The sequence below is a fragment of the Rissa tridactyla genome, chromosome 6, assembly GCF_028500815.1.
Source record: "Rissa tridactyla isolate bRisTri1 chromosome 6, bRisTri1.patW.cur.20221130, whole genome shotgun sequence".
NCBI lineage: Eukaryota > Metazoa > Chordata > Aves > Charadriiformes > Laridae > Rissa > Rissa tridactyla.
This window is the reverse complement of record NC_071471.1, coordinates 63,779,154-63,923,332: the sequence shown is the minus strand read 5'-3', so window position 1 is coordinate 63,923,332 and position 144,179 is coordinate 63,779,154. Positions and strand designations below refer to the sequence as shown.

Sequence of the window (144,179 nt, the reverse complement as noted above, 5' to 3'; positions counted from 1 at the left end):
GTCCCTTAAGTGCTGCCGCTGCCCCAAGGCCTCCGTGACACAAGCTAACTCCTCCCTCCATCATTCTTCTCAAAAGCATCCTCCCATCCCTTAAGCAGAGACCTTGGTGAACAGATTACTGTAGTCACAGATGTTTTTTCTATAATGGAATGTAACATTAAACTAAACACTGGAACATGGAGACAAACAAAGCAAAAAAGTCAGGGGAATAATCCTTAGCTTGTAACGACTTTTGCAAAACATTGCTGAAATTAGGTTTCATTGGAATAAAAATGTATTTATCATATCTGTCAACACTGGAAAATTATGTTTAAATTAAAACTTTATTTTAAACCCTGAAGATGACCCAGAAGTGATATGACATTTATAAATAGCTTATAATACACCACGGTATAAAAAGTACATTTATCCTCTTGCTATTGAGTCAAATTCATTGTTATATATGAGATGGGAATTAGTTTTACCCTTCTGACTATCAAAACAGAGAAAAAAATTAAAACCACAGGGAGGAGAGCAAAAACAGCCCACGGGTCAGAGTCTCCTGTGAAAAGGACCATAGGAAAATGGTCTCCATCGGAAAAGGCCACCCCAATGCTGACGCTTGTCTAGATCCGGGCCAAGACTAGGCAGTACCAAGCAGCAGAGACCTCTGATCCCCGCCGTTGTGCACAGGATTTCAACCTCTGATGTGCTTGAAAGCTGTTCTCAAGCCCTGAGCCAGCCAGCTCCCCATTTAAACTCGTTTACGCTGTGGAGGGGTGGCTCTTTCCAAAGTCTTCACCCTGTTGTTTTTGGCCACTGCTTTGACAGGACGGCAGGACTGCAGACGACTTCTTGTGCCAGCTCAGCTGCAAAGCAAGAAATGTCCTGTGGCCCTGAAACCAAGCACTGCAAAGGCTCTTCTAACAAGGCTGAATAATGCATTGTATAAATTGGGCATAAGACTAACCATGCAGCTGTTTCACCTGGCCAGGAACCTCTGCAGGGCTGCTGATGCTGATGCTCCCTCTGAGTGCTCACCATGCTCCTCGTGCATCTCGGTGGCTCACGTGCCATGCTCACCCACCCAGGGTAGAGCCCACCTGGGTTCTTAGGGATGCTATCTGAGATCTCCAGCAGCCCGACTGCAACGGTGAGGATGCCTCTGCCAGAGGGGACCAGCGGCTGTCAGGTGGCAAGGGCTGACGCTCCTCCCCAACCCAACAGCTGGGGGGACCTCTTACAGAACCTCCTTTTTACCAGAGAGGGGATCAGAAATACTCTCCTTGGGGAGTTCAGTCTTTGAACCTCAGATAGAGGAGACTGCATTCCTTTATCCGGGCTTCATTAATATCCCATTAAAAAAGACAAATGTTCTCCTTTCTTGGGGCCAAGCAGACTCAGTGTGCTCTGCTGTGGTCGTGGCTGTGGCCATAGCCCAGATGGCTGTGTATGCGGGGGACGGAGGCGATGGGCTGCGATACAGCAGCACAAATGCAGCCCATCGGGATGCTGGCTGGCTGTAGACCATGCAGCAGCCCGGGCTGCCACTCCTGCATGCAATGCAGAGGCCATCACTGAAGTGGCAGGGAGCCAAGGAGGTGACCCTGGATAATGCCATGAAGCTGCCCGGAAAGGGGAGATGGGAAGCTGGTGGGCAGAGCTGAGCCCTGGCTGGCAGGAGGCTCTGAGCAGCAGCTGGAGCTGAGCGGTGACATGGGGAGATAAGGCTCTTGATGGATGGACCTCAGAAGGCTTGAAGGTTTTTGTTCTGTTTGAATAAGCAGTCAAATATTCACACAGATAAGCTTCAGAAATGCATCTGATCTGAAGCCCTTTGTATCTTAAAAAGCAGGGCTGGAAATAGAACAAGAGAATTCCTCCAGGGCTTTGGTGGCTCCTGGGCTTTCCTTCACCAGCACCAGGCTGTCCAGACCTACGCATGCAAGCAAACCAACCGAGAGGACAGACCCTCCCTGAACCTCAGACATTCAAATGTGCCTGGGTACCAACCTCGCTCACAGCCCGGGAGATAGGGGAGATGCTCCTTCGCTTGGTCACTCTCTGCACTTTGTCATCTTGGTCCACATAGCTGCTATGGGTGGTTTAAAACATTGTTGTTAAGGAAACGCCCTCACTAATATTTGTGTATATCTTAAGATACCTGTTGGCATGGAGTTTATAAAACGTTGCCTGGTGCCTCTTCGCCAGCAGAGTTATGCCCACACTGAGCATCTCGTGTGCAAAGATCTGCAATAACTACCGATGAATGGTTGCTGGTGGCAAGAGCAGCCAGCAGCACAGACGATCTTGGCAGACTCCTGTCCACCTTGTGCACCACACTCAGGCCTAGATGAGGCTGCAGGCAGCACCCAAGATGGCCAGCAATTATCCTGCAACTTTAAATTGCAGTGCTTGAGTGGAGTCCTTTTGGAGAGTGCATCATTTCCTTGGAAATGTATTTTAACGTTGTACTTTACTCCAGTGAGTTTCCTTGTACCTTAAGTTGTTTAAACAGTTTCTCATTATGCGTTTCCCATTTGGAATAAACACAGGCCAGAAAGGCTGAGGCACCAAGGCTGGTAGGAAAACGGAAATCCTGCTCCAACCATCCGAGCGGGCAGACAGCAGCTCCCCGGCTCTGGGCAGGCGCTGGTCGACCCGGTGAAGGTTTGGAGCAGGAAGGGGCAGGTGAGACCAGCAGTGGTTTCTGGCTCCACAGAAAGTCTTCAGGTGACCCCAACACCTTTTGGGTTCACCTTTGATCAAATAGGACTCCTGGTCAGTTATGTGGGGTTTCTGTCTGAGCATCCCCCCGGCTTTGGGGTGCCATAGGGGGGATCCAGATCCAAACCTGAGGGCAGAGGGGCAGAGGGCTTTCAGCAAGCCAAGGCAGTCCACCCCATCGAGGGTCAACTCATGGCTTCCCCTTCCCCTGTGTCCCTCCCCAGGCTTCCCGACTTGCTATTTATGTCTTTGCCCTAATGAGTTTCCCCGTCCTCCACCCCCCAGCTTTAACCTCTTCCTTGCCAAGCGGTGTTCGGAGTTTGTATGCGAAAGTTGTTTATGTTAAATAGCTTTGTAATAGTTTCCTCCTACACCACCTCCCTTCCTTCCCCAATAAAAAGCCCTATGGCGCGCTTGGCAAAGCCCGTAAACAAAGGAGTGGTTTGGAGACCCAACCAGGTTTTGGTGAACCCAGTAGGGAAATAATGTCTCTCTTGAAGGACGTTAAAGCCTGAGCTCATAATAGTAGGAAACTAGGGTCCACCCCAAGTAAGGAATTGCCTACTTGTGGCTACCTAGCATAAAATACAGATGTCCATGCAGCAAGCAGGCCACACACCACCGTCGGACGTAGGGGGTTAACCTTGCATGTTTTTCTCACTGGTCTGGATGGCATTGATGGTAGCAAACCCATGCGTTCGCTAGGCTCCAAGTGCTTGAAGTTGTGAGAAGTGAGCAGGGAGAGGAGAGCGCACAAAGGCAGCAGTGTTTTGAACTCACCTAGACTGATGAACAGAAGCAGAAGGCAATGCAAAGCCATTAGCCTGCCTGTTCCCTGCAGAGGAAAAACAGGCACACAAAATCCAATTCATTATTCTCTTTCTTATTTAATGCTAAGTAAGTCGTTGAACTTTACTACTTGATCTACCCATTTTCTTTAGTAGTAGGGCTGCAGGAAATCTTCCTCTTCTCAAAGGGAGTTTCAAGTTTCTTGCTGATATCATGTAAAAAATACTTGGAATGTGTGAGTAAAAAATAACCGCATTTCAAAAAGAGCTTGAGCCATGCAGATGATAATTTTTCTCTTCTGAAGCGCAGAACTGAAGAGTGGAGGTCCCTGGGAGCTCGGAGCACCATTGTTCTCCTTCCAGGGCGTTATCTGGAGACAGGCCCTGCGATAGACCCCGCTGAGGCCACCGAACGCCTTATCTGCTCAGAGTGCTAATGGCATGCATTTGACAACATCAACCATTTAATTTATGAGGTGCCTCGTAACGTAAGGGCAAAGAAATCCATACCATGCGAAAGCCCAAGCACATCCGGTGCAATTAACAAGCATCTGATCAAAGGCCAGCCCGCTCTACAACACGACTTTCCTAACCCTGGCTAGGTAGAAATGTTCCATCTTCCTGAAAGGCACCTTTCCAGATTTTGTCCAGCGATGGCAGCGTTACACAATGAGAAATACATTAATGGAAACTATCCAGCACTGAAATTATTCCAGCATATTTATCACCGCATTCCTTCCTCCCTCCCACATGAGCGAGGAATAAAATGCACAGGAATAAAAGCGGTTAAACACCATCCAGCAGAAGACACAGAAAATGGGGATTACTCACAAGTCACTAACAGCTCAATGGTGCCCGTCAGCGTTGGGATCCACACGAAGTTGTTGTGCAAACAGAGACGCTCGTCCTGGGGAATTATTTTTGCAACGCCTGTGGCCCATTGCCATGTCACCCTCTTGCAGTTGGGGACAGCTTAGTGCTGTCACCTGGTACCTGAGTTGCTCTTTCAGCTCCCCTGGTCCAGATCTCCGCCGAAAGTTGAGGAGTCTGTCCCATCCTCTTCACCGTGGTCTGGCTACACAGCAGATAATCAGTTTTAAATCATGTTTTTATTCTATTGCATGAATATTTGTACAAAGCTCATTTTTTTTTTTCGGTTTTCACGTGCAACAAGAAGCTCAATGGCTAAGCCACTCTGAATATAATATTCAGTGTGGCGCCTGAAGGGAGGGAAGGTTTAGGTGGCGAGTCCTGCTTTTCCGGCGCAGGTCAGGCAAAACGACAGGCCAGAGGGCGCTGGTCTGGGTCCCAGCTTCTGCAGCATCACCGCCGGGCACAAGGTTTGTGATCACAGCGACGGATCCAAATCAGGGCTGCTACCAAAACACAATCTCAGCCCCATCGCTCTGCACATTCCCGTGCTTTTCAGCCCGAGGAGCCCAGGAGGTTGCACAGGTGGCAGAGCCGGTCCGGGCAGCGGGACACGCAGCGGAGGGGAGAGTGCGAGCACCAGCCCCGGCTTGGATGGGCTGATGCTGAAAACTGCAGACATGCGTTCACCCCGCTGCCAGCGAGCTGGGAACCGCCTGGCAGCGAAACAGGAACAAAACCTCTCCCGTGGATGCTCTCAAGGTGGTTTAGCCCAGTGTTACAATACCTGTTATTACTGGCAATTACAGCAGTGCCCAATATTACATAAAAGCTCCAAAAAACCTGAGTATGTGAGGCAAGCTGATTCACGAGCAGATCAGATGCTCTGGTGTCGGGATCAGGGATTTTGGGTGCACAGTGGTGTTGCGGATGTCCTACTCTGGTGATGGGAACCTGCCAGGGCACCAGTGATGCTTTGGTCAGGGTGGGGGGTGTCAGGAACAGGTCCCCTCCTCACCCGTCCTGCATCCCCCTCCCAGCTGCCTGCCAGGGAACGCATCCCGCACCCCGCCTCCTGCCAAAGGGAAGTCAATTGAGATTTTATTTGACGGCTCCCAGGTGAGTATTTAGGGGAAGAACAGACAAACAGAACACCCCTCGCTGACGGCGAGCGGGCGAGCTGATGAACAATGGGAGCTCTGTGGGACATCTCCCCGTTCACCTGCTCCAGCCCCAGCGGAAGCGCTCCTCCCTGCGCAGCACAACGGCGGGGCGGCGAGCCCCGAGGCAGGGGACAGGCTGGCACACACCTTCGTGTCGCAGAACACCACTGGGGTCCCCTCCGAGACAGGTGAGAGGGAGGCACGTTAAGCACCCACACGGGAGCAGAGGGAGGGCGGCTCTGGGCACCGTGTTTTCTCTTAACCAGCTCTCTTTAAATTTTGGCCAGCAAGCCCTGTTTAAATTTTACCACCTGTCAAATCTTTTGTCACGAGCTGTTGTGCTGTCCCTGCAGTTTTCCCTTACAGCGGCAGGGTATTCTGCAGCCGCGCTTTGAGGGCAGCTGACAGCCTCTGAGGGGACACAGCGCTCGCCTGGCCCCGAAAAACGACTTGTTGGTAGCCGAAATATTTATACAGCCAGCAGCTCCTGAGATTTTGAGCTCCTTAATGCCTCTGGTTGCCTCTTTGGTGTATACACTTAAATCTACCTTTCAAAACATTGTGCCAACGAGCTTAAGACCAATTATAAAAATAATTTTGGCAGGAAGAAGTCTAAATATCACGGCTTTAAGAGAGACACTGGGCCAGGCATGCAAAGGTACACCATTGCCTAGAGACGCACAACAGTGGCTAATGGCTGGAGCATTGAAGTAGTAGAAAATCCTCATTTAATCTCATTAAGGACAACAGGATTTGGTGCATTACACAGGATCAGAAAGGAAAGGCATATCATTACATCTGAGACGCGCTGCTAACCGCGGCAATGGCAAAAGTCTGGGTGAACTTCTGTTTTCTCCTTCAGGTTGTGGATCTGGAGGATAGGAACAAATTTCCTATTTGTTTGGTACTTTTGCACCTTGGTGCAGCTGGTACTGATAACTTCGAGCATCTACCCTGGAAGGAACGGGTATGACCAAACCGAAACACTGCCCGGCGCCTGGTACCATTCACGTCTGGATGCCGACCGCTGCCGGGGCACAGCCAAAAACCTCATGCTGCTGCGTGCTAAGGCCGAGCAAGCCAACACCACCATGGAAAACCTAGGAGCTGAGATGTCTCTTCTCCCAAGTAACAAGTGATGGGACAAGAGGAAATGGCCTCAAGTTGCGCCAGGGGAGGTTTAGATTGGATATTAGGAAAAAATTTTACACGGAAAGGGTTATCAAGCATTGGAACAGGCTGCCCAGGGAAGTGGTTGAGGCACCATCCCTGGAGGTATTTAAAAGACAGGTAGACATAGTGCTTAGAGATAAGGTTTAGTGACGGTTTTTGTCAGAGTTAGGTTGATGGTTGGACCAGATGATCTGAAAGGTCCCTTCCAACCTCGGCGATTCTATGGTTCTATGATTCTAAGCCAAAAGGGCAGTTTGCAAAGCGAACGTGCGTACCGAGCTGCCAGTGTCTGTGAACCAGGAAGCTGATGGCCAGTTTACATAACAAACCCGAGCACCCTCCCAGAATCGGGCCCGATCCTGTCTCTGGCGTGTGCAGGAGGCAGTGGTGACTCAGGGGAGCGGGGCGGCCGGCGGCCTGCACCAGCACGCCTGGCACGGCCGCGGCAGCACCCTGTGCCCTGCGGCACCTGCCACCCCCAGGGGCCACTGGCACCTCCTGTGCTGCACCACCCAAAGAGGACAACAGCTCCGGGCTGCGGGAAAGCTCCAGGTCCTGCAAAACTTGGCATGGAAGGGGAGATGCTAAGGGGGAGGCACGTGTCCTGGGGGCCATAGGTGGCCAGGAAGCAGCAGAGGAGCTGCTCAGGTGTGCTTCAGTCTGCTGCTGTCATCCAAAAAGAATAAGAAAAGCTTTTAGGCATGTCTGGGGCATGTTCCAGCTGCCAGTCTCTTGGTGGCACAGTCCTGCATGGGAAGTGCCTTACCCCTTACTCTTCTTAACCTGCCTTTCTATAGTGCATCCGTCAGGTGCATCCCTATCCAAACTGGTAAGGCTTTCCCAGTAAAAGTGGGAAAGTATGGCAAAAGATGCCCTGGTTTTTGCTGTTTGCAATGACAACCCTGGATTTCCTTGCCAGCATCACCTTTTTTATCCTTTTCCCATCTCTGTCACTGTTTCGAGGGCAGTTTGACAGCCTGGAGTTACCGAATCGCAGGAATAAATCACCTGCTGTTACCACGGCTGCTCCTCGCGCACGGGCAGGCGTACACGCATCGCAAACGGAAAGCGTATCGATTTCTTCTGCGAGGCGATTATCACAAATATTGTTGACCTTACATCATAAGCGATTGTTTATATAAAGAGAAAGACTCCTTACTTCCTCCTGGGCCCTTGGGGAATTTGGCAGGCTCTGAAAGCGAGTCAGTGGCGCATAGGGTAATGCTCCTCGGGGGGAGTGTGCTCAGCGCTACTGCAGGAGATCGTATTAGTGCTTTTGACACGATCAAACAGAAAGTTCCAGCTGAACAATGAGTTTTGAGGACGAAAAGCGAAATGTTAAGAAGGTGTGTACGTCTCCGTGAATTTGCTTCATTTCACTCGTTCATGTGGCGGCAACAGAACTATTTTTAGGTCTAATCCTTCAAACAGAACATGACTTCTCCTTTCTGATTAGTACAAAGCTGGCTGCTAGTCAAAGGATAATTATTTCCCAACACATCACCTAACACACACCAGCAAACAAAACACTCATTATTTGAGCTATCCAACGTTAACTGTTGTTTAGCAGTTAACATTTTCTTGACAGCTTTGAATAGGACTAATTGCTCCAGCTTCATTAACAGAGGTCATTTGCTGCTGGTAACAATACTTTTCGGGAGATACTCTCTCGTATGAGATTAGATTATCAGGTCAAATTCTGCTCCCAGTGGCAATGATGCCTGACCGCATTTGGCCTCAAGAAAGTCTGCTCTTTCGGTTCATGGCAGCACAATTTCCAGCCCTGCAGCTGATATATTACATAAAGGAAGTGAGTGCACTCCACCGGACGGGAAATTATAATAAATTAGGAAAGCGTGCAGCACAAGGAAGGTTTGCAAAATAGCCACTTAAAAGTTATTAATAAAACCTTGACTACAGATAGAGTTTAAAGAAAAAAAAAAAGTCAAAAGGGAAAAAAAAAAAAGCAAGCTGATAAAGAAGTTGTCCTTATGCTTGAAAACATGTGCATACCCAAAAGGGAAAGCAGCGTTTGCAGACAAACCGGTGCGTCTTGTATCGCAAACCCCCGGCTGACGCTGTCAAACCCGGCGTGTGCCATGCGCACAGTTCAGATGACAACTTTAAGCCACATTTTTTGCACCTAGTTTCATTCGTTCGTCAGTTACTGCTTGGAGCTACAGTCAGGTAACGCTGAGGGCCGCGGTCTCCAAGCGCAGTGAATTTGCCGGGGTGTTTTTGCACAGCCCTCGCGGGCCGGGAAGTCCTTCTGCAGGCGCTTCAACAGCCCACCGTGTGTCTGAAACATCCTTAATGTTCCCCAACAGGCGGAAAACTGAAGCCAGGCTTCCCACCCGATGCATTCCCACCTAAGCCCGTGGAGAGATGCAGCCTGCTTTTCAGAAGTGCTGAGCAAACACGGCTTGAAGTGCAGCCGGCGCCTTTGAGAATCAGGCGCCTCGCATGTGGAAGTCTCAGACGCCCTCGCCAAATAATTTTCTGGGAGTGGATTTCAGTTTTACCTGTGCCTCCCTTTCCTGCAGGCCGGCGGCTCTTTGCCGTTACTTTCCTGCCCACGTACGTGTGCAGCCGCATGCCCACCTCCTATACTGTCTGACTTGCAGCTCCAATCGCTAATCCATGTCTGGTTTTCGTCAGACAAAAAAAAAAAAAAAAAAATATTCGTCGTGAGCGTTTGGCTCATCGCCTCCGGAGTATTTCAGCTGCCCCGTAACACTTTTCAGAGTATCCTTCTTCTCCGCGGAGAACAGCCTGTTCCGGGCGTGATCCACGGCAGACTGCTCGCCAGCAGCCTCCCCTTCCTCGCACACGTGCCTGCCATATGTCCTGCTCTGTCCGCACCGTTACTGTGCCACCGCCTTTTTTACACCGTGCGAGAGGGACCAGTGTCCGCCATCCACCCTGTCAGGTGAATCATCTTAGCTGTCTCCGGAGGGACTTAACGTGCCAGCCTCCAGACCCTGCCAGCAGGTCCCTGACTGGCCAAAACTCACCGGCGGACAAATCCTGACCACTTCGCTCCCACAGCTGGCCCTGCTGAAGCCAATGGACCAAACTCATCCTACCTTTCACCTTCTCAGTGCCATTACACTCGTCCAGCAGAAGCATGACCCAGCGCAGCTATTCGGTAGGAGAAGCCGAGCAAGTTCTGGCCATAAAATTCCCACCTAAGTTGGAGCCTGTCGAGCCAAAACTTTCATCACTTTTTAAAGTCTAAGGACACGAGTGTTCGGATGGTTACAATTAAGCATGATTTATGAGACGAAGAGCCAAGTCCATTAGATTATCCCACCCCCCGCAGCAGGCACCACGCTTCCCCAGGATCCAGCCCCCCGCCGAGGATGGGGGCTCCGCAGCCACTTCAGCTCCCAGCCGGGCGCGGGGGACGGATCCTACCCTGCTCTGCCTGGCAGGAGGGGACACTGGCAGGTCCTGCCCTGGCTCCCTGCAATCCCCAGGGAGTAGGAGAACCGCAGGGCTGCCTCCCCTCCCGTCCCGACCCCAACATGCGCAGACAACATCTCGCCGTGGTCGCCGGCATCAGACACCACCATTCTGGACACCCTTTTGGTCCTGTTGTCTTTGCTGGAATCACAGACAAAACCAGATTAATAAAAAATAGCAAACAATTTGGTGGCAGAGCCTACTTCACTTAGCACCTGATCTGACATCACCCCCGCATTTTAAGGAGCTCATTTCGCTGTTATCAAGGGAGACATCATTAACTGCAGCTCACATCAAACCCCAGTAACATCAATGGAAAAGTATTATTTACTTCCCTGGTCCCTTTATTTTGTGCTTACACAAAAAGCATAACTTTTTTTTTTCCCCCATAAAGTCCATCATTAGAAATTGCAAAGGGCAAATTCCTTAATTTTTAAAACGAAAAAAAAAATGAACAAATGGTTTCCAAAAACAAACCGTTGGCCACCATCCTAAAGATCTCGCTTTGGCAAGTGCCCTTCCTGGGAGCTGATTTCTAATTTAACTATACTTCTGAGCTTAATAAAGCTAAAAATGGCTTCACTTTTATTCCACGCTGCCTTTTTGTTGCTCTATCTGCTGTGTATTCATTGCAGTAACGAAAAACTTTATGAAACCACAAGGATGCAGCGCACCTTCACGAAGCAATGAAGGAAGAAAATCTTTTGTCCCGGGGATGCAGATCTAAAGCCCTTCTGCTCACAGCACCTCCTTGCTTGGGTCAGTCCGCAATACAACATTTGGTTATCATGATCTGGCCCCCAAGGAGTATGTGACTTGTCGGCAGCACGCTGAAGCCACGCTGCACATCACCATTAGCTTTACGATCCACAAACTCGGTAGTTTTATTCCACCCAGTGACACAGAAGAGGTTTCAGCAGTGTTTTAAGTCTATCCCAGAGTCCGATCCTGCTACGGTTGTGCCCCAGCCATTCCCTCGGAGGCTGTTAACTCCTTTTTTTTTCACAGTAAGAGGGAACCAAAGTCTGGAGTCCCGCGACCGGCTGCCCGGCTGCCATCTCCCCTTACAGGGCACGAGCCTCCTGCGGCTGCTTTTCAGGCAGGGGTCTCCCCCGACCTCCGCGCTCGGCACCGGGACCCGACCCCACCGTGACGCCCACCGCCCACCTCGCTCGGGCAGGATCAGGCCCACCGTCGGCACGAGGCAGACTTACTTGTGGGGCGGCATGTACCACGTACGGAGATTTCTTTTCTACTCGAGACCATTTCTAGCTTTCAAATTAAGCATCCTCTGTAATCTTAAATATTCTGGTCTCCTGACTCCCAGACGCGTACTCCTAACAAAAAACAAACAAACAAACAAAAGAATATATTCCAGAAAGGAATAGTTACAGAAAACGAGTGTATTCATTATCAGACTGGAAACACCTTGTCTTCAGCCATTAATTTTAAGGGAAGTCAGCAGACTTCAGTGCAACAGGAACACGACCTTATTGGGTTTCAAACACGTTTTTTACAACACCGTGTCAGGAAAAGCCATTAGATAGAGTTATATTGGTAATCTGAGCCATCTTTGGAGAAAAACAAATGCTGTTCTTCCCATTACAGGTAGGTATTGTTTCAAAACCTATAGAGACACGCTCGCTTGTGCTGCAATGGTATTTATTGCACATAGACCAATTACTTACACAGTAGTAATTTGCACCGGAGTATAAATATGTTATAAAACACACACAGAGAGGAAAATGGAAATGACACACAAGTGCTAAAATAACAGCAGATTCACGTGGGCACTTGGAAACAAAAATAAAAATAATAGAAGTCCCTTAAGATATTTTAATTTATAATATGGATATATTTACAGTACCTTCATAAAATAATATAAAAAAAAGTCACTTCTCAATAAAACTATAACAGATCAGACAAAACCAGAAATCAGTTTCAGGGTCGGTGTTACTCAAACCTCCGTTTCATTTTTAATTTGCGCGTGTGTATGTGTGTGCAAGTAACATCTTCAAATAACTTTACAACTCTTAACACTGTGCAAAAAATACGGCTTTGTTGCCGTTTTTAAAAAAAAAAAATGTGCAGTAATTTTTTGTTGCTGCCAGGATTTTTTTTTTTTCTCCCCCGTTCATCTGTAATTACAATGAACGAGCTGCAGAAGGCTCCTCACACACCTCCCCCCCACCCCCGCCTTTTCATAAAATACTGTTAGCGGTATGTAAATATGCTGTTTAATATAAACATGGTCCATTTATTCCCCTGTACAATATGCACAGTTTGAGGTAGAAGTTTCTCAGCCTGACTGCTATTGTCTGGCCGAAGGAGATAAGCACAGTAACTCACTGCTGGCTGATGCAGAGGGAAAAAGCACACGAGCGTGGGTTGGGGGTTTTTTTTTTACCCCCTTTCAAAATACACCCATGCTCCTCATTAATCCCTGTTTTTCCCCACCGCGACTCTGAGGAAGAGGGGAGCGCAGCTACCCCGAGCTTAAAGCTCATCTTGCCCCCGGGTCTCTCTGCCCGGAGCACCTGCAGCACGGACCCTGCGTCTCCCCAAAAACCCCCCCGGTGCTGGGGCTGAGGGAACGAAAACCCGGGGCACCCGACAGCCCCCGGCGAGGTGGGGGACGGCCGAGACCCTAGCCGCAGCCGAACTCGGCAGCCAAACACCGGCACCTCCACGCTCAGGTTTGACCACCAGCACCGTCCTGGGTCAACTCACCCGAGCAACGGGCGCTTCTGCCGCAGCCCCTTTCGAAAGCGCTTCTCCTAAATATAAGCTGGCTATCTTTGGGTCGGGCTGTTTATTTTCTTTGTTCTCTGGTCAGTGGGTTTCCTGTTTGCTGTAGTTTCGGATGAGGTATCTCGTACACCAGTTCACCTGCTTTTATTCCTAAGTAAACACCCGCTCTCTCCCAGCTAAGCCAGGCATCAGTTTTGCTTGGCACTAGCTTTATGACCGGCCGGCTGCCGGGGATTTGTCTGCTCCCGTGCATCTCCCTGCCTGCCTCTCCCCCTGCCCCAGCTCCGACGCAGCCCCCCACGTGTCCCTCCCCTATACCTTGGACTCCGAATCGGACGTTTTGCTATTTCTCTCCTCCAGACTGGACTCGCTGCCGCCCCGCGTGCCCCCGTTGCAGTCGGACCAGGTCCCTCCCAGGCTGCGCTCGGGGGAGCCCACGGTGCTGATGAAGCCCCCGGGCAGGCGGGCCAGCTCCCCGCCGCTGGCGTGCAGCCGCCGGTCAGCTTTCCGGGGGCAGCAGAGCAGCCTCTTGAAGGCCTTTCGAAAGTCGGGGCTGCGGCAGTAGATGATGGGGTTGAAAGCGGAGTTGGCGTAGCCCAGCCAGTTGAAGAAAACGAAGAGCCAGTCGGGCACCAGGTCCCTGTTAAAGACGTTGACGATGTTGACCAGGAAGAAAGGGAGCCAGCAGAGGGTGAACACCCCCATGATGATGCCCAAAGTCTTGAGGGCTTTCTGCTCCTTCATGGCCATGATCCGGGAGGTCTTCCGCTTGCTGGCTCGTCCGTTGCCGAGGATGGGCTGGTGGTGAGGGTGAGGGGGCGGAGGTGGCTGCGGCTGCTCGTGGCTGCCGTAGAACCGGCCCTCACACCTATCGATCTTCCTGATCTGCTCCTTGGCCTCTCTGTACACCCGGAGGTACACGAAGATCATGATGAGGAGGGGGATGTAGAAAGAAATGATGGACGAGGCGATGGCGTAAGCCCTGTTGGTGACAAAGTCGCAGCAGCCAGGGTCCTGGTAGCACTCCAGCGCCTGGGGGTCCTCGTCCCGCCACCAATGCATCATGATGGGCAAGAAGGAGACCAGGGCGGAGATGGCCCAGACGGTGCAGATGATGCCCTTAGCCCGACCCTTGGTCATGAGGCTCTGGTAGCGGAAAGGCGAGGTGATGGCCAGGTAGCGGTCGATGGCGATGACGCACAAGGTCTCGATGCTGGCCGTCACGCAGAGTACGTCCAGGGAGGTCCAGCACTCGCAGAGGAAGGATCCCCAGAGCCAGGTGCCCCGCACCACCAGCGTGGCCCCGAAGGGCACCACCAGCAGCCCCATCACCAGGTCGGCGCAGGCCAGCGAGGTGATGAAGAGGTTGGTGAGGGTCTGCAGCCGCTGCGTGCGCCCGATGGCCGCGATCACCAGCACGTTGCCGGCCACGATGAGCAGCACCACCAGGGCCATCAGCAGGCTCATGCCCACCGCCCACTGCTGCGACAGCACCTCGCCCGCCACCTGCCTCCCCCCCGCCGGCGCCGCCGTCACCCCGCCGCCGGCCACCGACCGGTTTTGGGGACCGCAGTCGGGCGGCAGCCACCCATCGCCCATGGCCGAGCCCGCGGGCAGGAAGGCGGCGCTGCCGCCGCCGCTGCCGCCGCTGCCGCCGCCGCCGCCGCTGCCGCCGCCGCCGCCCCGGGCTGCCCGCATGGCTCCGCACCGCCCCGCCGCCCCGCCCCGCCGCCCCCAGCCAATCGGTATCGAGGGGGCGGGGAAGACACGCCCCTCCCTGCCTGCACCCCTGCCTGCAGCCTGCCCGGCGGCTCCTGCCCACAGACACGCGCCCCCCCCCCCCCCCCGGGGCCACCCACCCTGCCAACGGCAGGGTGGGTGGCCCCGGGGGGGGGGGGGGGGCGCGTGTCTGTGGGCTGATGCCCGCGTCCAGCACCGTTGGCATCATTCTCCATGGAAGAACCTATGGACGCTCATCACTTATAGTGATGGGACGAAGGGTAGGGGTTTTCAGCGGAAAGAAGACAGGTTTAGATCAGACACCAGCAAGGAGTTCTTTGCTCTGAGCGCGGTTACTGGAACAGGTTGCCCAGGGAAAGTTGCGGACGCCCCATCCCTGGAGGTGTTCGAGGACGGGTTGGATGGGGCTTTTGAGGAACCTGGTCTAGCAGGGGGTGTCCCTGGCCAGGGCAGGGGGCTTGGAACTAGATGGTCTTTAAGATCCCTTCCATCCCAATCCATTCTATGGTTCTGTGTGTGTCCCCTGCCCCAGCCCAGAAACACCCAGAGCCCCATGTAAAACCTTCTGGCTCAAGGGATGGTGCTGCCAGCGCCGTGCAGGGGCTGTGGCTATGGCTTCTCCCCTTCGTGAGCCCTCTCTGCTCTGTCTTCCCCAGCCCTGCCACACCAAGCCGCTGCAGGGCTGGGAGGTGGAAGTCCCAGTTCCCGTTTCTGTCTTTCCTCTGGTGCATCGAACAGATCTCTCTGGACTTTTAAAAATGCAGCCAGACTATTACCCAGTCTGGTCAAACCACACCAAATCTAGGCACTGCTCTCCGTATGAGTGCTGTTATTTGGTAATGAGCAATAAAGCACATGAAGCGTCCCGGGGCTGTAATGCTCAGATAACGGACCCTGAGCAAATCCCTGGCCGCCTCCCATCCACTTCCATGAAACCTGCTGCTAGGAACTACTTGGGCTGGATTTTCATTTACTTTCTCAGCCCTCTCTTCAGCTCCAGAGCTGGAAGATTACTCTTGGGTGCATTTAACTGTTTTACTCCTCTTTTAAACCTCTTAAAATAATGGGAAACAGCTGTTGGGTAAATGAAAGTGAGGTCCCCTCTCTCCTTTTTTTTAATCATCAGCATGTCGTACAGCAGCACCAAACGTTCCCCACAGCAGCCTGGGAGCAACTGGAAGGCACAGTTATTGTTTTTTTTTCTTTCCCTATATATATATTTATTCGGCCAAGACTGCTCTGCTGTTCCAGCTGGACCATAAAAATCCCTTCCAGGCTTAGACTTGATTTACAAGGTCGCAACCTAGGAGCTATTTATTTATTTATTTACACGCTGTTTGTTTAACCTGGGCTAAAGGCCACACACCAGCTCGGACCTGCTGCTTGGCAAACCGTTCCCCCGCGTTCCCATGGAATTTGCTTTGCTGCTCGTCATCCGCTGGACCAAAGCATGACCCTCTTCGGTGGGAAGGGCGGGCGGCATGGCATCTTCAAGAGCAGAGGGAGACCTTATGCTGAATAAAAAGCAGCAGGATTGTGGCTGGGAATATTTACCCAGGACTAGTATCTGTAATACCGATTTTAAAAAAATAATAATCTGAAAGCACGTTAGGAGGGAGGAACTTGGGGATAGAAGCAATTTTGTATTTTCTACGTCTAGCTGGACCACTTAAAGTAGGTGCGAGCCCTGCGGTGCCTCACCACACCAAAGCCTTCACAGCTGAGACTCTCGGATGGATTTTGTGAATGTGCATAGTCCATTTTAGTGCAAAATCAGGCAGATTAAAATCTGATAAAATCTCAAATACTTTTCCAAGATGACACTGACAGTGGGAAGCAGCGTTGAGGGTACCATGTAGCTGCTTTGCTTGCTATTCCTGGAGCATCATCCATCTGTCATCTGTTCAGATCCATTATTGCGATAGTATCCTTATAGAGTTAATTAAAAATGTAACCTAATCAAATGCCAGCTCTTTGCCTATCAAGCTGTCCTGTCAGATCTCCAGTTGGAGATCCTCATCCCACTGTAAGGTTAAAGGTTGGAGAAGTAAAGGAAATTACTAGCAAGTGTGCAATAAACGAGAAGATGCGTAATCATGCATTGCTTCCCAGTATCTTTGTTGGTTCAACAAGCATCAATCTGGAATGCCAGATCAGAGCTGGAGCCAGAATGTCTTTGGGAAACAATGCATCTCCAAAGGAAAAAATAAGCAAATTTATGATTTCTGTACAGAACATCCCTCTGGTCCTCGCAGCACAGAGCAGCCAAATAATCACTGTAGGCTTAACCCCTTTCAGAGCGTTACCTTTTGCAAATCTCCTTTAACTCAGAATTTCCTTGGTTTTTTTGAATTTCAGACAGCTCCTTCACATGATTGTAATATAGCTCTTTGCTTGCATATTATTTAAGGCCATCAGGTCAAGAGAAGAGCTCTTGAATCCATCTAGAAATGGATTGTTTCTGCGTGCTCTCCTGACCATAGTTTTTAATGAGCAACTAATTTATTTTTTCCCTTGGAAGTCATTAAAAAAAAAAAGCCCAAACTCTCAGTAGTTATTAGGACAGATCAGCCTAATGTTGCACAGAGGATAGTGGATAGTTCCGATTAAAATCAAAATGTATTGCATTTGAGGAACCCTGTTGGCATGAGCTGTGAAGCTTCAACGTTTCAGGACCTGGAGTAGGTTATCGAGGTATATTTTTAAACGCAGCCCTTTGAGATGCTTTGCACAGCTTCCTGCTTGTCCTCTTGCCTCTCTCCATGCGAAGCAGATTGTGAGATGAGGGTCTATTGCATGGGCATCTACGTACACGCTGCTGCCCTGGGCAATGTCAGCAGCACCAGCAGTGGGGCAGGAGACTGGAAAAGGACTGGGGCTGTCCCCGTCCTTTCTCGTTGCAGTGGCTGGGGCAGCAATGGGGGCAGTGGATTTGCTGTTGCCAGCTCTGCCTCCTGGGGACAGATGGGTGACTTGCTGCCGGAGCACATCCCTGGATCTCCAGGGATGCTCTGAGCTCTGCGTACCGCGTCTGGGCGCTCTCACGTTGCCTGCGAGGTTGGTTGGAGAGGGGGATGTTGGCAGAGAGGTGATGAACGTTTACAGAAGTATGGTGGGGTTAGCTGATGGGGAGAGTGAAGAGACAGTTTTAGCTTGTTGAAAACATAATCTCTTAATGTAGTTGGAGGAAGAAAAGATTGTGAGGGAGCAAGACGAATGATTTAGATGAATACAAGGAGATTTAATGAGTGGTAATGTGATGAAAGGGAAAATTTGATATGAATATCTGAAAGAGCTTTTAGGACGTCAAACCCGTTAGGTTGCCAGGAGTAGCAGTGGCTGTCTCATCACTTGGGCCTTTATAGTTAGGTTTGAAAAAACTCTAATTTTCAAATTTGAATCAGATTGCATCATGTCTAAGATCTGGACTTTCCCAGCTCTTACTTTTAGCTTTAACATGGCTTTTTACTGTATCTCAGCAACTTGGGTCTTGACAAATAGCCTTCAGTTTTCCCCACGCGAAGAAAAATAAACTCTGTCATCTGTGTTACTGGGTAACCAGCTGGATTTCAGGAAGCTTTACTGGAGAAATGAAGTGAAGGAGCAGCTTCTCTGTGGCTGTGAGGCTGGCATGGATACAGCAGAAATCTCCCGTGGGCCAGCAGCTGGGATGAGCAGTTGCCTGCGAGGAGCAAGGGGTGACCAGGCTGCTGCTTATGACCCAAAAGGATCTTATCTTCCTTGTCCAGCCTTGGTCCAGACATGTCCCCATTGCAATCAAATTCAGTCACCACCATTATTAACATAATATCATCTTAAAATGTTAACTGTTTGTTCTCTTAAGGCATTAGTCAAAGCCCACTGAAATGCCTGGAATGCGTCCCGTTGACTTCAGTGAGCTTCACGTTGTTGTCATTCTTTCTCTGGAGAAAAAGTTCTATGTAAAAGCAAATTAAAAAGGCATTTGGTATCCTTTTTTCTTCCTGCTGTCCTCCTAAATCCCTTTTTAAACCTAGCATACATCTGAGAAATGATTTTGTGTTGATTACCTGGATGCTTTGACTAAAACCTGAACTGAAGGAAAGCAGATGAGAAACAACTCTGCAAGTCTTCAAGTGAAGTGATCAGGCTTCACCCGCTCCGCGTTGTCCGAGGAAGAAACCGTCACTTGGCTCTATTCACATTGGACATTTGTTATTAGAGAAATAGAGACATGATGGAACATTGCCACAAGATCCATGTCTCTTGTTTTTAAAATAAACATCTTGGCTTTGACTTGACGTTTATTTTCCATAAACGTCTCGGCTTCAATTTGGCATTTCAGCAACAGCGGGAGGCTGTTATCCTGTGACAACATGCAATTCCATTGACATTATCTCTTGATTACACGTGACAGTGCGCCAAATACTGTATGTAGTTGCTTTTAGTTAAATAAGGCCACAAAAATATAACCCAAATACATTAAATAACAGAGGCGGCCGTACTTTCCAGCCCTATACGGTGCGTGTGACACCATAATTACATGAGGCACACTATGTAGGGGCGTGTTCTACGTTAGCAAGCACACGCCGAGTTTGACTTGAGGGGTCCAAAGTACTGAACGCCTATTAATTCCCCTTGACTCGAGGGCTGTGGTTGGTGTGTTGGTCAGCATGTACAGGATCGAGAGTATCAAGAGTTTGAAAGACTCTAAACCAGTCGGAAGACACAGAAATAAATCCTGATAGTCTGGAAGACCCCGCCTCAGTAACCCAGCCCTTGTGAAGAGCATTTTTTTCCCTCTTACAAGGAGGCTGATTCATTAATTCCCTCCAGGTGACAAAAGAGATGCAATGACTCTCTGTCTTTTTGTGTCTGTCTCTCATACATGGAATAAAAAGATGCAGAGGAACAGCCAAGGCAAAGGCTTCCTTGTCTCTTGAAATCTGTGTTGTGCTGTTGCTAAAAAGTCAAACCTCAGGAAAATGACCAATGAGTTCAACTCCATTCAATCCTTACAGAATGGATTGAGGACTCTTTTTTTGTTGTTTTTCCTAGCACCGTTTAGAAGTGCTTAGATTTTAAGAAGTTCTGATTTCCTCTGTAGGATTGAGACCAGGTCTCTGCTTTTCCTGTATTTCATGAGAATTGTGATGTATTTTGTAATCCTACCCACAATTTTAGAGAAGTGTAGGGTCCTAGACTGAGGTGAGTGAAGGAAGGGACTCTGGAAATGTGACCCTTTCAGAAAGTGGGCTTGGTCTTGTACCTGCAGAAGTTTGTACTGGGAGTAAAACTTCTGGCTCATGCCAAGTGTATTTATTTGTCATACAGAAGCCTAATTCAAAAGGAGTCACACCAATGTACGGTAGTTAAAGAGCTGGCTCTTTGTCTACCTGGGTGACAGTTTTCACTGTTCCCTTCCCCAGCCTCACTCTGCACCTCTCAGAGGAGGTCTGTGGTTCAACTTTTAAGTATCTCACTCAGAGGAAATTCTTATTTTGCCTTTCTCAGTGACAGGTTGGCTCTGCATGATCTAGGCTTGCTGTTGTTGACTGAGCCCTTGACTGATGTCCCAGTTTATAGAGTGCTTTTACCATTGTGTTACCGTTCACTCTGCAGGAATGAATTCTCCTTGGGCAAAAGCAATATTCAAACTTTGCTGAGAACAAGCCAGCTTTGGTATTTCTGGAAACAGTGTTCTTTTTGCTGTTAATGTAATTTTTGTAAAGTAAATCCCCATAATTATTTGACAGAAGAATTATTTGAAGCATTTTATTTACAATCTTAACTAATATTAATTTGGAGCAGTAATAATGTGCTCATTAATCCAGATTACAACTAAGAGTTACCTTTTATTGCCCAATTTGCCAGGTCTCACTGTACTCCCTATACTTTCTTGTCATCCAGACTCCTCCGCAGAGACACTGGCCCTGTGAGAAAAGCCTGACCAAGACTGCCTCTTTTTTAAGCATTGGTGATTCCTTTGAGAGGGGTGGCGAAACATTTTACAGCAGGCCAGAAAACACTGCGGTGGCCAGAGCCTTTGTTTATACAGAGAGATTGTGGTCGGAGACCAGAGGAGAGGAGTGGTGACTAGGAGTCCTCTGAGAATTTACTCTATTCTAGCTTCAACGCATACTGGCTGCAGGAGGTCGCTTTATTTCTCCATCCTGAGGCTTATCCATCTGTAGGACAAAAGTTGCGTGTTTTGGGAAATATCTCACATTTTAATTGGAACTAAAAGCTAATCCTTTACGAGCACCCAATGAGGTGTGGACATGAAGTGCAGTGAAAAGCCATGGTGACAGCGTTTTGGTGTCAAGCAACATGTTGGTTGGTGAAGTGTGTAAGTCAGGAAACCATTCCTTTCCCCTTCACATCATGGAGGACTAGAGCACCTAAGCTAGTGGCTGGAATGTGCAAAAAGACTAATGCAGGTGGCTTGTGGTGGAATCAGCATTTTCACATGTTTGGGAAATATGTATCTATGTTCTGGAAGCAAAAGACTGACTTGAGCAGCGTGGCTACGGGTCCGGCTCTGGCTGGCTGTGATGGTGGGTGCGTGGCTAAGACTGATTTGGATGTCTGGGCAGCCCAGTGTTGCTGGCTGAGTGTCTCCAGATGTAGGACTGAGGAGACAGATTTTGCAGGGAAATGGGCTAGGGTTCCCACTGCTTTTTTTAAGCAAGAAAAGTCAATTGCAGTTCATGCTAACTGAGGGCAGTACCCTGGGAAAGAGCTCTGAATAGCTGAGATTATGTCACAACATGCGAAAAAGCTGACTGGTTATTCCTTTTTGGTGGAATTAAAAGTGCTTTTTGAAGCTGTTGCAATTTTTACTTTTCTAGTCTGTCTTTCAGACAACTCATAATGTTCAGTGACAGGCTTTTTCTGAGTGATGGTCCTCATAAATTGCCTTAGTATCTTTTAAAACAATGTAAACTAATTTTTTTTTTTTTTTTGTTAAGGGGAAGAATAAGCCTTGCCTTAGATTTCATAAGCAGTGATTAGCATCTAGCTGTAGCCCTGTGTGTCCCCTCGGCTAAATATCAAATACACAACATTAACCTGCCATGACACATACGAACAGAGCAAAGCTATTTTAAAGTAATGAGGGACGTACCTCTCCAAAAAGTGTGGGGATCTAGTGCTTTTATTTGGTGCAAATAGTCTTAGGATTAGCTAAAAGAGGAAGAAACAGTATGAAGTTTCAGGGTTGGATGGGTGTCGTGCAGAGCCATGTGAAATTGCCATTATGTAATATAAGAAAACCCAAAAGCTAACAGTTATCCCCCAAAAAATCTGTTTCTGGAAATTTATTGCCACAACTTCAGTCTAATTCTGTTGTTTTTCTGGGTGTTCTGGCATTGTTTTTCCCCAACCTGTTGCTTTGGTCATCTCTGATAAATGTCTTTGGTATCTAGTTCTGGAAATTGTGGAGAAAGGTTAAACATCCTTAACGTTAACCTTCGATATAGTCATCGAATGTCATCGAGTGAAAACTGCTGTGGTTCAATTGTCACCGAATAAACGGTTGACTTATACCTACCTCAGACTAGGGTGAACTAGTCAGTTACCTACTAGTGTACCACCCTGGCTGACTTGCAGACCACCACAGACCTCTGGCAAGAGGGAAAGGAGAAGTGCTGGAATCCTCTTGTACCTACTTCTTCTAAACACATTGATTGTGTTTAAGCCAATCCTTTAAGGAACGTATCTGCTTCTATTAACCTCTTCTTACTGGCTAGGAGACATCCCTGCTGACCATTTCTTGTTGGCCTTCATACTGCTGGTTTGCATTATGCTATTTGTCACCTATGCACATTTTGCTCTTAAATAGTTTCGGACCAGGGCCTGCCCTTTTTTCTTCTATCTGTCGTAAAATCATGCTGAGATAGTGATGAATTGCTTCACTGTTCACCAGTTTGCTCATCTATTTGTGATAACAAATTAAATTATGATATTCCAGCTCTGCAGGTAATAGCATATTTCTGATGGCAAATCCTCTGTTTAGGTACCACCCGTTGGGAAGTGTCTCTTCAGTCTGCATTTAGCACCAGCCACCCGGCATGATAAAGTGAAGCGCTCAGCGTTCCCTGGTTTCCTGGAGGTAAAGCCAATAAATATGTGCTCTGTACTTCTGAAAATCTGGCCAGAATTTAAAGCTATATAACTACATCTTTCAGTAAAACAATCGTGGTTTCGAAGCGCAGCTGAACTAGAAATAGAGCTGAAGTGACCCTGGGCCTGGCTTTGGTCTCAGTGTCTTTCTTTTCATCATAACTTGTCCCAAAGTCTTGGCATTGGAGTCCGACAATAATCTTATCTGACTGTAGTCTTTCCTCAGAGATTTGTATCTGATTTTTTCTCTTTGTTAGGGACTCCATATACTCCCGAGCAACAGAGCATGGTCTACATGTCAGCCCAGCCTTGGCAGCTCCAGTCCACCCCTACGCCTTTCCTGACAAGCTGTGCTGGTTGTGCAGTCACCAAAGACTTCAGGGCTCCCTCACGGATGGTGAAGCCACAACACTGGTGAAGTAATATGGTTAATCTTAAAGTCTTAAAACTAAAAGGGAGGCTCTGATCCAGCCTGGTAGTGTTAGACCAGATTCCCAGGAATATGGGGAAGATCGGACGGTACTTAGCCCCTTGCAGGATTAGGTCATCAGTGAGCACACCCCTGAAAATTACAAAGCCTTCTTTCCAGACTCCTCAAGCTGTAATTAGTTTTAATTATTGTATGAAAGAGGAGGGAAACAACATGCAGCATTAGTGTCAGTGACCTCCTCAACATGATACCTCTTCATGGGGATGCCCCCAGTAGAACAAGTCCCAAGAAAAGTATTTCTCTTGAAACGACGTTGCCTTTGACAACAGATCACAATATCTGCCACCTTAACCATTCTACCCATTTTAATGCTTAGAAAAATTGTCCAAGTTCTAGAAATCGTGTCTTTTTTATTAAAAAAAGATGGAGAGAGAGGGGTAGTCAGTTGGTGTGGGTAAATCACAAAAGTTGTAGTGACTTCACTGGAGCTTTACTGCAGGCATTTAACACAGCTCTGCCAGTCCTGTGCTTCTCTAGTTTTGTTCAGCGTCTGATGAAACAAAGTCATTCTTGAGTCCTATCTCAATTTTCATTTTAAGAGCCTAATTTTGAATTCAGCTTAACTAGGCCTCCCTTTTCCCCTTCGTCTTCAATCAGCAAGACATCGAATAATATATAAATACCTCACTGTGGCTTCAAGCTAAACTCATTTATGACCAAGTGACATAAATGATACCTGCAAGAAATTCTTGATATACCTGCTGCTTATATACAATGCCTTTGGACAAAAAGGGAGATTAACTTTTTTTTAAAAAAAGTTTTCTTTGTTAGCTATTCCACTTAATGCATGTAACTCCCTCATATGAGAGTAGCAAAAAATTACATCTGCCAATAAATTTGTAATGCATTAGTAATGATGCCATAATTGCATCTAATAAATACTCTCTCTGCCCTCACTGGGCTTTTGTGAAGCTGAATAGCTGTGAACCACTTTGCAGTCCTCATCTGAAAGGTCTCCTATAGACAGAACAATATTACTATTTTAAATGGCAGAACTGTTATTGAGACACCTCAGTGCTCAAGCTGTTTTTGACAGTAACCACAGGCTACTCGCCGCAGCCTCGAAATCTGAAACTGCTAAGCTCATAGTTAGCTTAGCTATTCTCACTCAGCAAACACCTTGTTCCTTATGATTTATCTATCCCTTTATTCTGCAGACTATCCAGGAATGAGATCGGGAGGGTTTTTTTACACATTAATTATTCATAATGATTCAAGGAGTTTGTTCATGCAAAAGCATTTCAGGCCACAGGCTCTCTATGAACTCTTTGCTTTCCTAATTGCTTTGCGTATTTGCTGTTCATCATGTGCTGTCTACAGAACTCATATACAAACCACATCGTGTGGCATCGCTTTTGTTCTCTGACTGATGAGTCTCAAACCCAGGAACCGCATTTCTGGAACGCACAGGAGGCATCTTGCATTAGGGCATCTTGCTGTTTCCCAGGTCGCTGCAGCTCTCATTCAACTCTTTCTGGAATCACAGATTCACTCTTAAGTATTTTTGGAGACTTGGGTTGAGCATCTGGTGTGGCTCTTAACTTTTTACTTCAGTTGCCACTAGTACTACAGTGGAGTTCGGTGGTTTGAGTGAGGTAGGAGAATGACTGAATCTAGGACGCGGTAACACAGGTGTCCTCCTCCAGACCTGAACCAGGCGAGTTAGGTCAAAGTTAGGAGGAAAATGAAAGGGACAGACAGGTTAAATGACTTTCCCAGTGGCACCCAGAAGGACTGTTGCAAGGCCAGACTGCGACTCACCGCTTCAGCGTCTCCACCGATGTTTGGTCTGTGGGATTGCTGCCTACTGATTCCACCGAACTGGTCTTTTTCTCTTTATACCCGTTTCCTTCTCTTATTACTCTTGGCACCAGTTACCGTACCATGAAAAGACATTCCTGTGTGAGTAGGACTAAGGAGGTAGGGCCCTTGTTTGTCTCAGTGAAAAGGTCTGATAATCCTGACATGCTGTAAGGTCTCTGGGGAGTGGTGACCACTATTACACAAGCATCACAAGCAGGAGTTACATGCAAGACACAAAATAATCCCTCCACTCTATTGAAAATAAAGTAGCAAATCAATGCCTGGCATTAGTCTACTGGCAATGCCTGTGTCCGGATCTGGGTGCCAGCTTTTAGAAGTATGTAAGCCCTAGTGGCATGATCCCAAAAGCAAGCAGTGAGAACAACTGGAGGCCTTGACACTGTGGCTGGAGTGGAAAGACTGAAAGAACTGGGTTTGTTTACTCCGGAGACATCACTAAGGGGACACAATGACAGTGTAAAATGTTCCTGCAAAGAGGAGAGGAATAAACTGTTCTCTACTGGATACAGGACAAGAAGGAATGAACATACATTGCAGCAAGAGACATTTAAGCTGCACTGGAGACAGCTGGACTCCAGTTTGGGCTGCCTGGGAAGGGAGTAACTTTGTGCACTTAAGTGAGGACTCGAGGCTAGGACCACCACTGAACTTTAGAGTTGAGACTTCTATATGTAATAAAGAGAGATGTTAATTCTGGCTGTGCTTCAACTTTCTTTGAAGAAGCTTTTATCTCTACATTGACTAGTGAGGGAGCCCATCTTCCTACATTAGCCAATTCTTTTAAGCACCTAAAGTTAAATGGGATGGATCTGGACCTCAGTGACTTGCCTTCACCCTGTGGTTCATCATCGGACCCTGGGGGTCCTACATCTTGGTCTCCAGTTTCTGCTTTCATCATTGCTGTTCAGTTTCCTTGCTGTGTTCAGCAGCGAATCTTTGCTTGACAGGAGTTTGAACAACCTTAGCGTAAGGCAGATTTCCTGTTCTTCAGGAAGGTTAAAGATTTGTTTACTGCACCAAACTGTTTAACAAATTGCCTTTGAATATATAGACATGATTCTGAAGGCTCTATCAGCTAAACCATTTCTCTTCTAAAATAATTGGTAATGAATAACTTTTTACCTAGTGTGTTGTATTCCAGCGTAAGTGCTAAAAAAACAGATAAGTGCAAAATTGATTTTAGTCTCAGTTTTCAAAATTCTTTATAAATATGAGCAAATACAGAAAAAAAAAAAAAAGATACCATGGCAACATCCTAGTAATCTGACTGTCCTATCCGGTCAGAAGAAGTAGCATTAAAAAAGTCTATCTATAAACACGTTACTATGGACTAAGGCAATACTGGGGAATTGTCTTAGGTTAATTAACACCAAACACTGTTTTGTAGCAGAGCAAAGATCCCGTCCCCAGAAGAATCATAGTGGCCTAAAACTCTTGAGGCTGTACTTTTAGAAAGACCGAGTTTTGTCTTAAATGCTCCCTGGTTTTGTTTTGGTTTTGGTTTTTGTTTTTTTTTTTCTGAATCTACGGGGTGTGCTTCCTTTGTTTTTCACATTGTATGCCTATAAGGAAGTAAAAGATGAGGGTCTCCAATGAACTCTCTGAAGCTGAAACTGGGAAAAGCATGGACGTGAGATTTAAAACTGGAATCAAAACACTTGCACTGGAAAAGCTGCTGCAGCATGACAGGAGGTCCGTACCATGGCGTGTCCTATATCCATGCTTCCACGGTCCCTGCTAGCAGTGGGAATCAACGCTGAGGAGGTGACTGCAAAGCACGGTGATGATTCTAGCCTGTCTTCTCAAGGAAACAAACCTTATAAACTCACACACCCAGTGCTGTGTGCACATACGATTCTTTCCTCCTGCTGGCTAATTTCAACGAAGGTTGACAGAGGACAAAAGATCTCCGGTAGAATACGTTCCTAGAAGTATTAATGGAAACAGGAGTTGCATAGAGTGAAGAGAGCCTACTAGTGCCTCACTTAGAGAAAAGCAGCTGCAGAGCTCCTTTCACAGCAGATATGAAAGAACCCTCATAGCAGAGACCTATTTGAAATGAAGCTTCCCGCAGTTTTAATTCTCACAGGAGTAATTGCTTAAAAGATATTTGGTTGGAGTTATGGCACGTAGAGGCTCTGCTGTTACCTGCTCCTAGTCTCCCCAGCCCCAAGTCCTTTGAACCCTTTTGCTTCCTACCAACAAATTAAAAAAATGGCAAGTTAAAACTTCTCCTAGGAATTACATTTCTCTGTCCTGTATTTGTTCCCTAGAGCTAATCTTTATTTCATACTCACTGCGGTTATTGTTACAAGTCAGGATTGACTTTTTTTTTTTTTGATTGCCAGCTCAACCAGGTCTACTTGATACCTTATAATTGAGCTGTATTTTTCTTCCAGCTCTATAAAGAGCGTAGCTCCTGGACTCAGCTAGACCATAGCTACTGCTCTTACACTGCTGTAAAGGCATGAACTGTATCAGAGCACAGCTCGCTTCTGCAGCTGCTTTGGCTCCAGAGGGGTGTTTGTGTCAGTAAACTAATCACACATGACTTGGACAAGAGGCAGGCAGGAGCAGATAAGGGGCTGTTTTTGCAGAGTCCGTTCTTTGTCCATGACCATGTTTTGGTGAATGAAATCATCGCAGAGCAGACAGCAGTGTGACTGAACAGGAAAGGAGCCTGGTTGCCCCTTAGTTACAATCCCCACTTGGTTCTGTGCTCCCAGCCTTGGACAAGTCAGTTAACCCTTGTGTGACTTCTTCTCGGAGCAGTAAAATTTTGTGTAAGAACAGTAGCCTGTTGTCTGGAGGTGGTGAACTTCAATACCTTTAAAAATAACAGATACACTAAACAGCCAGACAAATAAATGGGAAACATGCTTTAGTTTCCACTTAGTAAAGAGAAGTAAAAACCTTCCCAGTGATTTTCTTATATGTGTGACAGAATAGGGAGAAATAGCATTTTTGTAGTGTCAGATTTGTCCCTCCAATATGAGTGGTAAGGTAATAACGGGGAAGTTGTTAGTCCTAGTGCCATAAGCTACTTATGCACAGTGTAGTTCCATTGCAAAAAATGCCCGCTGTCTCTCTTCCCTAGATGCAATATGAATCAATCACTAGTTTCCTAGCTGAGAGGTTCCCACATTTGTCATTCTGGTGAGTGAAACAGAGACGGTCTGTATGTGGGTGCTGCCCACAACATATCAGCCTGGCTTTCTCCCTTCACAACACAGCCCAGACCCTGCTTTGAAACAAGGGAGTCCCCTCTTTCCCATGGTAAACACCATGACCATTGGTAGCTTGATGTGCCAGGTAAGTAACGATCATTTATTCTTGCTGGGTTGATGGGGTGCACACAGTGGCCACCTGTCTGGCATGTGACTGATTTCAAGCCACTGAGAAAAGAAAGGTGGCCAGGGAGGAAAATTCTTCCAGCCAAGTTGGACCTCCAAGTCCTTGAGATCCTGCACAATCGGCAGGATGGCACATTTCTTAATGGCAGCTGGGAAACAAAAGGGAATTTCAAAGAGAGGAGTCAAAATACCTGAAGGGGTTTTGTGGCCAACTTGAGAGGTAAGACCCCAGTGTTCACTTGCATTGTCCAAGCAGCAGAGAGACACATTCTCAGTGTGGAAATTCTGGTTTCATCAGAGATGAAAGCTTACCCCCCAGTTGAGATCAGAAAAGTTAGGACTCCCTCTCCGGTTCCTGGATGCCCAGCAGGAGCCATTCTCACAGGCACAGCAAGTGACCTACAGTGTGCCCTAAGGGGCTTGAAAGCAGGTGTGCCTTCAAAGCAGGACCTAATTTTGAAAATGTGATTGGCTGCATGTGTTCTTAATTTCACAGGAAGATGATTGCAGGAAGGAAAGAGCCTCAGGTGAGCTGTGAAAGGAAAGAAAATAAACACGATGTGGCAGGTATTAGCCCTGTTGTGCTGCTGAAGAGGACTGCTGTGAACGCGGATGGAGAAGATGGGGGTGGGATTAGCAACGTAATGAGAGATGTCCTGAAGAAAGGCTTTGAACAAGACACTTGAACCTATCTAGGCCAGCTGAAGAAGAAGAAGCAGCGGGAATATCAAGCAAAACTTCCTGCTAGTGTTATCTGGTAGGCTATGGAGCAGTCCTAGAGAAGCAGCAGAGATCTCCAGCGTTGTGAAACAGAACACAAATGTGATCAGACATGCTCAAGCAGAAAGGTATGGACTATTCCTGCTTTTGGAATTCAACATAGCAAGGGCTGTCTGCTTTGAGAGAGGGAGACATCAGTGAGACTAGAGGAGACTAGCTAGAGATTTATTTTTGCAAGAACAGAAGACCCATGGAGAGGATGACCCACAGAGTTTATTAAATATGGCAGGCTGGCCTCTACCATTCCTTATTGTTTGACATGTCGTCCCTGTAAAGCTTGAAAATATGAGTCTTCATCAATTAAATAATGCTGGATTTAGTTTTAAAACCTTGCTCAAGAGCCACATCCAGAAACTCAGGACAGCTGGCTGGATCTGAGCCAGCGTGTTTTGACATGAAAACAAAGAAAACCCTCCTATGAACTGAGAGGTCTATTACTATCAGTTTGTCTTTGTTCAAAAAAGAACCATTATCTGCGTCCTTAGGCTCAAAGGTAAATAGTTCATGAACACAAGAGAAAACGAAAAAGGAATCCTCTATCCAGAGAACTGTACGTTTTGAGGTAGACTGTTGTCGGGTCGTGGCATGGTGTTCCCATTGTTGCTGCCCTGATTAAACAGGGAAATAGTTTTTTTTAAAAAAAAAAAAAAAAATAGGCTCAGAATTTTTCACAGGCACTGGCTTCTTGCAGTGATCAGCATCCAGGGTCTTTGGGTTGTGGCTGTCGGACTTGTACACTGTCCCTTCAACCTCAACTCACCCAGCCTGAGTGGGTGGATAGTACTGTGCCGTGACTCACACTTAACCTGTGTGTTTAGTAGCACTTTTGTTGAGTTCTTTTCTACTTCTCTCCATTTGTCACCTCTTTTACAGTGTCAAGGCATCAGACTGTACCATATGTTTTTCTTGCACCTTTCCTGGTTGGATGGGTTGAATGTGGCGTTGCAACCATGCAGAAAAGTTGGCTGGCCAGTGTTAGGTCAGGCAGGAATGGCTTCCCCTGTACAGGGTGGGTGCATGAAGAGAGAGGGCAGGATGTGTCTGTAGGTCCTCGTCTTCTATGCCTGCCCTTTCTAATTCATCTCTGTTTACCCAAAGCCTGCTGAGGTAGGGCAGAGTGTTAGGATCCTGACCTGGCAGACGTTGGTGACTCACTGAATGGTTGACCATCCCTTCTGCTGATGAGCACGAGTTCTGGAGACTCTTGTATGTCAGGGAGTCTGCTGTCGTTGGGAGGAGGACACATAACTGCTTGATACTGAATAAGGTGCCTCTGACTGAAAGTGCTGTAGGGGGCATGAGGAGGTATTATGGAGTTTTCCATAGCTGATGGTGTTACAAAAACTGCAGAAGAGTAAACAGAAAGTCTAACTACTGTTACTATCACGATTCCCCTCTTAAAATCATTTGTAACCGGCCAGCCTGAGGCTTGCCACCTGATGCTTTTCCCCCAAGTAATAATTTTCATCAAGGAACCTGTCCTGATGCTTTTTCCCTACAAGCTAAATAATCTAGTCCACATTCTGGGTGGAGATCTGCATGGTGACACTGTAACCCTCATATTTCATTCTACAGACTGGCATTTAGCCTGTAGAATAGATTTTGATTTTCTGGAGAAACTCTTGCTAATTTAGGAGGACGTTGGACTAGTCCATGAGACCCAGGCCTACACAGACCCTTTTCTGTGCCTCATGGCACTAGAGCGCTAGTGTCCATCAATACAGATAGGAAAGTTTGGGTCATTTCATCAATAACAGATAATTTGTCTCTGCTGTAATTATGTTTCAGGCTCTCCACTGCTTTGGTCCTCAACACAGTGAAATCTATCAAGTGTTTATTGCTGTCCTGGTTACCTTTCTCTCAGCGCTTTAACCATGGAGAGAACCCCCCATTTTTTTATCATACTCATTGTCATGACAACATCCTTGTGTTCTGCTGCTTGCTGTTTTATAGCCTCTAAAGCTGAGGAAACAACACTGCTGTACTTCGACTCTATGAGCCACAGTACTTTACGCTCCTGTTCTGCCCTGAGCTCCTTCCTGAGCTTATGTCAACTTCTGTTTACTTCCCCTTCCCTGGGGAAAACAGGAGGAAGGGGCCAAATAGTTAAAGTGTGGGGTGATGTCAGGATGGGCCAAAGGGGGAATGAAGGGAAAACAAGAAACGGCATTAAAATGATTGAGACAAACCTCCGCTGTTGTAGCATGGGTACATGGGACGAATCCACCCATCCTCTTCTCACTTTGGATGCATAAGCACAACAATATATTTAGGTAATCCATTGTCTCTCAGCCTTCTCTTTCCTGCAAGATGTTACAGCTTCATGGAAGAAGGGAATCCTACTTTCTGAGTCACTTTTTTCCTTCTTATCCTCAGTTACCCCATCTGTAACTGAGTAATCAATTTTAGCCTACTTTAATATGTTATATGAGCCAGGGATTATGTTCCTATGGATGGGGGTTGTCTTCTGATAATAGGATAGTGGCTAGCACTATATTCCAGCTGGTCTTCTTCTAAGCCCTAAAGGCCTCATCTAAATTGTAGAAAAATGCCAGTGATTATGTTGATAAATATGACAATCCCAATGGGTTTTAAATAGTAATTTATGGATTCAACAAGCCTGCCTCAAAATTTCCCTGCAAATGAGAAAGTTAACACCTGGCTGGGAAATTTATTAAAATTGCAAATGTTAATTTGCTTCTAGCTTGACTTGGGTCACTCATCTTCTGCAAGAAAATTGCACAGAGAGATTTGACCGAAAACACTAAATTATTTGAAGAATGCTTCAATTTCAAGAATATCTGAATTGGTGAAAATTTTAATGGAAATCAGAGCCTACCTTGAAGCTACAGAATTTTCCAAAGTGGCCTGATGGATGCCTCCAGGGGCTTTACGTATGCTCACTGCATGGAAAGTTCCCGTTACGCAGGGTTTGTTTTTTTTCCCCTAAGAGAACTAGTGCCTCTCCTGGCATTTGCCCCTCACTACAGGAAACACATTGAAGTCCTGGAGTGTGTCCAGAGGAGAGCCACCAAGCTGGTGAGGGGTCTGGAGAACAAGTCCTATGAGGAGAGGCTGAGGGAGCTGGGCATGTTTAGCTTGGAGAAGAGGAGGCTGAGGGGAGACCTCACTGCCCTCTACAACTACCTGAAAGGAAACTGTAGAGAGGCAGGGGTTGGCCTCTTCTCCCAAGGGAATAACGACAGGACCAGAGGAAATGGTATGAAGCTGCAGCAAGGGAGATTTAGATTAGATATTAGGAAGAATTACTTTACTGAAAGAGTGGTCAGGCACTGGAACGGCCTGCCCAGGGAGGTGGTGGAGTCACCATCCCTGGAGGTATTCAAGAAACGTGTAGACGTGGCTCTTCAGGGCATGCTCTAGTGCCCAAGATTATTGGTTTGTGGTGGGGTGTTTTGTGTGGGGTTGTGGGTGTGGAGTTTAGTAAGTGGGTGCTTTTTTTTTGTTTGTTTTTTTTGTGTGTGTTTTTTTGTTCGTTTTTGTTTTTTTTTTTTTTATGTGGTTGGACTCGATGATCTCAGAGGTCCCTTCCAACCACTAAGATTCTGTGATTCTGTGATTCTGTAACAAAAAGCACTTGAGAATACCACCCTTGGGGTCGCAAAGTTGTGTTCGACACATAATGATATGTAATTGGAAGTGGAGTTGTCTCTGGGAAAAGAATCTGCAGCCTTAAACTTCCTCCCAAACCGCTCATGACTGTGGGACTGTTTTCTGCATTGCTAACACATAACACGGATTTGTGTTGCCATAGGGCCAGTGAAAGGGGACTGAAAAGCCTTTCGGCCTTTGGAAAATGAAAGGCACCACATCGTAAGATCTGGATATTAAGTTGGATGGTGCGTCCTTACTTTGGCCTGATCCAGTGAGGATATAAATCAGTCACAACTCTGAGTTTCTTAATCTAATTTGGTACCTGAAGCCGTGGCTGTTGGGTTTGGGGAGGATCCTGGAGTACAATATCTGCAGCTGCCTTCACTGCGGCTCCCTAACCCCAAGTGGCTGTGGCTCACCAGGGTGACAGACCGGAGTAAGACAGGTGGACCCCACCTCCTGGTGAGGTTCTTGCCATCCCTATTTTCTGTCATTCTGTGTAAATGACAGCAGGGTTTGGCCCGGTACAGCTAGCTGTGTTGAATTTCCCCAGCACACAGCAAGTTCTGCTCTTCCTGGTACACGACCTAATTTGTTGCCATGCCCCAGGGACACAGATATCATCCCAGTGGATCTCTCCGGATCTCTCCGGCTCTGTCCCTCCGCTGGGCGAGGCCATTTGGGTGCCAAGACTTGCAGATCCTCCCTCTCAGCGGCTGATGTTACTTTGGCATGAAGAGAAAACAAAGTAGGTTAAGCTTGATTTTAATTAAACGTTTCCTGCTTTCACAATGAAAGTGGAAAACACATGTGGGTGTCTCCTCACTAAGTATGAAGGACAAAACAATGCTTTATAGAAATGGCGCAGATGTTAAACCCTTTGGCACATCTTGTCCAGCTCACTTTCCTTTGAAGTCAGGCTGGGGTGATTTACTTAAAATGCTTCCCTCCTGTGTGTGCCGTAGAGCCCTGTAGATGCCGAGGAGAAACTAAGATATCCTTAGAAAGCATGTAAGAGCATGCTCTTTCAAACAGAAAGGATTCTTCAGAGTAATAGCCTGTTTTCCCCAATTCCTAGCTCTGTAAGGAATGCTAGGATGGGAAATATCATTTAGATCCAGTCTCAGAAAGGAGTATGATATTTTGATTTCAGTATGGCTGGAGGGAATTGACTCTTTCCTGTAACTCTGTGTGTGCAAGTTATAATGCTTCTACCTGGGCAAAACTATTCATGCCTGCAAGAGGCCACTATTGCTCTGCTGCCTTCCTGCCAGTTGCCAATACGCAGAACTGCCTCCAAAGGTGCCTTTCTGGAGAAAGGAGCTGATTTACAGGGAAATACACAGGGCAGTCAAACAGCAGTCACGGCCTGATTAACTAGGTGGGCTACTGATCTGGCGCAACGTGACGCTTTCTAGGCTTGCATATCTCATGGGTGGGATAAGGGACACTTATATGTAAGTGATGTCTAGAAGACATGGAGTTAGTAGTTGCATCTGTTGTTGTTTTGGCTTAAGTCCTGTAACTGAGCCCGGACGCCCTGGTCACGTGAAGTGATCAATGCTCTGGCACTGGGTTGGAGTGAGTTGGCCACTTGAGCAGAGGAATTAACTGGGGGCAATGAAGGTCAGTCAGGGATGTTTTCCTTGGAGTGCTGCCTCTTTCTGTTGTGCAGTCCTGTGGGAAATGAAATAAAATGAAGAAACCCTGAGGCAGTACATGGACAACACACTGTTCTCCTGCACAGCCCGTGATTCTGCACAAGTTGTGTGTACACAACTGGCTCTAACCCCAATTGGCTCCGAGAACTGAAGCCCAAACTCCAGCACAGCAACCAAAGACACGACCGTGGAAAGCAGAAGAGGGCTCCCCTGCCCCTCCTTCAGGACAGAACCAGCTTTGCCTTTGTCGTTCTCACCCATTCCCCACTTATTTTTCAAAATCTCTTGGGATGCAGATTCTGTGTCATCCTCAAGCCATCTGCTGCGCTCCTTCCCTACACTTTCAGTTAAAAGATTTTTCCTACCATCTAAATCTGCCGTGTTGCAACTGGTGCTTCAGCTCGGACGTTCCCAGCCCCGCGTACAGCAGGGTTTCTCCACCCGCCTTTGCAGAGTAGGCTCCCAGCCTGGCCAGCCCATTGTGCAGCTCACCTCTTTTGCAAAGGGACAGCATCAAGCTCAGCTTGCAATTCAGTTTGCCCCCTTTTCTGCAGTGATGTATGATCATTTCTGCCCTGGTCTAGTCCCTATAGAATAATTTTTTTTCCAGACTTTTTTTTTTTTTCCTATTTGCCAAGATACGTTGGTATTCTAACTGCGACTGATTTGCAGCCCCTCTCAGTTTAGTGGCCTCCGCAAATTTAGCGGGTATAGTCTCTCTTGTTGTAATCGTGAGGTTTGAAACCCTCTATAGAGCAAAGCTTTGGAACTGGAAGTGAAGCTGACATCCAAATTGTCCAGCTCCCCCAGAACCGAAGGGGCACTGGCTGAACTTTATTTTTTAATAGCCTGCATTAGCATCAAGGAATACAATTGTGGCCTGACACAAAGCTATTGTTGGAGATGTTTGCAGTTTCCTAATAGAATATAAATGTCCTCAGAAAACAAAGCTTTAGGGAAGCTTTATTAGAGCAGGCTAGTGAAGCTCAGGGGATGGAAAGGCGAGATAAAGGCTTTCAGGTGTGTGCCCTTTTTCTTGTCTGTTTGCAATTTTATTCCACTGTTCGTATTATGATCTTGGCACAGATAAAAACCCCATTTGTGTGTGATCAGGAAGCAATACTTACTACCTCATTTTTGGACACAGCTGCAGGGGACGAAAGTGTATTTCTTTCTTGTGCACACAGACAGATGTTTTGGATAAGGTAGATTATATCCAAATATTAAGAAAATAACTTCCAAGAAGAATTTCTGTCCTTCCTGGTACTAATCTTGATTTTACTCTTTTTTTAGTTCAAAAAGGCTATTTACTATTACTTTGACAAGGTTTTGTGAGATGTGCAGCCCTGCACTATCAGGCATGAAGAGTTATTGTGACAGCACAAACCATAACGCTATCCATCTAGCCCATCAATCACACTTCCCAAAACACCCAATGAAAGAAAGCAGCACTCTGTCCACTTCCTGACCGTTTTCACTCAAAATAAGCAGAAACTAGATGAGAATTTCTTGAGGTCGTGCAAACTGAGTCAATGCAATCCTGACTCCAAACTCGTTGCCGTTAAGATAGATCTATTGCAATTGCAGATGATGATGGCATTATGATGGCATTCATTTCTGTTAAACATCGTGCTGCCCTTTCACTCTCGTTCCCTGGACTCTACTTTCCCTCTTAGTAAGGCAGGTCCAAGGGCAGGGACAAAGACCTGAATTCTCCTATCAGGTTACCTTAATGCCCTGTGGGTCTCCTTGCCAAGTGGCAGAAGAACCTGACTTGGAAGAAAAATTGTCAGAGCTCTGTTGATTTCTGTAGAGTCAGGATAATTTGTGCCAGCAGAAGTTTTCTCAGGACTCTAAAGGGGAAAGAAAGTAGAGGATTACAGGGAAAACTGTACTGGTATTCATGGAAAAGGCTAATCTTCTGTGTGAATATGGTCATGCTCTGGCTAAAGTAATTGCTGGCACTAGAGAGTAGCAGAAGTTAGAGTCTGTCATTGAGAACAATCTGTCCTGGCTCATCTTGTGCTGGTTATCATGAGAGTTGTGGATGGGAGCAGATTATGCTGACCCACTCGCATCTGGCAGGGCTGGCTTGTCCGTGATTGTGGTGCTCTGGGACAGCACTGGAGGGATCAGCATGGGAAGCCCATTTGCCCTTTTAGAGCAACTTATCTGCGCTCTCTTGTGCAGTCTCCTGCAGAAGGCAGCGGCAAGCAGAACAAGGGCGAAGGCAGAAGATGCATGGCGTCGGAAGACAGATGGGCTCTTATCCACGGTTCATCAACAGTTTAAGTGAGGCCATGCTGCTGAGAGTGTTAGGAGGTCTTGGGAGGACAAGAGGAGAGAAGGGGAAGTGTTGCAGGATTCATGAAAGCAGAGCCCATCCGAGGTCAGAAACCCACTGGTGTAACGCAAACACGGGCAGGGATAGCTGTAGCTCCACATTAAGCTGGCAAAACAAAGGGTTAGTAAATGTCCTGAGATACCCCAAATCCCATCAGAAGGCAGAAGCAGAGCCAGGAAGAGAACTTTTCCAATGATTGATGGGTTTGTTTATTTTTAAAAATTACTAAAATCCCTCCAACTCCCCGTCCCACCAGTTTCTGGAATCTGATGTAAAGAAAACATTTTATTACAGATTCAAGCATTGTAGGATGTTCTAACATCTATTTTCTTGAATAAAGGGGAATGAAATTTCTACATGAAGAGACATTTCCAACTGGAAACCAAATGTCCTGGCTGGAGTTGCCAGCATGAAAAATTTCAGCTTCCACCGTTTATTGTGGTTTGTTATTCATGGACAGTTGAGCACAACTGAGACAAATTCATGAAACGTTTACGTTGCTGGCAGGTCTCCTGATGCTCTGCTGAGTCCCATCACGAGGAGCTCCTCCTCCATGTGGCCTGCCAGGACAATTTGCTTAATCTACCATTTTCCAATTGTCACTTGCTAATTTTATTACCTATATCACTTGACACAGTAGCAGCAGAAGACAGGGCCCCTGTAGCAACTTTCTAGACCTGGGGGCTCTAGAAACCCAATGAGGTGTCAGTTCTCTGTGTGTATTCAGTAGGTATGGTCACAGTGTGGGCTTGGGCTATGGTGGATAGCCCATGGCAGCCACCTCCCCTGGCTGTACTGCAAATGCTGGGTGCTACCGCATAAAAACATGCACCACTAGGGCGTCTCAGTCAGAGGTTGCTGTTCTACTTTCCAGCTGCAACCTTCAACTCAAGAAAGTCCCCAGTTTGCCTGACTGAATCATTCCAGGGATGCTGGACTAGCCGCAGGATGGTTTAGCTATGCCAGTAATTATTCAGTAGCCAGTCAATCTCTCCTAGGCATTCAAAAACCCTTCAGCTTCCCGATCGTGGGAAAGGAGAGATTAAACTCTCAGTAGCCTGTATCTTTATTAGCAAGTTCATACTCACCTGATTTTTAAAACCATTTTCATAGATTTGTTAGTTTAAGAGAACCCAATTCTTTTTGTCGCAGAAATATCCCCACAATGCTAACAGAAGCTTATTAAACTGGATATTTGAGTGGAAAAAAATGTTTAGCAGCTGTTTGCAGAGGCATGTGGCTTGACAGATATTAAAAAGACATAAAACTGTCTCCTCCTTCAGACAAATCTTAAAGCTATTTATAGCTATTAGCCATTTATCTATTATGAGTTAGCTCCCCGTAGCTGTTTATAGCATCATGTGGTGCACTACGGGGACACAGGACTTCAGCAGCTCTGGGAGTTACCATGGTGTTTGCAGGGAACAGAACACGAGGACCTGAATTTTGGTACTGTTTTCATTTTGCAACACGCACACGCACGCTTCTGGTGCCAGTTACTCGCCAGTACAAAAGAATGAGGCTCCCTGGGGTGCCTACAACAGCACCGATACACAGTGGCAGGGAATTTGGCCCGTACGATTTAGACCATGCTGCCACAGTCAAGTACTAGTAAGATATCTGCTGAAGATGGGAACGAAAAAAACTTACATGATTTGCAGCAGCTGCAAGAATCTAAAACTGGAGTGCGTTGAAGTTTGCATGAAGGTTTCAACAGCTTTGCTGTTGAAGGGTGTTCTGTACGTGCTTCTGGGCTTCTGGGATTGGTGTCATAAAGAATATCAGAAAACTGTGAAACAGAAACCTCCATCTCTGCATAAAGAGCACAAAATCTTGGAAAGAGGGAAAATGAGTTAACTTGTATATCCAGAGTTCAAGCTGCTCTCTGTTCAAGAAGAGGAGAAACACAGACTTATGATTTTAAACATGGACATGGACTTAGTATTTTTATATTTTTTTTATATATATATATATTTTATTTTTTTTTAATGCAGGAGGAACTCAAAACGGAGAGATTTAACCGGCAATGGTGTCCACTGTTGTTTTCCATCTCTGACCATTTTGGGTAATGACCCAGATGAACAGAATTCACTGGAAGCTCCTGGCTTGTGATCCCAGGACTGTTGCCAGCTTAATGAACTTTGCCCCAAGTTCTGTTTGGAGTTTTCACCCATCGTTTGACAAAAAGTGAAAGGCATTAATGATCTGATGATTTCACCCTTTTCATCTAAGATGCCAATCATCAAGCTTCATAAACAAAGGGCCAGATTCTTATTTATAGTCGAGATGCTTTGTGCACAAGTCAGCACGTCATGCACGGAAACGGCATGAAGATTGCTGCTGTATTCCTCTCATTTTGGTCCTGCTTCACACAGGCTGGTTCACCTGCTCTGCCTTCGAACGGTCAGAGCTGCTCCGTTTTACATTACCCTTCAATGGCAATAAAAGGCCAGAAACAATTCAGTCGATGAGCGAGCAGAGGAATACCGGCCATACAGTTCCCGCAGCCTCCCATAGAATAGAAACTCTTGGTACAGGACTGAAAGGTCACCCTGAAGTGACCTACACCAGGCTGGAGTGTTATTGCAGAGTGCCTAGCAGTGACAAACCATGGCTTTGCACAAGGAAAATCTAATCCTTGTTCACTGGGCTAATTTAAAAAATATATTGATATTTCTAATTAAAACTCAGAGGGTTTGGTTAAGAAATTAGGCTCATTATTTCTCAGCTTTAGGGAAAAGATTGTAGGATTGGTTAACTCAAGGAGTAAGCAATCTTGAGTTTTATCTCTCCGCTGGAATGTGCCATATGTGAGCACTCTCAGAGACTTGTTTTCATGGGGAATACTGTGGTCATTTGCCACCTGCTAGAATTAATTCTCAAAGCAGGACACTCTGTTAACATATCACCGAGAGGGCAAAATCCAGATTTGTTTCTCTTACAAGCAGCACAGTCACGTTAACTTGTTTTCATTGCTCGGTCAGGTATGGTTTTCTTCTGAACACTGGTCAGAGCTACTTGGAAACTGTTTTTATTCCCAGACACACTCTTTGGATAATATTGCTATAATTCTTAATAATGAAATGCTTTCAAAACTTCTCCCGAGACATGTGTAACACAATCCTGCTGTGTGCAACTGTAGATAAAGCTAGGACACGGGGAGGTAAAGCCTCCTAAATATCTGGAAATTACCAGCATAAAACCTTGTCCTACCTTTTGAGTCCAAGGAAATAGAACCAGTAATGGTCAGCACTCTACTCGGGCCATTCAAATCAAAGAGCCTTGCAGGAATGGCACTGCTTTTTCTAGGCAGCCGTGGAATTGCAATGACCCAGGCATTTATTTTTTTCCTTTCCTTTAGGGTAAAGATGATTCAAAGGTATCGTGGTGTGTGAGACATAGCTGAGAGAATTAATGGGCCTCCTGTGACATATCGGGAGGGGATGCGAGGAAGTTGAAATATCTAAAATTGGCAAAAGTTGGTGTGACACGAAGCCCGTGCTCCCAGCAAATCTTCCAGTGGCGGTGGGGAGCTGTGGGATGGCGACGTCTCCGCAGAGCCCATGGGGACCGGTGCTGTCTGCTGCTGCGGGACACGGCTAGAAAGGGAACTGCTGGGAGCCCTTGGTGACAGATCATTGATTTCCTGTTTTTTTCCCCGGCTTATCTGAACCTCTGGACTCGCTTGTGAGGAGAAGAAGGGGAAAAAAATAGAGCTGGCACCTTCTATTGTGTTTTCCCAGCTTTCTTTTTTTCAACTGACCTGTGATTAAAAAAAAAATCAATTTCAGCTTGGAGTAGCAGAAACGGTATCAGAGAGTTTACAGACAAAAGGAATTATCTGCTTTAGGCGCCATTATATTCAAAGGGATTGTTTTCCTTAAATCAATTTGTCCTTTACGTTTCCTTCAAGCTGTCTCAGAGCAGTAAGTGGAGGTGTTTCCCTGGTGCAACACGTGGAGCAGAGGATGCTGAGCCTGCGTTAGCCCTAAGTGCTGTGTAGCAACCCATCCACCAGTGTGCCAGGTGCTTTTAGTGGGATGCAACTGGACTGTCTGTTTAGGAAAAGACCCGAACTAGCAAATATTTAGGAAGGTGAAAAGATAAGGCGTTAAATTGGGAGCTGGAACAGGACACAAACACTGACAGATATAAAGAGGTACAACAGAAGTTTTGGTGAGGACCTTGGCAGAAGGTCTCTCCTCAGTGTGAAATGGTGTTGTGGGACGGTGTATGGCAAGGTGGACTGCCTAGATGTGCCTGCCTTCTTACTACAGAAATGGTAAATCTCCATCTGTTTCACCTCCCACTTGTGGTCTTGGTAAGCACTTTGAGAATGGTTTGGAAGGTTCTTCTCATTACAAGTCTTCACAGAGCCCAGAAGAATAGGACCACAAGCCCCAGCTGGAGACCTTCCTGGCCAACATAACTCTTCCTCCAAATAGAGCCCAGGGTTTCAAGATTCTTTGTCAATGAGTTATCTCACCTCCACTCGCACTGTCTTTATTTATCCATCACTTTATGTAAGCAGAAAAGTGTGTGGTTTTATTAATGATTATGTGGGTAGTAAAATTTTCACTAGCACCAAACATCCAAGTCACAAATTCCTCTTTTACAGTTGGTTTCTACTGCTGGTATCTTAAAGTGGTGGGGGGTTTTTTTGGTGTGGGTTTTGGGTTTTTTTAGCATAACATTAAGCCTTTAATTTCTTTCAAGAACAAAAATTATCCACGTCCTTGTTTATGTAACATCAGCAATCATAGGTCTTAACAAAGGAGTTAAAGTTTAAAAAGCAGGATGCGGCAGAGAGATATGTCAGATAACCTCCAGGTCTACCTATATAGAGGTCCTGTGCTCATACATATGTGCTTATACATCTGTGTATTTTCCATTCATATGGCACTTCCCATCTAATGCTAAACTTTGCAAACTCCATTCTGTTAATGAAGAGTTAATTACTGGCATATATTTAGATTCATATAAGGGAGTTCAGAATAACAAATAACAGTCAGGCCTAGAGACATTAAGCAACATTAGCAAAGGAATAACACTTTGAGGTCTGTGTTTCTATGCAGAAAGAGTATAATCCCTGGCTCTTCTAATGTAACTCCAGATCCAACCACCTATAAAGTACTGTGGATATTTTTTTGATTGGGGTTTTCCATGGAAGGGAATCAGGTATCACACTTGGGGGCTAATGGCTGAGAATTAGCAGCCTTCGTCTGCATTTTTATTATTAACTGTGCAGTGGTGGCCATGTGAGATGCTTCTAGCGCACAAGAATTAAGAACAAAGTCTGACCCAAAGAATCTTCTGCCTTAAGTCAGCTTACAAACAAGAGGAGGAGAATGAATTGAATTTAGTTGTCACTCTGTCTGGTGCCTGAGATCTGGGAACCTTTGGGATCAAGGATCACAACAGTCATTAAAAAACAAGCAGTCAGTCCCCTTCCCCAAAAGATCATTTACCGAACTTTCGTGATTGCAGAGAAATTTGAAAACATAATCTATGAAGGCACCACATCCTCAAATATAGTTTTTAAAAATACTTTTTGTTTTTAAGTCAAATTTTTGACCTGGGGGAAGTATGAGGGGAAGTGCATCAGGTTTTGGCTGCATGACGCCCATGTACTTATTGTGAAATGAAATTAGGTTTCTTTGTGATGGGAGAATACAGAATCACAGAATCTTCAGAGTTGGAAGGGACCTCTAGAGATCATCTAGTCCAAGGGAGTTGGACTAGATGATCTCTAGAGGTCAAATACATTTTTGTGATTTCTGTTGATTTTTTTTTTTAGCAGGACTGCGAATTGCGCCATAAAAACTGAGTCCTGTCAACTGGTAGGATCTTTGAAAAGAAGCGAGTGTGTTTCTCCTATCCAGTTCTATTTATAAAAATACCCAGCAGCTGGCGAAAAATGAAGTCTGTGTATCTCACGCTGCCCCAGAAGTTGCGAACAGCAGCTAAATGCAATCCTGACAGGCCACGGAGATGCTGTGAGCCAGAAGCTGCATCTGTCCGGTCCCACCCTGGGAAATAGATGAGTACGAAGGCGGAGAGTGGGAAACCTCTTCTGTCCCTTTCTTTTCTGTTTGTTCCAAAGAAGTGACGGAGGAAAACAAATGTCCTAAAATTTAAGAGGAGAGTGGGAAGGTAGGAGGGTGTGACAGGACTGATTCCCTACCTTCTAGTTGAGGATTATGACTCTTTGCAACAGTGCTGCAGTTTGTCCATGAAGCTAAATTATTTCCACCCTTGCAACACTGGAACAAAATTAGAACATAATTCTGAAGCCTTAATTAGGGTGCCAGCTGGCTGTTGCCAGCACAGCTTCTTTGAATTGGCAAAATTCTTAGAACAGAAACAAAAAGCAACACAGGAAAGCCCGTGAGGTGTCAGGAAGACGCCTCTGGTCTTTGCCTCACTTCCTCCCACTGCAAAAAAAGAAAGTTAATTTGCAGTTTTACTTTTCATTAGCTAGTCATTATTTACTACACCTAGTCTGTAATTGATGGCATAGATTGTACATTCTGCAAAGTTAAAGTAACGCTCGTTTCCCTAATAACTGATTTTGTAAAGCTTTACAATGTCACCGCTTGTCATTTTAAATACATACAGGATTCCTGAATGCTCCTTCAAACAGAAATCAGAATGCCTGTGTAAAGTAATGTGCTATTACACCTACGTTGCACAATAATATTGCAATCATGATGTTTAAACTGCAAGTCACAAGCACTAAGTTAGAACCAAAACACGATGTCCTTCTCCAATTTTAAAAAGCGTTCACATAAGTATGTCAAATTCTCATGTGCCCAACTGAAGTACAGGGCAAAAATTATACCCTGCGGACAGAATATAACAGAGCTCAGAATATTGCAGGGGGCTATTTCCATCACATTGATTCCCTGGAAGTGTTCAAGGCCGGGCTGGACGGGGCTTTGAGCAGCCTGGTCTAGTGGGAGGTGTCCCTGCCCAGGGCAGGGGGGTGGAACTTGATGAGCTTTAAGGTCTCTTCCAACCCAAACTATTCTATGATTCTTCTTGCAACCTAGGACCCTTTCTGCTGACTTCTGCATTCAAAGAAAAGCTCTGGAGCTTGGCATACTGTCAGTCTGTTGCTTCTTGGGTCGTATCGCCCAGCCTACGAGCATGATGCCCACCGCGTAACTCAGCTCTTCTGCTGCAACAGAGCGAAGCTGAAGATCCGAGGGCTGAACTCAAACCGGTCCGAGAGGCAGAGTACCACCCAGGAGTCATAACTCTTCGTTTGTTCCAACATTGAATGTATCTCTTCATGCCGGGCTTTAGACAGTCTACAATGTGTTAGGAGGTCCAGTTAGAAGGCTAATTAAATACAAAAAAAATATCACAACTGACATCATGGCCCTGCCATATTCTGTGGTCTTTCTGCCAAATGCCTAGACCACTGTTTTCTTCTCGCCCGCTTACCACCACTGAGAGAAGCTTTTTGTTCACTCACCTCAGCTGTAGATCTCAGTCTGACAACCTCTGTGCCAGCTGCAAAGGTTACAAAAGCATTTTTAATATCTAGAACTGGCTAATGCGCACAGACCTTGCTGTGCAGCAGTAAAACATCGCAGGAGGGTGATGTGAAGCAACTTCATTCTCTTATGCCCATATCCCAATTAAAGATAAAAAAAAAAAGGGCTGTGAATGCATGATTAAATATATGTGGAAAATGTGTTTGTACTCATCCACTTAACGTCATGCGTGTTCAATAGAGAAACGTGCTCTCACCCCTGGTTACCTGACATCCAAAGTATTCATTTTCCATTCGCCATTCGCAACATGGAGACGCCCTGCTCTTTCCTTTACGGGGTGCTTTAATTGTAGGTGGCTTCACTTTATTTTTTAGTTACCGTTACTCACAAGTAAAACCGTGTGAAGGTACACAGCGCAATCCTTTCAGTCTACATAAGCTTTTGACAGCTTGTCCCCCAAAAAGCGTTTGTTACTGTCCGAGTCCTGCTGTCAAAAGGCACAGACCTGAAGCAACTTCAACATAGATTTTCACACGCATTTCTGACACATTTAATAGGTGAGAAGTCATCGCCACAAGCTGTAATTTCGGCCAAAGGTGGGATACAAAGGCTGAGTGGGCCCGTGCACGGATACCCACCACCACCTGAGGCTATACCAACGCTGTACAGCCCCAAGAGGCCAGAGGAAACGTCATCTCTCCCGTTGAGGCAGTGTCACCTCAGACCCTGCCTCCCCCTGAGACCTGACCCGGGGGGCAGAAGAAACGTCCTCATAGCTTGTGTACTATCAAACGATTAGTACCAGGTCAGACTGGGAGGGTGTAAAGCTTTGCGATTTACGGCTCCAGCCTAAGAAACGACACAAATGCACTTGTATTGTTTTATGCACACAAATCCCTAGGAATGAAGAGCCAAACCCTCCTCTTCTCCAGTGTAAACCTTCCGCCATCCGAGGTGCCAGAAGGCCAGTTTCTCCGGATTTGTGCTAGACAAAGCAGGATTTACTGGGTGTTTTTTGCCTGAGATTTCTTTTTTCCCCCTGTTTGGTCCATCTCTGATGAGAGTTTAATATGGTGAACTGAAAAACAAAAGAAAAATAGCCACCGCCAAACTACTTTAAAAACACCAACTTTCCCACTTCCTTCACCATCTCACTTACTCTTCCTCGCCTGGTAATATTAACAAGGGCAAACTTCTGCAGCCAAGGTTTTAAAAGGCAATCACCTGTAACCAGTTAAGAGAAAATTAATTTGTCAAGCAGGCTGACAGACTAGTCAACCCAAGCAGCTGTGTAATCCTACCAGGGCAAGGCCCCAGCTCTAGTCATGGTGTATCTGCAGAGTTGATTACGTTTTCTGGTGTGTCAGGAGTAAATAAAGAAGGAAAAGAGAACAGAAGTTTATATTGGCATCTGCCTGCTGCAAAGATCAGCAGTAGAGCTTAGGCATTAAGGAGCAGAAAAGAATAGAAAATGACCCCAAATTGATATTACCTGGATAGCTCATTGTAATTTAAGGAGCTCCCTCTGGTCTCCTCAATCATCTCCATAAAAAACCCTACATTGACACATAAAAAGCAACACATCCTTATGGCTACAGATGTTATTCTTCTAGCACTGTGTTTTACTCCAGAATAGGAAGGAACCAAAGACTGAAGCTTTCTTTGTTATTTAAGCAGGCTTTTGAATCATAGTGGGATTCTCTGTAGATGGCCTTTCTGAGGGCTGCAGCTGAACTTGCTTCTTTAGGGTTCTCTGGACACTTTTTTGGGGTGTGGGTATCAGTAGACAGCCCTCCTGTTATAAACATCTGAAGGCCTCCTGTAGCTATTCTCTGAACCTTCTCAGACGGGGAGTTGTTCTCTTTCTCCTTGAAGGAGAAGTAAGGCGTAGAGGAACTGCTCTGGATGACCCAAGGAATCTACCTAGGGGTGGGAATGGACCCCACAATTCAGTGTTCTGTCCTCTGGTCTGGTTATTATTGATTTTTCTGGGTCAGCATTTTTTTTAATGGTGCAGCAATGAAATCCAAAGGCAGCCCATCACAAATCAGCTGCACGGCTTGTCTTGGAAAGGAAAGACAGGATTTTATTTTTGATGACTCTGCCATGCACCTAGGCTATTGTCTATACCCTTCCAACATATACGCCTCGGCCTGGGGTACTATTTTCAGCCACAGGAATTTTCTTTCCTGAAAGAAAAATCACTTTGAAGCTATACAAAAGTAAACCACCTATAACTAGAAGATACATGACAGAAATCACTTTATTAATTTATTAACATGAGACCCAGATAACTTCAACAAGGGTTCTAGTATTTCAGCCCTCCACAGAATACATCTTGCCTTTAAGAGACAATTTTACACGTTGTGTTTAAGAGAGAATGTACAGCAAATTTGTGATTTAGTCTTCCCACAGCATCGTGTATAACCAGCTGCACCTGGGAAAATTCTCCAAAGGGTGACAAATCTTTTCTTGCGGTACCTGGGAAACCTTTAGCTTTTTAGCATTAGAAGCATGGAGAAAAGATCACACAGCAATTAGCTTACTGCTGCTGAAAATTCAACACCACCTTGATATCTGATGCAATTTTTTGCCTGTTGCTGCGATGTTTTGGATGTGGAAAAAAAAATCACTGCAGAAGCACTACCCACTGTAAATGGGCATATAAAAAGTATTTCAGAGGTTTGATGAGTTTGTGTAGTGCTGTATTTCCTGGATGAAGACAATATGTGCAACGCTGAAAATGATCTATGAGAAGAAACAGAGCCTAAAGAGATCTGAAGATACAAGGCAGAAAGCTTTGCAGGAACAGAAAAGCAGGTATCAAAGCAACCGGCCTTGGAACAGAGAGTCCCACCCTGAACGAGTCTTTTATCTGCTCGACTGGCGCTGGGGATGTAATCACACCGTAGTTATACTGACACTGGCAGTGAACGGAAAAAGGTTTGACATTCCTTTTCCTTTACTGGGAAGGGATACCATGTAAAAATATGGTTAAAAAATAAGACTGTAGGCAGAAAAGAACAAGCCAGATCCTGAAATATTCAAAACATTTTCCTATTGAAATTTAAAAATGTACCATAATTGGAAAAAAGTGGAAAAATATGCTCAGCTGATTCAATGGATAACTGAGGGGGGTGAAGAACCACAGAGATACCACAGATTTTCCGTCTGTTTTTAAAATACAATTTAAAAATTCAGCCATATCCTTATCATTTTTAAATGAAAGAGAACATAAATATATCTGATAAAGCAATCCTGCCACTTTTAATCATCCTAGGACAAGCTCAAGGCTTTGATTCTCGGGGGGAGGCAGACTTCACAGAATCACAGAACGGTTGAGGTTGGGAGGGACCTCTGGAGGTCATCTTGTCCAAACCCCCTGCTCAAGCAGAGTCACCTAGAGCAGGTTGTCCAGTGGATGATACCCACTTCAATTACCATGGGAATTGTTACTATGGAGATCAACACTGGAATAAGGGTTTGGATCCTCTTTCTCACTTGAGCTTTGTGGTCCATTTGTGTATAAACTCTGCCGAGACAGCCAGATGTTCTAGATCAGCAGAAGGAACACGAATGACAACACGCGTGAATGAAGCTCCAGGGCATGAAAGAAAACACAAATCAGCTTTTAAAGTCACTACCTCTGAATTTTCAGCATTCAAAGCAGAGCATGCTAACCCTCAGATAATTTGTTCATTTGTTCTTCTAAAAGTACGCAGTATGTTTCATACTGCGTCAGCCAGTCCGACATGCTCCATTTACAGCATCAAAGGGACGTGAACTTGAACCTCGGCTGAAACAGAGACCATTCTAGATAGTGCCCCAAGATTAAGCAATGTTTTCAGATCAAGTTCAACCTAAGTCTTCTGTCCTCTGTGGCATAAGTAATCACTAGCTCTGCAAACAGAAAAGAATATCTTATGTTCCCCAGAGTAAAAGGGACCTTACAGACTGAGAATCCAGCCAAAATCAGAACAACTTCACACTGTATATCATGTTTATTTCAGCTGTATATCTTGGGCTAATGAAGCAATCACTTCCGTGGGCAAAAGGACGATATTTATAAAGGTTCAGGCAACCAAGCATTTATGATTTTACTGTAGACGCATACATCTTTCTGAGGCAACACACATACTGCAGGCTGAGTATTTTTTCCCACTTGAAATAGGAGGAAAGCTGAAGAGGCTGGAGAGCCATTGTGTTTTAAATACCGTGAAATGGATTGGTGCTTTTCATATCTATATTTAGTAACGATAAACATTGCACACAGAGATGCATAAACCTAAAGAGGGTACTGAAACCCTCTTGTGCTCTTTTAAGAAATAAAGCGATACCTTTTCTCTTAGTGAGGCAAAATGAAGCAACTGTTTAACATGAAGAAGGAGACGTGACAGTTCCCCGGGAAACTATCTCGTGGTTCAAGCAGATATTAAAAGACACCTTAAATTCATAAAACCAGTTGGAATCATACACCGTTCGTCTTCCTTTTTATTCTAAAAGGTGACGATGGGAGTTAAAGTCCCCTTGCATTCTTATTCAGTCTGAAGAGCTCAGTTGTCTGAAAATCGTTGAGTTGGGGGCTCAAGGAAGACAGACCAAAAAGCTGCCGAACCCCGACACCTAGCCCCAACCAGATCATTCAAAGTTTCATGTGACAGTGTATTATCTAGGATGCTACATCTCCCACAGACCTTGAAAGGCCAGCGTCCACAATGTCTTTGTTCTGCGCGGGTGCAGATGAGGCACTTCCTTGCACACCTAAATTGGTTAAAGAAGAATATAGAGTCACCCAGGCAAAGCAGCACTGGCAGGTGTGGTTGCTTGTTTCGCACCCGCAGGTATTCAAGTGTGCCACGAACGACGGGACGTACCTCCCAGCGCTGCTGTAAAGGCGTCATTCTGAGTAACAGCCTGAAGTAAAATCTTTTACTAAATTTAACCGCGCACCTATTCAGTGTTCTGTCTCCTTCGCCTTTGTCCCTGTACAGAGGTATGGCCAACGTGCCTGGTGACTCATACCCAGAGACAAGAATAGCATCAATGAATTACTTGAGTGTTTACGGCAGGGCTTGCCAAAAAGGTGCCTCGTTCACAATTTTAGATAAGGCTCCAGCTGCAGTTTGTCATACAAAGTCCAATTGCTCTGAAACCCGAAAAACTGTGACTTTATTAAGCTTGTCTCAGCCCAAAGTTGCTATTTCTCGATCTTGTATTAGCTGAACTTCCACACGGGTCTTATATTATTGCAAGACTGTCAGAAATCTCTCAGCGGGAGCAGTAAATGCCAGTGAACTGTAAAAGTGAACCATCCATTTCTAATAGCATACTGAAGGAGGGTGATAACTTGTTGAGTAGATTATCAGGAAACTTTCTTAAATCTCTTTAGTCATTCAAAAGTACGGAGAGACTGAAAAAGGTCTGGAGAAAACAACTTACGTAATGCAGATCTTCTCAGAACCATCAGACGTTTCAGCGGGGTTTTTCCTCGATCCTGGATTTATTACCAGAGCGTTGCTACAACTCTCCAGAGAAGACTGTGTGCACCGTATCTATGAATAGTGTAATTGTGCAACAAGGGTACCCGTTCAAATGTTTTCTTCTGTTCCTGATAGCAGAACAGCAAGTTTTCTGCTGAGAATATTCTGGTCAGATGCAAAGACACTTAATAAAATTTTAATTTGAAAAATGTTTTAAATCAATTTTGGTGATAATAGTCACCTAAAAAGGCAATGGGTTGCAAATTATTTAATCTGTGAGTATAAGACTATGTATGGAGCTTTATCTTTAGGTTGTTTCTTAAGGAGACAGCACCTGGATCCCTCTTAGCAGAACTACGTCCACAGGTGAAAAAGAACTTTTGAGTTCCTCTGGAAATCTCCAGGAAAAGAGTAAAATGTCTACCTGACATTTCTAGTTGTTTGAAAATATACAATGTGCCCTCCTCTTTTTTCTTCCTGTGGGTTATTATTAAAAACAATTCACTTTAAATCAAGATTTATGCGTTGGAAAACTCCAAGAACTGCAAAAAGGCTGCTCTGGGACTCTGTGTTTACAGGTGTCTTCATTAAGGGATCTCTAATGTCTCCGTGCTCCCACGATGTGCATTTCTCTACACAAACTAATCCACAGACAAAACATTGTTCAGGCGTAACTACACTGACTTGTCTATCTCTGCCACGTATAGTTGAGCTCTTCTCTTTCCTTTACCTTTTCTGGGAAGGCCAAGGTGGAGCTGCTGTTCCTCGTGACCATTGCATGACTCTTTTGAGGTGGTAGCAAAGCCTACTCGCTTACTCATCTGTGAGGCGGCTCGGGAACTTGCGGTTTCATAACTTAGCAACTTCAAACAGAAACGGGCATGATACTGCTCTTCCACCTCTAGCAAAGTAAATATCAAGTGCCTGAATGTGCTGTGACCGGGTTGACACAATCAGGCGTTGTGGAAAAAAATAGTCTCTTCTTTGCAGCCTTTCATTTTGCTCTTTTATTTCCCAATCTCATCCGTGCCTTTATGCTTGTCCGGCATCTGATCAGTTTGTTAAACAAAATATTTTAGTTCTTGTGGGTAAACGCCTCAGAGAACATGTTTTTTTCTGAGGTGCTGTGCAGGATAAGGGCATGGAATGACAGACTCGCCATTCCTGGCCTTCATACAGTTCTCTGCTACCTCTTGCCTTTCTAGTGTTTCTGTCTGAAAACTATTTTTTTAATCACTTTAACAAAGCTAAAACTCAACTCCCCATGTGTTTTCCAGTACTTCACCATTCTTAAATGCACAATCTCTTTTCTCTCACTTTTCCTCGTTTACTCCTCAGTCACTCCAGGATAATTGCTAGAACAACGAAGCCCAGAACTCACTGTGCTGGTACCACACTTAGGGCTATTAAACTACCCCTTTGCCTTGGAGTTCTTAGCATCTACATACACCAGGCAGATTGAGGAAAAGAAGTGGATCAGTGGTGGACTCTGCAGCGATGGTTGGATCAGGTATAAGTCAAAGTTCCCAGTAGGTCCTACTTCTCCCACTAAAATCCCTTTTCTTTTCCTTTCATGCATCATGTATCTGGAAAGCCTTTATTTTGCTCTGAAGTTTTCAGGTGACGGTAGTTCACTTTGAGTGTCTTTGCAGTAAACTCATCTCAGTTGAGCAAGTGGGAAGACCTAGCTTGAGCTGGGAGAAAATTGTCACCAATGTCTGTGAATCACCCAAACATAATTTGCATTTCAAGCTGACCTGGTGGATCTAGCTGTTTCTTAATGAGAAATTTACCGAAGTGATGCTGTGTCTGCCCACGCAGCCCCCCATAGCAAGGCGCTGATGGCATTGGCTACCAGAGAGAGCAGCTTTCATCCCCATTTGGAGATACTTGCCAGTTGAAAAAAAGAAAAAGAAAATAAGTTTGGGGGGTTTTTATCTGAAAAATTGTTCCTCAGAGGAAAAGAAGCAGTGTTGCTGGTCCTCAGAGTACATTTTGCCATGATACTTATCCTTATCCTGCCCCTCCAGTGACAGTGAAGCAGCAGGTGCCTTTAGCTATATCAAGAGGGAAGGCATTTGGTGGCCATACAGTTATCAGATGCGGGAAACAAGACTGGCATTACGCAAAGACTGTGCTGTCGGGGCAGCGGTTTGAATGCCATCCTGCATCCTTATGGCCAACAGTTGTTTTCACCTGAGGCTGCGAATCAGTCTCTGAGACTTTGTTGAGTTTACGCTAATTCTTAATGGCCATCTGTCTGTATTACAGACCATTTTATCAAGGACGGTACACTTTTAGCAGAGGGGCTGAAGGAAGAACAGGCAGGGAAACTTAACTGCCCCGTCACCTCTGCCCTGGGCAGAGGGAGTTACAAAGAGGTGAATGGAGCTGGCACCGTCCACTGAAGCTGGACCACCACTGAGTGGTCCTAACCAGGCCCGAGAGCAACAGGCTCGTGCCTCCACGACTGTTACCACAACGCTCCTCCACTGACTGCGGCCAGCCAATTTCCTTCTTCACACTACAACCCACTGGGGGTGTGAGACGCTGGATTTGCACGTCTGAGCCCTGGTGGCAAAGAGACACGCTAAGTGATGGCAGATGCTTGCTCCGAGCAAACACGTGCTGTGCTTACAAAGGCTTCTGAGGAAGAGAAGGGGAAAGAAAAAAAGAAGAAATAGCACTGGGTGCAGTGATACTGTCTGCCCTTACTTTTGGTTTAAAGTTGGGAAAGATGTAAAACAAGATAGCTGGAAAACTTCAGGCAGATGGTGACTGAGGTATGAGACAGTCAGCACCTATTTCTGGATGTGATGACTTTTAGGGGGACTGTAACTTGCGCTGAACTAGATTATTATACTTTACCGCTGAAAAAGCTGATCGAAGATATTTTCTTAAATGTAAACACATTTTCCTTTGACAGTTTTTTAAATGAAATGTTTCCTCTTGGAAACAGTGAAACATTTTTCATTTTGGTGTTTTTGAAATGAAACTTACCATTTTTGAAAAGGCATATTTTGTTAAAATTGTATTTAAGTGTCTGAAAAAGAAGCATCAAATGAACTGAATTCTTCAAAAAGTAGAGCTTAAAAGGGGACTGAAACATAAAATGTTTGTGTCCCTGAAACATTCCTGTTTCATTGTGTCCAGAATTAAACCACTTTCCTCTGACTTTTTTTAGAGTTAGGATACCCGGAGTGAAAACCCCTTGTATTTTCCTACAGAGTGAAGGACATCAATAATGCTACAGAGCATGAGTGCAGGTTAAACTCTGCAAAGGTTGAGCAGAGACAGATGGCAGCAATAAGCCTTTCCACAGACTGCTGCAAAAATACACCCTGGCCACTCTTAGATCATTTTGTTTGAGGAAAACAAAGTAAAATGGGTTGGAAAGATGATACACTGTGTGTCATTGGCAGTAGGAGCACGCAGGAGCGGGGATCAGCAGTGGAAAATGTTCCCGCAGAAGATGCTGTATCTGCTAGGGCGCTTTTCTCCTCACAAGCTGTGTTAATCTATCAACAGCCAGTGGTGAAGGCTTGACTTTTTGGGGTTTCACATAGTTTAAACACTTATTGTAGTTGCGAAGCTGACTTGGATCGCATACATTCTTGGTGTACGGGACTTGGGGGAGGAGGGTAATGCAAAAAGCTACATGTTGTTTTTAGACCAACTAATTAAACAGAAGCTTTCTCCCAGTTCTAACTGTGTATTCAAGCAGTTGGACCCAAGTAGAATTTGTCTTTTAATTAACTCTCGCTGGCAATAAAGAAGACGAACAGAAAACTGGAGTTGCTAATAAGTTATAGTGTACTGCTTGCAAACTTGCTGCACTAAGCATACACTAATTCACTATGTTTCATATTAATTCCCACTCGGTAGAAAAATAAAGCAAGGAGGGCGCAAGTGACTCCCTTGGGATCATTGAAGAGACTAAAAGGACGGTTCTGGGCTTTCTGACACTTTCTGCTTTTTAGCATCTATATCATTACATGAGTACACTGCACTGGTGTGTCTCCTACGTCTGTCTACATTTTTAGCACAATTCAATCTCTAAGCCGCGTTGCCACTAAACGAACCGGGCACCTGATCCACACGCAAGCACCAGAAGGAGTTTGCGTTGTCACTGAATCTGTCCTTCCCTGTGTGCCATGTAACCCAGTGACAAAACAGGTCAGTGTCCGTCTCTAAGACAGACAAGATCTTACACCTCTCAGGAGGCTGTCCCAGTCCCACAGAGCTCCCTTGTGATACCAGCTGAGGTACCTACACCACCTCTGCTTGTGCCGTGTTACAGAGTACAAATATCCCGAGACCTTTATGGACAAAGTGATTGACTCAGTAATTTTTACCAACCTTATCTGGCGATTCGGAGAGCATATTTATCCATGCCAAATGGAGATCAGAAGGTCCTTTTCCTCATTTATGGTTTTGACATCATCTTTGAAAAGCCAGCTTTGTCTTGGCTTGTATTGTATAACACCGAGTTGTTTCTTCACATCCCACTTACCCAAGAGCTAAAAGACCACAACATGACAGCATCTATAGTCTCAGTACCTTTCTACCTGTTACGAAGCAAAAAAAGTTACTCAGTTCTTTCTATCAGACCTCCCTATGCAGACTTGGTATCTATAGTTTGCCATGGTAACATTTTGTGCAGCTGAGAAACACAATGCATGAAGAAGTCACAACAGCTTACTCAGCAAATCAGTCGGCACAGAATTATTTAATATAACTATGGGGGAATCAGCCCCTGTGTAGAATGCATTGCATTTCATTTTTATTCAGCACTGTGAAAACAAATCTAAAACAACATGAAAACATCTCTGTTAGATGTCTAAAGGAATACTGGAAAATGTCAGGAGAGTGGTGGTTTTAATAGATACCTCATATAGTATTTTATAGGTTCATAATTGAGGTGACTGCATATATCGTTTGTGTGTGTGTATAGGAATACTTACCTTTCCCCCCATATACCTAGTGGACAAGCAGTGTAGTAGGATTCTAGAAATCAGTGGCTTTAATTTTTAGCATCACCATTGGCCTGGGAGGTTGATTTTGACCAAACCCGTTTTCTTTCAGTGCACATCCCTCAAGTACTTTGATTAAGTTTCAACCTGATTAGGATGCAGATTACTGACAGTGTTGTTGAGTCGTTATGAACACCTGATCTAACTAGTTTAGGATAAAACCCGGAGGATGTTTATGTCTGTTTTCTGGGTACGGTGGAGGTCAGGTAGGGCCAGTTTTGTCATTGGACCCTTGATCAATCTGCTGTCCCCGTCTCGGGTGGGCTCTGCAGCGCAGCTTTGGGCTGGAGCACCAACCAGTCCAAGGCAGTGGAGTGGACCCAAGCACGGCCAGAAGATCCTCAGGAGTCCGTCAGGCCGGCTGTGCCACAACTGTTGGCTTGCTACGCATGTCACATTTTAGCGAGAACAGTAAGTGATAGACCAGGAGACCTGGGATGGTCCTATAATTAATAGCTTGTGTTTAAAATGAAAAATTAATCATGGCCAGTGTCCATTATTGTAGGAGTATAGATGGTTCAAAAATGTTTTTCTAAGCAAAGGAGTTAAATCGCAGTGAGTTGGACGGTTTGTGGTTACTTGACATCTTGGCTTTCTCCGGTAGAAACCAAAGAAGTCTCTTTTAATTGATGTCTTCTTTCCAGAGAAGAGTGTGGTCTCTCCTAATGCTTGGATCGCAGACAGGCCTGAACCAGACCACCGTGCAGCATGAACTTTGGCTGGTGGCTGATGTAAAAGTAGACTCAAATCCAGATCTATAAATCCAGGAATAGGTCCCACCTCTGTCATTTGTCAAATTCTAGCAATTTGGGAGTGCACAAGCTCCAAAGCTGGTGAAATCCCATCATTTCCTCTAAAAGGCTTAACAGGAACCTGGAATTTGAACACTGCTCCATGTACACAGACTAATGTAGGAGCAAACTTAGATTTCAGGAAAGTATCTCAGATTGATCCTGATTTCTCAGTCCTTATATTGACCTTCTTTGCAACTTTCTTTCTGTAATGGAGGAGAAAAAGAGGGAATATAAATGTGTGGAAAACAGCAAGCAGGTTGAGCGTAGCCGCTATCCCTGCAGATCTCCAGCTGTTTCATGAAATAGTCTATCAAAAGGTTGTAAAAAGGAGACGTCTGTCTCTGGTTCCTAAGTCACTGCTGGAGACGAACTGTTCTCAGCCTTACTTTATAACCTGCCTCCAGCTTGAAAATGAAAAAAAAACCTCAGCTTTTTTTCACATAACCTCTTCCTCGGCTATTTCTTGGTTTAGAACAACATTAGACTATGTTAGATGTTTAATATTAGCGCAGCATTAAATCACAGCTATGGAGCTGAACCCACAGCAAATGTTCTCCAGCCGGGCAGTCAGGCCAGCAGCTTCGCTGAGCCTGCAGCTTGCCTGGTGGCTTCAGCAGCTCCCTGGCGTGGAGAGAGCCACGGGAGGCCGGTGGGACCGGCAAGGAGCACCATGAATTCCAGCAGCTGGGAGCGAAGAGCAGGAGAAAGGCAATGGCAGAGGCAGCACAGGAACAGCCCTTCAGAAATCGCATTAAATTCTTATGTGAGGTCGAGCTTGAGTGTTTCAGCCTCATGCCTTAGAAATATTATTGCTGATTATACAAAATATATTTTGCCAGACAAAAATGGTGAAAAAACCACAAGTGATGATCAGATGAGCTCTTCAGCTTTGATAACACAGGCCCCCCCACCCAAAAGAGACCACATGGGAGCAGAAGGTCCCATACGTCTGTGGCCAGCACAGCACCTACACACAAGGACGAGTTTTAGGTAGACTTCTGAATCCATGCCCGACCGAGATGGAAAGGGACAGTTCGTGCTTCTCAAACTGTTTCTTCCTGTTAGAGCTGGAGAAATGCCATATCAAGCCCCACTCACTCCAGTGTTTCTATCCAAGCTAAAAGCCTGGGGAGAAGGAAACCTCTCCATTATATTCAGGTTTTCTTTGCAGCAAAAAAAGGACATGAATAATTTCTTCAATTAGACTCTTTAGAAACTGATTGAGTCACTGGAAAACTTTGGTAGGAAAGTACCGCTTCGATCCAACATGCACACACTGTGAATACAAATTACCAAAGAGAAGTTTAAGCTCCATTTTAAGAGACAATTCAGAGGCAACATAAGAGATGCGGATTTCCACAGCAGCTTGAACAGAACTTCAGGCTGAATTGAACTGTCATGTAACAAAGTTCTTGCTAATGCACTTCAACACCCACAGCCCAGATACTTTCTGTCCTTCCCATTCCACGTGCCACATCACTTAGTCTCTTTCCCTTGATTAAAGACAATAGATATTTTTAGAGCCCATTACTTCTTTTCTGTAATTTCTCTTGTTCAGGCTTGGGGCCCGTGTAATTGGCCGTGGTGGTGTTCATTGCGAAGGAGGTGTGAACAGGTTGGTCTCCTGGGACACTCCTTCTTGACTGGGCTTTTTTCCTCAAAACAAAAAAGGAACAGAAAGATTGCCAAACACTCACCTCATTAACACAAATATGCATGGCTTATCAGGGTGTTTAGATGTAAGGAACAGTAAAGGGCAATAAGACCTGGCTTTTCAAAAGGATTTAATTCAGCTTGTAATGGTTTGCAGACAGATCCAGCAAATCTCCAGATAATTAGGCCTGTTTCTGGCATACCAAAGCAAGTTGTTTAGATATTTTTCCCTTTAAAATCACATTATCTGGAATGCCCTCATTGATAGCAGAAGGATGAAGCTCAGAGGCATAAAATATTTTGTGCGAGAAGAAAACACAGCAGTAATGGTCTTTTCCATTAATTTCCATGAACTTCATTCTTGGACAGATCACCACAAGGCTGCTTTCAGAGCCTGGGCACCACCTGCCACTGCTGTACCTGTAACCTGGAGTAAGAAGGGGCAGCAGCATCTCAGATGGATGCACAAAGAGCAGCTGACAGAGCTCTGCTCTTGCCCTCTGCCTTCCCAAAGCCCGCTAATGCATTGTCGCTTCCGTAACTACTGAAATGAAAATACACAGGGCTTTCCTGCGTACGGAAAATGAACATATTCTCATCTGTCGCATACATGCGAAGCCAAGCCAAAATTAGCAAGAACTTCATTTTAATACCATGCTGGGAAGGTTTTATCCACTGAGTCTCCTCGCCTCAAGACATGCTGCTGCTTTAGAGCAGAACTCCCACACATTCTGGTTTATTACCAAAGCTCACATTTTATAGGCAATTCTTGATCCTCGTGTTATTTTGTTACTCAGACAAATTTATCTAAATCTATCTGCAATTTTTTGCAAATACAGGCTGTGCTGTCTGAGGATGAAGGAGTCTGGGACTAGCTGCATAAGGGAACACAAACACCATGGTTTTCATTTGCGTAGAAGCTGCAAGCCAGGAAGCTCACCAGATCGTTTGAAAACTCCCCTTTGCTGCACTCACAGAGGCGAAGGCTGGCAAACTGAGGCTTATGAACCCCGTCCCAGTCTAACTAAACTTACAAAAAAGGGACTCCTGGTCTCTCTTCCCAACAGTCACTTTTTAGTTCGGGGAGGCGGGGGGGGGAAACCCTGCAAATTCTTTATAACTCAATTTTATTCTAGCTAAAATGATGGAACAACCTGCATCTTTGCCCTGGAAACACTCAAGGTCAGGTCGGATGTGGCTCTGAGCAACCTGATCTAGTTGAAGATGTTCCTGCTCATTGCAGGGGGGCTGGACTAGATGACTTTTAAAGGTCCCTTCCAACCCAAACTGTTCTATGATTCTATAACCTCCTTGGATGTGACAGTAGAGCGTAGGACTTAGATCTCCTTTTAGTGTGAGTATTGACTTCTGGCTGATTTTCTCAGTTTACCACAGCTGGGATCTCTCCAAATAAGTGTCATAAGTGTCAAAGATTTTCATAATAGCTCTTCCTTCACCAGAAATGCATAATTTAAGTGTGTCCTTCTGTTGTTCATTAAAAAGGTCAAAAATCCTATGCTTCGTTGATTCAGAAGGATGCAGGAAAGGGTTTTTTAAGAACAGATATGATTTGTTAGCATGCATTTAAAAACTACCGAGAATTTCTTTGGAGTCTCTCTGAAAGGTTGAAAACTCTATCAAAGCTTATACAAATATTACAAGTGGAAGGCTTTCCAACCTAAAGCTAAATAAAATAAAATACACGGTGGAGAAAAAGAGAACTAAACCATTGTTTCTCATATTTTTTCTATTTGTGTATTTGTAAAATGTCTTCCGATGGATGCACAGATCCATTCATTGCAAATTGACGCAGCCCCACATTAGGCTTAACACTTTCAAAGAGCCCCACATGATGTTCCACCAAAGCACAGGGACTCGTGGATAATTGGGTGGAAATAATTGAACTAGATTTCCAAATATTTCATTATGCTGCTCACAGATACATTCATCAATTCCCCACATATCCTGCTACAACATAAAAGAAATGGACCTATAATATCCCATGGTTTGCATAGTATGCATGCTATAATTCAGCACGGTAGCAAAGAGAGTGACTGGTAGGACAACTCAAGGCATCGGGTATTTACCACTTGCCATGAGCAATGGGAAAGAACCAGCTCCCCAGCTGAGTTCTGATCTCAAAGTCAACCTGAAGCAGCTGCACTGAAATTAATGAATTTGCACCTGCCTGGTTGAGAGCAGAATCTAATTCTCAATCTATAATTTAGAGGGGGGGGTGTCACCCTGGTACCTTGCTATTTTCCACATTTTGGATGGCTCTAAAGTGCATTCTGAATCTTTAATGCGCACCAGTGATTTGTGGAGAAGGCATCATCATTAAACTAATTTGCTTTAGAAGATTCTGCTCACCTGAGAGTTTCTATTTTTTCTATTCCATGGAGAGAACAGAAAAGAAAGGAAAAGGACAAGGACGGAATCTCTGGAAAATAAGGTACTTGACCTAATCACCTAATTACAGTGTTGAACTAAATCATCAGCTTTTCATTTCAGGCTTGTTCAATATTAAAGTTGTAGAAGAGTGGTAGTTAGGAGTTGCGGTAAGAATTTGGATCTATATTGCAGATACTGTTTTGTAAAGATATGGGGTTGTGCATAAACTATTTAAAACTGTATTGGAGAATCTCAACACTAGGTAAATGACAGTGCTCTGGGCTCCCAAATCCTCTGAGAAGTACTGCTAGGCTTACATGAAAGTAAACTTCATTATCATTAATTTTCACATGTGAGACACAGAGGTTAATTTTCCCCTTTTAAATCTCTGTACAGTACTTGTGATTTCATATTTCATCTCTAACAGTCTGCCAGCTGGGAATGCTTATGTAGAATGGGGGCTTGCTTTCTCATTTTCAGACTTTGGAGTAACCAAACACATACACAGCAAAAAAGCTGTCAAAGGAGAAATAGATCTATTTGGTGCTGCTGAAGGTTTCCCATCGAAAAGCCTATAAAATTGTAACAGAAATAAAAACAACATGTAATAACTAGTCCGGGCTTTTTAGTGGAAAGAAGGGAGAAATGTCATGTGAGGTTTTGCACTTCTAAAGCCTTAGACTGAGCTGTGATAAACTAGTAACATGCAATTTAACCAACTTTAGTTGAAGTGTGATGGAGAGAGAGAACGCTCTCCCTCCTCCTTTCAAGCTCTACTTGGTAGTTCCTCCATTTTGCTGTTGTTTTTAGAGATGAGTCTTAGACATAAAATCTGATTTTGAGCAATCACCATCTACGAATGCTACAAAGGGTAGTGCATTCTCCTCATGTGGATTCACACATTTCTGTTATGAAGACTGGTTTGGCAAAGACATGGAGTCAGGTTTTTCCTAACGACTAGACTATCCTTAACTCTTTTATTTACTGCCTGTTGTTCAACGATGGCGACAGAGGGATTGCTCCTTCAGACGAAGTCTGCCATCCACTTGAACACACAGATGAAGAGTCGAGGAGCCCTGGAGTGGGCACGTGCTGGATGCTCTTCCAGGACAACATAAGCTGACTCTGGAAAGTTACAGATGGCTTTAAGACTGAAAAGCCATGGAGCAGGTCTGTCCCACTTCCAAAACGAATGTCAGTGTTAGCTCTTACAACTGCTGATATTCTCAAATGCCACTCTAACATCCCACCTACACAGACCATCTGCCTGTTCTTGTTGGAGCCTCGGTTAGTGCTGGACCACCACCAGTGGCTGGGTACAACCTCACAGCCGGCCGCTGGAGCGTACCAGCTCCCAGCGATGAAGAGCAAGGGAGGAAAAAGTATTTTTATTAACAGAAAATAATAAACATAGGGAAGGAGTCCTGTCTAAACAAGCAGGCTTCTGGATGCAGCTCTGTAAGCGAGCAGATCAGAAGAGCAAACAACACTTGACGTTGCCAATGAGTCACTCCCACTGTGGAAAGGACACTGATTTTGTGGGGCTGCTATTTCGCAGCTACTCTACAGAAGATAAAATCTGCATTAGGCTCGATTTCTTTTGTTCCAAGCCTCAGGAAAAAAACAAGGTGCAATGATAAAAGCACAGGCTGCAAAGGCGATGAGGATTCCACTCTGAATTCTCTTACGTTCTTTTTTTTTTTTTTTTGTGAGGCAGTTATTTTCTCTCTCCGTATCTCAGTACCTGAGGCACATCCTTCTGAGGCAGCTGTACCCACGATACAGCTGAAGTTTGATACATTAATGTTTGAAGAGATATTTAAATAGATATGATAGATCTGCATTTGAACTAAGATATATACACATCATTGCATTTTTTCATCTACAATCTTCTAATAACACCACTGTGTTTAGTGGGGCTATTCTGGATTCTCACTGTCATAAATAAGATTGAGATACCACCTTCATTAAAAAATGACTGTAAGTATGAAAGGGTTGGGGATTCTGGTTCCAATTCTGGAACCAATTCTGGTTCACCTAGTATAGGGGTAGAGATAAAGCTGTGCCTATAGTTTAGTATCACTTGCAGGAAACCTTTCAAATGCGTGATGCTGGGAGATTCAAACTTCCTTTTGTAGTCCTATGAAAGTGTATGATGTTGTTCTCTTTGGGGTTTATTAGGAACACAGGACAGCAGGACATGTACGTAAAATGCCTATAGAAATGTTGCTGCTCTTCACGTGACCTGTAGAACTTAAGGTCAAGCCTTAGAGCAGAATCTAATAAATCCAACTTGCTTCAACTCAGTTTCTACTCCTTTAGAAAGTGACCTTAGCTTATCTTTCCTCCCAAGAAAAGTTTTAAAGTTCAGATTTTTTTGTTTGTTTCTGCTTCCCTTAGTGATATTGAAGGAAATTTGAGAAGAAATCATGGCAAGTTCAAGAAAAGAGGGTAAATATCACTCTCTCTGGGCTCGGGAGAACCATGGCTTCTTTAGAATTGCTAGCAACAAGCCAGCAAATCCAGCAGTCGGAGATAGGGCAGCAATTTAAAAATTTCTAAGCAGCTCTGACTATCTCTGGTATCAGCATCACTCCCCATCAGCTGAGGAGGGAAAACAGAGCGACAATTCAAGCTACCTTTTCTCATGGCATTTCAGGCTCCTCTCAAGATGGTAATGACCTGCAGGCAAATTAAGGATGTAGCATTTCAAGTGTTACAGCAAGCAGCAAATCGGGCTTTTTAAAGTGCTGATATCATCACTATGGGGTCCAGATGAGAAAGGAAAGGCAACAAATTGACTGTATAAATTTTTCCTTGGTAACTCTAAACAATCCACTATTAGTCTTGCTGTGGAGTGACTCCTAAAATGTGCACTGATAAAACTAAAATCTTCAAAATACACTGTGTTATTCAGTGTTTGAACTAAGATCTACCTAGAGAAAACGTAATTTCATAGGGGCTAGAATTACAGAACTCGGTGATGGAAATGAAGTAGAAGATGTCCCTGCACTGATGAGGATCATATGGTCTTGTACATTTTTTTAATGCTCTGTTTAGCCTCATTTGAGCAAAGTGAATTTCCACATTACATTCATTTCCATACACCTTAGAAACAAAATAATTTACATTTAAAAGTATGTTACAATGGCAGAAAGAAAGAAACCTGTAAGTTTAATAGAAAATGGCTCCAGTGTCTAGCATATTTAAGTAAAATGGCTACATTACAGAAGTTAGAAAGGCAGTGCTTTTGTCTGCTCAAGTATTGTAATGGAAAGTACGTTTTAAGGCTCAAAAGAAGGAGGCGATAAAAAAAAAAGGCACTGAGAGAAATAAAAAGCCAAATAGTCATAAAAAAAAAAAAAATCTATAACTGAGCTGGCAAAGCTACATGCCAAGTTTCAGCTAAGGACATCGAATTTCAGCTGACAGGTTCATCTAATTTACTGCTTTGTTTTGGACATCAGGTTAAAACTCTTTAAAGAAAAGCTGGAGCAACACAGTTATGTCCTGAGTTTTCCAAGCCTGATGAGCTCAGCTTGGAGAAGGAACTGAGTATTTGACCTTACTGTGCAGAACTTGGGTTCTCAATTTTCTTTCTTTCTTATTATATTTTAAAAGGGTTATTAAATCATGTATCTTATCAAGCGAAAATGTTTTCAGGGCAAGGATTTAAAAGCTCGAGAAGGACTTCAGACAGCACTGAAATGAGGACTCGTGGTTAAGGGTGAAATTCAGACTGCGTACTCAGGTGGTGTGTAAGTCTGGCCTTGGAGGGCAATCAGATTCCTCGCACTGCATCGGTGCCCAACCCCAGAAGAACCTAACCACCACCTCCGTTTTTGACAATAAGTTTAGGCACCCATGTGTGTTTGGGAGGGCCACGGTACGGAGGCGCTCGTACTTCCCTTCCCCCTGGGACAGCAGCAGCGGCCCAATAGCCCACCCCGGCTCCAGCACTCCTGCCCCACTGCAGGGCTTGTGCCAGTGAGTCCTGGCTGGGCCCTTGCTCAGTTATATGGCTGTCATCCCACCAAAACTCATTCATGCCCTGAATCTCAAGTGGACAAACGAATAATGACAAGAGAAGAGAGGCATTTTTAGACAGACTTTGCACACAAGGCATTTGTAAGCACCTTATCTTCCTGTACAGTCGGTGAGAAGAGAAGAGGGTCCCACTTAGGTACCACTGACCTTTCCTACAATTGTATAGAGAATTTTTGGCCTATTGTTTAGGTATTCTTAATAATTTATAGGTGTAGGTATCAGTTAGCAGTTGTAGGATGAGGCATCTCTACAGTTTAGGGATTATGGGTCTCTAAAGTGGGATGCGCAACAGAACAGTTTATGCAATCGGGTCTTCTTAGAGGTTAATTTTAAGCACATGCCTAGCACTTAACCTAACACCATTACATTAATTATTCCTTTGTCAAATGATGCTCCAATGCAAGGCTCTGCTCTTCTGTAGTCATTGAAAAGCCCTAACGATGGGAGTATTATCTCCAGGTTCCAGCTAAGGCAGTTACTTTCACCTTACCTATGTTTTCCGTGGGATAGTATGGCGGGGAGCAACACATTTTGAGTTCTTATGTATGTCATTTTCTTTATGATGTGCCATAGGATTGCGTTTCCATCTGATAAAGTGGTACATTGACATGCTGGTCTGTATTTGTATAGCCCTTAAGTGACCTTTCAGATGAAGGGGGCTATGTAAACTTCAAGTACATGTTAAGAACGGCAAACTGACTTCCACAGAGCCTTGTCTTTGTCAACTCCGTTGAAAGTGTAGCTCGCAATTGCAATTATTGGTGTCATACCTCACTTTCCAGACCCTCACAGTAGGAGAGACACTTGACATACAGCCAAAAATTTCCTGTCCCACTTTGCAGCAGATTGGAAAAAGTTTCCCCCATTGTGTAGTGTCTCAAATGAAAATCGGAAACCCAGGCTGTTACCTCTCTGCGGCTCATTCCCTGTCACAGTAGCCAAGATTTTCAGCTTCAAATGGCACACCTGAGCCATAACAAGCTGCAGAACCTCGCTGCTCCCAATGACTTCTCTTCCTGACTCATATGTGTCTAGCACTGGTTTGTCATTGCATCCTAGGTCCAACTTCAAGAGCAGACTACAAAGGCAAATTACTGTCCAATTATATTCTTCGTGGCCACATGTCCTTTTTTTTAAATGACAAAAAAAACCAAAACCCAGATGAAACATTTTGGAATGCTGCGCTCAACCCTAAGGATGTCTAGTAACCAAATAGCAAGTGATGCTGCAGATGATGACTTAGATGAGCTGGCAGAACAGCCTAAGGTCTGTACACTCTGTTGCCTAGCCACATTTTTAAATCATTCTAATTACCAAAATAGTCTAGAAAATCTGCTCTATCTTTCACCTTCCCAACATAAATAAAGTCACGAACATGTTGGCTGGACTTAATTTGTGTATCTTTGCTTTCTGCACATTCTTTCTGGTTTGGGACAGAGAGGTACAGTCCTCGCATCCACAGAACGGGCCAGTCCTGGCAGCAGCTCTTCAAGATTAACCACATCTGGGGATGAAATGTACTGCATAAAAATGGCTGTTATCGTCTCTTCAGCACTGTGCTTCAGTTCATTTCTGGAAGGACCTGCTTAAAAGCACTTCTCTTTCCCACTTTTCTCAGTATTTTGCCTTTCTGCAAAGTCCGCCTAATGCCAGTTAGCTATGATGGTATGTTCTTGGAGGGTGGCTGCATGACCACTGGGAGTAGACTAACAGCAGTATTAAATAGGTATGAGGTGGGCAATGCTTCTTCGCTTCCTACTTGGAAGTCCTCTGGCCAACAAAAGTTCTGGTTTCTCACATGAACAAGCAGAGTTTGGGTAGATGTAACCTGACTGAAAATGTTATCTATGTGAATGAAACCTGCAATATTATGGGTGTCCTCCAACTTGAGATATTCTATGATTCTAATATTCTATAAGTGCTTCTGTCCTCCTTAACGCCACACAAACTATCAGAAATCTTGGTTTTACTGCTCATGGATATTGTTGCATATCTGCTGCATGCTCTTCTGCAAACTTTGCTTGTGGTCTTTCTCTCAGAATTTAAAACAACTTTACAGGGAGCGGAAGTCTAAGGATTTGCAAATGTGGTAATTTAATCAGCTCCAAAACCACATGCCCAGGTATATCTTTTCCTACAGTTTCAAAATAAGTCTTTCATAGCTGGATGATTCATTCACTTTCTTGTCTGATGTACAATTTTAGCAGTGTTACTTGCTGAAGAAGAAAAGCAGCAAAGGTCAGGCTTTAGCTGGAAAGCAATACGCAGTTTTGAGGCACGTCATTGTCAGGGGAAGCACTGTCAAAAGAGACAGGGAACTGAAAATCATGTTTGGATTCGGAGGTTGTGGAAGTATTTGTTAAGTGCATTGTGCAAGGTTCTTGAAAGTGGCATTCTTCTAGCACTTCTTTTTTTTTTTTTCTTTTTTTTCTTTTTTTTTTTTCCTCTGTGAAAACCAGTCAAGTTGCTTAAAAATTCTCAGTGAGTTTGTCTAGAATTTGCAATACCATTCGGGTGACTTTGCTTCTGTTATTGCTGCCACCTGGAAGCTGTGGTCTTCTAGTCCACAGCAATCGCAAAGTAATCTAAGTTACTGTGGCCTTCACAGCGTGGGCTCACTCAAATAACCCTGCTGATGACACAGGCCACAAATGTCCAACTGACCTTCTTAAGTTGCTGTAACTTGAATTAAGAATATTTAATTTTTTTTTTTCAAAATACCCTGACGTCCTGATGTGCCAAGGGCTCCTCCCTGTTAAAGCTTGATCCCTGTGACACTGAGTCAGCGACATTCTCAACACGCACGAAAGCTCCTACTGTCACCTCCAACACTTCAGTGACGTTTAGGTGTGACACCAAGTCCCTCATTTGGGGTGGTGATTTCCAGCAGCCCCTGGCAGTTCGGTGCTCGCTGGAAGACATTCCATCACTGTCGGTGCCCTTTAGTTCCAGCCTGAGCTCTCCAAGGATCCCCCACAAACTGCTGACCTATGGATGGGAAAAACTGCGCCACATCCATTCTGGAAAATGTTGTCCTGGCTGTCTAAGCAGATTTAAGAAAATCATTGATAATACATCTTCCAGTATTTCCTTTGTATATAAATTGGTATCTCCTTTTCCCATTTTTCCTGATACATTTTATTCTGTGATTTATATCCCTCACAGAAGCAAAGCTTTTTTAAATATAGAAGACCTAACGATGCACAGCTGTTGCAAATGGTTTGTAGTTAAACTAAACATATTAAAAATATGTTCTACACTTAAAAATAGATGAATTATCTTTGTTGCCTCAGTTTATAGATACCAGAGGAAAACCGGCCTGCTGCTCAGAGTGCGTTGAACAGCCATCCTTTGAAAATTAGATCCATTTGAGGGAACATTAAGTTGGGAGTCCCAGAATTGAGTGCTTAAGTGCTCAAGCCAGTTAAAAATATTTAGAACAGAGAGCTCGCCTGACAATGTGGTAACACTAGAGTGCTCCCACGATTTGCAAAGATGAAAGAGTTTATGGTAGACTAGCACTGCATTGCCAAATTCCTGCCTGAGATATGATTTAATTTTGAACTTAACGCTTCCTTTTTTTTTTGTTATTTGATTTTTTTATTGTGTTTATTGAGGGATATGCTCTGTGAAAATGTCCATAGGTTTCAAAATCAAAGCAAAAGAAAGATTCCAGGAGATTAAAGTGAGAGCGCGTTAACCCCTCAGATTTAGGATGACAGAGCACTTTACAGTGGACAATATCTTGCTTACAGGATGCAGAATGTGTGCTACTGAACTGGCATGCGTAAGAAATTTGACAATAGATATTAACCACCTGGCCATACCACTGAAAGAATCTGTTTTAAGAAGTTGTGTAAATAAGCTTTGATAGTTTGCATAATAACATGTTCTTATCAACTCTGAAGCGGATGAGTTCAAACACCAGGACACGGGAGATTAGCAACATGAGCCTTCCTTTGGAAGTGAGATTCAAACTCATCTGTTCTTTGAACGGACTGGAACACTTTTTGCCACCATGAGAAACTCTCACAGACACATTATAGATGACTTTTTTTTTTTTTAAGTTTTACATATCTGTTTATTATCGTAAATGGTACCTACAGGCTTAATTCAGGGCTCTTAACTCCTTTTTCGCACCGCAGAAGGTTTTCATTAAGAATGCAGAAAATGCAAGGCAACTTTTCAAATATCAGGCAAAGAAAATAGGAAATGCTTTTTATGACAGGGCTATTTAAATATAATCACATATCTGGCATCACACAGGCCTGCTTACAACAGGTTGTCGGTTCTCCTGGAGAGGGGGTGATTTGCAGTCAAAGGTTTTAAATAAGTGTGTAGGATTTTTAAAAAGTCCATAATGGATATCTAAAAAAACCTCTGTAATTTTCATCATTTAATTCTGAAGAATAATGAAGAAGTGATTGGGTACAATCAACACAATTTCACCAAGGGCAAATCGTGCCTGACAAACCTGGTGGCCTTCTATGAGAAGGTCACAACATCAACAGACAAGAGGAGAGCAACTGACGTCATTTACCTGGACCCGAGCAAAGCCTTTGACACTGTCCCACATCCTGCTCTCCAAGCTGATAAAATATGGGTTTGATGGACTGACAATTCAGTGGATAAAGAACTGGCTTGATGGCTGCACCCAAAGAGTGGCTGTCAATGGGTCTGTGTCCAAGTGGAGGCCAGTGACAAGTGGAGTCCCTCAAGGATCAGTACTGGGACGAGTGTTGTTTAACATTTTCGTCAGTGACATAGACAGTGGCAGAGAGTGCACCCTCAGCAAGTTTGCCGATGACACCAAGCTGTGTGGGGCAGCTGACATGCTGGAGGGAAGGGATGCCATCCAGAGGGACCTTGACAGGCTGGAGAGGTGGGCCCTTGCCAACCTCATGAAGTTCAACAAGACCAAGCGCAAGGTCCTCCATCTGGGTCAGGGCAATCCCAAGCACCAATATAGGCTGGGCAGTGACTGGCTTGAGAGCAGCCCTGAAGAAAAGGACTTGGGGGTGCTGGTGGACGAGAGGCTCAACATGAGCTGTCAGTGTGCACTAGCAGTCCAGAAAGCCAATCGTATCCTGGGCTGCATCAGGAGAAGCGTGGCCAGCAGGTCAAGGGAGGTGATTCTCCCCCTCTACTCCACCCTCATGAGACCCCACCTGGAGTACTGCGTCCAATTCTGGAGCCCCTACTACTAGAAAGATACGGACGTGCTGGAACGTGTCCAGAGAAGGGCCAAAAGGATGATCAGAGGGCTGGAGCACCTCTCCTATGAGGACAGGCTGAGAGAGTTGGGTTTGTTCAGCCTGCAGAAAAGAAGGCTCCGAGGAGACCTTATTGTGGCCTACCAGTATCTTAAGGGGGCCCACCAGAAAGCTGGTGAGGGACTTTTTAGGATGTCAGGTAATGGTAGGACTAGAGGGAATGGATTAAAACTAGAGATGGGTCAATTCAGACTGGACGTTAGGAAGAAGTTCTTCACCATGAGGGCGGTGAGACACCAGAACAGGTTGCCCAGAGAAGTGGTGGAAGCCCCATCCCTGGAAGTTTTTAAGGCCAGGCTGGATGGGGCTCTGAGCAACCTGGTCTAGTGGGAGGTGTCCCTGCCCATGGGAGGGGGTTTGGAACTACATGATCTTCAAGGTCCCTTCCAACAATTCTATGATTAAAGCAGCACTCAGCAACCCCAAGTTAGGGTTAGAGCCTTAGGCACATGAAAAAATTAGCTACGTGTTTATTTATGGGCAGACCTCTACTATAGCGAACGAGCTCTTTGCTGTCAGCAGCAATGCGCCTGGACAATGAAGCATGCACATAGTTTTGAAAAAAACTGGGGGTCAACAAGTCTACAAAGACCATAGAATCATAGAATGGTTCGGGTTGGAAGGGACCTTAAAGATGATCTAGTTCCAATGGCATAGTCTCCCAATAGAATTTGTCTTCTAGGGTATTCAGCAACAGATACTATGTTTATACTAGCAAATTAAGCTATGTAGGACCTTTCCTGGGCACTGAGAGGACCTGGCATGGAACTGCACAGATGCTACTGGACTCACTGCCTGCCAGCTGCCCGGTCCCACCAACAGCTCAACCCTACCTTGGAAATTTTGAGGGCGGTGGTACTTGTAGGCATCAGGCACGCCAAGGACAACTCTATCAACTTGTTCTTGCTTACTGTTTTGATCTGAAGCATCTCACTTTTATTTTATTGCACTCCCTCTGTGTGAAATGCTCAGTGCCTGCTTCTTAGTTTATTCTCAGATCGTCAGTTCTTCTGGGCAGGCAGTTCCTGCTACGTGCAGTCCTTTGCCTGCCACGGCTGGACTGCGGCATCTGGGCTCTGGTGCAGCACCTCTTCGTCTGCCATGTACAGTTCATCTGGACACGTAATTTTTTCTCAGGGGAAATGACACTTTAAAATGATTTTTCTTTCTCAGTGGAAAAACAATACGAAAACAATTTTACTTTCATTTAGAAGTGATTTCATAAATCAAAACTGAGAACATCTCCCAAAAAACCCTAAGATATTTTCAACTGAAGTTAAACAGCTAGATATTTGGGGGGCGGGGTGGGGGAAGAGATAAATTATTCTAGAAAGCTGGCTCAAATACCTTGTTTACATTCTTCTAACTGAAAAAAAAAAATTGAAATGCCATTAAAATTGTCGGGTTTGCACAGAAATTTGTATTTGATGAAACAATAAGCAGAAAAGCTTGCCAAAAATATTAGTAAGCCAGTACCAACAAGAATAGTACTTAATTATGGTCTAGGGGATTAAGAAACTGATACATAATCATAGAGAACTGAGTACTCTCAACTCCCATTGCTGTAACAGACAAGACCCGACTTGTGCTCTGTTGTGTTTTATGACAGTTTTGGTTGCGCAGCCTTACATTCTTGACTAAAATATTAATTGCTTTAGCTATAGGGTTTTTTAATCTCAAAAGATACATGTGTGACTCTCTTAGAACTGCGAAACAAATAAAGCAAAGTTGGGGAATCTGGAAAAAAAAATTAAGTTCCTAAGATAATATCTTAAAATTTTTGCTGAATTTTATGAGTCTTAGGTGCTTATTTGCCAATATTAATGTCATGTACTAGGTGTTTTGCACTTCAAGCCGCCCCACTTTACAGAAAAGGGAAAACAGCATATTGTTCCTTCCAATATTTTCCTTAGATACCATATTATATTAAAACAAAAATCAACTAGGGGAAGGTGTGAAAGAGTTAAAAAGGCAGCTTTTAGCGAAAGGCTAAGTGCAGGATCCCACGCGTGCTGGAATGAGGCTTTGCAAGTTAGTTCTAATAAAACATGAGAAAATAAGGTTAGAATATCAGACAGGAATTCTTCAGGATTAAAGGTAAAAACAAACCAGGCCAGACCAGAATATTTATGTACAACTGCAGAAGTTCCTCAAGAAAAGGTTTCCTGACTATCTGTCTGCCTGGGTATCCACACTGCACCTGGAGTACTCCTGGATTCCTCACTGACACTGAGGTCTCACATGACTCCATCTCTGGGCAAGGCTTCCTTACTTTCTCCAGCTGGCCAGAAGGTGTCGATCCTGGCAGACTGCTGGCCTCAGTTACAAATGCCTTTCATTACCTCTTGCCTGTAGCTGTGCAATACTGAAGATGAAATCATCACTGCTTCATGAACTACAGTAAAGTCACGGCACAGCGGAGTGTCCCAAAGCTAATGAGAGGTCATTTCATGTCTCCCTCCTCTACTGAGACAGGCTTCCCATGGAAGAGTGCCATCTAACCAGCATTAACAGGACTTAGACCACACTGCCTTTCCCCGGAAGAAATAACTTACAGTCCAAACAGCCAAAAGCCTCCCCCGGCAGAGGGAGCTGACAGCTTCTCAGGAGGATCCACTTCATCCTGTGCCCCTCTGCAGGAGCAGCAGTAGCATACATCCCCCAAAGGATGCGGGACTGATGGGAAGCAGCTTCTGATGCTGAGTGTGAAGAAGTATTGAGAGAACAGCTTATACAGAGAGTAGACCTGTGACTGAGGACACTGAATCCTTCTGCTCAAAATATCAAGTAAAATCCATGAAATTGTTCATGATCATAGAATCATAGAATGTGTTGGGTTGGAAGGGACCTTTAAAGGTCATCTAGTCCAACCCCCCTGCAGTAAGCAGGGACATCTTCAACTAGATCAGGTTGCTCAGAGCCTCATCAAGCCTGGCCTTGAATATCTCCAGGGATGGGGCCTCCACCACCTCTCTGGGCAACCTGTTCCAGTGCCTAACCAATGATCTTCCAGATGCTCAGTGCCAAACATAAAAAAGTCATGTAGGTGTTAAGAACGAACATCAATCAGTCTCTCAAACCTCCATATAAGGGTAACAACCAGCAGTTCAGGAGACATCCTTGTGGCTTGTCCAAAGCCATGGAGTCAACTTCTATGGGAAATAAACACAGCCACAAACCTCACCTCCTGCAGACACTCCAAATGTGCCCTTTGTAACAGCTCGCAACAGGAAGGCCCATCCCTTCACTCGTGTGTGTAGGATCTGTTGTATTTTGGTGGAAGACTGAGGTACTACAGTGCAGGATCAAACCACAGGTCCGATGCTCTTTTGCTTTTTATCTGTTCCAATCAATTGTCTCTTTATACACTAGAACAAACTAAAAAACACAATAAAGACTGTGAAGACAGATGCATCTCTAGCCAACTTCAACATTTTTTCAGCATGTGATCAAAGATCCCTATAAAAAGCATGATAAAATCTTTGGACCCTTTAGGACTTGAACCTGAAGAGACGTCCAGCTCAGCTGAACTCCATGTGCCCTTCCGGAATTCCTGGACTAAAGACATAATCCCTCCAGTTCAGGAAGGTTTTTTAATTTATTTGCTTGTATATTGCTGAAGCTTCAGTGGGACAAGCAATGGGAGATTCATCTACAAAGAGATAGGCAAGAGCAAGATATTGGCATGATGGAAGCAGAACTTCAAATTTTGTAGGAGTAATTTATTTTATTTTTCTGATTTCTGAACCTATTTTAAAAGCTGTTTTGCTGAGATTAAGCACTGCTAGGGAAATAAACCTGTCATACCAACTGTTATTATCATTTCTATTACCGTAGTGCCTAGGAGTTCTTCTCAGAAAAACTCCATGGCATTAGGTGTAAACACATAGGGAGAAGAAAGTCCCGTATCCACTGAGAGCTTACAACCGATGTACACCACCAGGCAACAAACAACACAGTGCAGCCAACAGTCGGAGTCTAACAGTGAACAATGAGATATTGTTGGTACAAGAGTGAGTGATCTTAGTCCAGGAGAGCCTAAATGTTGACAATATTTCAGTGTTGTAAGAAAGGCTTTGCCAGGGTTGATAAGGAAATCCTTTTGAAAATTAAGGGAAGCCTCAGAGGTACTTTTTGCATTGTTTACAAGATTAATAGTGGATAATGGCGCAGAGAGATGAAAAAAAAAAATCAGAGGCAGGAGTTGGTATCTTGAAAATTAATAAAACTTCACAGATGATAGGATATGACTGTGCTGTGAATGGCATAGTGAAATATGAGGAGGTGCAACATATGCTTGATACTATCAGGCAGGGAGAGCTGGCAGTTGGATTCAAGAAAGTAACGTTTCAGTCATCGCCCTTCGGGCTACAAAACCAACACTTGACAAAGTTTAATTTTGGATAGGTAAGAGCAGGACAAGATTCTGTTAACTAACACAACATGCTGTAGCAATTGAGACATGAGGTAGAAAACCTCGAACAAACGTTCGGACTAGAGAGAGAGAAGACCAAAGATGGAAAAAAAATCTGAAAAAATTCAGATACTGTCCAAATGCAAGGACCTAGAGAGATGCTGTAATGTGAATGAATGCTGAAGTTCTAAGGCTTGTCTGTAATCAGCAGGATTGTTTGATAAAGGAAAGGAGTAACATGAAGGAATAGTGAAGACATGGTTAGGAGTTTTCAGCTATATTAAATTTTATAAAGTCAAGGGAAGATAAAAGATGAAGCTTAAGTTTGATAGAAAGAGACCATTCCGGAGAAGTGGGACTCTGACTCCTCAGCACAAGTGGTTGCTGAACTTTGTACCATCTGGAGACAAAGTGTGCAATGGAAAGAGGGAAGAAAATGTGTCAGTCCAGGCAAATTCCCACCAAAAGGTGGAGATGGAGACAATGCGGACTATTCAGCCAAGGACACAATGCAGGAGCAATTTCCAAAGTACGCAGACAGCAGAAAAAAAGGGAGGTACAGAAGCAAACAAAGTGAAAATTTCAAAACTAAAACACTGGTTACGTATGTTGAAGACAACTGGCAGGCCAAGAAGATTGAAGAGATTTGGCTAGCAATAGATCACTGGAAACCTTGCTGAGAGCAATTTCACTGGTCAGCATGGGGACAGCCAAATTAGTGGGATGTAATATAGAAATGAAATAGAGGGAGCAGGGAGCTCTTGCTAACAACACATTTCATGAGCATAAAAAGAAAAGGGGAAGGGATGTACAGATTAGAAATACTTTTTTTCCAAAATGAGAGAAACTAAATTACTTTTCTTTCATGAGTTGAAAGAGCTACAAGCGCAGAGTCAATGGGCTGCAAGCTTTGGCAGAAGTAATTAGAGAGATGAAGGTAGCCTGAAAAGGATCAAGTGACAGTCATTAAGAAGTAACTCAGCAGAGACTAATGAGAGGAGTGCAGCAATGTAGGGATAAACGCATCTATTTGCTGCCTGGGAGAAATGTATAAACTCCACTGTTCAGTTAGAAGTGGGGAAATTTATTCCACCTAAGGGTTCTGCCTTCTGTCATAGCGTCAAACTTACTACTGAATCTGAGTCTCTTCTCAAATTGAGGAGAATTCAGTAGACTTTAATGCTGAGATGTACTATTGAAGTGCCGTGCTGGAACATAATCCTAGTGGATTTTCCTCACTAATTTCCTTGGCTGAGGAAAAAAAGGATAGGATATATCACTGCTTACAATAGTCCTCATATTGTTAAGCTGACAGGTCAGAACTGCTTCAGAATAACTTGAATACTTTTTTTCTGAAAATTTCTTTACTTGACTGTAAGCATTTCTCAGTTTAAAATATACAACTTTTCTAGGCTAACAACATAACCTTGTTGGCATTTTTTGCAAAAAAATATCAAATTAGCTCTTCCCCGGGACCGCTTCAATCATAAATATGAATTTCCTTCAAGACCGTGAGAAGCTTCAACACGGATTAAATCCAAAAGAATCCCGATCATTTTTGGCTTGCTGCTGTACAGGGTACTCCACAAGCTTTCTGTATGTTAGCAGAAGGTGGAAAACAATTGCTATGACAGGTTAATCTGAGCTACACTGTTCTTGGAAAACGGATGTATGCCCGCCGTCAGATGCCTATAATAAGGTAGTCTATCCTACCGTCAAGACCAAAACTGTGATACGCAGAGTCCCAGAGGGCATCGCGGTGATTAGGCTACCACAGAATGTGAAAGCTGGAGAGATCCTGTACCAAGTGTATGAGGAAAAACACATAATCTTGTGATCATAGGGGATGTACTTACATAGACCAGAAGCGGTCACAAAGTTCCTGAGACTCTCCACCCATTAACATCTCAAAATAGATATTTTTTTAAAAATCATCAAGCCTCCTGTATTAGAAAAAAACATGCTTACACTTCTATATAAAATATACCTTCCATCCTACTTTACTTCTCTACAGGTAAATTCCTGTATTTTTCCTGTATTTCATGTACTTCCATGTAATTTAAGAGTACTGTAAAGAGAATCGTGCTGTTCAGCATCCTCAAGTAAATAAATTATTTTAATCCTCTGCTAGTTTAAATTCAGAACTAATCCTGTTATGCTTCAGTAACCGTTTCATTTTACACTTACCAGTGAATCTGTGAGGCAAATTTTGTCGCTCTTTACTAGGGACTTCATTTCTGAGCGTCCCAGTACATCCTCTGCACTTTCCACGTATGGTCTAAGAAGTTCTGCCACATGCACTGCCTTTAATTTGAGTCTGCAATAACAACACACTTCTAAGCGCTTCTACTGCTAAGAGCACAGCAAAAATGCTAATGAAATCCATCTTCTTCACTCAACTGCACAAAGGAGAGAAAAATTTACATGACGGGTTTCTCAGTAGCCCCCAGCAAATTTCCCTTGGATTTAACTGCCATTTAGGCACCGATGCTCCTACGCACTGCTTGGCACATCTCAATTTTATGTTCTCTTCTGTGATTTCATTTGCTGAATGTATTAAGATTCTGAAAAACAGCTGCATCTCTCATTCTTAGTGATCTCTATATTTTAGTATCAACCCCAGATAACAGCTTGGAAAACATCACTGCTTTAGTCAAGTCCTGAGTGTGTTTGTGCATAAGGAGAGGGAGGAAAAGTGCTGAGGCCTTGATCTAACGGCAGCTTACGCTCACTGCTGACCATTAAACTGCTGACTCTATTTTGCTCTGCTTAAAACGCGTCACAACTTACGTGCCGTCACCTCAGACGCAAGGTTCAGACCTTTGCTAGGGAAGCGATCTGCTTTCCCAAGCCCTGCTGCATAAAGATATTAAACCTGCCGCCTCATTAGTACATAAAGATGGCATTAGAACAAATTTTCAGTTCTCAAGGACAATAATTGCAATGATAGCTTCAAACATCAAAAATAATATTGCAGTTGTGGTGGAATTCACAAATGAATATGCTGCAAATTTTACTAAATATTTTGGTTTACTGAAGCAACCTCTTCATTAACATCTATCTACTCCTGTCATGGTTCAGCTTTGTTCAGCGTTTGGAAAACATACCCCCACTTTACAGGCTGTCGTTAAGAGCTCCAAGCACTGGTAAACCCACATACTCTGCTTAACGGAATGCCTGAGATAGGAAAAATATGGAGAGATTTAATAAAAGGTTACAACTTGCTAATGCTTTTACAAAAAATAAAAGAGAAAACACGTGTGGCTGTAGCGACATTTTAGAAAGCTACTCTTTTACACTTGAAGGCTGAAATCCTCACCTCTGCTTTGATTTCTGTGCTTAAGGAGGAGGGCAAAGGAGAACAAACCGTCTCTAGAAAGCCCAGTTACAGCCTGGGGAGAATTCTGCTACACACAGCAGCACATAAAATAGCAATCAGGTATTGTTTTCAGTTTCTGGTGGGATTGTGTGTAGGACATACCAGGGTGACAGGCAGAAAAGATAAAATTCAGATGGGGCAGCAGAGTCATGATTTTGAACAGCTACAGGAAACTACTTCAGATGGGAAGGACAGGGCAGGGAGCGAAGCCTTTCAAAGCCCCATCTATCCAATCTCCAGTTAAGTTCCTCTTGGCAGGAGATTGCAGAATCCCTTGCAATAACAAGAAAATACCTTGGCCCCATTAGCCAAATTCAAATGAAAGACTCCTTTCCCTTGCTTTTAGAAACAACCTAATTAATTGTTTCCTAGAGCAGCAACTTTGCAACCACAGAAATCTTTCCTGGGCAGTGCCACCCTGGGTTCTGCAAAATGCACAAGTCCAGCTCAGTCACACAAACGCCACTATACACATAGGCATCTGTAAGTCTGTATATAGAATGTACAAGTCTGTTTGCGTACAGGCTTATTGTTTTAAGACTACTTAGATAAAAGTTGGGGGTGAGTTAGGCCTGGCAGAAGCTTTAGATGCACTTTAAAACAAAACATAGAAATTGCAAATAAATTTGTTTGAATGTCAAATTCAGACTTATTGCATCAGGCTAAAATGAATATATTTAATCTGGATGGAAATCAAATACAGTTGAGTTTTATAAGTAGTATGTATAAATCTTTTAAATATAAATCTTTTAAATATTTGAATGGATGAATAGTCATCAGGAATAATCTTTAGCAAGAGGAAAAAAATTCAACAGAGCTACACTTACTGTTGCTGGGGCTCACCTATAGTGAATATTCCAGAATTTTTGGCATATGATGTTTTCATTAACAATAAATCATTGTATCAATAAAAACACGGTGAGCAGCACAAATACAGGATTATATTTGTAGATATGTTCGTATCAGTCCTCAGCTGTATTGGTGCACACAAGAAGCCTGTATTAGTGCTCTGTATCCATGTGTTCTTAGTCAAAGCTGCAAAACTGTTATTCAAGTAAAATAATTATAACAAAACAATTAAATTATTTTAGAAGCTGCTGTTAAAATATGGTTCGACCATAATTATTAAACAGGCACCCACACACAGCAAACTGTGGCACAGTTTAGCCATAGTACCATGGCTAACACGGTGTTTCAAAGGGGAGCTCAGTGCAGCGAGATCTGCTCCAGCAGCTAAGAGTGCTCTGGGATCTCTGCAATAAACTGAAGGCTACAAAACAAGTCGGTCTGACTCACGCAGTACGCTGTTTCTCATCTCTCTTACATGCAGAAATGGAATAAAACCAGATCTCCTGGTTTCAGACCACCGCATAACATCAAAACTGGGGAGTCCTCACGACCGCACAGTGTTTTACCAACCCTCAGGTCGCTGAATGGCCGGCTGATACCCACGACTGCAGAGCCCTGTGGGAAAGGGAGTGTGAAATGAATAGTACTTGTTAATGAAAGGATTTTAATCAAGCTGTAACCCCTTATGGCAGACACGTCTCATAACTTCCACATCTACGTTCACGTAAAGATTGACAGACAAACCCAGCCTTGAAAGATAAAATGTTTAAGGTTTATTTTTCCATTAAAAAGCTTTCTTTACAAGGAGACAGAGGTTTCACAGGAGAAAGAGTACATTCTTTAATCACTGTTTATTTGTTGAATTGTTATCTGAAGCTGACATTTCTTCTACAGTGTATTATTTGCTCTCACAATATTACAGGACATTTACCTTTTATTTTAAAAGGATCATAATCCATGAATATTGTTAAGAATGCTGTATGTGAAGAATTTACACAATCTACATCAGCTGTAGATTAAGTGCCTTCAGCTTTAATTCTTCACATATTTTGAGCAAGAAACATAAAACACATCTTTTAAATGTTCAGATATCTGAAAGGCATTGTATCAAATGTAATGGAAAAACAGAGGTTTAGTATCTCAAAGAGCAGACAAAAATATTCCAATATCCACAAAGCAACACTGAAGTTCTCAAGGAAGAAAAAAAAAATCCACGTATTTCCCCTTAAACCACATAGAGACATTTATTCAGGTGTTAAGTGCGCAAACGTGACTTTCTTCAGTAGTATTATACTGCTGGGATTTTTAGACATCCCAGCATCATAACCAAAATGAAGGTACGTGGTTTCACAATGAGAGAACCTGACCCCTCCCACCTGCCTCTACACACAACCTGCTGCCATTCAAAGAATCTTTGCTGATCTGTAGAACAGGGTGGGAAAAAAACCCCAAAACAAAGAGCGACCCTCCCCCTCTCAAATACCAAGACGTATCACCCTCGCCCTTTTAGATCAATGAATGTTTTGCCTTCTATCTCACTCATATCACAATTTCAGCACAATGTTTGAAATCTCCTTGCCAAGTTTGTTCTGAAATGTACAAAAGAGGTAACAATAATTACACAACATTGAGAAAAACATTTTAAAATACTTTGTAAGAAGAGTAGCTTGACCAAAAAGCACCTTAATTGCAACATAATTCACAAACATGAAGAAGGAAAACTCTTCACAGCTTCAGAATTAGTAGAGAATTAAACGCCCTGAAACTTGCAAACTATGAAGGTCAAATACCTTATTTCAACCATCAATCCGGCATTTCTGTAAAGACACACTTTCAAGTATTGTTATGGAAGGCACTGATTTTTTTCCTTCAGCCATCATGATGTAATGAAAATGCAGAATTTCTGTCACATTGGGCTGAACTACTGGCCCTAAAGATATTTGCTGTTAACCTTGGATTTCACCCAGTCGCAGTTTTACAACTACCTTATTTTTCTTTCATTTCTTTATAAAATTACACAGATCTATCACAGGTTTTAATGATAGAACGATTAATGGTACAATAATGGTAATGATTTACAGAAGAGAGGTTTTAATTGCACTAATTCTCCTTTAAAAGTGAAACTGGATAGCTTTGAAGTTAATTATTCAAAATATAAAACATTTAGCAATTCTCTTCCTCCACTTTACTACCAATTCCAAATTTTTAAAATCTGGAAGCCAGTTATCTGATACAGGACAGATGCCTTGAATGGATGGTTCAAAACCAGATATTGCAGTTTAATCAAAAGCTTGAAAAACAAGGTCTTATTTTTAAAAAACGTGAATGTAAAATCAAATTGGGAGTCATTATCTTGCTTTTTATGAAGTCTGACACTGGCCAGATGGGTTGAGTTTCTAAACACTTCATCAAAAGGGGGAAAATATAGAGTGGAATATTGTTGTTCTGAGGCATGTTGAGTACAGAGCATTAAATTAAGGTAGACTTATGAACAGATTTTTACAAGTGGGATTTCTTTAGCTCAAAATTGTTGGTTTCAAAGGAACTAGACAAGACTTGATAAATACTTGCAATTCTTTTGCTTAGCCTTGGGGCCTGGAATTGGACAAAGAGTTCTCTGGTCCACTTGAAAGCAATGGACCAACAAAGAGTACACTAAGAAATAAGTAATTATAGCTGCACAAACGCTCCTCAACTTATACCCAAGGCTTCTAGTTTTGCAGCAGCGACAAAAATGTGTTACCCTCTGAAAATAATTAAGCACAATCTGCAACAAGATAGCAAACTGGTGTTTCTTTCAAATCACCTAATAGCCAAAGTATTTAATTTATAGTATCAAAGTTTCCTGAAACTAAGAGCCATCAAAATCCCTGCACAGGCTACTCAAGTTTGATGGGATGCTCTAGGAAGATCTAGAAACAACTAGATCTAGAAACAACTTCAGAACCTCACTGGACTTTATGGAGCAAGATTTTATAGGCCTTAATGAGAAGTAGACCTGGGAAGCAGGAAACCCCACAAAAGTCAGTATGCACCATGTCTATCCATTTTGAGGATTAGCATCACGGTGTAACTCATCCTGAAATCCTCACCACGTTTGTACCCCTTTGGAGCACGCTGCCAGGTAATGTTACCTTTATATGGGACACCCCTATTGCCCTTGCTGTTTACATCCCCATCCCTGGAGCAGGGGAGCAGCAAGGAGCTGGTGGAGGGATTTATTTTACTTGTATCTCTACATAGTAACAAAATAGTGGCTGCATTTCATTCTTAGGGAAAATACAGGATAGATCCAAAAAACCTAACCAAAATCCCCCATAATATTATGACAAAGAAACTAAGAAAAACTCAGAAATTCAATCATACATGTGCTGAATCCTTAACAAGAATAAATCCTAATCCTTAACAAGAGTAAGTGATTTTACATGCGACAGTACAAAAACTAGAAAATGTAAGAACAGCTGCTTCAGACAGAAGACAGCAGTCAAATTTGGCTATACGAACACAATGGAATGTAAAATATTAGAAATACCATTTCTAAAATCATGACCTGTTGTAGAATACGACAGATGTGGTGGTTTAATTAAAAAATAACCAGGTCTCACATTTTCAACAACTGTCTCCAACTAATTGTCACCATTCTTACACTTTCCCCACTTGGGACAAAGAAGCTCCTCTAATCCCTGACAAACCAATTTAAACTAAAATTACAATGATTAATTCTAACTACTAAATCTTTGCTAACATAAATCAGTAATTTCAATTGATTATATGAACAATGGAGCTGGCAGATTTGAGTTGAGAGTTACTGTGGGTGGTTGATAAGCTGTTATGCATGGTAAATTCTCTTCAGGTAGCACAATTGTAGCCTGGGGAACACATATACACAATGTGTCACAGCATCTCTTGCACATTCTGCAGCAGGAAAACTTACTTTTGAGTTGCAATACACAGTTTACAAACACATTTCCGTGAGTTTAGCTGCAATGTGTCTCTGAGGTAAGTCTTAATGAATAACAGTGATTTTAAAAAATTATAGATCATAAGAATGTACATAAATCTCTATTATTGTCTGCTAAACCATAAGCCATCACTCATAACTCTACGAAGTCAGACATTTAAAGCTTCTATGTATGTAGAAAACCTTGTTAGGAATCAAAATTTCAAGAGAATTTATGGTCAATAATACAAGTCTCTCTGCTAAAATAAATAGTCAATAATTAAAGGAACAGAAGGACATGCCCCTGCATGAGAAGGAAGGTCACTTCATTCTGATCATCCCCCTCCTCTGAGCAAGAGATAAACAATATGTTTTTCTTGACATTCTCACAAAAAATAGTTTTATCTATGTTTTGAGCTGCAAGATTTTCCCATTAGAATTTAAAAAGTGCATTAAGAATATATACAATGTACTGGAAGCCACATGCACCTTTTCTCAGGCTAAGCAAATAAGACATTTACGTGATGCTATAAAACTACTTTCTCATGTATTACTCATCTGGTCTGTACTTGCTTTCTATCACAACATTACCACAGCATTATACAACCATAATGTTCTACAAGTGGAAGACATGAGAGGCAAAACAGAAGAAGTGCATCCAGTAGAAAAACCCAAAATGACATGTGAGAATGTAACACAAAAAGGAATCAATTAAAAATGTATACATAAAATATGTGCCCATCAATAAGTTTACACAGTCAGCATCCATCCTCTTCCTTCAACAGAAGGGAACAAACTACAGAAAGTTACTACTGGATTCAAACAATATGAAAAAAACTATTAAAATACATTATGCTCCCTCTTAGAAACCACATTACGTTTTTCCTAGTCTAAAGAAAACTACTGTATTGTAATTAAATAACATTTCTAAAAACATCTCATGGAACTATTAATATATTCATTCAAAACCAAAAGCTGTTCCAGGAAAGTAAACACTAGAACTAAACTGCAAGTGGCACTGAACTTGTTTCCATTATACAATACAACCACGACCAACACTCTTTAGAGATTTGCTATAGTAATGTATTAGTTTATTAAGGTCTGATGCAAAACCTATTAAAGTCAGTAGAAAGACATGTTTTGAAGAGGCCTTGAATTACATACTCTTACTGTAAGATACAAATCTGGGACTGCTGAGCCACACCAACCTGCTCAGAATTTTTATATCAGGAAACACTAATACACTAAATCACCATACAAAGAGATAGCACTGATCAATATATCTGACTTTTCATTATTGAGACACAGCAGTAACATTTTCTATTTTTCTGAATCATACTCTGAAGATCCTTTCTGGTACTTGACTGAAATAAATTTCTGTAGCTTGTACAAAGCTATTCTGTTTGCCTGTCTGGTTACATTTATGGCACTTGTTGCTTTACTGAAAAAGCATCTTGTAAACCCTGGAGGAAGCAATGGAAATAGTATCCCTAAACATCATAAGCTTTTAAAAACCATGTTTTTCTGATTATAGAACATTCATATGTCTGTACACCACAAGTGAAACAGGAGTGACTCCAGGAATGTAGATGCTATTTCTTGGACAAACAAAACATAGCGCATAGCGTTAGGCTATACGATTAAACGCCAGCGAACACACCGACTGCGCAAGGAGCAGAGGAACCCCAGTAACCTCATCAGTGAGAACTGGAGCATACTGACAATCGGCTGCTCCTAAGATGATGAAGGAGAACGCTTAGAGCAGTGTCCCTGTGTGAAACCCACTAAGATAAGTCAGGAAAAGCATCTCTCCCTTGCAAACTAAAGGGGCTATTGCCTAAAAGGGTTTAGGACTTACTGCATGTGGGGGGAAAGCATTTTGGGATACACAGCTTTTCTTTGTAAATAGTGGGCTGTGTCTCTTTTTGAGATGGTATCACACCTTCTGCCTTTCCTTTAGCATAAAGCCATTATGGTGCAGTAGCAGGAACGCTCTGAGACTTTGTAGAAAGATTAATGGTAGCAAAGATACAGTATACCACCCCCCACTCCCCTAGTTTATGTAAGATTCAGTCATCTGCCACAAGACACGGACTTAAAATAAAAGATAAAGAAAACATTGGTTCAAAAGATATATTTCTGTTCTCCACTAGTAAAGCTGAGACTGTTTTCCTTGAAATACAACTGTTTAAAATTGATTAAGTTTGATCCTGGATTTCAGCTTGATGCTCATGCAACAGCTTTCCTACTACCCACTATCACCCTTTCCCAATAAGCTTACAGTCGTTCTGAGTGTGTCTACATACAGTGACTAAAAGTCAAAACTTAAAAACAAAAAAGGATATGACATTTAAACACACATTTATATACGTACATTTAGTTAGAAAAAATGTATCTATGATACTATATTTAAACATTACACACTATAGTTAAATAAAGTTAAGAATACATGGTCTTTCCTCTACAGCAATACATTAATTAAAAAGGATCAATAAGAAAACAGATTCGTTGACTCTTTTTTTTTTTTCATGAATACTGAAATACAGGCAGAATTTGATTATCTCATCCAATTGAAATACATAAGTATAATGTCATTCTCATTCAAAACGGGAGAAAAAAATCCATCTGCTGAATTATATTTTCAAGATAACTATAACAGTTTGGTCTGTTATTCTGAACTTCTGAAACTAATGCTTGTTTTTTTCAGTAAGCAACAGAAAATTTGTGAGCTAGCTGGAAGCTGATCTAAGGTTTCCTGGCTACTATCCAAAGTTAAAAAAAAAAAACACACACAAACAAAAAATTCTGAAAGAGTTGTACTAAAGTCTAAAAAATGATAAATGCCCGAATAATTTTCTTTACCTTCATACTTCCAATAGCATTTGCAATCTGTGATCAAAGTAGCAAACTTTCTCCTCCTTCAAAATGGCATGTGAGAATTGAGAGCGTTAACCAAAGGAACTGAAACACTGAATTAGAAAAGTTGCTTAAAAAACAAACACAAGAAAAATAATAGTTCAGCCCTTGCCTTGCTGACAGGTGAGATAATAACCATTTCTGGTACTACAAGGAACTCGCAGATAGACTGGCATTTCAATGGAAGGAAAAACCACACCAGTCCATATGGTTCCCTTAAAACAAAAGCCTCTTGGGTTCATGACCAACATTTCACTCAGCCTTTAAGTAAGAAAGAGCAACAACAAATCATACTGGGGATTTACTGACAGGTGTCAGGAACAATGGTGATTGTTTTAGAAAAGACTATATAAAAATTCTTTCACTATTGTACTTTACAATATATGTAAAAATACTAACTTCAAATTTAAAATCATCTCAGAACTGATCCTCATGACGAGAGCACGGAGCCTAATCCAATTCCACTTAAGCACTGTGGAAACTCTTCCAGTTCAGGTAAAAGACTTGCACCCCCTCCTGTATTCCTGGTACTTACTATGGCAAATTGAAGGAGTTTTACTTGCAAAACACTTAACCACCACCAAAGGCAGAGTTTTGTAATAGTTTTAAAACACGTTACTCAAAGATTAGGTTACCAGTTTTCTAGCAAAAGCCCATAACCTCTACACATGAATGCAAACAATCCGTTATTAAATATATTGTTCTGCTTCAGCGGCCACTATTACAAATCGGGGGGCTAACAGTGACTTCAAAAGACCCTGAATCAGACTTCAAGAATCTAATATTATTCTTAATATTATGTATTTGCAAGACAGAAGTCTTCAGAAAAGTCTTTACAGAGAAATCATAATAGCAGGAAAGGAAAGTGATTCACCGTGCTTGAAACGGTTGACATTCAATTTTTGCAGTTTAGATATTCAACCATTACCTACCACGTACTAAAAATGTAAACTGGTATGTATCAGAAAAACTCTAGCATGGTTTTGTTGGTTTTTTTATACATATATATACACAGATTAGAGAGGCACATTCTTTGTTAGAAATCAGCATGAAATCCTCCTGTAGGAACTTGAACACTTCCTTTCACAGAAATTTTTCCATGAAACTCTGCTCTTCACATAAGGCAGTCATATCTAGTTAAGCAAAACACTCATTTTGCATAAAATTAGAGCTGCACCTAGTTTAAGATGTATTTTCAAAATACATGTGTCATAAATGCCATCACAGAAAAACAAGCAAGATACTTCTTTTACAACCTAGAGAAAGAAACTATTTGTTCTGACATTCTATTAAAATTTAATAAGGACACAAAAGGAATTTTTAAGTGTTAGTCCAAAATGATCTAGCTATTCTAACAGCCATGTACAGTGCAAAGAACTTCTTACAGTAACATCACAAAGTAACACCAGCTCTTTCAAAACCACTCTAAAAATTGTTGCTCTCTGCTTAGAATGGCATACATCCAATATATTCACAATTGGCAACAGAGTCTAGAGTATTACAATATTATTGCTGCTACTGTAATGAAATGAGGTTGTGGTGACAAATTTGCATGTTAAGATGTAGGGAACTCTACTTCGTTTTACCAAGTATATTATTTCGTAGCTTTGCCGTAAGCTCCAGGAAAATGAAAACCAGAGAAAAGTTATCTATGTGTGTCTTGAAATAGTGGATAGTAAAATAAAGTATGAAATTAGCTGGCTTTGGGTTAGTTGGTTAAAAACGTGTGTATCAGTTCAACTTGGGTCAAGCTGCCTTGGTTTGTGCTAGCTATCTGTAAAGGCTGACTGAATGAAATTCCTTTCATCATACAGGCACTGCTACCTTTGCTGCAATAGTAGAGGCACGCTTGGATAGCCAGGATAGCTTCAGCAGACAGACAGCTCACGGGTAACTGAAAGGGAATGATAGTTTGAGAGGAAACATCCTTTATTTCTCCAGACAGACACTGTCCTTGAAGCAACCAGGTATTATCTGTAAAAGAAGAACAAATTTTATCATTAGGATGATATTTAACACCATGTCTGAAATCTACAGAAAACACTAATTTTACCTATAGGGCAACACAACACATTCTTTCCACATGCAACATTAGGGGAAATTTCCTTCTTGATTTTTCCAGTTGTGGGGGAAAAGAGGAAAAGTCATTTATAAATGCTTCTTTAGCAGTCATTTAAAGATGGAGAGATCCATAGCTTTGCTTCAGAACGAACTGTAGGTATGTGTACAATACATCTTATTTAAATGCAATGGATCTGCAACTTGTCCTATACGCTCTTAAGAAGATACTAAAATTTATTCGGAGATATGCAAGCACAACTCCTTAGGTTAATGGGCTGCTATACATTTGTATCAGAGCTCTAATGCTCCAAGTAAGAGATCTGCCACAAATGCATGAAATTGCAGGTAAATTATTGCATTTCCAAACAGAAGTGTTGGCTTTACAAGTGGGTTGTAAGCAATGTTCAGGCCGACTGTTACAACAGAACTTGAGTTTTACATTTATTTATATATTTAAGAGTATGTGAACTGAAAAATGAACTGCACGATAAATGTACGTAGCTCATTTTCACTCTGTCTTTTACTGTCAGATGGATGAAGTGCTCTTTTGGGCATTTTTCAGAAAATACCTAAGAGTTGGCTCTAGAATTTATAAGCTTGAAATGACTTGTTGAGTTTAGGTTGCTTACATTCTCCAATTTTACTAACCCTTGAAGCTATCACATATATCTTTACTTCAACAATATTTGGAGATTCTGTAGGCCAAAAAGTGTGCTGACTCTCCTGGAAATAAGTCTATTTGTACTCCATAAGTACAAACTGGGATGAGAAACTACTTTAAATCATGAAGCATATAAACAAATTGCAGTGCCTGTGCCGTATTTGTTGACTGCTTTTAAAAGCAATCTATTCAATTAAGCTACCACGTGGCTACTTTGAAAGCTGGCCAACAAATCACCGGTCAGAAGATGAGGAGATGTTTACTTTCAGATCAGTTTAATTGCATCTACAAGCAGGCATAACTATTGAGAAGTATTTATCATTGCAAAAGCCAATATGGCGTGTAAATTCAGCCAGAGAACAATTACTAAAAATTGGTATCATTTTAAAATCTCAGCAACTTATTCAACAGTCAGTTAGGCTTTCCTCTACTCTGTATTGGCTTGTTCACCTCCTCCAAGAGGTAACAGTTCTCTGTACCATTCATCACTTTAGGGTGCCAAGAGTCTAACAGCAAACGTATTTATAAAATTCAGAAACTTCTCACGGAGTCTGAATGCTAAGTGTCCTCCCTTCACCTTCAAGAACACTAGTTTATGGTTTTACTTAGGTATGCAGCACCTACTATAGGATACTTTTTAGAAGTATTGACGTTCCAGTGAGATCAAAATTTTCTTCTAGACCATAAATGTATTAAAGCAAATGAGTCACACCTGAGTAACTCCATAACCAGGCAAAACTGTTTCAATGCACAAAGAACGTGAAAAAAATACGGGTTATTTTGTATATTGGCTTTCATACAGTACTTCCAAAGGCATGGATAGATTCTCCCTTTTGGGTAGAGCTAGACCACTGGAAAGCACTGTTTCTGAACACCCACTAATGGTCAGCCTGTGCAAGAAGGTGTTTCAGATAACCATGCTATTTTTGTACTGAAGAGAATTTTAGGGAACACTCACATGGTCTATTCTACCAGTCATGTTATGGGCATAGTAATCTCCAGTGTACGGATGGCAACAACGGCTAGAATTAAACCACTCCAGTTGTACACCATGTGAACATGTTCCATGTGCTCTTTTAGAATACTTAAGAGTTGAGACGGATTAATTTAGGCTCAGGAAACTGCCATAACATGAAATAATATTTCCATTGTGCCAATATAATAATAGTATTCCCATTTCACAGTAACCGAGGCACACAGTGACTGAAAGAGTTGTCCAAGGTCACACAGGACATCAGCAAAAGAACTTGCAAGGAAGGCCAATTATTTCTTCTGCCTTGACATACCGCAATTTGCCTCTTACATAAGAAAGTCTGCCGTACTGCAGAAATATTCAAGCCGAAATGTGTAAATATGAATTATAACAAAGTAGGTTCAAAGTGGTTAGCTATAAATGTTCCTCAAATACTCTCTGGAAGACACAAAAGCAAAAATAAAATAAAAATCTTTCTCAGGATTATGCTTCAGCTTCACAGTGAGCTTTCTCCCAGAAACCGATGGTAAGACTGGGACGAGCTGTTGACACAGAGAGAGTGTAGAAGACAACCATCTAAGGAGCAAGAAGCTCAACTGTTCTGGGATCAGCACCTTTGCAAACCCTCACTGGCAGCTTGTTCCAAGAAAGTTAAAAAAAATAATGCAGCACGTAGTAATTTAAGCAAAAAGCAGCCTATCAGGTGTGGTTTTTTGTTTTTTTTTTTAATTTTCCCACTCCAGCTGTTAAATGTATCAACTCTAAATAATATGTGTTGCATCACAAGGTCAAATGGGAACAAAGGACTCAGAGGGACATTTTGACTCATCATACTGAGATCCCTTCTACTGCCAGCATGTCGTGATATAACCCACTTTGTGTCTTACCTCCTGCTGTTCAACTGATAAAACAACACAGGTACTTTACCTTCTGCTGTGATAAACCAGGAATTGGGTGCTTCTTCATTCAGTTTTGAATCTGGAGGAAGAGTCAACTTCAATAAAAACTGAATTGTCTGGCCAGGAGCTACAGTCAATGAAGGAAGTTGAATGTTTGGTGCAGACTTAGGCAGTTTTGGAAGGTTTTTTATTTTATCCTTTTGCAGAGGCAGGTTATCTGGAACATCACATGCTTCTGGAATCAGGATAGGCAACTATCGGTAGAAATCAAACAAAATATTTATTTTTATTTGTAGTGAAAGCAAATAGGCTTTCACAATACAATCACAGTTTCAAAGCTGACATGGACTAGGAAAACTAACACATGATAATATAGGGATTGGACTAAAACTTTACTACAATGACAAAGGGAAAGACAAAAGGATTTTTTTAAAAAGATAAAACTGACTAATCCAAATAAAAATAGTATTTACTATTAAAATCATAAAATCCCCAACTACTTTAGAGTATTCACTACTTAAGAGTATACTTTTAATTTAAAATTTTAATGCTTGCATTATAATAGGTATTTCCTTCTAATTTGGTGGTAAAGTGCATACTTTGGTAATAAAATCCAAGATTTTAACTGCGCATATTGCCCAGTAAACAGTAATTTACCAGAAAAGCCACCAACCAACATGTTATATGATATGAAAATTTAAACACACATTAAGATTGTGTACTATTAAATGCAAGAAACATACAAGAAGACAGCTGGGCCACTATGTTATAAATGCATGTATACATATAAATGAAAACATTAAGACATAGTGCCATTGTAAGATTGAGAGGAGCATGAATTTGGTTTGCCTTCATGTTTATAAGCAAACACAGCAGTGCTCAATTATGACAGTGGTCTTGATTTGACAACTTGGAAGCCTGCTACGTATCCCACTTTAAGCCACTGACCTCCCAAAATCATCTCTTACGGCTAATTACAGGATTTGGTCATCTATTTCAACTTCCTCTTGTTACAAAAGGAGTTGCAAGTGCTTACGAAATGCTTTTCATACTGAAAAACTGAGCTATATTTTTTAATAACTCATGTTTCTGTATTATTCTTTTCTAGAGGATCATCACTTTCTATTTTCATGCAAAATTTGCCTTTCCTAAGACTAAGGCTTTCAACAACTGTGCTAACAGGCAATTTTTATTTGCCAGATCATCACAAAACATTCTGTGAATATAGCTACTGTACCCAAAAGGTTTATTAGCTATATGATTTTTATACCACTTGCCAAAGTCTGTAATAGTAATTTATATGAAGAAAAAACACTATCAGTCTGTTTAATAAGTACTACTTGCCATGGAAAGAATTTTTGTTTCCAAATCCAGCACTTTAATCTGATGATTATTTGTGTCTGCGACATACATCAAGCGGCCATTTCCTTCAACACACAAACCTCCTGGTTCATTAAAGGTTGACTGTGTAAAGCTGGAACCAATAACATTGCTTGCTTCTCCTGTGCCTGCCAGGGTAGCACAGTTCTTCATCTTGGGATCTACAACCTTAATCTAAGATAAACAAAGGCACAAAAAAAACTTTTCTGAAAAAAAAAATAATCACCAGGACTTAGAAGTTCTGCATTATCTTATGCCCCACATTTTCAGAAGCCAGCACTAACTCTGAGCACCTTAGCTACCAAGCGTGTGTCCTAGAAGCTAAGTTATCACACTTTACCAAATGACATCTCCCATCTTCCCCCCCGCCATTCCCTGCCGGACTTTACTTCTTCCTTTGGACTTCATTCAATGTTCTCTTTCATAATTTCTAACGCACTTACCCCTCTGGTATAGAAGTGTGATGAATGGCTTGTTTTTCTAATGTTTGTTGCCTTTCTGGAAACATTTGCAAAATAATGGGCATAACAAAACTGGCAGGCTAACTTCTATATCATTTCTTCTCTAAAAATAGATGAAGAGTTTTTTTTCTTAAAGTAATAGCAAAAAAGCTTATAATGTTTTACACAATATCTGAAACAAAATTTAATTTGCCACATAAATTTCGATGGGCATTTAGCGTTACACACTTTTTCCTTCAAATTAAAACAGATTACTTTTCTTTTAATGCATTTGATCAATGTACAGTTAACAACCTGCTAGACATGAAAGCTTATACAACATCACATAAGAACACTCACACAAAACAATCTCTCTTATCTCAGAGTTCCATGAAGGCAACACACAATACTTCTCAAAACTTGGGTGTCTTTTTTAGGGGAAAAGTAAGTCCTCTTGTTCTGCCAGTTTTATCAAACTTGCAGTATTCCCGATTAAGTGCTCCTAGCTCTTTTCCTCTAGGTTCAGCATTGTCCAAAGAAAGGGAAAGGGTCTTTAGTCTGAACTGTAACTTGGCACTTTAAGTTCACCTTCCCCAGGGGACCATCATATCAACACAGCAGCATGTGACAGCAAAACAATGGTAAAGAGAAGGACTCATATGGGAAGGAAGGAAAGAAAAAGAACCCACAAAAGAAATCATATCATTTGTTTCCTCAGCTTAACTGAACCAAGCACAATCTTTGTATTTTCCTAAAATAAACCCTTGTAGTAGTAAAAACTGCAAAGCCTGTACTATATGCTTACCTTATGATTATAGGAATCTGCCACATAGAGCAGTTTTCTTTTCTTGTCCCATGTTACTCCTAGGGGATGCTGCAGCTTTGCGTTTATGCCCGCTCCATCCACATCACCAAAGGCAAACAAATTCTGAAAAAGTATTTTATTAAATTAATACATTTGATTATTCCACGTTGACATGAATTTAAATGACTAATTAAATGGAAATTCACTGACGTAAAAAATAAAAAGTCAAGACAACTTAAAAACAAGGATACTGAAAACTGGGAAGTGTGGATGCTAACCATGGACATGGAAACTCTCACATTTAAGTTATCAGTATGAAACCAGCTGGCTTTAATGACCACACAATGCTGAATCAAGTCGGCTGTTTTAAAAATAAGTGAAGTAATTTGTTATCTGAGGAGCAACAACCTGCACTCCAACCTGAGCATCACAACTGGCACATATTTGCATTCCAAGCAGTGAAGTTAAGAAGTTGATGGCCACGGAAACTGATTTACCCTCTCACCCCAAAAGTGGTTCCTCCAGGTCAGGCTTGAGGAATATTAGTAGGGCAGTGTGGGGAAGTTTGAAGTGATTACCAATGGATCTCTCTCTCCTCCTACAAGGTGCTTCACTGCTCCGTCTTTCAGAGAGATGGTTCGCACAGTGCTGCTCTCGCTGTCTGCTACAAAAAGGCAGTTCCATGGTTCCTCGGAAGCCAGAGAGAGACCCGAAGGCTGTGCAAAGCCTGCTTTATGTGGGTATGCATTGTTTCTGTTCTCTTCATTTCCACTCCCAGCGAATCGAAGGCAGACTCCTTTCTTTAAATCACTGAAGGAAAATAGTACCCAAGTTCAAGAATGAGCTTACAATACTTCAGACATTATGCATAAACAGAAGTTGGAGGACAAGCATTTGTGAGTTATAAAACCAACTGTACTGCAGCACAGGGAACTAGTGAATGCCTTTGAGCTAACTTTTATTTCACCTCAGTTTATCATTCATCACTAGATAATTCAGCAGATGCAATGAAAAGAAACATTCAATTATATGAATGCACACTACCAAGTTGTAATTTTATAGTGAAAGCAGCACCTTTCATTTCATCTAACAGATGTGGGAAAAAGCAGGTGGACTTTAAAAGCACACATGCCTTTTAAGTCTGAACAGAAACAGCAAGCTTCAAGCTTAGTACAGCTTGAGAAAAATTATTTTTAATGTAATTTGATTATCTCTCTCTTCAGGGTTTGAAAGCTGTTTATCAAAACAAACAGCAATTTCACATGTCTCTTTATACGGCTGCTTACCTTCCCTTTGGTAGTTTTCCACCTTCCAACATCAGTGCCCATATCTGATGAGTGCCTGCCATTGCTATCCATAAAACATTGTCTTCCTGGGTCCCTGAAACTTTTAAAAACGGATGTATAAAAACAGATGAAAAAAAAATCTCTGAGAATATTTTATAAAACAAAGAAATCAACAAACCAACCTTGCTGTCCTCCCTACTCCAGCTCACCTTGTGCCACAGGGAAAAAAAACCCAAACAACTAAAAACAGAGAAAAAGAAGAAGAGAGAGAATGTCTTTCATCTATCAAGAACTCTGCTACTTTTCTTCTGTACTCTTCCCAAGGATATAAAAATTGTGGTTTTAATATCCCTATCTGGTAAAGGCAATACTTCAAATGGGATTTGCTCTTTGCAACATTTTGTATTGGGCCCATGTTTCACCTGTTATTTTTGGATTCATACTGGCCAACAAATATGTACATATCTTTGCTAAGCATTGTTTTGGGGGGCTGGATAGGTTTTTTTATTAAGCTAGTGACAAAATTATATATTAAAAAAAAATACTGGCAACTGTATACACATTTTGAGAGAAATATTAATGGCAGCACCTTTGTTACATTACGTACAGAGTACATAATGTTTTTAAGATAAGCGTAACTGATGCTTGGGTGTCATGTAGATTTATGCTCTGCAGAGCAACAACTGCTGTTTCTTCAAAGATAGCTGTGATGTGGGCAGTTACTAATGTCCCCCTGCACTAACCATCCAGTCCCCAAGTTGTACTCTCCGGGCACATGTACATGTGGTATCACCAATGTGCACTCTCAAAGTGTAACACTGCTATTCACAAATTGGAATCTATAAAATTACACAAAGCTTGCCCAGATAAAACTTCACAAATAAAACGATAGAAGTGGAAAGAGAAAAACATGTAAGTGCTCTATAGCTTTAAACATATCACATTACAGCATAAGAAAGAAGGCATGAAGAAAAGCTGTGAAAGCCCATTGAAAAAAAAAAACAACAAACCCAAACAAAATTTACTTATCATAGCCTTTTCTGAAAATCGTAAGAACAGAAAGTTGACATTTAAAAACTCCATTAAAACGGGGACACTATTATCTTTCTAACACTGTACTAGTCTATACATATTGTATAAAACCGTCCCATCTAGTCAGAGACAACATCAAAATGTTGGCCTAAGAGAACTTACAGGTATTGGGATAACTATTAGCCAGTCAACAGAAAAATACCTTCAAATTGCTCACATAAACTTTTTATTCACATGAACTTATAAAACACAATGCTTCTCATAGCTGTTTCTGCAAACAATCTAATGGATACACATCCCACCCCCATTTTAGAGTTTCAAAATAGAAGTAATATATCAAAATGCTTGCAAGCATTTTAAATCTGAGAAGTTAGTCCAAATCAATCTTCCTAAAATGAAATTACCACTCTTCCCCAAACAGAGATCCTGCTGTTGTTCTTCTAATCCTAAACCTTTCTTACATTACACACTACAAGAGGGGAAAAAATAGCATCCTCCTGTCTCCAGAATCAATTTCCTCATGCTGTGAGCCCTCTTCAGAGTAGTACTGGTAGGATTTTAATGCAGTTTATCTTCAGCCTTTTCTGTTTCTTGGATCAAGTTTCCAAGACTGTAATTAAAGGGACTCTGCTGACTCTCTCCTGCACCTCCATGTGGCTCCATGCTTTCCTGCAAACTAGAGCTCCAAGAATAAAAGTCAAACTTCCAAAGCACTTACAAGCTTCTAGTTAAGCAGGAAGATTTACAAAATGAGTTGGAAAACACATGCTTTATGAGTCACCAGAGATGTTCCCAAAGCACTGGCCATGCCAAAACCACCCCCATAAACAAACCCCAAACCCTATGGAATCACCTTTCATTAGAGCTTGTTTCTAAGAGATTTAAATTAAGAAAATAGCCTACAAATTAATTTCACTGCTTCTGATATAGCACATGTTCAACTTCAGGATTTTACGTTTCCATGAGACGTATATCTTGTGCTTTTCACATGCTACTATTTTGAGCACCCCAGAATGAACAATGCTAAAATCGCTGGTCAATTCAGAAAGTGAGCTTTTTATCTTGCTGTGCTCTGCAGTTCACATTCTGAGGGATCTCAAAAAGAGTTTTGTTAATTATTTAGTATTCACTTCATCCACCAATGAAATGAAGGAGTAAGACCAGAACTGAGCACTTTAGAAAAATCTCTTCCATTGTTCTGAAATGGAAGAGAAACCTACTGAAAACTCCCTTGTGACAGCTATACGTTGAAAAATTGAAAAGGTTTCTTACTTTAATTCTGTACACTGAAAGGCTTATCAAATACGAGACACAGGAGAAAAGCATCAATATTAATTTCAAATTATACTGAATATCTAAGATCAATAGAGAGAAGATACTTTCTTCAACTAGAGAACAAGACAAGAAAAATAAGTAAGAGCTCCATAACGGTCATAAATTTTAATGCAACTTAAATATTTTCTACTGGATGACAGAATAAAGAGAATGGATGCAAGCATGGAAACGGCACAAGCATACTGAATTGTGGAAAATATGTCAGAACTTTCATAAAAAAATGTATACAAAACCAGAACAGTAAAGAAAAACACCGATAGCTGCACAGCTAAGGTATTTTATCACACAATGGTCCTGACACTACAGAGTTTAATGCTTTATGTTCTGAAACAGAAGACAGAAAAACAGCTTCTTTGAGGACAGAACAGTTTGAGAATGTGCCACCATTGTCATCCTTGTAGTGTTCTCACAGGAGAAGGGGGCCAGGGAGAACCAGCATGCTAAAATGATGGTAATGCCATCATTATCATAACTCCTTATCATCCTTGAATGGAAAGAATTTATTTTTAAAGAATTTATTGTAAGACAACATAAAAGAACAAAGCAATTCTTTTACATTTATTCAATTAAGCACCACATTCCAACCTATCTTGAGCGGTTTTAAAAATCCAGTGTTGTTTCTCCTTATTAGGGTATGCACTTTCTTATCTTTAGCGCTGCCTGTATCAAAGCAAAGTATGGCTTGCAAATGTGATATGCTTATGTTATAAAGATTCACTAATAATGAACTAGAGCTCGGAATGCACTGGATTTCTATATTATATGACGTTTCAGTGCTTTTCAAGTTCCTGAATCTGCCTCTGCTATATATCGGTGTTTTAAGAATTCACAGTCCTGTTTGTTCGCATACTCAACTTTAAACAGTTCAGTAATACTGCTGACCATTAACTGTGAGTCAGTCTGAATGCACAGAACAGACTTTATTTTTGTACCAGTCAACAGCAATATCTGTTTGAAGAGATTCCAGGACTACACACACTTCCAGCTTCCCTGTCTGGGGACTGCATGCTTACTTCCAGTCTGGGAATTAAAAGCCTGGGAATCAAAGTTACATTTTGTGGCTGGCACCACTGACATTTTCTAAACAGACTGAAGTTTGAAAACATTATTCCTGTCTACTACTTTTATTTTTTAAAAAAGAAATAACAAGGAAGAAGTCTGTTGGTACATTCATCCTCTGCAAAAACACAAGAGGCAAAAATGGCTATACAACACGCCCTCTGGTTTACAGACAGGCACGCTGCCTATGAGCCCGTGTGAATGCAAGTCTCGTCTTCACTTAAGTCAGTGGAAGTTTAGCAAATTAAATCCAAATCTGACTGACAGCACAACTACAGAATCGTTCTTCTTCAGTGAGTACAGATAGCAAAGCCCAAAAGGAATGCTTTAGCACCCTAAGTCTGGACTGTTACAAGTACACATCATCCTTTTCAGAGGAGTAAAAATTAATTTCCTTCTTTTTTTTCCTCCATGCTACCTGGCACTTGGACATAGCGTTGCATCATGCAAACAGCATAACCCTTTATGAAACAAAACGCTTCTGGAATTTTCCTCCCTAGTTACAATACCTGCCCTCTCATCAAGGGAAATCCTTGGACATTGATACCAAGGGGATGTCATACAACAGGAGGTAAAAGTGAGCTAAAAAAGATAACTATATTGAAATATTTTATCTTTCTTTCACAAGTTTTCTAACTAAGGCCTTCTGACTGTAATGGCAGTAAATACTTCAAAAAAACCCAAAGTAGAAATGCTAACAGTTGTTAACATGGAAGAACTAATTTAGATTATTTAGTGTTGGGATACATCACTATAACTAGAGAAAAAGCCAAGTGTGGTTATGTGTTTTATTCATTCCTATTTAAGCACAGCAAACACATACACTTGAGGGTACTTCAGCACTGCAGTCTCCCTTGACCCTCAACACCCACATGCCATATTCAAAAGCACTTTCAGCATCAAATGAGAACAGTTAAAAACTGTCTCTCAATCTGCCCCCAGCCTGCCTGACAAAGTCTCTGTAAAACCTTTTAAGGGTGTTTATTTTCAGCTGCTCTGCATCTGGAATTTTGCATTAAAAACAGTATCTGATACATGAACTAGTATCTAGAAATCTGATTTGTAGTTGTAACTTCTATATCATGACCATACATTTAATTCACAGAACAAGATTACAGACTGTGTAACAAAGAGAATGAGAAATTGTCATTCCAGGCGCAAAGATAATTTTTTATAGAGGGCATTTCAAGCCATGGACTTCAAAACGTTACCAAGTTTGACATCTGTTAAAATGGTAACTCTGCTAATCCAAACACTTTTTTTTTTTACTGTAGAAAATAATCATCATCATATATTTTTTCAAGATGTAGAAAAGTCCAATTTACTACAAAAGTATTCTGTCAAACTACGTTGTGTGGGATTACTGTTGCATACTCAGTCACAATTCCCATTATATCCTTATGTTAAGACTTTAGTCTTTGTATGTTTCTGTCAAAGGCCGGTTTATACCAAAACACTAATGTAAATAACTAATTTCTTGACCTGTTTCTATAGTGAACATGTGAAATATTAGTAATTTTTGTTGCTGCTGTTATTCAGCAATACCATAAACTCTTTAATCTCTTAGTTTTGCCTTGGAATACAGAATCAGAGCATTCAAGTCAACAGTTTAACCAGGTTCCTATAGAGATAAAGTCTGTTGGGCTGATCACAGAAAAAGCTACTAGTTCTGAAAGTTTATGCCCCCTCAATTTTCTCTCAATGTTTAAAGGAAAAAAGTAAATGCTAGTTTAGAAGCAGGACTGAAAGCTGCTCAGGGGTAACAGAACCCATACATAAATTACGTTCGGACATCTGAAAACTTCAGTTAAATCTATTTGTCCCTCTCTGGGATTCTGCCAACAGTATGAAGCTGGTTGAGCCATTCAGACAATACATAGAAGAAAACAGTGCACTTCGGAAGTCCTCGCAAAGCAAAACTGGGTAACGACTTGCTTCACTGCAGTCCTTTACTATAACTTCTTGATGTCGTATTTCTCAAAAGACTTTTTCTCCTTAAATAGGTCTTACACAGGAATGAAACCCTATAATAATTCTTCCACTTTACTGCAGCCTTATCTTTAATGATGTTTACTTTTAATTTAAAATATTTGAAATTTCAAAGAAATATTTACAAGTTGTTACCATTTACAAGTAAATTTAGGATCTAGTTCAAGAAGAGAAGACAGACAATACCATTTTGTGTCAATGATGTCTCCGACACAATTTTCTGTGCAACTGAACTTGTATGATGGCAGATGCAGCCCAAAGCTGGATAGGGTATCTTTGAGTTTGTACTTTGTGTAGGAAACTGCTATAAAAAGATGAAGCGGTCTTTTGCATTCCAAGTAAATCTACACTGATACATCATGCATCCATATTACATATGCAACGTATGTTCAGAGTAATTCAAATTTTGAGTTGTCCAGAAAAATGATTCCTAATTAATTCCTATTGATCACAAAACCAGCTCTTTTATTTTCAGCTATTACCAAGGAAAATTCCTTTCACAGGACAGTGAAGGCAAGAGCCTCAGTGCCAGAACGAGACCAGACGAGAAGGAAAAAGAAAAGTGACATGTAGAAAGCATACTTTCAGGATACACACAGTTCAGGCATGAACAGTTCATATATGGTCACAGCTCACCCAGGAAGTGCTAATAGCTTATTGCTGAAGCGATTACTGCTTTATTTTTTTGTAAAATTAGGGAAGAATCATCATGAGTAATTCAGAAAAAAAAAGTGTTTCCCCTGGAATGCAGTGGTACTAAATAATCCTGTAGCAGAAACATGGAGAGAAAAAAATAATCTTACATACCTTTGCCTTTTAAGGACTATAAAAATTGTACCAGTATGATAAGGTACTGTACTTTCATTTAAATAATAGCTGTGTAAAACCTACATTGACGTACAAATTTCCAACAAATTTACTGAAAGCATGCTCGATACTGTATTCAGGAGTTTCCATAAATAGATTACAATCATGCAATTTAAGACCAGATTTTGGAATGTGAAGCACACAGTTATGTCACCAAGCACAGGTCATTGTCCTGTTCCTTCCAGCAAGAATGCAGCTATCAAGAACATTTCATGCTCAGATCAACTGTGCATTTAAGTATCACTTGCTTTCAACACTCACTGAATAAATATAGAAGGGGACAACAGAGGAAGCTAAAAAAGCACACAGTAATTTAATAATGTATTTTTAAACTGCTGGCCCTCCTCCCGTATTTCCTGCACAATCTATCTCAATGTAAATTTCAGCACTAACTTCAACAAAGCCAGAATTTAATCCATGGAGTTCATTCAATAATTTTTAAAGGGGAGGGTAAAACACAAGCTCAGTGGCCACAACTAAAAAAATAAAAAAGATGACAAGGAAGAATACTGTCTGCCTGAATCCTAGCATGTGTTTTGCTTTCATTACTTCCCCTACCTTAAAGGATGACATTTGTAACAACTTTCTTTAAACGGTATTTCACAGTCACTTAACCTCTTTGTCTCAGACTTCAGCATCTGCATAAAATGGGGAAACAAAAGCCTATTACCTCCTGGAAATACTATGAGGATGCTTAAAAGCATGCTACTTAGTAGAATCTGTTCTAAATATTAACTTATCTGAGCCCTCATAAACTCTTTTTCTCAATATTTTTAATTTCACAACAAATTATACATTAGAATTTTAAAAAACAGACAATGAAGTCTTTTAATTGATCAATACATACTCTTAACTGTATGTAGGAGTAATCTCAAGAAATATAAATGATACAGAAAAAAATATTTTCTCTTAAGAGGTAACCTTTCCCATTGAAACTTTGAAAAAGGTCAGCATAAGCTGTTCAATACTATCTGGTGTAGTACCTAAACAGCTTAAACATTTAAACTTTTTTTCTCCCTTTCGTGTTCTGGATAGCTTAGCTTTGGACATTAAGTGGAAACTCACAGAAGTCTAAAAACTATAAAATCCATAAATCTATCTTCTGAAAAGAAAAAATGCCTCTTGTACACAGTTTAAGCTACACAGATCTAAGGAAAATGGGAAAGTATGATGCTATTTCCCATATGCCATGCCAGTTAACACGAAAGTCAAACTCAGGAATTTTGCAATAATGAATTTAAGTTGTTGAAGTGTACATTGCCTCTTGCAATTTGCACAGAAATAAAATATAAGCATACGTAAAAAATGGGCACTGCTGTGTGGATGTGAACAAAAGTAGTTTTTGAAACTCATCAATTACTTCATCCACCCAAACGCATAACTAGACACTGGCATTCTGTTTTAATACGCTGACAACAGGGTACCTACTTGTAGGACAGCACACTGAGAATCGGCAAGAAAAGGTCAGCGAAGATTTCCTACAGAACTGGGCTTCACATGCATTTACTGAGGAACAAATGCACCCTAGGATCTACTGGATAGTAACAGAAGATCCTACTAGGCTCCAGCAATTTGCAGTAGGAGTACAACTTTGATGAGCTCTGCTGCAGTGTTGACAAACTATTTTCAGGTCTGGCAACAAACTTAAGTTGCTGCAGTTGATGACAGTTATCTATGCTGTAAGACAAATGCACTGCTGACTACAAGACACAGTCCTGGTTCCTCACGCTCTGGGACAGACTCCTGTTATCATTCTACTCAATATAACCCTCAGTTTTGACAACTCTCTCTGGTTATAGTTTTCTACAGAGTTTTATACAGCTATTACAGTAACTTTGATTTTTCCTAGCTTACTTTACTCACAAAACCATAGCAAAAAATTTTAAAAAGAAACTGAAAAAAGAAATAAGAAACTGAAAGCAACATTTTATCTATTTGGCCTATTACCTTCTCAAAGAACGAATTTAAATTTATTTAATCTCTTCATAACTGACAGGTTATGTTATATTTTGTAGATATCTAAATAGACAACTCACTGGTAGGTTCTAAGTGCATATGAAAAAAAATCTATGCTGGTCTGAACAGTCTGAAAATATATACTTCTGAACATTCAGATAATCTGATTTTTATGTAAACGCTTATAAAAATTCATCAGTCTGTTGAACACTGCAGATGACTAATCCTCTACAGGTGACTAATTCAGTGATTATATTCGTGTTGATAACAACCATATCAATTAACATTTAACAAGCAGAGCTCTCAAAATTAAAAGTATCAACAGATACACAACTACTGTCAGAAGCAGAAGAAAGCATCATGAAAAATGAAATGTAAAATTATAGGGTATTATTTTGAATAGTTCTGTTAACCAGCTTAAGTTTCTGAAGCACTGATGAGCTATTAGCCTCCTCCTTTGCTGATCTGCAAAACAGCTCTACAGCAACATCCCAGTGAGATCAGCTTGCTGGTTCAAGACACCTTGAAAACTATACCATCTAGTCACACAACAGTCTCCTGGTTCACAAAAGGAAAATCAGATTGGATAAAGTTCAGAAAAACTCAAGCCTTCATTAATAGCAACCCACATCCACTGAGATTCGTTTTCAGGTATTCCTCCTTTCTCTTGCACGTAGGATTCCCTATGCTTAACACAGATTGTAAAGGTCATTGATAAAGCCTTTCAACAAAGTGCCTTTTTTTTTTTTTTTGTAGAAGACATGTTAGCAAAAGTGTTAAATCTAATAATTGATACCGGTCGCTTGTTTAAGTAGTCAAGGCTGCTGGAGGTACGCTGTGTAAACTGAAAATGTATTTGTAGCAGAAGACTTCTATACAATCAGCATCTATGAACTAGCTTCATGTACCCTTGAACTTAATTGAGTGTGTTTTCTTCCCTTGTAACTGACCCAAGATTCTAACAAATGCTTCCAGGTTAGTAAAATGCTCTAATTTACTAATCTTGCAAAGCACCTCTAACTTAACAAATATCAGACTTAAATCGTGCTACCTCCCCAACCCATTCATCTGCAGATTCAAAAAATTCCATTATTAGAAGTCAATTTTTATGCCTGCAATACTGACCTAAGGGTTTTATGCCACATTAAAGCATTGTTCTGACATTGTTAAGAAACTGGCATCTACAACTTCTAAATTATATTGAAATGGAAACATGAGAAAATAGAATATCAACTCACAGTTAATAACAGTTAAAAACATGGCAGTTATGTGATGCCAAGCTCAGGTATGTGTTAAGTGAATCAGGAAAGAAAGCTACTTAAATCCTCAGAAACTGATTCTTGCATCCTATTATGGAAAGATTTAATTTTCACACCCTGATGCTTGCAAGGATTTTTCTCAGGTATTCCTCTGTCTGATTGACTCTATCATGATCTAGAGTCTAATGACTTTATATCACCTAAACAGGAATAAACAGAGGTCCACAACTAAAATTATTTTTATTTCCTAAACTCAAATATTTACAAGTGGTCAAACATGTCTGTGTAGTCAAGGAAAGGAACTTCTAGACAATGCCCACTTCCTGTGTAGCTGTTTCTTAAGTGATCATGGCAGAAAGCACTGGCCTAACAAAAGCAATCACAATTTCCTTCTGTATTTGGACCCAGTAACTATATAACTTGCTACAAAAGAATTTTTCTTCACATCAAGTAACAGTTCACATTTTTTCAGGATCCAAAGCAGAACTACAGGTATCACTTGCAAATATAACCACTGTTTTTTAGACTCAGTTGTAAAGTTATGTCTTTACTTTTTCACAGCTCAGATTATTACCAAAACAGGAAAGCATTCAGCAAACAGTCATGCATGTGTAAACACGAGATGTTAAAAGCTCAACTGATACAATACTTGAATTTCCGAAGACCACATCCCATGGAGAGCTGATAGGCTGTTCTTCTCCTTTTGCTCCACCTTCCTTATCAACACCTTGTATCCCAATGCCTGCTACAGTGGTCACCATCTCTAATTCCAGGTCAATCTGTAAGAAGCAAAATTACACACGCCGAATGTACAGCATTTACTTGACTGAAGTTAGAGACAACTTGAGCTAGATGTCAAAACCAGAGCTTTTGCTGACAAATAAAAAAACTCCACCTAATAAATTTCATGTTTATACAGTAAACAAATTTATAAATTTGTTTACGTAGGAAAATAATTAATTTTACCACAATGCCTGCTGATGTGGGGGACACGGGGGAAAGGAGGAAGCTGTGGGCAGCAGGAAAACCATGTTCATGGAATTCTCTTCCACGTGCAAAAAAAATTAACACTGCTCTGTCAAGGTTTGCTCAGCAGTTGTAGAAGCAAGCATCAACATTTTCTACATAAATACTCTATTTAATTTCTGCAACCTAAACCCCTTCATTTTTCATTCCCCTTTTGCTTATTTTCTAAGTGACTTCCAACACCTCTCATGAATTTATTGTGATGATCATGTAAAAAGGGAGCCTTTCACGCATAGCATCTTCTAACCTTTGTACCAGTAAATGCATTCTTTTCGCAAGGCCTATGGCCTGCACAAACATTTGAAAGCATGTCCTATAGCTGTTGTATTACTTTAATTCTTGGATACCCTCATGGCGCATTTAGATGAAAGGGAAGAGATAATTATCATGAAAAATGCTGGAGGAGCATGATCCAGATCTTCAGATGTTTCTGCGCTGTCTTTGCTACCTGCAACACTTCATTTCCTGTGGTCACCATGCTACAGTGATGAATATTAGTAAGATGAGAATCCTGGAGCAATCTACTCATTTTTAGCGACAATATTTCTTTACCAAGAGGGAGTCTTGCTCCTTTCCATAATAAAACCTGGTAGCCAGCTACAACAAATACAGTGCAGGGAGTCTGTGGACTAGTGTTTTGAAACGAAACACAGAACAAACCTACTTAACAGTACAAAGGCACCTGAAACTGAGTAAGGATGTACCTACTCTGATCATGACACAGACATACTGGTGAGGATCTGAGTACAAAATTTTCTGAGATGAATAAAACACTTCTAATAATAAGGTAATATTCTACTGCTTCAACAAACAACTTCTGATTATTCTAAATTTGACCTAACCAAATATAAGATCCGATGACTATATATATATATATATATAGAGTAACATACTGCAAGCGTTTAATCAAAAAAATCCACATTCAGACTATTCTGAAATTAAAGCAGTTACCTGTACTTTAGAGACCCAAGCAGCTAACAAAATTTTAGATATTCACCGAACCACAGGAGTACAATAACTTTAGATAAGAATCTGATACTACTGGAAGTGAAACAAAACAAATTTTTACTTCCAGTGCTAAGAACAGATGTTTCTTACAAGAGGAAAGTAAGAGTCACTAGGAAAAAAAAAAAACCAAAAAAACCCAGTTATGCTAGAATGAGTAGCGCATATCATCTTCATTCGAAAGGAAGCACAAAAGTATATGTAGCCCTTCACGAAACAAACTGCACAAAACATTTATTTATAAGATATCGGGCCAAATTGCCTTCCTGATGTTGAGGGTATATGCAGAGTAATTAATTTGATGTAAGTTTTCATCTGTCTAAATAGAATAAGGTATAAGAGACTGAATTTTGAACTTTCTTATCTAAAATTTACCTTTCTAATTAGGTGATTTTCTGTATCAGCTACATAAATAACATTATTTTTTATGGCGATCCCTTGTGGTGAGTTGAAAGCTGCCTCTGAAAATCTTCCATCTCTCCTTCCGCTGTTTGGACCTATAAATAAAATGAAGCAAACTCAAAAGTAATTTTAGAAAAAAAACCCTTAAAAATAAGATGCATATATTTAAACCTGTAAGAGAATTACATATTCTAAGAGATGCTTTCACAGCACCTTGTACAGTTTATATTATTAACATTTTGTGTAGTCTTGTTTTAATCACTGTGTTATGTAATTACAATAGCCTGGTGCTATTAAGTTTTGAATTCATTCTCCACAAGTTCTCTCCTTCTTTAAGCTCATCTTCCAAAGAGAAGTCTTAATAGGGGTCTAAATTGCCCCTGTTCCCGTGCAGTAAAGGACAACAGCAACAACAGAAGACTGAAATAAAAAATTACATCTTTCATTCCCAACTACATCAAAGCAAGCCAGCAGGAAAAACTTTAAATTCCAAAACTCAATTCCATTTCAATGGTTTAGATTGTGGTGTAATCAGAAATGAAAATAATATTAGATTAGCAGCATTTTCTTATTAATAATAATAATTAGAAGAAGATCACATGGAACTAATTACACAAAAGAACAGTGAGAATGATGGAGTCTTCTGCACAGAACAATCAAGGAACAGAAAAGAATACGACCTGAATATAACAGTATAAAGGTAAGCATCATATTTCAGGGGGAGTAACATTTAAAGTGCATTAGCAGTATGTGTCAGCAGAAGACATTTAGATACGAGTTATACGTGCATCATGACTTATGATGCAAATATAGTAATTTCAACCTCTGTGCATGCCCACATTTATTACCATATTATCAACTTCGTTACATTATTTTCTGCCCACTGAATCATTCAACTGAGTCACTGAAATATACACATTTTTACAACCTACTGCCAGAAGACAATTTAGACTTTAACAGACGTTAAACACTGAGGTGCTGGTGTGTCAGATTCCAGGATTTCCCTTGGTAAGCATTAATGTGCACATCCCCGGGGAAGGGAATAGCACAGAGTGCCACTGGAAGAGGGGGTTCCAGTCCAGAGGTTAGGACACTTCCCTCTGAATTGCTGTTTAACAACTATTCCAGAACACTAAAGGGTACCTTATCAGCAGAGACTTTGTCTCATATATCAAAGAGAATTTGAAATAATAGAATTTTGTCATAAGGAATCCTGTTTGTACTTCCCATAAGAGAAGGGTATTAAGACTAATGCCTTTATCAGGTTAGGTTGGATAATTAGTCTGTCTATCCGCTGTTACTTCAAATAGCAAGGGATTTTCTTTCTTTCTTTAAAAAGCAGTGACACCGGTATTTTTATGAGGTTTGCAGGATCCAGCCATGGGACAGGCATTAGTAAATACCAGACTAAGTAATACAGGACACATCAGCATACAGGTCCTGATTCTGGGACATAAACGAACTGCTGTTTTCAATGATTTGTGCACTCAACCACTTCCTAAATCTGTCTATTATGACTGCTCATAGATGGACTGTCCTAACAGCTATGTACTTGGTGCATTAACATGTAACTTTGACTACGGTAACACACTGAAAAAAAGAACAAGTCTGAATGTTTCATTTATGAAAAAGTAAAGCACACAGTGTGCAAGTTCAACTACATTTTCTTGATTTGCATCATAAAGCAAATACTAATTTTACAAAAACAGTTAAAGAGAAGAGTTTTATAAAGCAGAAATGTTACTAATATAAACTTTGTCACAAATGTAACTAAATTTAAAGTACTTAACTTTTACTATTTTGATTACATATTACACCTCAATTTTGGTGAGAGCACAGGCCTTTTCATCTATATTAAAGTAATTTCATTTTCAGGTGCCTATCCGTTAGTGCAATGCCACTGTTCTTAATAATTCTCCTCTCCTCTAAAAACCAGAAGGGGATCCTACAGAGGAATGGTCTTGATTTAAACAACCAACAACCACCAAACAAAAAACACACCCCAAAAACCTCCCCACACAACACCACCACCACAATTCAACATTCATTTCTTCTATTGGAAGTGAGACATTATTGCCTCTTTTCTTTTCCTTGTTTGCTGCTGGATGTGAATGCATGTCACTTAAATCTAAACACGTCTGCCCCTCTTCCAGAAGAACACAAAATGTATTTTTTGTAATTCATATTAAACATCACAAAAATAAAAACTCAACTCAATGGAACAAATTAAAAAACAAAATCAGACTTTTCAAACAATTGCATTCACAGCGTCTCCCATTGATGGCACTATGCTATATCCCTGCACATACAGTACAAATTTCTGGCAATGCTTATGAGCTGCTCTTAGAGGACCTCTTATGATGTCCTCTAAGAAAAGAATCAGCCTAGTAGGCCCAGCAAACATACTCTACTCCTAAACTAAAATTACTGTAATAAACTTACACACTCTTACCTCCAATGATGTGTAGAATTTCTCCATTTTTTTGAGTAACCAAAATCCTGTGATGTCCAGTGTCTGCTATTACCAGCCTTTCTCCTGAATTATCTAAAGTCACTTTGCCAGGAAACAGCAGAGGAGAAGGTGGGAGGGAGTCTCTGTATAGCTTTATTCCAATGTTGTTGTCTTTAATTTGTCCTCTCTCCTTGTAGAATTTCAGTGTTATAGAAGTAAATAAAAACAACTTCTCTCTGTGTCCCTCTCCAACAAGCGAAAACAGCATGTTTCCACGAGGCCCAAGAATGACCAGAGTTGGCCAGCAGGACACTTCTAGTTCATGCCACAGTGTTGCATCTGCATCATTTACTACAGGGTGGACAATATTATACCTTAGAATGGCACTTTTAATGTTATCCAGAACTTTTTCATTCGGGAATTTTGCTGAATGGACACCAACAATAATAAGACCATCTGAAATGAAAAAAACAAGTTGTGCATTGAAACGTATTTGCATTTGAATTAAAAAAAAAAAGTAAAAATGAAGCACAGTTATTTCACAATTTGACCGACTGCTTTACAGAATGGAAGAGGATTTGAACAAACAAAAAGCAGTAACATCTCAGTAGGAATATAGATAGCTATGCATACAAAATACTGAAACTCAGAAATAACATTTCAGTAAAATTACTGAACTTTAAGAGCATTACTTCACCAGCTGGCTGACATTTAATATTTCATAAATTGTTCTTAGTTCCTGAACTTTTACATACTAAGGTAGAAAATACTTTCAAAATAATTATGGGTAACTTGTGGCAGTTCAACTGATACTTCGGTTTATTTCAGATTTTTATGATACCTCTTTGTCTTTTGATTCCCACACACAACTATGTTGCTTTAGAAAATGAATTTTTTTCTTTAGTTAACTAGGAATTACAAATGTAACACTGAAGTCTGTAAATCCAGACTTACCTTGGCATATCTGACTCTAGAAAAAACATAAAAAAACTAATGTATAAGCTTCTGAAATTAATACAGTATTCCATATTTCAAATTAAAATGGCAGCACTGACAACTATGACAAAATGACAAATAGCACTTCTCACAAACCAGGCAGGCTTGAACCCTTTTCCTTAAAAAAAAAAAGAAAAAAAGGAAGGGGAGGGGGGTAAGAAGAGGATTAAATAATTGATTTTTACCCCTCCACTTAAAATGTTTAGATTAATTTCTATATTTGGTTAATAAAGACAATGAAGAGTTTAGGTTTTCCCATAGCAAGGATAACTGCGATAACTGCACGAAACTCTAGTATGAAGGTGTTGCATAAGCATAAAGTAATATAATTCTGCTTATATACACTGTATACATAATACCAACCCTAAAATCTATCAAAAGCACACAATTATGATCTTCCTTGAATTGCTTATTTTCTTAGTGTTACAAAATTCAAACACAGAAATAAAAATCTATGGCTCAGACTTCAGCTGCTTCTCTAGACAATTATCTAAGCAGCCCCAAATTTTCCACTCCCCCTTCCTACCCAACAGAAAAAGAATGAAGAGCCTTCCTGCAATCAAGACGCTTTTCACTCCTTTCTAGGAGAAAAAAAAAAGGGGGGGGGGGGGCAGGGGAAGACCAAAAAAAGGACTACATCATTTTCCAGGGCTTTAAACTATGTTTTACTAGCATTACTTCTATCAAATGAAGTAAACTGTGCACATGAGATCAATACCATACTTTGTCTCGCTTTGTACTTAGAGAATACTATTGGCCATAAGCATAATCTTGTTATAGTCAAAGTAACTTGTCAGTTCTAACTGAAGTAAGGAAGATAACAACAGTAACCATGCAGTTGTAGAAAACTGCAATACAATAAACCAGAACTGTTAATCTAATGGAAATCCTTATACATTAACTTTACTATTCATCCAAAAATCACTCATGTTTCTGGATAGCACAAGAATTTTGTAACCACTAATAAAAATTGGAATCTTTCTACTTCTTTGTGCAAATAAAAGTTTTAAATTTTCATGTGATTTTTTCTGTTTTGTTGAGCAGATCAGTGAAATTAAATGTGGAAAGAAAATATCCTTAGAGTTGACACACAACTTGAGTTAATTTTAACGCATTGTTAGAAATTACTTTGACAACAACAAAGTACTTTTTTTTTCCTTAGTCAGGTCTATTAAAACATTTACCATTTATAAACTCTTTTATCAGTAGCAATCAAATATCTGTGGCGTTTCCTTCCTTCCCCCAGTCACCAATGTCTATAGGTGGATTCCTTGTAGTGCCGTACAAAAAAACCAAAAAAGACTTGGAGTCTGTACAGGGTGGCATGGAGGAAGGACAGCCATTATCCAATCTAACCCAATTCTGATGATGCTTATACTCCCAAATAGGAGTGTAGATCCTTGAACTACTTTATAAGGTTCTTAAATCAGACTAATTTGTGCTTGCACAAATACTCACTGCAATTGAAAATGTTGTATTGTGCTACTACAGACAAAACAGGTTTGTTTGAACAGCTATTAAATTTACATTAGCAGGATACAATGTAGTTACATACCTCCTGTGTCACACAATTCATTCTAAACTGGAAATTTACATACCAGATCCGTACTGTTATTTGGCTTTTGCTACCTAATCCATTAAAGGGCTTCACTATTTGTAAAACTTCAAGCAAATATGTAAAAATAAAATGCTTTTGTAAAACAGTCCTCCAAAAGCCCTGCAGTTACAATCAGTGGAGTTTGCCACTGCAAGAATGGTAAAACCAGCCCTCTGATCAGAGAGGGCCTGAACCACGGCCCAAAAAGTAACAGCTGTAAACAGCTGCATCCAAGGACGTGGTTTGGAATGGAATGTAGTATTTACTTCTCTGCTTTTCTCCTACCTTTATGGTAGAGGTGCAATCTGGCCAGCTGGACATCTTTGTTCGACCCTCACCTCTGGTTTTGTGGTAGAAATGTAAGAAAGGCAATTATTTCAGGTCTTAAATAGTTGTATTATTTGAGCTCAGATGAGTTTGTTTCCTTCTAAAAAGAAAACTAATTTAATCTCAGGTTGGCTTTTTATCCAATTATAGAGAAACGGAAAACTATTTTTCTTTTAGCTTTTCTCCTCAACCATAAAACAATGTTGACGGAGAAGAATAGCATCTGCAGGAATGGTAATACTTCAATGTGACAACAGGAAAGGGTAAAGTGCTGCACAATAAAAGACTTAGTTGAATGTAATAATTTCACAGATAGATAATTTAAAAAATCGCTATAACTGATGCAGTCTTTATCAATCCTATAGGCACAGCATGTCGCAGTATCAAACAGATGAAGTTGCAGTATCATTAACTGCTGAACTCCAAACAGCAGGCCAAACATTTTAACTGTAATAGGATCATCATCAGCCCATATATTTGTCCTTCAAAAACATCATTAAAGCTAGAAAGACAATTCTATATTAAACACCTGGACAGCACAAGCAAGCAAGTTATAAAATCCTCTCATAAAGAAAACTCTTGTGGAAATTGATGGATGCTATGCTGAAATATAAGAATATGGACACCATTTAAAACGCTTTGTTTGAGGGATTATACCAGAGTACAACACTGGACTTATGCCAAGCTATTTCTGAATATTAAAAAGTACTCCCTCTTATAGAAGTCATTTCTGAACTGCTGATAACATGAACTGAATATGCACTGGGGTTTAAAATAACTTTCTGAATGCCACTTGAAAGGCAGAAATAGCACCACTGAAGATAGCAGCGAGAACATATCAGATAAAGATGCTAGGTGACATTAATCCTATGGAAAGAGGTCTTCATTTTGAAACAAGTCTCCTGAAGTTCTGGACAACAGAACTATGTGGATATGTACAATGATACATATATCTTAAAAAACACAACCCTTACTGCCTTGATATATTTATACATACGTATTTCAATATGTAGACTTATACTACTGTAGTGCTAAAATTTACACACTTAGCACAGCAAAGAAAGACTAAATAATCCTGAAAAGGCTGGCAATCAAAACATGAAAACAACAGAAAACAACAAAAAAGGGAGATGTATAGTGAAAAAACAAACCCTATTTTTCTTTTTGTTTGAACCATCAAGCACCTTAATCTCTTCCTGAATGCAACTGCTATCCTCTGTTTTCTAACACATTAAATTTAAGATTAATGTCACACACACCTGCTCTTCTTTCCTTTTACCTCCACTTGTTTTTCCACTTTCATTCCAAGTATTTTTTTTCCTCACTCGAGCTCCTGTAGGAATAGGATAGCTCAAATCCAAAAAGAACTTATTAGGATAGCTCAAATACACAAAGAATTTATCACCTATCAGCAAAGTACTTTCCTTAAGTAATAAATCCTATGACAGGAAGTTTGATAAAAGTCAAACAAAAAAAAGTGTCTCCAAGTGGATCTCCAGTTCAGTTCAGAGTGCTGCAGCCTCATCTACACCAGTATAGAGAAGTTCAAATGCTTTGAAGAGAAAGCTTGTGCGGAGAGGTTGTTAAAAATAATTTTTTGTTATCAACTGATTTTACAGCTTGGTCTTAAAAAACAGATTAAGGATATGACAGCAATATTAATACAATACCACTCTACTACATGTTTATCATTTAAAGATGTTACTCATTATACAATCAATGCAGCCTTCTGAAATCTCAACCTAGACCTTCTTCCCAGCATGCCTGATATCCACAGCAGTCCATTTATCATTTGCTAATCATCTTCCACTTAAAACTGCCTTCCCCCCCAAAAAATTGCCATGACGGTTTTTCTGTACTAGATAAAGTTCCTCATACTTAAAACATTATACCAGATCTCAAATTTCTCCAAAGCAAATAGCTAAGCTTTTCAAGGTAGAAAAATTCATGTATTTGAGTCTTCTGTAAAGTGCTTTGTAAACCTACAATGCAAGTGAACTACTTAAAGAACTTGAAATGTCAAAGACAATGTAGTTTCTTTTTCTAGTGAAAGCAGGTAACACATGAAAATAGATGCTGCCAAAATTAAAATCAATCAGAAATGTCAATGGAGAATCAGAGATTAACACTGTAAGATAATGTTATTTTTGTTACATATGTATTATATTTAATACAATATTTTCAGGGCTGAAAGTAACACTGCTCGTCATCTCACTGTTCAGTCAATATCCACAGTCTATTAAAATATCCAAGATAAGTGAGTAGCTGATACATTCTGCGTAAGACCACACCTTATCTCTGACAGGTCATCATGATGACAAGAGACTGCATTCTAAATAGTAATTACCCTGCATTTTTATTCACTCAGAGAGAGACCTAAACTAACATCTGAGATGAAATCTGAAGACCTTAACTCCCTCTCCAGAATACAGGACTAATAATGTTATATAAGGTAATGCCAATACAAAAAAATTTCTAAACCAAGCTTACATATTTTTTTTTATCTCAGAATAGAAAAAAAACCCAAGTAATCCTAACCACCTTTACAATGTTTTGCTCACAGTTGGCTCCTAAGTCAAGCGTAGAGGGTTATAGATGTAGATTAACTTTGAGCCTGTATCTTACGTCCTTGTGTAGCTTTTTGCAAATAGCCTTATTTATGAGGATATCAGATTTGGGCTTTAAGCACATATCCTGTTTCTTTAATTATACAGACACAACAGATACCTTATTTGACCCCATTTAAAAATGTGATGGGAGTATACACAGTCACCTTTTTTAGGCTGCTTAAAAGATTAGAAGACATTTTTAGGCACCCCTGAAATTTTGCCAGCTGTTTAGTAACCAGCAACAAAGTGACTCAGCTACTCCGCCTGCAACACTGCCAGGAAATTCTATTCCAAGCCAGCCAAAGCACTTTTACCTTTATCAGAGTACTGGTGCTCTAACGCGTGGAGATCAGGCAGCAGGTGCAAGCAATTGATGCAGCAGTAAGTAAAGAAATCCAACACCACAACTTTTCCACAAAGGTCTTTGTGAAGAGAAATAGGACCTTCTGTGTTTAACCATTGTAGATCTGGAAGACAGGGAACAGAGATACCCAGTTAGGGGAAGGGCAGAGAAAAGCAGACGCTTATACTAATTTGCACAACAACACACAATGTTCCTTGTACATTTCACTAAAAAAAAAAGTTCAACGTCACTTTCTAAGCAGGTAGAAGAGCAAAACAAAAGTCTTCTATTATCAAACTCATCCTTAAGTTCCAAAATTCTTCATAGTTAGTAAATGAAAAGAAATATTGTTAACAAGATTTAATGTAGTATTGAAACTGTGGTTTATATATTTAAATAGGCACCTTTTAATTGAAAGAACGTGTAAGCCTCAGAACAATTCTCATACATTTTAAAACACCACCTACATTATTCAACCCCTAACAACGTCATACGGGTAACAACTTTAAAACTCAGATAAATGATAGTAAAGTGAAAAACTCTTAAACTCTTAATGATTTTTCCTACGGTTTTGTAAACAACTAATTTCAGAGAGGACTGAAATATTTTTGTGTTTATAGCTTGATTTTCAAAGTTTGAAATGACAGATATAAATTAATCCTGCTACCCTTTCATGACTGAGTAGTGCTCCTGATCATTTATTTTAACCACTTGATATGAGACGTGAAAGCATTGTTTTCTCACTGGTAACTGATATTCCTCTGATCCCATAAGAAATTGGTATCAAGCTAAGAAATAAATATCCTAGAACATGGTCTGCCATTATTATCCCTCAACGTTTCTGAAAATAGTAGAGGGAAGGATAAATAGATGTGATACAGTGCAAAGCTGAACTAAATTTTTGAAAGACTGTTTTTTAAAAGCATATGCTGACTAATGTTAAAATCCTCAAAACTTCCACCCTGACAGTTTCAGCAAACTAAGTTCTTACAGACCCAGGAGACGCTATTGATGCTGAAGCCGACAGGAGGTTTGTTTTCTGTTTCACTAAGAGTAGGATTGGTCTCTACCTCCCTATATTTATAAACATAAATGGATGTATATACATTCAGATTTGGTGACAATAATGAGAATAATTCATCAAATTTATGCATTATTTCTGCATAAGGGCAATGCTTTACTGTTTATTTTTTTAAAAGAAAAGAGTAACTTTTATTTTATGGCATTGCTCCCCGTTTCACTAGAACTAAAACACCTTTCATAAAAAATTACTGGAAATTAAAAATGTTGGCTACCTATTTGAGCTCTTTTTAGAAGAGAAAATAAGCTTTCACAGAACACAGAACGTGAAACAATACTAATGACAAGTGAAAATTCAATCCAGGGGTCTACATCTAGACAGGAGCATTCATTTTGCTCCATTGGTTACAAGTAAGAATTCATTGCCATGATACGTATGTGATTTTAACCCTGAAGTTTACCTGCCCAAGGTCCCTGTCTTGCAGTCAGATGTGAGCTCACATGGTTCCAGAGAGCCTCACTAAGGTTAAAAGAACCCTGAATAGGACTTGCAAGATCTTAGAACACTTAACCTTTGATTTCACACTTAAGAACAAGAAGAGATATAGAAATGTGTGAAACGTGTGAAAGGGAAATGGGCACACCACTTACGGAGAATGACATCTCCAGCACACTTTTATTATCAGGGACATGAAAATTGACAAGCACAGGAAAGTCATGGGGGGAGAGAGATGGGAAGCATTCTAAGCAGCTGCAGGGAAACCCAGGGAGCTCAGGAGGAACCTGCAAGAGTTGCTAAAGTTCTCACTATGATGAGAAAACAGAGATATTAACATGCTATACAGAAGTGAAAGACTTTATTTAAAAAAAAAAAAGGAAATTAATGAATCATAGAATGGTTTAGGTTGGAAGGGACCTTTAAGATCATCTAGTTCCAACCCCCCCTCCCACAGGCAGGGACATCTCCCACTAGACCAGGGTGCTCAAAGTCCCATCCAACCTGGCCTTGAACACCTCCAGTGCATCCACAACTTCCTTGGACAACCTGTTCCAGTGCCTCACCACCCTCATAATGAAAACTTTCTTCCTATATCTAATCTAAATCTACCCTCTTTCAGTTTGAAGCCATTACCCCTCAACCTATCACTACATGCCCTTGTAAAAAGTCCCTCTCCAGCTTTCCTGTAGATCCCCTTTAGGTACTGGAAGGTCTCCCCAGAGCCTTCTCTTCTCCAGACTGAGCAACCCCAACTGTCTCAGCCTGTCCTTATAAGGAGAGGTGCTCCAGCCCTGTGATCATCTTCATGGCCCTTTAGAAATTTAGAAGAGAGGCTTTAAAGACCAGGGTTTTGCAACCAGTTGCAGCGGAAGCATTTATAAAGAGGTTTTTTTTCTCTCATCCTTTGCTTTCGGGAGTGACACTTCCTGTAACTAGAAGCGCCTTCTAAAGCAGCTAACGGGGCTGTCATTACACGGCCCCCGCAGTCAGCGGCACTTCCAGGCAGACGCCACACGGTGACCGTCGGGGCTCAGCCACCTCCACCAGGGCAGGCCCCGCAGCCGCCCGCCCGCCAGTGGGCCCGGGCCGCCGAACCCCGCTCCGCCGCGGGGCCTGACCCGCTGGGGCCCCGCCACCCACCTCCGCCGAGCTCGGGCACCGTTAGGTCCCGCTCCCGGCTGTCCATCTTCTTCAGGTACTGGTAGACCAAGTTCTCCTTCTCCTGGGGAGTGTCAGCGTCGAGCAGGGCGTACTCCAGCTGGGTCTGGGCGGGCAGGAGCCCCGCCAGGCCCCCCGCCGCCATGACGGGACGCTGTTTACCGGCCGGCCGATTCACCGCCGCACATTCGGCACCGCCGGGGAGGAAAACTGTAAAAAACCAAAACCAAACCTAAGCAAAAATACGTATTAACTCGTCTTCTTAAGGGAGGACCTTCTCATTCCTTTAGTGTTTTTACGTAGCTTTGATATTCGCAGAAGCATATTCGTGAAGACAAACACCGGCTGTGGATCCAGCTCAGCAGATTCAACACAGCCTCGTTTTCCCGCCCTGTGACATTTTTTATTTGTCAGTGGAATAAATGTGAAAATCGGGCAGTATCAGACAAAGTCCAAACAGGGCACCAATAATTTAAACGGTGGTATTTTTTTTGTTGTTGGGGTTTCTTGGGGGTTTTTTTTGATGCTATGAGAGAAGCGGAAAGTTGAGCCAGAGTCGCGGTGGCGAAACTGCGGAAGCGAATGCGTTGCCGCGGCGGGGAACGGCTGAGGAGACGCTGCGGTTCGAGGAGGCGCCGGCCCGCCACCCTCGGCAGCGGCGGGAGAGAGGGAGGCCGCGGGCAGGCCGTGGACGGACAGCCGCCCTCGGTGGCGGCGGGAGGCAGGCCGGGGACAGGCAGCCGCCCGCGGTGTCCCCGGCGGGGAGCGCGGCCCCTCCCGGCAGCGCCGCGCCGGTGTCGGCCTTCGCCGTGTGGTGACTCCCGGCAGCTGAACTCTTCGTCGTTTTGTTTTAAAATCTTCCCGCGTCGGGACAGCGAGGTGGCAGGCAGGGGAGCGGGGCTCGCTGGGCTTCACCCTGCGAGGGCAGGCTGGACGCTGAGGAGGGGGGGTGGCTGAGGGACATGGCTCGCTCTGCTGGTCTTTCTGTGTCCCACAGACTCGGGATTTGTGTAACAGGAGTAGCTACAAATATTCAGAGAGACGCTCGTTAAATTATTTTTTAGGATAGGATCCACCATGCTTCTGTCCCATCACGGACTGTGGTTTGGTTTATGGCCCAATGTTGTTTTTTTAAAATGGAGTTCAGGTGTTTTTCTTCAGATAGTGAAGGGAGGAGGGAAGAGAAAACATATTAGCGGAAGGAAAGATACATTTGTGAACTGTTGCTTAAAAGCAAAGAGAATATTTAATGTGTTGCCATGTCTGAAGATGCTTTATTGGAAGAGGACATTTGGGAATACAAATCCATTAGGAAGCAAAAGCATCAGAGTAATTCAGAGAGCATCTCTACACCTGCACAGAAAGTAAGTGATGACAAGGGCAGGCCAAAAAAAAAGAGAAAGAGAAATAAAAAAAAAAAGGTAGAAAAAACTGATACGCCTCAGAAAACTGAGCAGAGCTCAAGGCCAAACCAGGATGCAGATCAAAGTAAAGATGACAGTAGTGTGCACTCCCAGGAAAGTGTGAGTAGCGTGACGGAACAGAGCTCACAAAGTGCAAAGCCCGTTCATGATGGATACTGTCCGAGCTGCCAGATGCCTTTCGCTTTGCTGTTGGTCCAGACACCTCGATGGCACGTTGCTGAATGTTTGGATACTCCAGGATCCATTGAAAAAGGTATGAATAAAGTATGAAAAAAGCCTTCAGAGAAAAGTTAAAAGCTCCACTATGTTGCTGTAAACCTTGGGTTTCATATTTAGTTCAAAATCTGAGATGGTAGTTGGTATGGTTTTTAGAATGGTATTACTGATAATTTATCAATATTATTTTCGTATGAGATTTTTGGGTTTTTGTGAAGAACATGGAAATCTGACGTGAAAATCTCATACGAGAATCTAATCTCAAAAGTTTGTAGAGTAGTGATAAAGATTCATAGTTGTTTATCAAGCTCCAGTTTTAGTAGTTTATTGAAGGAATTGATGGTGCATATTTACCATTTTAAAATAATGGAACTTGTTTAAATTACTAAGTCAGTGTCAGCAAAAAAAATTCCAATTAAGAGGCTACTACTTCTGACACTGAATTGCCTTCTCCTTAGGTATAAATTTTATTATCCTGTATCCATGTTGCTGTGTGACTTGTCCAGTTGTCTATGGACAGATGGAAGCTGAAATCAGTTTGTTAGGCTAATTTATTTGTAATTTTAGCTCCTGATCCAGTATGCTTTAGAAATTTTATACAGAATTATACGTGAACATTCCTGTTTCATAAGACAACACAGTTTGTTTTTGAGTTCTGTACGAGAGGAATAAAACTGACTCATTGCAATTGCCAGTTTCATGTGGGGAAATACCATGTCTGAACAGATCCAGGTATCCAACTTATGTTCTTAATATACCTCATAACTTGAAAAACAGAAAGCATACACTCAGAAAACTTGAGTCAAGGATGTTAGGTAACACAGTCACTTTTCTTTTTATATCTTTGTAACTTTCCTTGAAATTTACTAAGACAGATGTGTTAACATCTCGTTTCCATCTCTTCCATCTCCATCATAATTAACAGATGAAAAATCCTTCTGATTGATTTTTGCATTAAAATCCTCAAAAGTTAGGCTAGCAAACTCTCAACAAAAAAGGCTTAGGAACAGCCCCAGCTTTTTTGCTGGCATCTGAATCCTGAACACTTTTTTTCACATAAGTAAATACATTACTCTTTTTTTTTTCTTTTTTTTTCTTTTTTTAAATTTAATCTGTAACCCAGCAGGCAACTTGAAACGGAATTTCAGGTTGATTCAGAACCGAGATTTTGTTTGTTTTGAAACATGTCTACTGGCCTTTTCTGGTGCTACTGCTCTGAGTTCATTGCTTGCCTGTGAGACGATTATAACTAGAAGCCATACGATTACATTAGCACAATATTGAAACAAGGTTAAGTACTCTTGTTGTTAGAGGGCTGTATTAATTCAAGCATAGAGCTGTATTAGCAGCAGCGGTTTGGTTTTTGGTTGGAAGTGTTCTCATTTCTAGCCAGCTCACGGCAGGAGGTCTTGGCAGCTTGAAAATTACTTTTTACGTGTGCCTTCTGTCCTCCAATAGTTGTATTTATAAGAAAAAGCTTTTAAATTGTGTGTCGTGTGATTTTTGTTTTAATAATTATACCAACTATATTAACATTATTTCCATGTTTAACTGTTTTCATAGAGTGTCCCGATGGTTTACTGTGTACTTCCACTATTCCATCCCACTACAAGCGCTATAGCCATTTTCTACTTGCAGCAAGCAGGGCAGGAGATTATCTTGTAAACTCTTCAACAAACACTTTGGAGAGGAAGATGACGTATTGTACTGCTGCAAAGCCCAGCTGTTCCCCAAGTCATGTAGAGGAAACTTCTCATAATGAGAAACCATCTAATAATGTAAAAAATGTCCCAAATGATGACTGTATATTGATGGTACAGAGTTTACCGCAAATGAAGTCTCTAAATATAGTTAGTGAAAGTACATCCTCTTTTGCAGATGTTCAAAAGCCTGAAAAGACATGTCAGCTTACACAAACCACAGATAATAGTTATAAATTTGAATTTTATGACTTTGCATCCTCTGAAGAAAGTAGAACAGGAGAAGATCTGTGTAGTCAGAAAGATGCAAGTCAGCCAAGTCTACTACAGTCAAAAGCTGACTTCAGTGACTGTGAAATTTCTTATTCTCCACTGAGTACTTTTGAGGAAAGTGAAGAAGAAACTGAGGAAGAGGAGAACAAAGTAAAAATATCACAAAATAAATTATTCAAAGTCCAGAACTGTGAAGATGAAGAATCTAATTCTGTGGTGTTTAAAACATTTGATGGACTTTTCTTACAGCAGAAGCCTCAGTATGAGCATACCAAAACGGGAAATTTCATCATTAAGAAAACCCACTGTGAGGAAGTAAATACATTGAACCATCTAGATCATAGTGTAAGAACTGTTTCTCAGAGTCACATGAACAACAAGTTCTGTAATTCAGCATGTGTAGATAATCAGCATCATCAAGAGGTGCTAACCAGTGGATCCTCTTTTCCATTTAATTGTGAGGAAGCTAAACAGCCAGAATTGATTTCCTGTGCTGCTAAAGCTTGTAACACAGAGTCAGAAGATACTGGTGCTTGTGCTTTGGATTCTGCATACATTAATTTTACTGAGACGTCATCACTGCTAGTCAGAGAAGGTCCCGGGTCTCTTCTGACACAGAAAAGGGATGTTTTGAGGGACCCAAGTAACATTTTGACTAATACGGATAAGATGACTGCCAATGCAATTGAAAAAACGGCTTGCCGGGAGAGTTTGCAGTCAGTAGTGGAAAAAGAAGGAAATCTTAGTACAGCTGCTGTTTGCTTTCCCAGCCCCATTTCTAAAACAGTGTCATCTCTTTCTTTAGCAAGTATGAGTACGAAATCCAGTTCTGCCAAAGAACTCAAACAAATGGACATTGGTGTTTTCTTTGGGTTAAAACCCAAAGTAAAAGAGGAAAGCAAAGGAGAGACTCATTTGAGTGAGGGAAAGCAGATATCAAGTTCAGTAACTCCTGATGGAAAGAGGCCCAGGCGGCAAAAAAGGAAAGCTGAAGGGTCTGTGGAAGATGTAGAAGCAGTTACAGAAAGTTCAAGTAAAAATGGAGCCTTTGCAGATGTGAGTTCTGGTGGCCAACGAAGGTGGAGAAAAAAATTCAAAGAATTATCTACTACAGGGGAAGGTACAGGAAAAAAACACTGCCCTTTCTACAAGAAAATACCAGGTGAGAAATAACTCTTGCTTTTTGTAGAGGTTAACTAATTTTGGCTTGAGTGTTGTATTTATTTTTTTTTCTTAATTTTAGGCGTTAGTATTCTTCACTTTTCTTAACCATTTAGATGGCAGCTCATAATGAATTTTCTTTTCTCCATCTAAGTTGATAAAATCTTGTGTAGGTGCAGATCTCCAGGAGAAGGTGATTGCAGAACTAGAGTCAGCAATGGCTTCATCAGTGAAGGACAGTGAAATAGTTATCTCAGGACAACTATTTCAAGGATTGACTTTTGCATGTTTTTGACAGAGTAAAAAACATTAGCAGTATCGAAAGATGGGTATACTTTCTTAAATGATTTCGAATACATCCCTTGTTAATATTCATTCCTAATTCCTGAATTTAATCTTTTACATTGCTTCAGTTGTGCCTTAAAATAGGGCTGTCAATAGCAATTATTTCCTTACACTAAGTTAAAAAAATTGAATTTAATTTTGCATTTGAAATTCACAAGTATTAGAAATATGAAGTACTACAACTGTGAAAACAAAAAAAATGAAAACCAAGCAGAAGAATTTAGCCAAGGAAATGAAAACCAAGCAGAAGAATTTGGCCAAGGAAACAGCCAAGAATTTCCCAGAATGTCTTCAAGCAATTACATAAAGTACAGGGTGATGGATTGGTGGCTTAAAAAGCCTGAAATCCTCACAGTTCTGTTTACCACTAAAGGACTGTCTTAGTGTTAGGTAGATCTTTGAGAAAGCCAAATAAAAATATATTAGTGATCCGAAGTGCCAAGCTCCTGCTTGAAGACTGACCTGTGAGTCTTTGTGGCATTGTACCAGTATCATGGGTTCCACGGGCTTAGAGAATTTTCCATATATAATACATTTGAAGAGCAGACTCTTATGCCTACAATGCAATTTTAAAGTTGCTTTGTTATTATATATTATCTTTATTCTTAATTCTGTTACTACATTTGAAGAATATTTGACTGTATTTGCTATGTTGCTAATGATATGCGTTTATCCCTGTGGCCTCCCTGAACTTTTGAGTCTGGTACCTGTCAAATACCTGGGGGTTATTTTGGTTTGTGATTTTTTTTTTTTTTTTTAATTAGCAGGCTGCTATGGGTTTTTTTTTGAGTTGAAAATACTTGAAGTTCTAGCCTCAAGTAGAACTATTTCTAGTTATCTTAGATCTGGAAAATTTGCGTAACGCAAAATGAAAAATATTTGCGTGCTATCAGATGAATTAGTTCTATGTGCTATTTGGTGGTTTTAAGAAAGTATAACCCAGTTTGAAAGGACCATTTGTCATTATGTTTGCATTTAAAAAAAAAAATTACATTTGCAGAGAAAAGGCATGTCTTCTGTACAGCTGTCTTTATGCATCATCTTTATACAAACACTCACTGAAAGTATACAATGGCAAATCTGTCACGTTTCATCTCAGCAGTTACATTCAAAGATCCCAGATTGCTTGCTTCATAATTATATGGTAGCATGTTTTAAGAGGAATGTTAAATGTAGAATAATATAAAAATTGCAGTTTGATCACAAAATGTGTTTTGTTAAACCATAGTTACCTGTTTTATTTTGTGTTAAGGTGTTGGTATTAGATCTTAATCCATGTGAACTTTCAACTGAATACAGATAAAAGTGTTTTATTTGCTTAACCAATTGCCATCTGTATAGGATGGCATCTGAGCAACAGATAATTGGGAGGCCTGTGGAAGTATTTGTGTGTGGACACTTTGTTAAATTTTTATTTTAATAAGTGAAAATCCTTTTTGTGACTGACTCATGCACAAACCATGCTCATCTTTAAATGGCTCCTTCAGCTGTACGCAGTATAACTGCATTGTCTTTTAATTTGGAAGAAAGAAAAAAGAAAAAAGAATAAAAGGAACATCTAATCAAAAACTGTTTCTGAACTATGCATGTTTACTGACTGTCTTCTCTTCCTTTTTTATTGTAGGAACTGGTTTTACAGTTGATGCCTTCCAGTATGGAGAAATTGAAGGCTGCACAGCTTATTTCCTTACTCATTTTCACTCTGATCACTATTGTGGGCTAACAAAAAACTTTATGTTTCCAATTTACTGCAATAAGGTAAGGCTTTCCAAGTTTACTAGATATTATCAAATCCATATGCAACTATAATCACTTCTGTACTGATGAAAGTAAATAGAAGATCAGAGGTTCCATTGTTCAGTCAGTTAGGCACAGTGGATATGTATGGGGGAATCTGTGTTTCCCTTGTAAGAAATTCTTACCCTGATTTGACTGATGAAAGATTAGTGAAACTTCCCTGTCTAGATACCATGAAAAAATTCAGGTTTAAAAGGATCTCTAGAGGTCATATAGTCCGACCTCCTGTGCAATGTGCGTCTAACTTCAGAGTTAGATCAGACTACAGAGACTGTTGTCGGTCAAATTTTGAAAACAGGACAGATTCTACTATGTCTCCTCGCAACCTGTTGTAATGCTTACCCGCTCTGAAATTTTTTCCTAACGTACAATTGAAACGTCCCTTTCTGCAACCTGAGACTAGCTTGTTCTTTTTGTTTACATCATGGAGAAAAATCTGGCTCCATCTTCTCTATAACTCTATTCAAGTGATGGAAGTCTGAAATTAGATTCCACTTAAGCCGTCTCTTCTCCACATGCAGTTTCAGCATGGTCCAGTATGTCCTTCGGGCTGTTGAATGGCCAAGACTCCCATATGTCCAGCCAACCCTTCTTTACTCATAAAATGTTAGGGCACCTTGCCTAAACATCCCATCCAGAACCTGCATCAAAAAACTATTTCTGATTTATACTGGAAGCCTCCTGAAGTGCTTGTGTCCCCTGTTGCTCTTACAGCAGGTGTTGGGGTGACTGCAGTCCTCCGTGATAAGATCCAGGGCCTGTGACCTGCAGAGTTCTTTGGTTGTTTAAAGAAGGCTTTACCCAGCTCCTCTTCTTGACTTGGAAGTCTGTAACAGATCTTATTCCATCTTGTTTGACTACTCTCTGATTCCAATCCATAACCTGTTGACAAGCTTTTGAAAGTTTACTTTTTTTAAAACAGCTTTTCTTCCAGTTTGTTTTTTGAGAGGCGAAATGCTACTGAAAGGCTTGATTATACCCAGGATCTCATAGTTTCTCCCTATGCCAGACAGTCTGGCTTTGAGAGCCTTTGTTTCTAAAATAAACAAAGGCTCTTTTTAGATTTTGTTCCTATTCCATATTAAACCCTTTCTCTGTTACAGATAACTGGCAACCTGGTGAAGAGCAAACTTCGAGTCAAAGAGCAGTACATCCATGTACTGCCGATGGACACGGAATGTATAGTGAATGGGATCAAAGTGTTGTTGCTCGATGCCAATCAGTATGTATCACTGCAATTGTTGTGGAATATTTGTATGTATAGAATATTAAAGATAAATAGGTGTACAGATACAGTTTATGTTTTCATGATTTTTAGGTTTCAGTGGATCTGAAAAAATAGTACTTCACATTCCTGAGCTGGCTTAGTAACACACATTTTCACTTCAGAAGTGAATTAGGCATGTAGGAGCAAGTAGTTAGTTTTTGAAATAGGCGAGTTATTTTTGAAAATGAAACTTATGTTTTTTTGATAACTTCAGCTTAACTTTTTGTTGTTGCAATGAGTACATAGTGTTAGCCACACATAGTTCCATCATTTTTAACCTTGTTGAGAGGTTGAATGATTTTTCTAGTTGTCTGGACGCTTTAGCTTTTGGTGTCTAGTTGGAAACACCCTAGACTTGATTATCAAGTATGTTAGGCTTCTGTAGCTTCAACTGAAGATAATGAAATCTTCAGCTAAAGAAAAATGTAGTCCTTTGGATCCCAGGAGAGACAAAACCTAGCCAACATTTTGAAAACTAAACTTTAAAGAAAAGCATTTGGAATGTGCAACAAGACTTCTACTGGATTCAGTGATAAAGGGTGAGACCTTTGTCCAGCGTTACACTGGCACTGTGTGGTTGTGCTGGATTTAAAGTTAAGTAGTACTGACTTCCAGTCCTGTGCTCGTGCTGTTCTGCCTGTTGGTACCTTATTTGGCTATGGGCTAGAGGAAGAGTCCTTTCCCTGAAGTATGTATTGAAATGCAGCACTGTGTCACAGCTGGTTTGAATATTACTTATCCTAGGATTTGTTTATAGTTGGAGAGATAAGATTCCATGAAGTCCTTTGAGAACCCTTTCTGGGAATGAAGGAAGCCTTGTTGCTTATGTAATTTGGCCACTTCTCATTTTTTGCATTTGTCTCTCTGATCCCCTGCTTCAATTTAAAAGGCATCTAAACCGTAGGTACAAAGTTCAGCTTTTTGGAGAGTTCACCAATTCTGTCATTTTTAGCTCTGATTCATGCCAGTTTTTCCCTTTTTTGAGATGTCATTTACCCTTTACAGATGATTCATGTCCGAAATAGTCCCACTCTGGTTTTCCAGTCTGACCACTTGCCCTTCAGACAGCTTTGGCAAGGAACTGCAGAAGGTGCAATGGATTTGCTGTGGCCAATAAGAGAATTGTGTTTATAACCAGGGAATTCTGGATGGAGGATAACGTTTAAAATCTGCAAATAAAATTTAAAAGGAAATGCTTCAGTAAGTCCTGCAGGAAATGAAGATATAATACAGTTCTGTTTCCCCTAAATAAGAGTGCTGCTTCTCTTTGGTGTGCTGTTTCCCCATTAAATCAAGTAGTAGAACATCAGAGATTGCAACTGAGTCAGCATCTTTGTCATACCTAGAAGATGACGGAGCATCCCCAAAAGACAGTTAATGCTTGATTACTTTACTGTTGGTGTGGGTTTTTTTCTTTCCTCCATATCAGCTGAGAACTCAAGTCTAGATTGTCTATGGCCATAAGGTTAGCTTTAGAATTTCTTTAGAAATCGTGAATTTCTAGCTAAATTAAGCTGCACGGCAGCTGTGATTTAAAAAGGTGTTCTGCACACCTTTCTGCTGCTGAAGGGTAGTTTATCAGTATAGAGATCTAACATAATTTGTATGGGATTTTTGTTTGTTTAGTTGTCCAGGTGCAACAATGATCCTTTTCTATTTGCCGAGTGGAACTGTTATTCTGCACACAGGAGACTTCAGGGCAGATCCTTCTATGGAGCGTTACCCTGCTTTGATTGGTCAACAAGTCCATACCCTTTACCTTGATACCACGTAAGTTGTTTGTAATATTTTTTTAAATATAACCCTCTTCACTTTAGTAAGACTTTATATGAATCAAATAAATGTACGTAGAAATGACAATACTGTTTTAACACTTGTTATATAAAATCAGATGTTCATTGAAAGTCTATGTATGTCTAACTTGTTCATCTGTTATGCTGTTATGTGAGAGAGAATAAAAGTGGGTGGTGGAAAAGATGCGGAAGTATTTGCTGAGATGGCCTTATCATTTATAAGTGGTATTAAATTCTGGGTGTCAAAATTCATACGTTGTGTTCAGCTCTAAAACAAAGGGTTTGTGGAACACTGGTCTTATGTGGATTCAACTCTGTTATGAAACGGGGTGCGGGGGAATTCTAAGAGTGAAAGAATGCCAAATGGTTAAATCAGTTGGCCAGGTTTTCATTAGACCTTTCTCTGACTCATGTAGATAAAATTGTTTTTCTGTGTATGATGACTAATGCCCAGCTGTAGTCTTTTATTTCTGTTCCATATGTTTCTGTGAATGAATAATGCCTTATGTTATGGTTTGTATGCATGACAAAAAATAGACATAAGGATGTAATTAGTATGTGATACAAATATCTAGCTTGAAAGAGCGCTTGGTATTTATAGAGAAAAAAAACCTGCAGAATTGAGTGTCAGTGTCAGACAAGCGCATAGTTGTAGAGAAAAGTCTAATGTAGTCAATGTAAATTTTATTGCAACAATTTCATCTGGGCACCTCAGTGGTTTCTAATGAATAGATTTCAAGTAGACTGAAATGATATCAAAGAATAACATCTTTTTCATTACTTTGTTATTGTATGCATGCAGTTTTGATGGCCTTCTTGACAAATTCAGATGTCTTCTATCTTGTGTAACGAAGTGATGTGTCTTGTTTCTATGCCCCAGATACTGTAGTCCTGAATACACTTTTCCTTCTCAACAAGAGGTTATCCAGTTTGCTGTCAATACTGCCTTTGAGACAGTGACTTTAAACCCACGTACTCTAGTTGTCTGTGGCACCTATTCCATTGGAAAAGAAAAAGTTTTCTTAGGTATGTAAAAGAAGTGTATTGGATCAAATAAGTAAGTAACTATCTAAGTCAGTGTTAAAAGACCATTTTCTTGAACGTGTAAAGGGTCACTTCGTCTTGATGATCAGATATTGTGCAAAGAAATTAAATATATTTAATAATCCTACTGCTAGTTTTTTAGTTTTCTAACTAATAAATTTTAACTTTATGAAAGAAATATTTTTCTGCCATGTTTACAAACCCCTCGAATACACAGAAGGCCAATTTGGATACTAAATGAATGAACCTATTTAATTGATTGTGGTGAGAAAATTGCTAATGGCGATTAAAAAAAACATAAGGAGGTCTTTATGACATTTTTGGTGTTAATAATCTCATGTTGTCAAGAAACAACGAAGGGATGTAATTATTCTTAAACTTCTGTTTTGCGAACAGTTTTTTCTTCCAGGCTTATATTATGTATTTTCCTAAATATTTATAGTAATTAGTTTTAATGAAATCAGTTTTAACAAAGCATTCCCCAGACTAAACCACATCTTTTCTGACTTAATGAAAATCTTGTGTGCTATGCTTCACGCAGTTACAGCATTAGGAACCGACACGATTGCTCAAATGTATGCTCTAGTGCAGGCAGCTGTGTACAATTTGTGCTTTGAGTATATTTAAAGTCATCAGTACAAGATTTACTTTCACTGGAATTTAGTCTGTCTTTAACGTGGGCTGTTTGTCGCATATTCCAAAAACTGCACGTGTTTAGGGCTTCTTTGAAATAACTACCAGTTCACCTTGGTAACATTCTACCAAAGAAATATGACTTAGAACTTATCAATATACTTCTATTCTCCTTCTCTTTCCAATTGTCATACACAATTCTGGTGCTTATTCATAGGAGCCAGAGTTTTTTAACAGCCGTTACAGGTTTCTCTCCTTCATTTTAGAAACACCTATTGAATATGTATTTTTTTTTTCAATAGTAAAAATGATCCAGTGCAATAATTGGGAATATCTCCAAAACAAGCAAAAAGTGAACTCTTGTAACTTTCTTAATCTGATTTCTTCCCAATTAATCCTGAAGCAATTGCTGAAGTTCTGGGCTCAAAAGCAAGTATGTCCCGTGATAAGTACAAAACGCTGCAGTGCTTGGAGTCAGCAACTGTTAATTCCCTCATCAGTGTGGACTGGCATGGTACTTTGCTTCATGTTCTTCCCATGATGCAAATTAATTTTAAGGTAAGTTCAGCAAATATACTCTGTTGATTAACCTTAACCAATCTTACTGTTGGCTCCTCCCAGCCGGTGTTGTGTTTGGTGCTTTTTAACCTCGTGTCAGATCACATTTATTTAGTAAAGTTTTGACATGTAGCAATACGTTGAAAATGAAATGCAATTAAACATTAATATCTGTCTGCAAACATGATACACAGAAAGTGTAATTTCACTTCAGTGCGGTGCTTGTACAAGATAAGATGAGGTTTGTTCAAAGGCTTGCTCTCAGTGGGCCATTTTGAAGTGGATTTATGTAATGACTGCCGGATCTGTCCTATTAGCAATTTAATATATTGTGACATGGAGTCCCTCTTTTGAGCCTGTCTTTTACCTGGGACGATGTAGGAAAAGACAAAGGCTTTTCTGCCTGTAAGTCTTTCTGTTTTGAGGCAGTCTGAACATGGCCAACTTCCAGTCTGGTGTTTGATACAAAAGGAGTAGGGTTCTCCTTGTTCCTCTTGGTTCCATGTGTTTATCACCATACTTTCATCTTTTAAAAGAATATTTTCTCTCCTATGCTGAAAATTTACATGGAGATAAGGATACTTGAAAAGCAATGAAAACTCACACATAAACAAATACACACATTGAGTGAATTGAAGGACACCTCATATGTACACATGCTTTGGTTTTTCCACGCAGTCTTCTACAATACTTGTAGCTAAAGCAAGTAATACGGTTTATTTCTAAGATTGTTTCATTTAAGTCGACTTCAAATGCACATTTCAGTCGTGATTTGAGACAGTGGGTTTTTGTTGTTGAGAGTTTGTGTGGGAATTTCTTAGTTAGGAAAGGTGACTAATTCCCGGGGGGGCAAAAAGTTTTTCTAAATAGAGTACAAAATACACAACGGAATTAAGGCAAAGCTGCAGGATTTAGATTAAAGGTAACCTGGAAGAAAGAGAAAAACAGTGGTCGCTTACGCCTTATGGACTTGGATTCATTTTCCTGCTTTGCTTCAGGCCTGCTGTGCCATCTCAAGCAAATCCTTCAGAGCAAGATGGTATTTAGCTGCAGGACCAGTCAAGGTCAGAGTTGACCTAAAAAGGAGAAAAAGAGGCTATACGATTTGGATGGAAGCTGCAGGAGATAGAACTTAATATCTTAATGTTTTACTGTTGTCGTATAATCTTTTCCACGGTGGGGCACAAAATGAGTAATGGAAATGTGTATGGATTTATTTTTAATGTGTTGTGTTGTCTTAAGCAGTAATATATTTTAGTTTCTTCTGCAGATTTTTGGGTTGTTATGTGATTTGGGTGTTGTGTCACAGCGTGTGTGGTGTGCTCATGTAGCTGGACTTTCAGGCAGAGGATGTGATTATACTACAAGGATGTCTAGACAGCCTTACTTCTGAGAGAGAAGCAGTCGTATCATGTGCAGGGTCTCATCTCTGAGAACAGAAGTTTCTAGACAAATCTACAGCATGCCAGAAGTGATGCCTGGACCCTGGAAAGGGCAGGAAAGATTAAAAGCACAGTGATTTAGTGGACAAGAGTCCCGGTGTAACAGTCGTGTCCCTCTGTACTGGGGCTTTGACTTCATGTGTGAAGTTGTTGGAATGTGGTCTCGTGATGTCATTACTAATGTTGTGTCCGTCTACGTTAGGTGTGCTAGGTAGACTTCCAGAGTGCTAAACATCTGATGAGGCCAGTAGCTAGATGAGTGCACAGGTGGAATGTAATGTCAGTAAAATGGGGAGAATGTTAAATGCTTAAGGATGAGTTCATATGACCATTTATGTTATTTCTATTCCAGCAGAATCAATAAACATGACCTCAGAAAAGACAATATTTTTAAGAATAAATTCACTTGCAATCTTGTTCTAGTTAAAGAATGATGAATGATATCATCCTGTTTTTATAAACCGTGTAAATGTTCATGTCATCACTCCAGTTGCATGTTTTTGTCTTCTGCTGGATTATACAGGTTTTGTCCTGAATTACTGGCTCATTACTGGGAAAGCCAGAATTGTTTAGTTATCCTCATCACTGAATGCCAATGTCTTTATTATCCTCTGTGTCTCTCCTACCTCTTCTGTTTTATTTGATCCCTAGCCCCACTAAAAACCACGATCCTGCTTCTTAATTTAGGCTAATTTCCTGTTCATGTAGATTCAGCTGTGAACCTACAAATCCATGAAATCCTTATGGGAGTATTCTCAGACAAAAGCTCAGATTCAGTCCTTATTTAGTAAACTGAGTACATCTGTGAGCTTGTCCATGAGTTGCCTTTTTAGTGGAATGCAAATAGACAAACCCTGATGGTATGTTATAGTATATTCTGGGAGCCCCAGTTTTATACCCTTTTTTTGCCTTTTCTGCTCTTTACTGATAGAAAAAAAACAAACCTGTCTGTGCCTCAGGCTTGTTAGTTTTAAGAACTGTAGCACGATTCTTCTGCCTCTTATTATTGAAAAACTCTGGTCTCTTTCTAGATAAAGAACAAAAAAAAGCTGCATAAGCTACATGTGCTTACCACAACTGAAGCCTAGTTTGTGGTAACTGTTGATAAAACTGTACTTGCCCAAGGAAAGCTTCTATGTTTCCATAGCGGACTGCTCCCAAGTCTAAATCTGGATGCCTGCAGCTTTCCTTTCTACCCCAAGTAGAAAGGAAACGAGTTCATCGTCTTGAGATGCTCCTGCACATGATTCCTTGTTCACAGGCTTTCTGCTGTGATCCGGGGCTTTTTTTTTCCCTTCGATCATTGAGTCTCCAGATTGCTGGAAAATGTTATTTTATTTTTTTTTAATAAAACTCGTGGTTTTTTGAATGCATAGTCAGGAATTTTAGAAGTATTTTTGCGGTATCTGTGTTGTGAATATTTTTTCCTTTTGATGGCATTGTCCAGCTGTTTTCATTGCAGTTTGGGGGCTGTCTGAAATATGCTTTTCTCCATGTTGATTTTCATGAGTAGTATCAAGCTTATATTTTCATTTTGGAGTCAGCTGTTTTATTATTTGTGAAGGGGTGGCTTAGCTGTTAAAGTATGATTTATAAACACTGTATTGATTCAGCAGAGACTGTCGTTCACCTAAAAACTATAGGTGCTTAGAAAGGTACAGAAACCTCTCTCTGTCTTTCCCCTAGTTACCAGAGTTTAAAGACTAATGTTCATACCTTCTAGCTAGAACTGAAGCACACAAAAATGAATAGTGACCATAATTGTGTTAAATTAACTATAAAGAGCAGGTGAATCAGTGAATGTTTTTTTGACAGGTTGAAAAGATGATTTTTGTAAACCCAGAGCATCCTCAGAATGCTGCTGGTGGCCAGCAGGTTGAGGGAGGTGATTCTGCCCCTCTACTCTCATGAGACGCCACCTGGAGTACTGCATCCAACTCTGGAGTCTCCAACATAAGAAGGACATGGACCTGTTGGAACAGGTCCAGAGGAGGGCCATGAGGATGATCAGAGGGCTGGAGCACCTCTCCTATGAAGACAGGCTCCTCAACCTGGAGAAGAGAAGGCTCTGGGAAGACCTTATAGCAGTCTTTCAGTATTTAAAGGGGACCTACAGGAGAAACGGGGAAGGGCTCTTTATGAAGGAGCACAGCAATAGGACAAGTGGTAATGGTTTTAAACAGAAAGAGGGGAAATTTAGATTGGATGTTAGGAAGAAATTCTTTACTGTGAGGGTGGTGAGACACTGGAACAGGTTGCCCAGAGAAGTTGTGGATGCCCCATCCCTGGAGGTGTTCAAGGCCAGGCTGGATGGGGCTTTGAGCAGCCTGGTCTAGTGGGAGGTGTCCCTGCCCAGGGCAGGGGGTTGGAACTAGGTGATCTTTGAGGTCTGTTGCAGCCCAAGCCATTCTCTGAATATGTGCTATACCCTAGATTTTCACTTGGCCAAAGACTTGGTGACAATAATATATGCTGCGTTTCCCTTTTCTGCTTGAGCTGTCTGTGTCAAGATGTGCGTGTTTCTGTACAGCCATAGTGAGGGAGACTGTGCTACCTGGCTTGAATGTTTCCATCACTTTTTGTCTTCAAACATATATTTGAATATTGGATTCTGGGCGATTTTCTCTCTACACAGGAGTTGCATCACTGTCACAAAAATCTGTTGAAGAAACAAGTTCAAATTTGAGAAGAAAGGATGTATTTTCTGCTTTATAAATTTGTATAGTCTCGATCTGTAGCTAGGATGGAAGCAGTCCCATCCATAGTATCGAATACCTGGCCAGATATCATCAGAGTTAATGTATTTTATCCAGGCCTTATGACTGCCCCCTTGAAAAGAAACCACTATTTGAAATGAGTATTTGGCTAAGATGTATGAATTCTGAAGGGTAAAACTAGAAAGAACAAGCCATAGGGGATTGGAGGCAGCAAAAATGCAGTGACAGAGGAATAAGCTTTTTATAGTGCTGTATTACTGTTGGATTGGGTGGGGTTCTTTTTGTTTATTTGTTTGGTTTTTTTCTAGTTGTGGCTCTGTCTTTCTTGAGGAGATTGTTTATTAGGAGTTTGTATCAAGCTTTCTTCAGGTGCTACCTGGGTCAAAAGTGAGGTTATGTGCTCTAGATTAATGTTCTTGATAGTCTTAATAGATAACATTTATATATTAAAAAAAAAAAAAATTAAAATTATTTTTTTATATGTGTGAATTTAAAATTAAATTATATATATAAATAAAACATGAATTGCTGCCATATTGCAAGTGTACTTGTTATAGATGCGGTATTTCACTGCAAGACTTGGTTTTACTGAGTAAAATACAGGGGTTGCGTTGTGTACTGATGGATAGCTGCTCGTGAATACACCAAATGAGTTTCAGTGGTGTTAGGGCTGATTGTAAATTAAATATTTAATCATGTTTGAGTCTTCTCATACCTTATGGAATCCATTTGCATGTACTGCTGACGTTAGCGACAATGTAGATAACAGGCTGTCATGGTGATTGGAGGAGGTTGATTTAGCAATGAAATATATTTTCTATTTTAGAAGGATGAAGGTTTAGCACAGTGTTGGCTAAAGCAAAAAAAATATAGCAAGTGAACTTGTTATAAATAAACACTGTTGCAGTTTGTTTTGTGGAAAGAGGCTATCTTTTCTAAAATACATGTATGGTTCTTTGCAACAAACACATTTTTATAACAGTCAAAAATTGAGGCTTCTGCCATTTGAATATGCAGCGGAAGATTTGCAGAGACCGGGGTTTTCAGGTCTGTGCACCTCTTTTATGTTGCTTAGCTCAGTAACGTCTTGTACTGGCCTTGAGGTGAGATTTTCAAAAGTGCTTCTGATTGAAACGCACAGATAATTTTTTGTTGAGATTGAAATCGCATCCTTAATGCGAGTCAATGTTGCACACTTGATTTATAACAAAATTTGAAAGCAGGTTAGCAGTGATTAATATAATAATCATTGTATTTGAAGTACTGTATTTAGATTTCATTAAAGCAAGGGGAGCAAATATGTGAATTGTTACCTTAAAATGTGGTAATCTTCCTAAAATGAAGTGTGAAGGAGAATTAGACTGCTACAGTTACATCTTTAATCTAGTGAGGACTGAACATTTGCAGTGTATTAAGAGTCATGGCAGCTAGCCATAATTCCTGTTGCTGAATGAAACGTGTGTTGTGGTAGGGTTTTGCGGTTGTTCTTTTGTGTGCCTAGTTTGATGGATTCTGTATGTTGCTGCTGGACATTGTACTAAAGGTGCTATTAAAAGTGTCAGTGTCACAGGCAGCTTTCCGTTCCCTCCTTAATAATTTTCAAGTATTTCAAGTAGTTCATGTTCTATCATAGCTGATCTATCCTCTTCTCCCCACCTTTTTTAATCATTCTTTATTTTGTATTCCTCTTCCTGCTGCTGACATAAAGTTTAGGATTTTGAGTTCTGTAATCTTGTAGGGCTTTCAAATGGAGAATGTGCCTTTGAGAGGCACGTGAAATTGACTTTCTGTTTTTGATTTGAAATAACACTGACTTCACTTTATCCAGGAATAGGGTTGTACGTTCCTTGTACTTCCCTCTCATCCTTTTCCCGATTCTAGCTTAAACAACATCGAAGGCTAACTTAGCCACCGTCGAAACTTTTTCAAGTTAATTTTTATTTTTTTTTTTTAGAGTGAAGAGATGAGAGGTGGTTTCCTTCCTATTGTGAATGGAGATGTGGTAAAACGTGGTTTAGTGCTCAGAGCAACACTCAACTCATGCGCTGGCTTGCTGCAATTTTTTTTGGGTAGTAACTCTGAGCGCTTCTGGGCATAAGCAGATGTTAGTGGCACTTTAAATTAAGCAGGTGATTTTGCACTGAAGCGGGTTTTCACCATCTTTTATCACCACTCAGCTGCAAGAGTGCTGACCTCCAGCTGAGAGGAGGAAATTAATGATTTGGGGAGCAAAATCTGTAAGGTGTGATTATGTTGTCTGTGTGTTCTGATCTGTACTGCGTAGCTGTTAGTATGCGCTTATTCAGATGAAGCAATTGAGATCCTAAGATACAAGGTGCTTTGCAAATGTAAGTATTTACCATTAATAATTTCAAGGCAGATGGTATTTAAAATAAAAAAAGTTCATATCAAAACATGAAAAAAAAATTTAGTACGAAGTTTCTCCATTGTGAAATCTCCAACCTTTAGACTAATGATCTATTTAATGGGATTAAGTATACGCTGTATTCTTTTCACAGGGCTTGCAAGATCACTTGAATAAGTTTTCTGAGAATTTTGATCAAGTTCTGGCTTTCAAACCTACTGGGTGGACCTACTCTGATTCATGCCTTTCTCTGCTGGATATCAAACCTCAGACAAGAGGAAAGATCACCATATATGGTATAAGAGTGATAAAGATTCAGTGCATTTAATTTTGTGTGGATGCTTTTCATATTTTTATTCTGGAAACTGCTACTGTTCATTGTAACCAATGCTTTTTCTGATAACTTGTTGATGAACTGAACAGATGGATCTCTCCAGGAGAGATCTGCAAACTAAGTAATTGAGAACACTGTAAATGCAGATTTTCACCTTTATTTTGCTCCTGTCCTCCTCTTGCAAATAAAGGCTTTTACCTGATGTATGTAGAGGCTTCAGGGGTAAAATCTTAGCTCGACTGATGCTGGTGGCCACGCAGTTCCAGTGCCCAGATTTCATTCCATACTCCACTCGTTTGAGAGTCAGTGCGTCTTCCTTTTCCTCTCAGTTCTTGTTGGTGGGTGGAATTGAATCTCATAAAACTTTAACATTCATTTAACCAAATGCTTGACGTTGCTCAGTTTGCGCTGGTGAATGACTTGATAACTTAATGCAAGATAATTTTACCAGAAGGAAAATCTGGGTTTTCTTTTTACCTTAGCTATAAACTTTAGACGTCCAATATGAATTTACAAAAAAGTATTATCTAAAGAATTTCTTAGCTGGAAGGCTTGCAGAAGTATTTTGGCAAGGAGCTAAGTAGACTGACAGATCGCTGTGATTTGTTTTGTTTCAGGGATTCCTTACAGTGAACACAGCAGTTACCTGGAAATGAAGCGTTTTGTTCAATGGTTGAAGCCACAGAAAATCATCCCCACTGTAAATGTTGGTGACTGGAGAGCCAGAAGCTTGATGGAGAAGCATTTTAGAGACTGGATGATTGAGGGCAGTAGGCATAAATAAATATGAGGAAGAATGTATATTTCAAAGGAGGTAGGCTGGAGTGGGAATTGTGAGTTTCTGTGAGTTATTTAACTCCTTTTTCCGTGGAACTTTCTTTAGGGAGGACTAAACTGCCATTCTACTGAGAAAGCTGAATCTGGGGGGGCAAAAAAAGGGGGCAAAAAAAAATAGCGCCTTGCTTGCTCATATAGCTACTGCCTATTTTTCCCATAACTTAATAATTTTTTTTGCAAATGCATATTTCAGGTTATTTTTATTTTACTCCTTTTTCCTCATTCTCAATTTTCCTCAGATTATGGAGATGCCCAGATGTATAATGCTGGGGGAGAAGCCACCTCCAGGTTAATAATTTCTGAAAATAAGTTATTGTAGTAAATGACATGACACTAAGCTTATGTCACACACTCTCGATTCAGGCTTCAGAGAAGCTCGTTTCATGAGGCAGAACTGGCAGTTGTGATTTAAATCTTGTGAATGAACTTTACCTTGTGAGAGAGGATTGGCCAGGGCTCTTGCAGCATATGTACTTTGGAGAATGATTTTTATAAAAGACATTTCTACCTACGTTCTGCTTGATATTTTCTGACTATTATTTTTTTTTTTAATAAAGAACCTACATGAAGTCTGTCTGTTCTTTCTAAGCAAAATGCATTTCTTTTCTGTACTGCAGTTGCTAATCTGAGGGACCTGTCTGTAATATCTTTGGTGAACGTTCTCTGTATGTTGCTTGTATGAGGTTGCTCTTGCATCCCGGCAGTGCAAATTCTCAGCATGTCGTTAAAGCCCCGAAGTGGTTCCTCTCCATGTAGTCTCCTACAATGGACTTGGTTTGCAGGGTTGTATGTACAGGTTTGTTACTTAAATTCTGGACGAACAAAGGCAACTATTAGTACTGGCAGCAGAAAGGTAGGTTTCATTTTGCATTTTTTTCCTCCTGAATCCTACCAGAATCCTATCAGTGTTGCTTTTTCTGTATCTGCTTGGTATTTGTGATACTCAAGTATGTGGTTGCAGGCAGGCACTAGTATAATTATAAGCACTAAAATAAAAACCATTCCAAACTTCTAGGACTTACAAAAGTTGCATCATGCATAAAAAATCATGCCCAAACCTCCCAGAATAGCTCATCTGAAAACTTCAATGCCATTTTTTGTCGGGAAAACGTTTCTTTAACGATTGGTGTAAGTATAAACACATTCTTGTCTTTTGAGTGACGAGCTCTGTAATGTGAAGTCACTTGGTTTTATTTCTGTCTTCTGAGAGAAATAACTGTCTCAAACTGATGGGAAAAAAAATTCTTACACTGATTCACAGTTGTCTCAGTACGTTCGCGGAAATATGGCATTGTTTTTATTTTACATAATGCATTATGATAGCTCTCCTTATCGCAAGAACTGCTAACTGTCTTGGGTTGGCATGCTCATTTCTAAGATTCCACAACTTTTTGGAGTAGGTGTGTGAAAAAGTATCTTTTACAGCCCTTGCAAACACCAAACCTGAATTAATGCCTTGTACAAGTTGGAGCAAATTTGAGGATTCTGTTTGGCAGGCAAATGTTTCTAGCGGTTGAATCATTAAGGAATTATGCATGGTTTTTTGGCCTTCCAGATCTTTTTTTCTGGCTAATTTGGCACCAAGTATGAGGGGCTGGAGTAAGCACCCCAAAGTCAGAAATCTTAATCGCCATTCTGGCATTCTCTTGTTTCCGTAGTTGTGTTTTCAAGAACGACTGTTCCTGCTGGGAACAAGTCGGCGCGTGGGCCCTCGGGGCGCTGGTGCTGTCCCACTGCAGCTGGTAGGTGCGAGACACCTGCTGCCTCTCTGGGGCTCCTCACTTCTGCTGTCAGTTTGTACCCTGTTACCCAGAATGAAGGGTTGGGTTTAGTGGTGGGTTTTTTTGTTGTTGTTTTTTTTTTTTTTTTTTTTTTTTTTTTAAACAAACTTCTTTCTGAAACTAACCACAAAAATGATGTATCTTGGAAGATACTGACATTGGCATCTGGTGGACTGACCCAGTTAATACTGTCCTGATTTGGAGCAGATGCCGACAGGCTCGCTTCAGCCAGCAAAGTGGAATGGCTTTTCTGCTGGGTTCCTTTTTTGTCTCTCTGTGCTGGGGTCTGGTTCCAGTTTCCTGCGCTGCTGTAGGTATTCCTGCGTCAGCCCGCTGGTTGCTTTCATTCCTCCCTCTTTATGGTTTGTATTTGCACTTCTACCACCTGGTTTTTGTGGGTAGGCTCAAATTCTGCAGCATTTCATGCACCTTCACGTTAGAGATCTTCATTTTACGCAGTTAGTTGGCCTCCTTCGTATGGAAAAAGGTCTTTCCAGAATCCAGACTCGGGACAAAATTATTATTTTTGTTCTTCGTATTGTAAAGGAAGAAGATTAATAGAGGATTAGATTTCTTAGATTACCTAGGAGGATATAATAAGCAGATATGGAAAACCATTTAATTAAACAAGAATTTGTGAGAAGCAGGACCTCTTCTCCTCCCTTGTCTAGGTTGTTCCAAGGGACGGGGGTCTGATGACAGCAGGTTGGGGAGCACAGACCTATGATAAACCTGATTTCAGCATTATTGCGCTAGGGTAATTAGTTAGGACTCTGGGAGTGGCTCCACTTTTCCTAACGAAGGAGCGAATGTTCTTTTCAGCCTTTTGCCAGTGTTGGCACTGTAGCTGCATGAGTGAAAGCATTCATTATTTTGGTTTAGCATGGGTGGCTCTAACTACTGCTTTTTTAAAGTCAATAGACGGGGATTTTTGGTCTCTGTTGTGCTATAGAAAGACTGGACCAGCATCCCCTGGCCAGTGGGGTGTATGAGTCGGCTCGTGCCCTTACCCTCACATCAGATGGGTGTCGTGTGCTGACATAAATAATACCAGATTTTACTAAAGCAAGATGGGCCTGTGCACGCGGCGGAGGCTCCTCCAGTGTGTCTGGTGCTGACAGGCTGAGGGCAGAAGGCAAAGCGAACGAAAGGGGCAGCTGTGACACTCGCTTGATCAGCGCCCAGAATGGTTTTCAAAGCCAACCACTCTAAAGAATCACTTTGTATTTCCCATCAGGACTCCTGCTCCGATTACATATCGCCCCAATGGGCAGATAAATGAGCTAAAAGCAACGCTGTTTGCAGAGGGGAGAGGCGGGGAGCAGCTCGCTGGCGGTGCTGACTCAGGCAACGGGTCACAGGCTGGCTGTGATAAATGGGAGCAGCTACATGTGCCCGTGGCCCACGGTCACCTCTGAGGAGGCTTCTGGGAAGGCAAGTCCAAAGACATGGCAAAATAAAAGCACACGGACGATTAAAGGGAGCTTCAAGGTGCTGGGTATCTTTTTAAACCTTGGTGTGAAACAACGATTGATAGTAATGTGGAGCCGAGAAAGGAACTGAGGTGTCTTTGGGGTGGCTAAAGCATTTCTCTTATCTGATCAAACCTGTCTACTGGTATGTGCTTAGTGAAGGCTATTAAGATAAATTGCCATTTAAGTTTGTTTTTTTTTATGATAGCGTGACTTCAGATACATCCTCAAGCAGTTTGGGATTGATTATCACTGAGGCCATGTTTTGAATTTGAAGACTATGTAGGGGGATTATGCAAGAGACTTGTTACCATGTCAGGCTAAAGATGCAGTTATTGCCTTGGTGTGTTTTCTGTGTCTATTGAATAATTCTTGGTGAGTTTTCTTTAGTAGGGGACAAAAAGCAGGTGAGTTTTGAGAACAAGAGAATAAAGAGAATAAAACCCAAACTTCCCTGTCCTCCCTTAGCTACAGAAAACCAGCTGCTTCTCATTTCAGGATCGAAACAAGTAAGAGCAGCTTTTGAGGGAAGAACACAGGCTGCTTTATATTTTCAGGATTTATAGCGATGCAATGTGAAATTGTATTCAATACCTGCCATTCCAACTCAGCTGTGTTTTGCAAAACCCTCAGTATTAGTATTTGTAAACCACACATTATCTAGGGGGAAAATAGGACAGGGATGAATGAAATCCTTGAAAGTTTGTCAATACAAATATTAGACATTGGAGCTCTTGTGCTTGAGTTGCACGTGTAGGTTCAGGTTATAAATGTGCATTTGGAGTTGGTTTTAATGCTCTCCGCAGAAGTGCACAGAAAAGCTGGAAGGAGCTTACAGCCCTCTAACAGAAACGGGGGGACAAGACGGGCAGTCGCTGCTAGCAGATGAGGACGCGGGCCCAGAAGCGGTAGCTGCCTTCCCCCTGAGTCTGACCCAGCTGGACCCGCTGTCTGCGGGCAGGAGCTGCAGCGGAGGAGCTGTGGCCCGGGCAGGCAGAGCCCTGCGCCGCCTGGGTGCCTTCTCTTTCCCCTTTCTACTCTGAACCTTTACCCACTGCTGTACAATGGCACCTTGTTATCCAATCTCCAGCAAATACTTTGGCAGGGAAGAGGCTTTTCCACTCTGTCACATCTGCTCTGGTATCTCAGAGCAGATAGCGACTTGTTTGTGCCAGTTCCCAATAAGTACTTACATAAAACAAATAGTTATTAAAACCTCTAAGCTTTCCCATCTGGCATTTGAATTTAACTGTATTCACCTTTCCTTCTGTGCCTTGTATTGGTTGGTAGGGATGGAAAAGGAAAAAAATTCACCATCTCGGGGGCGGTGGGGAAAGATACCAGCAGCGCCCCTGAGGAAGAGGTGACACGAGGACACAGATGTGAACAAGGGTGACTTTGGAGCTGAGTTCAGCAAGATCCGGGCTGGCCGTGAGGTTCTGCTTGTACCGACTCCTGCTGCCTCCCAGTCCCTCCGGGCTGCCCTCCCCCTTCTTCTGTGCAGGGAGACAGAGATTCAGGGAACTCTGCTGTGAGAAGCGAGGTTTGTTTTTTCCGATTGCTCCAGTCATTTGTCAGCTCTTAGCAGAGATCTCAAACGCATCACTGCCAGCAGCGGGGTCTAACCCACTTTTCAGCTCCTGTTTTGGAGAAGAGAGGGGTTGAAGCGTTTCTCCCAGCAGGGCTTCCTCGATCAGAGAAAGACAGGTTGGATTTCACCTGGTACCGAAGCTCTGCTGTTTGCTTGGCGCTCTGCCCTGCTCTTGGTTGCATCTGTTGGTTGAACAAGGGAGGTAAAGCTGAAATTCGGTTCTTCGTGCTGCTGCCCGGCGACCACCCGAGCAATTGAGCTCTGCAGTGCAGCGGGAGCCTGGTTTTTCTCCAACACCTCCCTGGTCACTCATGGCAGAGCTCATTCCTCCCAGCTCTTCCCCAGGGAGAGCGGCAGTGGGGCTGGGCAGGGGAGAGCAGTGTCCCACGGCATCACTGGAACAGGGACCGAGGTCCCTGCTGGTGGGGGGGGGCCAGAAATGGGGTCCTGGGCCAGGGAGGACACCCTGGGGCGCTGGGCAGGGCTGTTAGGCACTATTCATAGAATCATAGGGTTGGAAGGGACCTCTGGAGATCATCTAGTCCAACCCCCCTGCCAGAGCAGGGTCACCTAGAGCAGGTTGGACAGGAACACGTCCAGGCGGGTTTGGAATATCTCCAGAGATGGAGACTCCACCACCTCTCTGGGCAGCCTGTGCCAGTGATGATGACCTTCATCATCTTCATAGCCCTCTGGTGGACTCTCTCCAGTACTACTTCCTTGTCTTTCTTGAACCGGGGAGCCCAGCACTGGACACAGTACTCCAGCTGTGGCCTCACCAGGGCAGAGTAGAGGGGGAGGATGACCTTCCTCGACCTGCTGGCCACACTCTTCTTGATGCACCCTTCTTGGTCACAAGGAGACACTGCTGGCTCACGGTCAACTTTTTGTCCACCAGGACTCACAGGTCCTTCTCTGCAGAGATGAAGAGCTGTAGCTCAGGTGACACCCCCAGGTACACCTCAAAGCTGCTACTTTTATTTCCTTTACCCTCCTTGGCTGTTACAACATGGTGCTGCAGGCCTGGGGACGAGGCTGCACGTGGGTCCCCTGTGGGGAGAAGAGCGGTGACCACAACCTCCCGCAGGCGTAGTCATCCTCCTGCCTCCTCACTGCAGTGCCAGAACTCCCCTGCGCTATTCCCAGCCTCACGATCGATCGGCGGCGGCAGCAGCAGCAGCGAGTGCCGCTTGGAGGACTTAAACGAGACAAAGACAAATGGATGGGAAGTCCCAGGGCGCCAGGACCGTGGAGCGGTGGATGTTCCACCACAGTGCCAGCCAGACCAGACGCATATTTACTCAGGGTTATTTCATTGCTTTAGCTGACCTTGAAGAGCAGGTACTGCTGCCACTTGTTTGATGCTACGGAATAACACTAAGCTAATTTTTTTTTTTTTTTTTGAAGCGCCAAATATAGCAAAAATGTATTTCCAGCACAGAGCTCCAATTTTACTGTCTTTGACTTGATCTTTTTTCCTACCCCCAGTCCCTCTTGCTGTTAATAGCAATTCCTCGTGACTCCGTTTTCCTTCCTCTCTGTTCTCCCCCCCGCCCCAAGCTACATTTCTACTACGGGGGATTTCTCAGAAACGTTACGCTGCAAGAATTCGCCTTTATTCAGAGAAATGGGAGCACAAGGACATTTGCTTGGAAGTAAAGTGACAACTGTGAAGAAGGACATGGGCCTTGGACATAGAATAAAATAGAAGAGGAGGAAATTGGAGGGCAGCAGGCCAGAATTCCTGGGGGGTGTTTAATTACTTCAATAGCATTTAGCATGTAAATGAGGTTATTTTGGCAAAATGAGTCCTGGTGTGGAATATGTGACTGATCAGTCAGACTGCTGAGGAGCAAGTACTTGAAAACATGGGCTCCTCCTGGGTGAAAAAATTGTGCCACCTTCATGGCTGATGGTGGTAGTATCCTTCAAACAGCCCTTAGGTGGTCATCGATCATGGCTTTCAGCTGTGTTGTACAGGCACGGACAGAAACAGATTTAATGGGAAAACTTACAGAGAGAGGAAAAAAAAAAAAATGGATGTAGCTCTCTTGAAGGGCACGGTGATGACTCGCTGTGGTCGGCTGCGTTTCAGAAGGATGTTCTGTGGCATTTTGACGTCCGTTCTGCCGTGCAAAACCCGCAGTTCTCTCCCTCTGTCCCGCAGCACGGGTGTGAGCAGAGCAGCAGCGGGCGTTCGCCTGGCTGCGTGCCGTCTGCTTTCCTCTCCCGCCATCCCTGCGCGCTCCACCTCCACCCCTGCTTCACATCTACCCCCGGCCAGTCCGTCAAACGATGGCTTCACCAAATTTACCGCTGGCGTCAGTGACTCGGGAGCTGGGAGCCCCTCGCCGGGACTGTTTGCACGGGAACTGGTCGGTGGACGTGCCCCTGTGCCCCTAACCCGGCGGCTGCTGAGCTTCGCTGGTTTTCTCGTGTCTGCACGGCACAGGCACGCGGGGGCTGAGGCTTCACAGAGCACTGGAGCTGGTCCCCGCACAGATTTGGGATGTTCAAGTGCCCAGAAATCCCGGGCAACTGTACAACATCCTCTCAGTCTGCCAGAACAACGTTTCCAGGTGGGAAAGGGCACGTTTGAGAAATGCAAACGCTCAGTGGGCCTTTCCAAAGGGGTTTTGTAGCGTACAACTAATAATTCAGCGCTTTTCACAGAAAAGTAAGGGCAGACAAGGAATACGCTCTAACTCTTCCAAGCCTTTTTTCCCCCTTGTCTCATTTTTCTTCTGGGATGACGAGATGGAGGCTTAGATTGATTTGTTTTTCTCTTCTGGAGCAAGGACTTAGGGATTTCACTTGTACAAGGAACTTCTGTCATGCGGAGAAAGGTCAGAAACCTTTTTGCTTTGGGTTTTTCGTTTGGGAGTTTTTTTGTGCAGGTTGTTTTTCCAGTTCCCAGGGCCATTGAAGACAGGCCTGCACCACGCCATGGTGATTCCAGATAGATGCTGTCTAGAGCAGGGCTAAAACAGAAGCGGGGTCCCAGGAAAGGCGGTCTCTGTATCAGTCTGGCCAATCCGTACTCTCACGCTGCCGACAGAGGCAGCAGCATCCTTGGTGTTCACGGCAGCAGCTGTCTCAGATTATCAGCCTGCAATTACAAACCTTGTGATTATCCTACAGCACTGCCCGGGATTATGTACGCTTAAAACTGCATCATGCAGCAGCAGTCTGTCTGGCACGATCAGCGCTGATGGCCTCTGCCGCTGGGAGTGCCAGGGCCAAAGGTGGAGCAGGCTGCAGGTGGCTCATCTGCTCTCTGGCCACCTGGCAACTGCTTGCCGGAGTTTGCTCTTGGCTCTTACCTCCTTTAATCAGCTTTGTTATCTCCGTTTCTTTGCCGTGACGTAAGAACTGAACCAAACTGGGAAGGGGAGTCTAAGGAGACCTCGCAGACTGGTCCCCTGCAGAGGGTTTGCTTGCTTTGGTGGCAGAGGTGTTGAGCTCTTCGGGGAGAGACTCCAGGGAGGAGCTGGAG

At 41.7% G+C, this 144,179-nt stretch overlaps 3 protein-coding genes and 2 long non-coding RNA genes across 26 annotated transcripts in view; 3 read left to right on the top strand and 2 right to left on the bottom strand.

Moving 5' to 3' along the window:
* ADRB1 (adrenoceptor beta 1) overlaps nt 1-14,571 on the bottom strand; it is a 19,266-nt gene extending 4,695 nt beyond the window's left edge. For 3 of the 8 annotated variants that reach the window (XR_008466898.1, XR_008466897.1, XR_008466899.1), the window contains exons 1-2: nt 13,235-14,571; nt 1-4,569 (exon numbers count right to left, since the gene is read on the bottom strand). The exon at nt 1-4,569 is cut by the window's left edge. Coding sequence is in view for 2 of the 8 variants with exons in the window: in XM_054204691.1 (XP_054060666.1) it covers nt 11,446-11,502; nt 13,235-14,515 (1,338 nt within the window). In the remaining 6 variants the exon portion in view is untranslated. The other 5 variants (XR_008466896.1, XR_008466900.1, XR_008466901.1 and 2 more) reach the window with 5 other exon arrangements.
* A 276-nt stretch (nt 14,572-14,847) lies between these two features.
* Nucleotides 14,848-23,172, top strand: LOC128911890 (uncharacterized). Its single transcript, XR_008467221.1, has 3 exons — nt 14,848-14,916; nt 22,653-22,748; nt 23,017-23,172. It is a non-coding gene; the product is annotated as an uncharacterized LOC128911890 (long non-coding RNA).
* Nucleotides 23,173-28,176: 5,004 nt separating this feature from the next.
* On the top strand, nt 28,177-44,424 carry LOC128911889 (uncharacterized). The gene is made up of 4 exons (XR_008467220.1): nt 28,177-28,385; nt 28,923-29,274; nt 42,624-42,979; nt 43,879-44,424. It is a non-coding gene; the product is annotated as an uncharacterized LOC128911889 (long non-coding RNA).
* A 27,759-nt stretch (nt 44,425-72,183) lies between these two features.
* NHLRC2 (NHL repeat containing 2) lies at nt 72,184-116,224 on the bottom strand. Of its 10 annotated transcripts, XR_008467216.1 has the most exons (15): nt 115,916-116,224; nt 113,228-113,380; nt 107,385-107,840; nt 104,906-105,027; nt 103,149-103,278; nt 93,003-93,102; nt 92,295-92,526; nt 91,717-91,839; nt 90,436-90,645; nt 89,120-89,345; nt 86,322-86,471; nt 77,636-78,256; nt 76,521-76,590; nt 75,601-75,730; nt 72,184-75,356 (listed from the first exon to the last, which is right to left on the bottom strand). XR_008467216.1 is itself a non-coding variant. In XM_054207462.1 (12 exons), exons 1-12 carry the CDS (start codon nt 116,076-116,078, stop codon nt 78,204-78,206), a joined length of 2,118 nt encoding a protein of 705 aa, XP_054063437.1. In that variant the 5' UTR covers nt 116,079-116,224; the 3' UTR covers nt 72,184-78,203. The 10 variants fall into 10 exon arrangements, 3 of the variants coding, with proteins under 3 accessions (XP_054063437.1, XP_054063436.1, XP_054063434.1); XR_008467214.1 differs by having other exon boundaries at nt 75,601-76,590; XR_008467215.1 differs by having other exon boundaries at nt 75,601-77,765; nt 78,089-78,256.
* Nucleotides 116,225-116,292: 68 nt separating this feature from the next.
* On the top strand, nt 116,293-136,408 carry DCLRE1A (DNA cross-link repair 1A). Of its 6 annotated transcripts, none has more exons than XM_054207458.1 (10): nt 116,293-117,610; nt 119,452-120,708; nt 122,677-122,810; nt 123,953-124,071; nt 125,743-125,886; nt 126,790-126,935; nt 127,990-128,144; nt 134,258-134,305; nt 134,823-134,964; nt 135,620-136,408. In XM_054207458.1, exons 1-10 carry the CDS (start codon nt 117,193-117,195, stop codon nt 135,784-135,786), a joined length of 2,730 nt encoding a protein of 909 aa, XP_054063433.1. In that variant the 5' UTR covers nt 116,293-117,192; the 3' UTR covers nt 135,787-136,408. The 6 variants fall into 6 exon arrangements, 5 of the variants coding, with proteins under 5 accessions (XP_054063433.1, XP_054063429.1, XP_054063430.1 ...); XM_054207454.1 differs by having other exon boundaries at nt 119,137-120,708; XR_008467212.1 differs by lacking the exons at nt 134,258-134,305; nt 135,620-136,408 and adding an exon at nt 131,402-131,752 and having other exon boundaries at nt 119,137-120,708; nt 134,823-134,938.
* Nucleotides 136,409-144,179: the final 7,771 nt, after the last annotated feature.

Bases quoted from the DNA above. Each gene is read 5' to 3' on its own strand.
- NHLRC2 (XM_054207459.1), bottom strand. From the start codon at position 116,078: ATGGCGGCGGGGGGCCTGGCGGGGCTCCTGCCCGCCCAGACCCAGCTG. The intron at 105,028-107,384 runs GTAAGAGTGTGT...TTTTATTTATAG, and splicing joins AATTCTACACATCATTGGAG to GTCCAAACAGCGGAAGGAGA. The intron at 89,346-90,435 runs GCAAGTAGTACT...TTCTACCGATAG, and splicing joins AAACAAAAATTCTTTCCATG to TTGCCTATCCTGATTCCAGA.
- DCLRE1A (XM_054207454.1), top strand. From the start codon at position 117,193: ATGTCTGAAGATGCTTTATTGGAAGAGGACATTTGGGAATACAAATCC. The intron at 124,072-125,742 runs GTATGTATCACT...TTGTTTGTTTAG, and splicing joins TTGTTGCTCGATGCCAATCA to TTGTCCAGGTGCAACAATGA. The intron at 134,306-134,822 runs GTAAAACGTGGT...TTCTTTTCACAG, and splicing joins CTATTGTGAATGGAGATGTG to GGCTTGCAAGATCACTTGAA.